At 39.4% G+C, this 132,135-nt stretch overlaps 2 protein-coding genes and 1 long non-coding RNA gene across 4 annotated transcripts; 1 reads left to right on the forward strand and 2 right to left on the reverse strand.

Annotated features, from left to right (window-relative positions):
* Positions 1–26,846: 26,846 nt before the first annotated feature.
* On the reverse strand, positions 26,847–49,322 carry LOC124163797. Its single transcript, XM_046540890.1, has 4 exons — positions 49,259–49,322; positions 32,195–32,374; positions 27,959–28,078; positions 26,847–27,001 (listed from the first exon to the last, which is right to left on the reverse strand). The coding sequence occupies exons 1-4, from the start codon at positions 49,320–49,322 to the stop codon at positions 26,847–26,849; spliced, it is 519 nt and encodes a 172-aa protein (XP_046396846.1).
* Positions 49,323–63,160: 13,838 nt separating this feature from the next.
* LOC124164233 (stabilin-2-like) lies at positions 63,161–85,297 on the reverse strand. The gene is made up of 7 exons (XM_046541468.1): positions 85,160–85,297; positions 82,026–82,172; positions 77,526–77,642; positions 76,121–76,267; positions 75,357–75,491; positions 69,238–69,384; positions 63,161–63,377 (listed from the first exon to the last, which is right to left on the reverse strand). The coding sequence occupies exons 1-7, from the start codon at positions 85,194–85,196 to the stop codon at positions 63,226–63,228; spliced, it is 882 nt and encodes a 293-aa protein (XP_046397424.1). The 5' UTR covers positions 85,197–85,297; the 3' UTR covers positions 63,161–63,225.
* A 31,501-nt stretch (positions 85,298–116,798) lies between these two features.
* LOC124163516 lies at positions 116,799–129,327 on the forward strand. 2 transcript variants are annotated; one of them, XR_006865782.1, is made up of 4 exons: positions 116,799–116,868; positions 117,051–117,105; positions 117,218–117,350; positions 129,044–129,327. It is a non-coding gene; the product is annotated as an uncharacterized LOC124163516 (long non-coding RNA). The 2 variants fall into 2 exon arrangements; XR_006865781.1 differs by lacking the exon at positions 117,051–117,105 and having other exon boundaries at positions 116,807–116,868.
* Positions 129,328–132,135: the final 2,808 nt, after the last annotated feature.

The following is a 132,135-nucleotide window of genomic DNA, read 5'->3' on the forward strand; positions in this document are numbered from 1 at the left end:
ACGGAATTTATTCTACTCATTTTGTCGAGGCTCATTATCTTTTATACGAAATCACACCTTAATTGGTTGTATAATCGTAATATGCATGCACCTTGTACAATGCCGAATTCACTCACTTTATCAGGTGTCCAGATATTATGTTTGTTTTCATTATCGTTGTATTTATGGCTTCAGTTTTTGCTGCTATTAGCAAGCAGTTGCCGATAATCAACTAATGAAGTTTAAACTTTCTAACTTTTTCGAAATCGAAAGGCAAATGTTGATATCCTTTAAAAGAATCAATAAAGTTTTCGGTAGGCTACGGCTAATTACGAATTTGAGGATTTTTCTATTACAAAAGTAATAATTGGTTTCCAATTTTTTTCAACTTTGTGTTAAGCACTCGTCAACCATTTTTGAAGGCGTTCTTGATTTGAGGTGAAATTTAAGCGGTACATAATAACTTATAATCCTTCTTTGTACGGAACATTTATAAAAGACGTCTCTCACAACGATAACCCTTAGTTTCTCCGCTTGCATCACTAACTAATTTGCCTTTCCTGTTATTATTTCAGTATTCTACCAATTATGATAGGTTCAACAGATTCAGGCTTCAATTGGTGGAAGTTAGACATAAATATATAAATATTGCGTCCGTAGCACTTTTCCACAATTTATTCTACTGCGTACAACGCGTTTCGGCTCACTGAGCCAGAGGTCTTGTATTAGATGATGGCTCAGTGAGCCAAAACGCGTTGTACGCAGTAAAATAAATATTGGAAAAGTGCTAAGATCTTTGATTTATTTAAAGATTAAGGTAGGTCTGCATGGCTCACAAAGCCTCATCGGGCCTCACGAAGCTTTTACAGGCGCTCAAAGTAAAAGCGGATATCTGATTTTCTAGTCGGCTAATAATATGAATTTATGAGTTTGGAGGTCTATAAAAAGAACAAACATACTGATTTCGCTTCTTTGTTTAATTTCTACACCATACGCTTTCTATTTCGTTGTCAATTATTTCGTGGGTGGCGCTGAGTAAATGTAATTTAACTGCTATAAAAACTCCGCCACCTGTTCTATTGCATCAGATGCATCTGTAAATTTAATATCTTGGAGGAAAAACTTCGCTCTCGCTTAAATCTTCCGTAAGCAACCTCTATCCCCATGAATTAGTTCTCAGCTAAACAATGCACGGCAGCAGCAAACCATATGGAACTTTGTAGAAGGGAATGTCGATGGGTATGAAAATAGCTATGCTTGTTACATGGTGCTAAGGGGAAGCTTCGAAACTATGTCTCCCCATATTTAATCCTTCATAGATAAATAATGTTGATTTGATAAGAATATACTACTCTATAGACGATATTTAGAACGTATACTTATGCATAAGGTACATGAGAAGAGTGAAACTTTATAATGGGCCAGGGTAAACTAGAGGCATATCGTAAAAAGTTGGCCAAAACGAATGTAGTTGTTGGACGATGAAAGGAATGGCCGGTAAAAAAAGGCGGAATGTACATTTTTTAAATTGCAAATATCTAGGATTCCAATTAAAACACGTCCGATTGATTAATTAGTAGCCATTAAAATAATCAAGGTGGTCGTTAATACAACTATTCTTACACTTATTCATCTCTTAATGGCCTGATTTTGAAAGCAAAGGTAGAATTCATTCGAAACGTAAATGTAATAAGAATTCAACACTTAAAAATTAATTGCAGTAAATATGCAAGATATAAAATAATGCAAAGAGGGTCATTACCAGTTTATCGAACTCATGGAGCATTATTTAATGGCGGCTATTTCAATTCGATTAAATTATCATAACTCATTATTATTATAAATAGGAAGACTACTTACCGTTCTCTTCAAAATATGTAAGGTTTTTTTCTGTGCTGCAGTCCCAAGGAATTAGCTCATTGCTGTGATTACCCAAGTCAATGGTTGCTGAAACTAATTTGCAACGTTTAGTGCGTGAAACATTTCACCATTGTTTTCATAGCAACATTCCTCTATTTCGAGCAATGTATATTTTACTCAAATTGTTTTGAGCCAAGAAATATAAAATATGTTATGCATCATTAGAGTTGATTTTTAATGCTTCAATTATCTATCCAACTTTCTCAAAATTAAATAGCAATTAATCCTTCAGATTCGTCTAGAGTATATGCATGTGTTTGCCGTCAACTGCGAGAAAAGCGTATTCGAACGCTCGGTCTTCCCTTCTTATCCGCTCCGCTTCTTATCGTTATGTCCCAAACCCTTTCCTTCGTGAGAGAGACATGCGGCAGTTCTCTTTAGCTACCCAAACTTAATGTTTGCGTGTGAGCTTTCGTGAGATCATGTCAAATGTCATGTCAAAAAATATCATGTCAACAGCCAATCTTTTAGTCAATCCCTCTAGACGCTAAAAGATTGTCTGTTGACAGCCAATCTTTTAGCGGGGTATATTGAGTTTTCTAAATCACAATAGTCTATGGAAGGTCGTTGAGTCCGGCTGTGGAAGGTGCTGGTATGGGTTAATAATTTCCCCGAAGGACATGGGTCAATGGGGGAATTTTGGTAAAAGCACTGCTTAGTATTCGTTCTTGGAAATTTTAACGGCACACAGGTGGATAGGCACTTGAAAACTTAAAGGTTGTCACTGTAGGAGATCATCATGGGCATCGAGTCTCCTCCTGTTTCCTTCTGAGTGTAGGATGTCCGGCTTGAAATCACTTTTGTTTTTGTCATGTAATAGATGATTGGCGAAGTTGATTGATCTTTCTTCTTTTTGAAGCAGTTGCGATGCTCAATCACTCTGATCTTAACACTTCTCTCCGTTCTGCCGATGTATTTCATACCACAATCGTCGCACTTTAGGCCGTAAATTCCACTTCTTCTTTCTGGTGGGAAGCAATCTTTGCAGTTGGGCAACAATGTTTTTGGGCAACAATGGACTTACATAAAACCTTACATATTGTGAAGAGAACGGTAAGTAGTCTCCCTATTTATAATAATAATAATGAGTTATGATAATTTAATCGCATTGAAATAGCCGCCATGAAATAATGCTCCATGAGTTCGATAAACTGGTAATGACCCTCTTTGTATTATGTTATATCTTGCATATTTACTGCACATAATTTTAAGTGTTGAATTCTTATTACATTTACGTTTCGAATGAATATACCTTTGCTTTTCGATTGCTTAAGCCATTCGAAGTTGATTAAACAAATCGATATTATTGACGGTAATAGTGATCACGGAGTAACTTTTCAACCGTAAAATTCATGTAGCGCCAGCCGTAAAACCTAAACGTAATATTTTCTCATTTGATGAATAAAACTTCATTAAATTTGGCGAGATGCTTAATGACTCCTAGACAAAATTCGTAGCTATAAAAGAGGATAAAAACACTCTTTAGAAATTCTGCGCCTAGGAATAAACGAATATATTCCGCAAAAACTGAAATGTGATAATAAAGCACCACGCAGTACATCAACGATGTCAGAAAGGACCCTAGGAAACAGAGAAAACTATACGTGTACGGAAAGTGCATTATGTTGTGTGATAAATCGAAGGAACTTAAAGCTAAAGAAAGTTACGCTGCACAACGCTCAATAGCCAAGAAATCAATGCTAATTGTAACGCGAAAGTTCAAGAAAAAAGTACTCGATGAATTACTCGAAGAAAATCCAAAATCCTTTTGGTCATATGTGAGAGAGATTCAGGGAAAATCTTCAACCTTAGACTCGTGATTTGATGAAGTTGGTAAACTTGTCACCGAAAATATTGACAAGGCTAACACGTTAAACTCCCACTTCAAAAAAGTATACACTACAGATGATACTGAATATTATTTAGACGTCTGGGATGACTGCTTACCTTCAATAAATTCAAGAAGAATACCTAAATCCGCTAGGTGACTTAAGGTGCGTTTACTTTGTGTAACATGTTATATGAAACAAGTTACATATATCATCTTTTATGAAAAAGTTACAAATCCGTTTAACATATTTCATGTAACATAGTGTTATAAATCAACTCTTCGTGTATTATAACAAGTTTTGGTTTCCCGCTTCGTGTGGGAAACCAAAACATTGCGGTAATACATGGTATTTTGTCTTATAACACAATGTTAGATGTAACATGTTACCCGGATTTTTAAATTTTTCGTAAAACATGTTATATGTAACTTTATCTTTTGGAATGAAACGTCCAACTAATCCTATCAGCGAGGTATGTGTCACTTTGTAGATCTGACCGTGGAGATGCTGTTAGAAATAAGCGATTGTTTCCTTCTCGAGTGCTCATTTCTACAACGTTGCAAGTTACTCTTCGTTCCATTCGAGCGACTTATGTCGCACGCGGCCGACTTTGTCTCAAACATACCATTCTCCGCTCGACTCGGGTTACCACTCGACATAGATATGGAAATTCGTTTTTCCCCCGAACCGTATAGGACTTCAGTAAATGCTAGTCGTAATTTCGTTTGAGTATTTTCCATTAAATGTAAATGGCTGGTGTCTTACGCCCCTTTGCCTCAAGCCATTTAAGTTTTTTGGGGGATAGTATTTAGATGAGATGTATCGAATAAAAATACGCACTTCCTGCGCGGCGGCATACATTTTGACAAGCTCCAAAAGCAACTAGCACTATGACGACCCTCACTCTGTCACGACTGTACTAGGGCGGATCGGAAAAATCACTTTTTTTCAAATCCATCTGGCGCAACGAAAAAAAGTTGTGGGACCGATCAAAAATAAGGCCTGAAAAATTTGAGACCTCTAGGTGATCCCCTGACCCTCGCTCAAATGCAATTTAGGGGGGGGAGGGTCAGAATTCTAAAAATATAATATTTTATGGTCATAATCAATACATTATGCCGAGTTTCTGTACTTCTAGGACCAAAATTTCGTGCATTTTGACGTATCTGCCACCGTTTAGCCTCAAAATGCCTAATTTGAGTCCGCGTCCGCGAAGAAAATATTCCAACGCCCACGCAGTGTCGCGGATACTAGAACGGCAGGCCGATCCCGTCCCCTCCCCGCTCGCTTCTCCCCATCCTACGCCTCGAATACAGCAAACTTCATCCCGCGTGTGCTGCTAGGAGGGCGTTCATCTTTGATAATATAAATCGGGACATGGTAAAAAGTAAAAAAGGATGCGCAGTGAGACGACTTGTCTCTTATTTGGCGCCAATCGATGTTACCGACTTTTGGAGAAGCGATGAAATATTTTTAGATCCGAGAACGCAGGAAAGGAGCCTACGGTCTATGAAAAGGCCTCTCAAGTGGCTATAAAGGTGTGCGAACTCTGGATACGCGCTTCTATTCCGGTATTGTCCGACAGCTGTGACTAAATGGATTTTGGGCGAAGGCCGCTCGCGTCCCATCCCCATTCGCCTCTCCCACGCCCCAAATGCACCAAAATTCCTACCCAGTGCGTCTTCCTTTGTAATTTTTACTAATATTTGATGATTCAGCATCGTATGTGGAGAAACAATCACAAAATAATTACTCAGTTATCTCCTTTTCATTCTGTATTTCTTATGTCAGTGTTATTCCTCGTCTTTCGCTGCTGTCATCAAAGCTTTGGTGAATTCTTTCACGAATCTCTCGTCCGCATGTATAGTAAAGGAATATTTAACTTCAAATTTGTACGTTCATTGATAGATTTTTGAAATCCACAGTGCTAAGGCCGGATATAACCGGAGGTACTGTGGTTTCTCTCCAATATATCATCGACGGGTAGTCCTTTACTTCGATCTTTTTTTCATTGGGCCAGATGGATTTGAAAAAATTCGATTTTTCGATCCGCCCTACTGTGCAGTGTACGCCGACTGATCTGCCGTGCGTGCCGACGCAACAATAGCGGCACTACCCCCTCCACTTCTCACGTAGTGAACAAACGGAAGTTGCTTTCCAAACAGCCCTCGCAGTTCACTCCCGACGAAACACGGGAATATTTTACACGGTTATGCACAAAATGGCGGATCCTGATCTGATAAATAGAAAGTTATGGCGGAGGTATATCTTGGGTCCTGGTCAGCCTGTCGACTCTGGACTAGCCCGAACCTGGTGCCACGTGTCAGCACGTCAACTCATCGGAACTCATCTTTTGAAGCCTACGCGACCTTCATTTGATATCTACCGCTGCAGCTGCTGCGGCAATCACCGCGGGACTTCCCGCGAGAGACTTCGCGTCATTTCCCCGTCGCCTACGGGGCACCCGTGGGGCCGCGGCTGGCTGGGTCTGTCCCTAAATTCAGACCTGGTCACCGCGGTTATCACCTTCGGGTGGTGCCTAGCACCCGGCGACTCCCCTAAAGGTTTTCCTGGATGTTAGTACTCGGGCCTCTGGGTCATAGTATCGCCCATTGCACCCCCGAGGAACACGGAAGGGTTCCCTCGTTAGGACATTAGGCCCTTACAAGCCCTCCCTTGTACTCCCCAACGAGCCACGTGGCCGCCATGGAACACATGGCGGACTCCGGAACCAGCGAATCAGAAGCTTCCGATGAACAAATGGATTCCGAATCCCAGGAATCCATATCCCCGGACTCTCCTGAGGCCAGTCAAGACGCCACTACAGTTACTGTGCATCAAGAGCATGGTAGCGTCAACGCCAATGCAAGTTCATCAAGCGAACAACATCTGGCCAATCTAGGGCCCGCTGATCATGGCATTATTCCCGCGTCACGACCTCTGGTCGACTCCCCGATTATTATTCCCACCGAAATTGAAGAGCCAGTCATTACCTTTTCCTTCCCAAAGGCAAAACTGTTAGATCCCGCGTTTTGTTCTGCTGTCGGATTACCTCCCCCGCTAAACCCTATTGACGATAAATTCACCGAATGGAGAAAACGGCGCCGCATCGGCACTTCGCCACCACTCTCACCACCGGCTCTCCAAATCAGCAATAGATTTGATGTTCTAAGCGAAAATCCCGATATTGGCCCTCTTCAGGGCCCTACCAAAGACCTCGCTACTGGAATCTCTGAAGCCAGCGCCACCCCGTCGCAAACACAGGCTCCACAGACCTCTGCTACCTCCCAACGACCTTCTTCCGGAACCCCTACCACCTCCACTAGAAAAATTCCGCACATATTCTTAAAGGATCAGTCAAACTGGTCGATAAAATACCGAAGAATGGTAGGAGCCACCTCCAGCCCTCCTGTCTGCAACACCACTGGGACCCAAGTCCGGGTGCAATGCCATTCTCCTGATGACTACAGGAAATTAGTCAAATTATTTTCTGAAAAAAAATGGGAATATTACACGTACCAGCTCCCGGAGGACAGAAAATGCTACCTTATTGTGCGTGGCCTGATGAGAGACACCGCGATCGATGAAATTCGTGACAACCTAGACGTGATAGGAGTTTCAGTCGATGATATAGTGCAGCTTCGCACCACCAGGCCCACTAATGCAATTCGCCAGCAACGCGAACGAGAACTTGCAGCCAATCCGGAGCAAACTCTACCACCTCTGCAACCCCGTCCTTTGCCGCTATTCCAGCTGAAACTATCTAATGCTGATGACAAGGACAGATTTATGAAAATCTCGCACCTATGTGGCTTAAAAGTCACAATTGACAACTACAAACCGTCTCCTGGCCCCCCGCAGTGCACCCGCTGTCAGAACTTTGGCCACACGTATAAATCATGCGGGCTTCAAACGCGCTGCGTCAGATGTGGCGGTAACCACTCGCACTCAACCTGTGATGTTTTCAGACCTGCGCCAGCCAAGTGCGCAAATTGTGAAGGCCCTCACCCTGCCAGCTACAAAGGTTGCCCAGCTTATAAATCCTATGCAGAGAAGCTAAAAAGTAGCCGTAATCTCAGAGCAACTCCCATCCCCACTGCTGCTGATTTTCCCTCGTTTCCGAACCAATCCTCCTCCGCTGCTACTCCCTCCGCCTCTCCTTCACCTCCTCCTGACTTCGACATCCGTTCTATCCTCTCCTCGCTACTCACCCCATCCATTAAACAGAAACTTTCTTCCTTTCTAACTAACCTCGTCAAAAAACTCCTTACCCCTTCCTCTACCCCTAAATCAGAAATTATCTTTAACGAGATTATACATATGGCACTTTCCCTGCTTAGCGATGTCTAGACAACCAGCCTCACAATTGAAGATCCTACAGTGGAATATTTACGGCCTGCACCCAAAACAGGAAGAAGTTCGCCACCTTTTGATCCAACATTCTGTTGACGCTGCTCTGATACAAGAGACTCTTCTCAAGCCTGACAAAACCATTTACTTTCCTGGCTATCAAAAATTCAGAATGGACCGCCTTGACAATGCTGGTGGCGGAGTTCTATTGTTAATTAAAAACTCCTTATCGGCCACTCAACTCCCCTATAATCAAATATCCTCCGTAGAAGCCGTCGGCGCCTCCATCCGTACCAGACTCGGCAACGTCAACCTTTGGTCAACCTATCGGCCCCCGAGGAAACCAACTAGGGAGGAATTCAAGCAAATCGGAGAACTCCTTCAAGGCCGTTCCATAGTAGGAGGAGACTTAAATTCCAAGCACGTCTCTTGGGGCTGCAACCGTAACAACCTGGCCGGCTCCATGTTACTGACTTGCCAGAGAAATTTAAATTTTGCCCTGCTTGCTCCTTCCTCTCCTACTCACCTCTCCTCTCATGGCACCTACGACATCCTTGATATAGCCCTATCCAATAACTTGCCATCCTCCGCTCCCCCAACCACTCTCGATTCCACAGCCTCCGACCATTTCCCAATTATCTATTCCATTCCTTGTTCCCCCGAGCAGCGGGTTCAAAACCTAAAAACGAAAACGAATTACTCAAAATTTCGTCGAATTACAGGTGACAACTCGCATGAATTGTCCAACCTCCCGCTCACCACCAGAGCTGATGCTGATCTCTTTATTGAGAAACTTACGTCTCTGATTCAAGATGCCGCCAAAGAGGCATCCTTTTTACCGCCACCTTATTCGTTCTCCGAACCCATTCCTCCGCACATTCTTACGACAATCAGACATCGTAACGCTGCCAGAAAGGTTTGGCAACATACCCGGCTCCGAGAAGATAGAATGAAGTTCAACGCACTCCGCAACAGGGTGCAAAGACTAATTAAGGAACTTCGCCAGAAATCCTGGGACTCAAAAGTGTCATCGTTGCAAGGCTCTGACGGCTCCATTTGGCCGATCACTAAGGCCCTTAAGAATCCAAGGCGCGACCCCCCGTCATTAATCTCTCCGGATGGAAGAGCTACCACGAACGTGGAAAAAGCCGAAGTCTTCGCTTCCATGCTCGAAAAGAGATTTATTAATTACCTGCATTCTCCTCATGAGCAATCCTGTGAAGACACTTGGCTGAGTCTGCAGCGCTGCCCAACTAGTGAACCAGACTTCATTACTCTCCATGAAATCGAGGCCACTATCCGCATCCTTAAACCCAAATCTGCTCCCGGACCGGACAACATCCCCAACAGGCTCCTCAAAAACCTTCCTCAACCTACCATTCTTCTCCTGCAACAACTTTACAACTTCCTTCTATCCACCTGCTATTTCCCATCTTCATGGAAAATAGCCAAAATTATTATGATTCCCAAATCCGGTAAACCTCCCACCCTTCCTTCATCTTACCGGCCGATCAGTCTGCTCTGTACGTTATCCAAACTTTTTGAAAAACTCATCCACCGCAGGCTCAGCCAAGTTCTTCTGAATGAAGACATAATTAGACCGGAACAAACAGGATTCCGCAGGAAAACCTCCACAGTTCACCAGATTGTTCGCCTCGATGAAGCCATAACTTCTGGCTTCAACCAACGGTTAATCACACATGCTGTGTTCTTGGACCTCGAAGCAGCCTTCGACCGGGTTTGGACCCTGGGCCTCATCCATAAGCTTTCCTCCTTAAACATTCCCTCCCACCTCCTCAAACTAATTCAATCATTTATATCAGACCGCTCCTTCTTTGTAACCCTTAATTCCGACATCTCTTCCCGCTATCCCATATCCTCTGGCGTCCCGCAAGGCGCCATCCTATCCCCCATACTCTTTAACCTTTATGTAAATGACACCCCTTCCCTTCCAAACACCCAACTATTCCTCTACGCAGACGATACCACCATCCTTGCCCAGGGTTCGGACCCGGAACGAACGGCTGACTTGGCGCAAAGTCACCTTGACGAGTACGAGGACTGGGCTAGCGAGTGGAAGCTCAGCGTTAACGCGACCAAGTGTACGCATGTTGTGTTCTCCCGGCGAACCAGGACAGGCGACGGCCAGCGGCTTCACTACGGAAACCAGCGGATTCCTAAACAGCTATCCACTAAATTTCTTGGAGTTCTTTTGGACAAGAAACTCACCTGGAAGTCACACATCTCTTCCTCTATTAACAAAGCAAAAGGAGTCCAAGCGGCGTTATATCCCTTATTGAAATCAACCTCGCCTTTGCGCTTAAAAACTAAACTACTTCTGTACAATATCTGCATCAAACCATTATTATCCTATGCATCTCCAGCCTGGCTTCATGCAGCACCAACGCATCTCAAGAGGATTCAATCCGCCGAAAATGCCATACTGAGGAAATTATCGGGGCTCCCTGGTTTATCGCCAACAGAAATATAAGAAAAGACCTGAAGATTTCTCCCCTTCTCACAACCTTGAAGGCTTCTTTGGCGAAATTTGAAAGATCTTTTGCCGCCACTCAAAACGACATACTGAAAAACCTTTGGGACTATACCCCTTCAGTTCTGGCTAAACATTATGTCCCAAAAACCGCCCTTATCCCTTCCCATATCCCCACCCCTACCTAAATAAAAAAGTAAATTAACGAAATGCCATGATCAGCCAGCGATTTAATTATTTCGGAACCTACTAACTGAAATGAATCCCTCAGTAGACAGCTTCACAGCTGGGAGCTTGAGTCTACATACCAACAATGAAAAATCGGCGTTGCGTTGCGTTGCGTATATCTTGGGTAAGAACCATGATCTTGAGCCCTAAATACTGAATAAACGATTCTCCACTCCCACAATTCCATTGATTCCGCCGGCCGCCTCAAATAATGGCGCTCCAGTTGCCATGATGTTTGTAAATATACGTTTTAACCCGCAAGAGATACGCTACGTGTCAGATTAAATCGTTTATTTATCGTAATATGTTCGTATATAGTTAACATGAGCTTAATTTGCTTTGGTAATGGTATTTTTAAATATTTTACAATGTATTTGTATGCAAAAATTTATATTCGATGAAGAAATAAATAGAATAAAGAATTAAGTCGACTTCTTATAACTTCCTTTTATTTTGATAATTGCTTTTACCTCACTTCTTTTCAGCTTCCATTCTTTCGGAATATTTTGAAGTGAACCTCTTCATATGGGATAAATATAAGAAGGAAATTTATCATTATAAAACGAATGCAAGGGAGGTGCCTGCAGACAATACATCATCGATGAACACTGAGCTGACTGTAAGGCTCGCGCAACCAGTCAACATCGAGGATGTTCGAGTCCTGGTTAAGTGGAGCTTGTGTGAGTGGCCTTACCTTTAAGTTTATCATTGATATCTATCCTTAGATGAGAAGGTGCGTTTGTGGTATTTCAGTGCATATAGATCAAAAATGAAGTCCAAAACATTCTTGTTGTGCATTGTTATTTTATCTTATCTATTATTTTTTCTTCTATGTATTGAGTCTTTATCCTGACGCCCAGGAAGGTGATAGTACTGCCGACAATATAGTTGAGTGAGTCTTCTGTGTCTTCTTTACTTGGAAAACCTACTGCGTAGGCACACCTCTTGACGCTCTCAAAGAGAAAGCATAAAAATCCTATAAGATCATGAATTCTAATGTCCAAGTTTCCCACCTCTCTGGGGATGGGTCTAGGTCCCCGCTAGGGGAACTCCCCCCCCCCCCCCTAGAAGCAAAAGTAAATTTAGTTCAAAACGAAATTTTGAACAAATTCTCTTTAAATCCAGCAAAGGTGATGTAAGAAAATAATTTTTAATACTAATAAAAGTTGTTATGATTTTCTTGAAATTGTTGTTTCATAACCTTTTCTGTGTTACTACTTGAACGATCGCGGTTTTCCCCCATCTAGTTTTGATCTTTGGTACGCCCTCGTCTCTGGGGACTATCCTTACCGAGCAACGCCTGATGGCCTGCTAGTTATGAATGAGGATGTCAATTTATCTGTCCGCTACGCATTTCCATACAGCTCTATGGATTACAACCAAAGTTAGTTAGGAAGTGTATCTCATGCTCCCTAATGTCGTAGTGATACTTGTGGTTGTGTCCAATGCATCCTTTGCCTCATTTTCTCATTACCGCTAGTTACGTCAAGCCAGACAACCTCTGTGATTGGATATCCTTACAGTGAGGCACTATCCACGATACGTTCAAAAGGTAAACGTAATTAAAACAATTATACACTCAATCCTCTCGGGGTGCAATCCAAAGAAGGCTACATTCGCTACAAGACGCTACAGACGGAAGTGTTCCGGAACACCGGTCCATAGGCGCTACGAGAAAATCTTCTCGGGCCGGTCAGGAGCGAAGTCAAAATGGCGGAACTGAACGCGGGCGGGCTAAGTGGGATTATAAGATTGAAGAGATGGTTTTAATTGCGAATTGAGGCAATTATGGTCATTGAATATTAATGATTATGTTCCCGCATCATTAAAATGAATTTTATTTTCCAATATCGGGGTTCCACAAAGTAAAGCAAGAAACTTGGGGGTGTATTTCTCACGCCAAACCCCGATAACCCCTTCTAAATTAAAGTCATCACCATCTTAAAATAAAACTTAGGTACTCTACCGAAACATATTCACTTATTATGCCTAACGACTATTATAAACTATTAATCCATTCCAATTGCTTTTTTTCCAACTTTTATTAAGATTTTAATTTATGGGATAAATGAATATACATCTACATCTACATAATACCCTGCGAGCCTCCTCTAGGGTGTTTGGCAGGGGGTGATCAATCACCAGCATGCAGCAAGCAATTGGACTCCCACATGCACACCACACGGTCCAAAAAACGTTACGCATACTGACAAATTATACTCCTATATGCTTTTAGAAATCATAATAAAATTAAGAAACATGCATTAAGTTTTACATAGGTAAGTAGGCTACACTACAATTCATGCAGTCTATTTATGAGTTCTATCGCTGCCGTTATAATCTCTTATTGATCGTGGAAAAAAAGACGTTCTGAACCTGTCTGTTCTACAATCTATCTCCCTTATTTTATTTATATGATGTGATCTTCCGTAGTATGTAATTTATGTAATTCGTAATTGATGTTTTCCGTAATTTATGGCATGAATGGATGTGTCAATATATGTTCTTACAATCGTTTCTTATACTACTTGCCCCTTTTAATAATTTTTTGTTGCCTTTTGAATGTAAAGGCTGCTTACAGAGACATTTGAGTTTATTTTGAAGTAGATAAGAGAATGTCTACAGAAAGATAGTGCTTGCAATATATTTATTTAAATAAGAGTTAAATTAAAATCTATTTATACGGCTACTCCTTTACTTCGGAGTCACTTTTACTGATATAAAGCGCCCAGATTCATCTTCCAACAACTGCAACATGAGCAATCGAATTCTCTTCTAATCCGTTCGAATTTACGCCAAAAAAGGACTTGCTCCTCCGCAGACCCTAGTTTTCACGAAGGCGTCTGGAGCGAGGCGGGAGACGGGTCTATGACGTTAGCCGTGACGTCACAGCTTAACCTGTAGCGCTCCGTAGCGAATAACGGCCGTTTTACACGGGCAACGGAATTGGGCGGGTTAGAACTGCATTAATTTCTAAAATGGCGTGGAACTGCGCGGATGCATGGACGAAATATGATCTGGGGCCATTTTGCCATCTCACGTCCACGCATTTTCGCATGTGTTCTAGCAATCCACCGCTTTACACGACGCAATTTTGACTGCGCCTTCGTACACACGTCAGATTGTACAAGTACCTACGTGCCCAGTGTAAAACGGCCTCAACGGACTGCTTGGGAGGTCGTTGGTGGCGCTCCGAAGCATTGGCAGCGTTCTTTGGACCGCACACTCGGTGGCTGCAAACCTTTCAGCTGGGGCATGTGTTCACAATACGTTTTTTGGTCTTCACCCGTACAGACACAAATAACGATTACTGTTGTGGAGAGAGGTATATGCTATCCCGTGCGTGGTACACGGAAATCGTTTTTCCATTTTTTGCTGTTAAATATGAGTACCATCACTAGACATGCTTTGGTCCTTTGCCTAAAATCCTGCCATGTGACCATGAATTACAAGTTCTATGTGACCAACTTCTCTGAGTACCGTCATCCCCGAATATCGCTGGATGGCATGCTTGTAATGAATAAATCCATTGAAGAAATAGCTAAATGCAGAGGTGTGGTAACCTAGTAAGTAGAGCACTTGGATGCAGATCATTGAGTCCCGGTCTCAATTCCAGGGGAAAGGCTTAAAGCAACATAAAAAACATTCCGAAGTCCGAGGCTGTGTGGTGCCCAAGTAAGAGCGTACCCAGGATAATAACTTGGGGGGGAGGGGGACAAGCCAAGTTGTGACATTTTAGCATGGAAAAGGTGAATGAAACTAACATTTTAAGAAAATTATTACAGCGCTTTATTAGTTTATGAGATAATTTCCTTGAAAAATAGTTTTATTATAGTTGCATATCGTAGACAAATACATATCATTTTTCGTGGGTTTAAAGAAAATTTGTTTAATAATTTCGTCTCAATTCAGTACTGATTTTGCTTAAAGACTTTTGCGATTTTTGCTTCGCTGGGTACGCCCATGTGCCCAAGCAAATGAACTGGCCCAGCAGCCAAAAAATAGATAAATAAACTAGATTATAAAATATCGAAACACGGAAAGAGGGCACAGGCAAAACTTTTTGCCATGCGATTCATTAGGATGAATCACTATTGTCAATGAGAGAAACTCAAGTCGTCTGACTCTACTCAACTGAGGAGAGTTCTATGTGCGCTGAAAAAATATTTAGTTAGAAGTAAAACTTTCTGATGGAATTAATCGAAGTTTTCGTCTCATGAGGAACAATGAAAAATTATGAAACATTTACTTGGATGAGCACAACTAGTCTGATGAATTCAGTTTGGTAAATACTATCAAATTGGCCATAGTAGTTCGGTGGAAACTACTAAGTTGAAAAGGATAATTCAGTGCTTTTGATACACCAGCTAACAAAAAACATTGCACATTAAAACAGAAATAAACAGAAAAATTAGGGATGGTCGAATCGGATACCTCGGATCCAAATATCTGCGGATATTGCCCTTCATCGGATACATCGGATCCAAAGTCGCGGAAGACATCGGATCTGGATCCGAAATTTTGAAATATAGCTTCAGTGAATGCAACGCGCAATAAGGGTGGAGAGAGTTCCGATTCTATCTTCGAATGCGCCGTCGCATGCGATTCTTGTCCTACTCATGAACCCTTTTGTTTGAAAGCTCTCGCAAAGGTTACGCAGGAGAATTTCAGCCGTGGAAAATAAAAATAGCAAAATACGACCGGCACATAGTGTGACTCTTCCCAAGAGATTGAACAATCATCGGGGGAATCTCAGGGACAGGAATTTGAACATGCATTTCGATCCGTAAACATCCGATCCGAAAGATCCGGCTCCGAAAATTAAGGATCCGATCCGAATCCGGATCCGAAAAAAATCCTGGATCAGTCCATTCCTAAGGAAAATGAAAGTAAACTAAATTAAAACGTTCTCGCCAGTGCAAATAATGAAAATAAATCCATTTCTACCAACTCATCTTTGAAGGAGGTATTTAGGAATCTTTCACTTTTGTAAAATAATCATCAATTCGATGAAAGTTACCAAACTCTGAATCGTATCGAATAAATTCTGTTATTTTCACCAAACCTTCCCGTGCAGTTGACCAAATTATGAAATATCAATGTGCTTGATCAGATTCATCAAGACCGCTTGATGAATCAAGAGTTAAACTATTTCCATTTAAGTTTAAGTATGCATAAGAAAGATACTATTAATCATACCAGTTTTATAGCTTTTAACGTATCTTTTTTTCCATGTTGATAAACAAAGTGCTGTCTCTCCCTAATGTACGCCTGATATTTTGAGGATGCCCATTAGCAATATCATGTCAACGGCATCAAATTATTTTTCAAAATCCTCGAAGCAATGATGCATATCCTTATTAAATTCCATCATCCACTCCATCAGAGTCCACATTACCACCATCGCATTACGGGTTGATTTATTCTGAAACCAAACTATTATAGCCTGGGGATTTGTTTGGACATGGATTCGTTCACTTATTTATTACCTTCACTGCCTCTTGCGCCGCATGTTATGTTAAGCTGATAGCCGTATAGTATCCGCATTCTACTCTTTCTTTCGTTTCACTATGGGATTTAAAACTGTACTCACGAAATCCTCTGGCCGTAACTCATAGATCTTATAGGGTAGATCGTAAAACCTTTTCCTACCATACTTCCCTATTTTCCTTGGATTCTCATACAGGATATTACCACCGCTTTCCTTTACTTCACATCCTGAATGACTCACTCCATTTCCGAGTCCAAAATTTTTAGACCGAGATTTTCCTCGTCAACCGCACAGTTTTCATCCATGCCAAATATTAAAGTGTACACAATTATTTTTGTGCTTGAAATATTACAATTAATTAAACTCAATAATATAGCATGCTCCATCTGCAAACTTCTTAATTAATTTCAAGTCGATCACATGGAGTGGCGTAAGTATATAATAAAATAATGCTAATGTGCAGAGGTCAATTAATAGAAATTTTCACGATGACGATTTTTTTCCAAATTTCTGCTCATATTCGTATGAGTCGGGAAAAAAAACTTGTGTGTACGAGGGTAAACCTAAAAGTAAGGTCTCCTAAGTCGTTGCGTCGCCGCATGTAGGGCTGGGTGCAATCCGCCAACACCGCCGTGTACCTTGGTCCCCCCTGTTCCACTCTCGACCGCCGCGAAGCATTGTCGATCGCCCATTGTTGGTATAGCAGCCGTCTCCATGGAGTTTCCCCTCACGTCTCCGTCACAGGTTTGAAATCCGATCTGTCCTACGATATTTGTCTGGGAAAAAGGTTTCGCCTATCGACATTGATTGAGGTTTACGGTGAAAAATGTATGGATGTTAAAAACGTTACTAAGTGGTGCTACAAGTTCTTTTTCGGCCGCGCAAACGTCCACTGCCATATGGGTACCCAAACAGCTCACCGAAGACGACCAAAAGCAGCGCGTGGAATGTGTGGAAGAAGTTGTACGCCATTTTGAAGATGGGGATGGTTTTTTTTTTTGATGGGGATGGATCACACAGAGGATTTGAAACCCTAGGGCGGGCTCGCGGGGTTACTCTCCTGGGCCGAAGTCTGAAGCTATAAGCTTATCACCTCTGCACCACAGAAGGGGGAGGACAAGAAAGAATAAGGAAGGAGGTGCCGCCGCGATAGGAGCCCGATGACGCCTCCTGGGACGAGATAGGGAAGGAAGGGATGGGACGAGGGAATCCCGCTCCGTCACAAAGGCGGGCGGGTCCTACCACCAGCGAAACCAGGAAAACCATTGCTGAGTGAGCGATTTTAGAGGTTTATTCTATGAGGAAGAAAAATCCAACGATCAAATCTCTAGATACTCTATCACACAGTGATTTCCAAATGTTGCTAGCCCCAAAGAAACCTAGGAGAAATGAAGTTTGCGACGGACGAGGAGGTGTAAGTGTAGATTAACGTCCACCATAGCCACGCGGACGGAACCTTATATGACGACGGGATTCAAAGGCTCATCGCGCTGATGAGGAAAGTGATGGAGGGCCGTAGTAACTACATCGAAAAATAGCTGAATCCATGACCTTCCCAGCAATGTACGTTAATACGAAAATAAATGTCATATTCAAGGATAAAACAATTGCAGACTTTACTTTTTACTTTACCCTCGTACATATATGCATACCATTTAACGCCCAATGTTGCTACCCAGCAACCTTATATCTTAATAATGAAATATATTTAACCATATAATATAATGTGAATATTTTGATAGACGTAAGATTCAAGTTTGAAAAAAAGACTCATTCCATAACAGATAAAAGTGAACACTGTTGCCTGAAATTCATTAATTTTTTCCAATCTCAACAAAGTCAACTAATTTTAATAAATTATTTTTCTATCCACAGATTTCACTAAAATCGCTATTGGCCGGTCACACAAGGTCTTCATATTCAAACCGAATAGCTATAACTGGCAGTGGAATTATCGCTTATGGGCTCCAACAATTCATATCGATTGTAAGAAAGCTATTTCAATCAATGGTAGCAATCTGCATCTAAATTTTACGCTACGGACGCCAATCTGGGATTTTCCACTGGATAACATTGAACTGAAACTGGAAAATGGTAAGCCGTACTTGTGGGTATAGGAAATTCGTTTCAAAGACAACTTCAGATATTCGCGATATCTCTCTTCTATTTCGTGTCATTTTTCGCACGCATGGAGTAAAATGAGACTGTGTATTGCGGGTTGCCTACCCACAAAATCTGCTTTCGGAGACACGTTAAAAGGTAATTTTCTCGAAAATTAAAAGAAATAGAGCTTAAATATTTGGTCTAAAGTATCAAGGAAAGACAATCTTACACACCGTTGGAAAAAAAGAGTGCATGCTACAGCCAAATTTAAATTATTTACATTTTTAACGTTTTTCGTTCAAAAAAATCGAAATTTCAAGACAAAATGGCGAACAGAAGATATTAACCGGTTTTGAAAAAAATTCAAAAAATTCATTCAAAATAAATGATTCCATTTATTTAGAAATACAGAAAAGAGACACTTTATTCAAAAAAATGAAATCCAATCCAACTAACAAATTTCACCAAAGAAACTATAGAATTTAAAGAAATTAGGTGACATCCTTGATAAGGCGGTCCAAAATCTTTTACACTAACACAAATCTTACAAGAAACAAAGATGACATCAGGAAAACCTGGCCATTAATTAATAACCTTAGGTGTGATCTCCAGGATGACAGACATTTATATGCAAATAGAAACTATTTTTAAGGTTAGTAATTTAAACTATGTATGCGAGGTTTTTGCATCTCAATTCACCAATGGCATAAAAAAGAAATTGCCTCATTGCACACAATCTGTCCTTAATCCTAGTACAAGAAGAAGTATCCCATTCACTTTCTTACTAATGCCTGCAACTCCAGTCGATATTCAAAACATTTTATATCACTCAATATATAAATCTCCAGGAACTGATAAGATAAAAATGATGTATCTTACTTGTTAACAGGAAATTTTTGCGGCAATATCCCACTAGATTAATCTGCTCTGAAAAAGGGCATCTACCGATAATTCAAAATCAACTTTTCGGCAACTAAATAAAATGCAGATCCATAAATAAATTCAGGTAATTAACAATAATGTCCATATAAGTTATTAGCCCCGCGATGACTTTTAGATGTCTTCCTTGTAAGAGTCGGATATTGCCAATGGAGACCGTTAACCTAGGTCAGCAAGAGAACTCGAAATAAAGTTAAATTAATTTTTAGTGCATTTGAAAACGCACTTGGTCACGCGGGCACGTTCTGGTTACATGTGGGTAATGTTTTACGGTCTCAGACAGACGTGGCCGTATTTCTCATCTAACATTGCTTTGCACAAGGGCAATTAACACAGTGTAACAATGCTCATGTCTATTCCTTTCCTTTTTTAATTTCCCTCCTTTTCCATCAATTTCAGGTAAATCTAAATGGGTTGAAAAAGAAAAAATATTCATGGAAGGAGAGATTTCAACAACTGTTTCGTTCAATGATTTTGTAAAGAAAGGAAGGAAATTCCCAACAGCCAAAAATGCGATACATGTCCGTGTAAATCTTCAGGGATTAAAATGTAAAAGGCATTAAAATGACGTTCCTGAATACACTAGGTAAGGTTCAATGCAATTATAGCAAAATTTTGTATAATTCTTATTTCTGATGACTAAGCATGACTAATAAGTTTTTCAATAATATCCTACCTCTTAGATAACTCAAAATATAGTGATAATTCCATATCTAGCAATATTCTGTTTTAGAAATAATTTAGTACAGAGAGCGCGGATGTATTTGTATGAAATTGTAAAGTATTGCCAACAATTCTATAGTGGTTTTGCGGAAAAAATTCATTTTCCAAGTCTTCAAGTATAAATAAACATTCATAAAATGATCGTTATGAACAAAAACTGTTGATACATTTGAATTTATGAATTTTTAGTGTGACAAAAATTGAAGAAAAATTCGAATTACTGAACACTGATAAGTCGGTGGCCTAGGATTTTTTTATTTTCATCAGAAACTCGCGGTAATTACTTTGCTTGAAAGTTGCGAGGCATACAAAAATGACGCTTATCTATTAAAATTCGCTCGTCTGCTTCTTGTGCTTTTGGCTCGCACAAAACTTGTTTGAAAATTTGATTGGCCGTTATCTTACTTATCTGCTTTCTTATGATGTTTTATGAATATTAATCTGCTTTCATTCAACCATTTATTTTAGGAATAGCTATGAATTTCAACCATAGCTTTAAATATTACATATTTTAAGGTATAAGGACTGCCTGACCTTTTTTTGTCATCTATAAAATGAAACTAATGCATCTAGATTTTCATAGGAATTGGCAGAATAAATATCGTGGTCGCCATTTGGTATTTATAAACACTGAGAACGGATTACAGAATTCAAAAGATAAAAATGACAATTTTCTGCCTAGGAAAGATTTAAAAGAGCTCGACCATTAACAAACAATACGTTTTCAGCGTTTCATTTGAAAATTTTGAGCGTTATTTTTATTACATGCGCTAACATCCCTATGCAAAAGTCATACGCCTTTCACATCTATTTGGCCCCCTTGAATAAATCTCTGTTTGTTTATGGAAAACGGTTAGGGTATGTTTGGATGAGTTCCTCTGCATTAATATAATGATAATAAACTAATATACCCACTGAAATGATCAAAAACATAGAAATTGACGTATATCTCATGTACCTATCTTTAATAGTATATAAATATTTTCATATCAGTTTTAACAATTATTGAGTTGCCAAAAATGAATCAAACTAAATTTTAAAAATTTAATGCGACAAAGTTCATTCCTAAAATATATATTTGCATGCTTTTACTAACTTATTAATGACCATCATCAATGGAACCCATCTTATGGGTTAAATATAGCTGAAATATTTGATCTCTATTTCCTTTCCATGTTCGCTGTCGGTGCGGCCATTTCACTTGCTTCAGCTTGACTATGTCTACACTATTAACTTATGAATTGCGCTTAACGCTCTCATTTGTTAAGGGCCGATAGCGTACCCAAGCATCATTAAGTTCTATATTCAACTTATCAATTAGAATACCATATTTAGATTCCATTGTTTCTATTTTGGGTTTCTGAAACTTTGGCGTTATTCAATAGCACGACAAATTGACCTAGAATAAAAAAAATATACGCTGAGGTATTTTCAGCGTAGGCGACTATGGTTATTTAAGGCACGTGACTTGTATTTTGCAATCTCTTTCGCAGACATGAAGCTGGGCGAGGAGAGGCTATCCATTAATGAAGAAAAGAAAGGGGTTACGCATCGTGTACGCCGTCGCCCCTCCCGTCCCGTCGCCTCTTACGCGGCGGTCGGAGATCAACATGAGCATCAGTCAATCGCATTGGCTCATTGAAAACATATCCGTGATCCAAGATCCATCAGGAGGTAAGGAAGCACTCATAGAGGCCATTTGCTATAGGAGGCCCCGCTTTTCTCCTCTACCGAGACTTCATTGATTCCCGCCGTTATCCGTAAATTCTGGCCTTCCAGTCGATAGTATGCAAGTCAATTTACTTACAGGCTCTCAAAAGGCACTCCAGTGGGCGAAATTAATAATTTACTTCTAAAACTTAAGCTAATGCCAGCTATCTACGCACATATTACCTTCAACAGACGATTAAATTCGACGTCTAGTGCATCTCTTTCGGGCTATTACGTATATTGACAAAGCACTTTAGCGACTAGAGCGCCACTATTTACGGCGACCGTTGGGAATCAATGGAATCACCGAAGTGAATAATACTGCGTGCAATATGTCATATAAACTCTTGGGGTATTTCGTTGCGTGTTTTCTAAAGTCATGAACGGGAACGAACCAGCCTGTTAGTGCCCCTAAATCAAACTTAAAATAACATTTAATGGCATTATTTGAAATTATAATGCGGCCGATTTTATTCATATTTTTCGTTCGTTATCTGTTACCAAAGGATATCGCGTAAATTTATGTTAGCGTATCCCCTTTTTGGGCCTTTACGTAATTATTGATTATACATTTGATGTAACCACGTTAACTATTCTTGAAATTTGTTTGTACACTAGTTCTTTCTGTTAATAAACCTTATTTTCTTTCAACCGACGAAACAAGAATCGGCACAAAAGGCAGTCACGTTCCAGTACTTCCGAGGAAGTGATATTTTCAAAATAAAATACATAGAGGATACATTTGGTGCAATAAGAGCCCGTCCACATACTCCAACTAACGCGAATATAATGAAGGCCGTTGACCCCACAAAGCAGTTATATGACTACTTCTGACATTAAAAATTCCTCTGATAGATTATATTTTGTACATGAATGCGAGAAACAAAAAAAAAACACCGTTTGCTGCTCCATCACAGATTGTTGCTTATGCGTTTACAAAAATATTACATGAACATTTTGAAGATTTAATATTATTATTATCTCTGTAAACTCCATCGTAATCATTGTTCCTTACTTTCCACCCGCTTCACAAACATATCCATAATTCATGAAATAAAGGTTAACTCTTACGAGAATTATCTAATCTAGTTACTTTGCTGGAATGTGCTCTCGTTTCCTGAAATTTTGCTTGTTAACAAATTCTGCGTTCATCTTGAAAGTTTTTCGTCTACATATTAGGAGACCCATATACACAAAAATATGCATTTTAAACAAAAATTGAACTCTAAAATATTTTAAAAAATGATGTAAAGCAAGCAGTATAGATTGTCTTCTCCAGGTACTGAATCTCGAAATCACTATTCAAGTACTTTTTTCCCGTAGCTGAAAAGGACATCTGGATCGCCTTTGGAGTGATAATTCTCCTCATAGCAGTGATAGCCGTGGTGATCTGGAAATGCAGACGTACCGATCGTGACCTAGGACCCTCAGGCACTCAGATGGCATACCTACAATCGAACAGTGGGCACCGGTGACGCAAGCACGAAGGAAGCATTCGCTACGAAAGCACCTCAACGAGAAGGGAGTCATGAAATGGTTGAGCTGGAAGCAAAGGGAATCGACAAATCAACCGACAACGAAGGCACTTTTGAAAACTTGGCGAGTGCGAACGCTAAGGCTCAGTCAGAATATACCTTGGATGCATCTGTCAGCCGTAAAACCATTCCGTTATATTACGAAAGCAGTTACGAAGAAGATAACATAATTTACGGTGAATTCTAGATTTAATTTAATTTTGCACAAGTTTTCAATACCAATTCTACTGGATTCTCATTGGATAGTCGTGCAAAACTAGAATGAATCTTCCTATATTAAAGCCTAATAAGGCCGCTATTAGTCTATTGAAAAGCAAAGCAAGATTTATCTTATCAAATGAAATACACAAATCTTTGTTTTTACCGAAGACGGCTACATAAGTGTGTTATTATTCGACACCTAAAAACTAAGAAAAAAAATCCGAATTTCCACCACACAATTCAGCAAGAAAACATTTTTACTAGAAGATTTTGTTCTGATTTCTCTCTCCCAGTGACGATAGTTATTGTTAACCGAATTCGGAAAAAGATAGTGACTTGTGTCTTTCGTTTAGCACGCAAATCTCGCTTTGCTTTTCGATTAACTAACAGCGGTTTCATTAGAATTTAATAACAGCATATTGGTTTTAGTTTTGCATTGTCTGTTTGAACTTTCTAACAGGATATCTCGTAAAAAAAAGGTAGCTTTCCTAGAAAAAGTGTTACTTTTTCAATGATTTCAATATTTTTCTCATATGCTTTTCAGGAGACATGCTAGGAAAGTATGTATACTCTGCCTTAGTGATTATTATAATTTATTTTGAAATAAAAGACGTTATTGTGCTCAATATTATCCATGAATTTAATTTATTCTTTCTCTTAGCCTCTATTTTTAATGTTCATAAGTGCCTTGGAGTGCAGGTTTTGAAGAATTTAAGTGTAAATTTTTGCCAAAGTTTTAGCATATTTATATACCATCATCAGGGATTTGGTACAAGAAACTTATATCTACAGCTACAAAGCGGCGGATATTTGTATAGAAAAATAAATTGAAAATTAGAGAAATCTAATTAATTTCAAAAAAAGCCTGATGATGGTACATTGGAAAGCATTTGAGTTTAAAAGCATCAAGACCCACATTCCGACCAACGTTGTTCATTATGTTTGTTAACATTTTTTGTCATTTTAAATCCATCGCAATGTCTACGATCAACCATCGCAAAATATTCCTTGAGGCCATTTCAAGGAAATTCAGCTGACTCGTTCAAACTCGCTCTTATGCCGTCTCATCCTCGGAAAAACTATTTACCCGCCTGAGTGAAATTAGGTAATAGCTATTGAAAGTACTACCGGCCCAATTGATAGTCGGTTTCATTTCTGATGATTTGGTTTCTTAGGCCAAATCTTCTAAAAAAATATTTTCGCCATGCAATGGTAACATTTTAATATTCATCTAGGCGTACCTCCACAAGAATAACAATTGTGGAAGTAGATGAAATGTTTCATCGATATTTATTACCAATAATCGTCACTATATTTTACGAAAAATAAATTGAAAAATAAAGAAAAGCCGAATTGCCGTTAAACTTTTTGATAGAAAGCAGGAAATCTGGTAATGCGTCCCGATTTTTTATTTCAGAGGTGTATTTATACTTATTCAAAAGATATAATAGAAGAAATAGGTGAAAAGCAGAACAGATACTTATCCTGTATGAAACGGTTCCATGCTTGATAGGAATCGGGCCATAAAATATTTAACCCTATGTGATGTGATGAATAACATAAAATAATGTTCAAGTTAAGTATTATTTACAGAATCAACCATTTCATGCATTGTTTTTCCCCGTGATGTGCAGATGTTGCACGAGAACAGCTAATGAATCGAAAACAACTTGATATTTGCACAGTAAAGGAGTATCGAGACCCGTAATTTAGGAAATGAAAAATGGAACAAATTTGCATTTACTAAGTCATATCAATGCATATCTTAATCTATAAATTAATAGCATTAATATCTTTGGATATCTAGAGGTAAGTTAATATTTTATTTGGAAATCAATGGCTCAATAAATACGGAACAGATGTTGAGAGGAATGCAATATTTGTCGGATATGAAGAAATGAATGTTCCTGCACGAAGAATGAACGCTGTCCAAGTTCGTTCCAAACCTCCCTCCAGTTTTTTCTTGGTGGTTGGCATTCCTATTTCTGTCATTCTTTCATAGATTGAAGGCTGTTGTCGTTACGGTGACTGCTGACCGAGTACGGATTCTTTTGGGCGGAATAAACATGAAGGAGATATAGTTAAGCGAAGTTTACTGGTTTTAGAGCCATAAGAAGAAATTGAGGAGTGTATTTGCAGCATCCCATCACATGAAAGACTCTGATCGTTTCAGATGGTCCGACAGATGTTGATCGATTCTAGGTCAGTGCAAGTGATGGAATCACAGGATCAACCTCAAAGATATTGACAAGACGGCTGCCCAAATTGTCAAAGAAGAGATGGAACCTGGAAAGGCATGTGGATTTGAATGCAAATTATGTCCGTGTTTGTGATAAAATAACTTTCAATTTATGCATTAAAAATGATATTATTATATTCATGGCATAGGTACATATTAAGTTAAATATAATACATTGCATTAAAATATGTTTTAAACGTATGTTAGCTAATAGCTTTCGGCACTTGATTTCGGTTGCTAGAATCAACGGATCAATTTGGGTCTATAATTAAAATAATGGGTCGAAAGAGCACCAATTTTAAAGAACAGAAACTTTGTTCCCATCAATCCGAGTGGCCGCGAGCCTACCCTGCCGCTGGATTCTCTGTACAAACTCATGACTCAAAATGCTTTACCTTCCCGAGATACGTTGAGATAACTCGTGGCTATAATCATAAATTCTCCTACTAGTATCATCTATCGAGGGTTAAAACGTCGTGACGCAATTTTTCTCCACCGAGAATAAAAGATGAATTGGATATATTTCATTTCAAGAGAAAATCCGATGGATATTAATTTTTTTAACGGGAAAAAATTAATTTTGTTGCCGTTAATGCATGCATAATACTTTAACCCAACTAAAACCTGACACAATTAAATATATTGATACTTATGATCAGCGTGTTGGACGAATGGAAACAATATTCAATATTGGATTTTGTCATTAAATAAATCACCGACTGAGATTCAAGCAATGGATATTTGGTATTTCCTTAACTTGCCGTTATAGTTGTTATGCCGTTTTAGAAAACCTTAAAAAATGCGCTTAATGTCTAAGCATGAGATATCCGGAATCTTTGAAACATATTTCTTTTATAGTCTTACATGTAAATCGGATTACATTGTGGCCTGGTAGAACATGGATCCCATGGAATGATTTATCCCCACAAAGTTCTTTCTCCGTGCATTCCACTCTTGCGCATATTCCCATGGAAAAAATGCGAAATTTCGCCATGCTTGGATGCCCCTAACTAAAGCTAATAATAATAGTAAAATTAGGACTAGCACCAGCTACCACACGTCTTTTCGGATGGCTTGCATGGTTGTATGTAGATGTATATTTAATCCATTACCCACCAGAGCATTCGTCATCCGCCTCAATGTAGTCCTCGCCTTGTTTACACTGGCACGTCCATCTAGTTATTCCGTCTGATTCAGTCCCATTCATGCACATAGCATTGGCCGTAATGCATCCATCATCAGGAGAGCATGGCATTGCGTGTGCTGGGAATGAAAGAAAAGAAAAAATATATATTGGATGACAAACATTGTAATGTTTTCTCTTTTAAAGTACTTAGTGTTAAGGGGAAACGATTGCTGGTTTCTCCCATCCTCTGCCACCCGCCTTTATAGAGACCGACATGTAGGTCATTGCCCAATTACAGTAATGCATGAATGTCATAATGGGCTTGGAAAAATATGTCCTTAAGCCCATTATAGCAGGAAGTATAGTCTCGGAAGCCAGTTTTTCGTTTGGCGAAGCTACCATCATCGTGTAGGACATTTTTCCTTAACCTTTCCGAAGACGATGAAGAAAGTGAGAAGGATTTCCATCAGGGCATGAATTGCTAATTTTTTTCAGCCAATTAGAAGCTCCACCCACTTTTGCTGGGTTTAATCATTAGTACGGTTGGCACATCCTGAATTATGATGAAGTTTAAACTCGTAACAAGAGAGGGTGCCACGGGGATATGATAAGCCCTCTTAAACTCCCAAAATTATGTTCAGTTTCCCGGAATATATCGTGTCCGTCAGGCTAAACGCTATTTTTAGTTGACTAGCGGAATGATAAATACCTTTCAGTTTCAGAATGCATACGATGTAAAATGGAATAGACTAGGGATAAAGGATATGCCCACCTTCAGTGCCATTCTTTTCAACGTCTCATCCACTTGTTTCCGAGTTGTAGGATTTTTTATCACACTCTTCATATCTTTCCTTCAATCCCAACCCTCCATCCCTACCTCACTTTTCATGCTTACGCCAGTTAAAAAAACAAAACCCGGGACAATAAAGATAACCCGTAAATTACGTATGAATAAATCGATATTAAGTGTACGAGTAAGGTTTTGCGGCACCCGTAATGTTGAAACATCAAATTTCTTACGCAAATAATCTGAAAGACATCAGGTGCAGAGGAACCAATTGAAGGAACGATGAAAACATAAAACATGTACTTACGTGCCAGGCACTTCCCTATTTTTTCCTTGTAGTACTTCGGGCATAGGCAAGTACCGTTGTTACACACAGCTAATACATCATTGCATGGGTTGGTAGTATTTTTGCAGGTTGCATGTAGTTCTGTGAATGGAACATAAATATTTCTTTCATTTCGTTGTAGGGAAAGTATTATGTGAGTGATTATATCTCTGAATTTCAGATTGAAGCTATTTGCATCTCATTTATCACATGTGCGAGCCTCACCTTTCTCCGCGTAACACTAATAGGCTCGACGGCTATTACCTCTGCTTCTCTACCATTACATTTATTCTTAATTTATCTCCTGCGGGTAATTTTCAGCTGGTACTTCTAAACAAATTGGGTGGTACCCATGTTGAACGTACTTTCGTGTTATTGGTTGTGTTGTCACAGACGACTTTTATTAAGATACGCTATCGAATACGTGCTTTGCAGAGGTTATTCTTTAACCCTTTGGAATATTTTAACATTTGTATTAATGGATATGCATCAGAACGGTGTGATTATCAAAACGGAACTCTATTAACGCCTGGTCACACGATGTATGATGCACACAGGTGCGAGTTAATTTCTGAATGTATGAACGCGTGAATGAGCACGAAAATGCTCCGTGTAACCACTCAGCTTGTTCGAATGCATGATCAGAAACTAAAACATGTTTTAATTTCGTTTATGCATTGGCGCACGCTCCGTTTCGGTCGATAAACATCTTTCATTGATTCACACATCTATTCGCACGTGTTAATTAACCGTGTAACCAGGCTTTTAAATGATGGTATCTCCAATGTTGATCGAACTTTAATTACCACTTAAGTTATCCAATCAGACAGTTTTGACTACCATTCAATCCTGTCAAAAATTTCTATTGCGCAAAATGACACTACTTAATTTAGTCCATGTGTTACTTACTGAATCTAATAAGCTGGTTTTGTTAGTTCTCACGAGTGAAAGATTTTACCTAACATGATGAAAACATTGGATACCCTTAATTTTTCCCAGTATGTTGGTCGTAATGCTTCAAATTAAAGACGACATAAACTTTGAATAACTGCGTCACCACTTTGAAATTTTTTCTGTAACGCGTTTCATTGAAGATTGGGATTCTAAGGAATATGGGCAAAAAGGGGAACCATCGTATAGTGCTTCCATAAATATTGTATGCAGGATTCTCCACTCCCTTGATTCCAATGATTCCCGTAAATAATGGCGCTCTAGTCGATAGGATGCATGTCAATATACGTATTGGCACGAAATAGACACTCTAGACGTCGTATTTAACCGTTTGTTATTGATAAATGTACCGATAACATGGGCTACTTGAGCCCAAATTTTGGAACTTTTAATATTATTTTTAAAATGGGACAAAACATATTGTTTTCCTTGGCATACTCATTTTATGTGCTTAAAGTATAGTTTATTATGAAAAATTAAGCATACAAAACGCATTGTTTATGACAGGGTAAATACATTTTTTAATTTATTTATTAGTTTATTTATTCATTTTTAAATTTTTATTTGGGCTCAAGTTTGCCTTAAGATTGGGTTAGTTGACCCCAGACCATAATTCACATAGGAACCGCCATTTGAACGCAGTTTCGGTTCAAATAGAGTAACAGTTATTAACATAAATAATTTATGTTCATCCCGCAAGTTTAAAAAAGTACATTGAAAGATAGATGATCATAAAAAACATGATTTAAAAATATTAAATAAAAAATGCACTTGAAGCATTAGTTTTAGCAACACTGTAAAGACACTGTACAAATAAAAGTGGATTACCGTTTAGCAATGTTCAGAATATAGAAAATGAAAATAAACTTCTTTTTATTGATTCTCGGCGTTTAATTTTCATGACCACATCTTCAATTTTTCACGACTAGACACCTTATTTTTTGGCAACTTCCAAGCTTAGATCGTGGGCTAGATGCAGTTGACTCTCACGCAATCTGCCTCTATAGCAAGGATGATTCTTGAACATTCTTTCTCGTTCCATATTTTACCGGAACTAAATTGCCTCTTTCTATTAATCTTTCGTTTCAGATTCCGGTGTTGATGATGATTTATCTTTGAGAGAACACATAGGCACGTGTAAGTTATATAACCGGTTCTGCTCTCGGTGGTGACTTCCCTAACCTTCTATACTCGATTTATTGTCTAATTGCTGCCTATGCCTACCAGCTAAGAACTGAATTACGTCGCTATGCTGATGTTGAGAGCACGCAGAGAATTAAACTTCATTTTTCAGTTTTGGGCTCAAGATAGCCCACAGGGCTTAAGTAGCCCGTAGAGGTGGATTGAACTGTTCATTTTGATGAACCGTTCACTTTTAACCTCTTCAGTAAAAAGAACAGTCCAAAATATCTGTTTGTGGCAAACAGTCAGGGTATTTCTGGTAGAAAATACTCTTTATCAGACGTTTTGAGTAAATGAAGGCCTAGTGTGGTATCATATGGTTTGTGCAGCTTGTCACAGTAATTTCAAGCCAATTCTGTCCTGGGCCTTTACTTGGTCTTCTGTCCCCAGGACAGTATCTGCTGTCTACTTGTAGAATAACCCAGAATTAATATTTACCAACCCAGCATCTGATGTTGCTCGCATATATAGCACCAGATGAGTTTTAAAATGCTGATCTTATGAGCAATTTAGACTTTCATACACTGCTAACTGTTCTTTATAAATATTTTTAGTATAAACATCATTTGTGAATCTCTCTCTTAGAAATCTTAGGTATCTATCCACTCTAACGATGCAATTAACTGTCAATAATAGCATGCGTAAGACGGTGAGAAATAATAAGTTTCATAGCTAAATTTGTACTTTTGGTAGAATGTAAAAAAAAATGGTGGAATCTGTTACACCCATGGGTTGCTGTAACATATTTAAATGTTAAGCATTGAAAGCAAAGAAAGAGTTAGCCCTTTTCAGGTGGCCACTTAGCTTAATATGCAATTAAGCTAAGTGGTCAAAATAAAATACATGCATAAAATATGGCGACGTGAAAAACCTATGATCATCAAATAAAATCGCCGTCGGTAACATATTGTTTTCATTCCTTCGAAAATGATGAATATATGCCTCCGTAGACTTTCTCCAAAAGAGTACCAAGCACTTCCCCGTCAATGTGTAATTACACTTCAAACAAGTAATTTGAGGAAAGTTGAAGCCAAATTTTTGTCTCTCAGAATCATAAGTTCAGACCTACTTATGCAATGCACGGTAAAATATAGATTGGCCCAGTTAAAAGTTAATCCCCCTAAAAATAATTTAATAGCAAAATATATACTGGATATAACATAGTTAAACAAATTTATGCTTAACTTTTCCATTTGCTGAAATACATTTTTGTAATATTAATATAATTAATCAAAATAAAGTTTTAACCTAATGTTTAAATTAACTTTGAACCATGGCAAAAATTACGAACACATAACCGAGCCGTAAATTGACCACGAACCTGAACCATCACATCCTGTTCATCGAACGTGAGTGTTCAAATGAACACGAAATCAAAATCAACGCGTGGGCTCAAATGAACAGCCAGAGGAAACAAACGGCCTCCAAAAAAAGAACCTCATCCGAGAAAAGAATGCCCTCCTCGAAATGAACGCCGAGAGGAAAAGAGAAATGAATACACTGAGAAAAAGAACAGCCACAAAGAACCTAATATTTTGAACGCCCGTTCAAACCGCTCGGCAGCTAAATTGTTCAATGAACAGTGTTCATCTTCGTGGATGGAGGGGAATGGAAGAGAAGGAAGGGGAGGGGCTAGGTCTTCTATGACGTGCTTCGACGGCCTTGGATGATCTGCGTCGTAACTGCCATCTGTTGTGACCACTACACACTAGCTGGAGTAAGCTGCAGTTCAAAATACCTCTTGGTGAGCATACCTGTTGGACCGAATACGCCGCAATTTCCCAGCGTATGCATGAAAAGTGAACAGGGAGCTTTAGAGAACTGTTCATTTTCGAACCGGTTCATTTCAATGAACAGTTCTTTTTGGCAGTTTGGTTCTTTTTGACCCATCTCTAGTAGTCCGTGTTAACGGTACGTGTGTAGCTGGCATTAGATTAATTTTTAGAATTGAACCATTAATTTCGCCGTGTTGCGTACATCTTGATGGCTAACAAGTATATTGGCATGGATACTATCAATGAAGTCGCGGAAGAAGAGAGTAGTGGGGCCTCCTATAGCAAATGGCCACTATCAGTTCTTCCTTACCTCCTGATGCTTTGATCACGGATATCTTTTCGATAAGCCAGTGCGATCGACTGAAGCTCATGTTGATCTCCGACCGTTTTGTTAGAGGCGACGGGAGACCGTAGATGACGCGAAGTTCCTCACCTTCCTTCGGCTCAAGTACCTTATGTATGGAGAGCCTCTCCTCGCCCAGCTTCAGGTCTGTGAAAGAGATGGCAAAATACAAGTCACGTGCCTTAAATAACCATAGTCGCCTACGCTGCAAATACCTCAGCGTATAATTTTTTATTCTAGGTCGATTTGTCATGCCATTGAATAACGACACAGTTTCAGTAACCCAAAATGGAAACAATGGAATCTAAATATGGTATTCTAATTGATGAGTTGAAGATAGAACTTAATTATGCTTGGGTACGCTATCGGCCCTGTAACAAATGAGAGCGTTCAGCGCAATTCATGAGTGAATAGTGTAGACATAGTCAAGCTGAAGCGAGTGAAATGGCCGCGCCGACAGCGATCAACGAAGGGAAATAGAGATGGAATGTTTCAGCTGCATTTAACCCATAAAATTCATAGATGATGGTGATTAAAAGGTTAGTACCAGCATGGAAATATATATTTTTAAAAATAAATTGACTATTTTTAATTTTTCAAAATGTAGTTTCAAATAGTTTTGGCGACTCAATAATTGCAAAAATCATATGATTACAGTTGACAAAACACTATGAAGGTAGAGATCAAGAACACTTACTTGGTGTATTCCACACCATATAGAACATTGATTTACAATAGGTCAATGCGAAATAAAGTTCCATTTCGTCTTTACGGCGATCTTAATTCGGTTTTGTATATTATGTAGCTATGAAATACCAATTGCCATGAATTAATACTAAGCACCTAATAAAAAGGGTAGAATAAGCAATAATCAATTGATACCAGTGAACCTTACCAAGTGTATCGTTGAATATAAGTTTTATGTCTTTTACTCGTGAGCTGATCTTTACATTCAATCGCACGGAAATATCTTTTTCTGCTTCTGAGAATCGCCTTCCTGCGCTCTCTTTTCGCCGGAAAATAGTAGAACCTGGAACGTAAGAATAGAAATTAGGGAATTAAGAAAAGAAAGGTACAGACATGAACATACCTTGTGGCAATCGTCCTCGTGCAAAGCAATGTTAGATGAGAAAATACGACCACGTCTGTCTGAGACAGTAAAAAATTACCCATTCCTAACCAGAGCATGTCTGCGTTACTATGGGAGTTTTCGAATGCCATGAAAATCAATTTAACTTTATTTCGAGTTCTCTCGATGACCTATGATAACGGTCTCAATTTGCAATATCCGTACTACCTCTCACGGAGAAGTCATCTAAAGGTCTTCACGGTGCTAACAACTTATATGGATAATATTGTTAACTACATGAATTCATTTTTGGATCTATATATTATTTAGTTGCCGGAATGTTGATTTTGACTTGTCGGCAGGCGCCCTTTTCCTGCGCTCAGAGCATAGGCGTATTTTTTCAAATGATGTGTCACCATATGAAGTAATTATTTTATTAAATTATCAGAAATTTAAAAAAAAAACAATACATATAATTATTTTTTCCTGTCCATTATTCGAGATTGTAAAGTTATATTTTAAATTAATGTTAAAATAATAATATAATTAAAAACCCAAGTGTATTGGATGACAGATGCAGAAAATGTGGTAAAGCCTCTGAGACGATACAGCGCATCACAAGTGGATGCACTAACTTATCTCAAAAAGACCATCTGCACCGACACAATCAAATATGTAACATCATCTACCATAAACTAGCTCTGAAGTATAAACTCATAGAAAATGTAGTTCCTTATTATAAATACAAACCTAAAGCCATCCGTGAAAACGATCACTTAAGATTTATTATGACCTATCAATTATCACCGATAAAACAGTCCATAGCAATAGACCTGATCTAGTAGTGCAAGATAAAATTCACAATAAAATGTACTTGATAGACATTGCCGTACCTAATTCGCATAACATCACGGCAGCATACACCGACAAAATGGAAAAGTATGAAGGACTTAAAGATGAAATTAAGAGATTATGGAAATCGGATAAAGTAGGCGTAATAAGATTAATTATCTCTGCCACAGGAGTAGTGCCTCATTCAATCCATCAAGGTCTTAAAACTAATGGACTGCCGAAAAACTTGTATATTACAATACCAAATGCAGCAATTTTAAATACATGGATTGTCAGAAAATATTTCAACACTGTGTAAAAAGGCGAGAGTGCTTGGTGATACCCGTACCTCGCCTATAACCAGTAAAAATGCTGTGAAAATAATAATAATAATAATATTTCTGTCAAAAACTCTACGAGGAGGAAATAATAAATAAGACTTCTAAGGTAATATTTCTATTATTAGAGACTTCAAGTCTATCTAAAACTTCAGGACTATCATCTTATTCATATACCCAGGTATTTGGTGTAATTCCCGTTATAATTTTTTTCTGCCCACTTCATCCACTTTCTTCCTCAAGAAGGAGGGGATGAGGGTTCTTTGGGACCAATGGCATAGTTTTGCACAGCAACAAACCGTACCGAATATTATGCTGGCTTCATTAAAATTCAACGTTTTCCACTGTTTCTCTATAATTAGATGAGCATTGGTCAGTTAACGGGTCAGCTTTGGCATCAAGTAGATGCGTGAATGTCGCCGTAAAATTCATTTATATTCTGCAGTTGCATGATTTATGATGAACTTATCTAAAAATCATTTAGTAATTATACATTTCCGTTAATAATTTTGTACTCATGTCTGTTAGCTTCAAAAATACTCAGGGGTGTTCTAAATATGCATCTGGGAAACGAAAGGTTCAAAATAACTACGCTGTGGAAAATGTCATTCAAATAACTGCAATTACAAAGCATAAAATGAAGAAGTGTGTGTTATTCGTTTCACCGGTGAATATAGAAAATAACTTGGAAAAATGTATTTTCTCGATAAATTCACAATGCGTGCATTGGTTTCCATGGGCGACTGTTGATGTTGCCATCATGTGAACGATCGCTGTGGAGGCTAAAATAAGGAGAACAAATGTTCCCAAAAGTGTCCACTCCATCATGTCCGTGCCCAGACCAAGCCAAATACCTTTGAAACCAATTTGCTCCACCAACTAGTTCGGCTTACCATCGTCCAGTTTCAGTTCAACTCTATCCAATGGAAAATTCCAGGTTGGCGTCCGCAGCGTAAAATTTAGATGCAGATCTTTAACTGCAATAGCTCTCTTACATTCGATTTTAATTGTTGGAGCCCATAAGTCATAATTCCACTTCCATTTATAGCTATTCGGTTTGAATCTGCAGGAATTGGGTGATCGGCCAATAATGATTTCAGTGAAATCTGAGGATAGAAAAATAATTTATTAAAATTAGTTGACTTTGTTGAGATCGGAAAAAATAAATGAACTTCAGGCAACAATTTCAAGTTTCTTTTATGTGTAACGGAATGTGTCTTTTTTGAAACTCGAATCTTACGTCTATCAAAATATTCAAGTTATATTTTATTGTTAAATTTATTTCATTAGTCAGATAAAAGGCTGTAGGGCAGAAAAATAGAGAATTAAATGGTATATATGAATAAACCGATCCTTACGTGCGTACGATCAAATTTTTTCCGACTCATTTACAGTGCAAATTTCTATTAATTGACATGTCTGCTTTAGCAATATTTTATGGTAAAATATCGGTACTCTTTGTGGACAATTTGAAAAGTTTACAGATAGATGAAAACTGTGCAGTTGGCAAGGATAATATCGGCCTAAACGTCATGGGCACAGAAAATGAGTGAGTCGTTCAGGATGTGAAGTTAAGGAAAGCGGTGGACAATATCCTGTGTGAGCATCAAAATAATATAAGGGAAGTGTGGTAGGAGAATGTTTTACGATCTACCCAAAAAAAGCTATGAGGTGTGATCTTGGCCAGAGGAGGGAGGGAAAAGTAGAATGTGGATCCTATAAGACTATCAGCTTAGCATTACATGCGGCGCTAGAGATGGTGAAAGTAATAATATAGTAAAGAGGCAACACTTTCTTTATCCGCACGGAAAAATAGATTTGTTTATAACTATGAAACACATATGTTTAGGAGAATTTTTGTCAACAAATTTAAACATTAATGCAAATATTAATGCACGCCATTCATCTAGCGTTCTTGAGGAATCTAGAAATCGAAAATTTCCTAATTCGTCAATTGTATTGAAGAGTTGGGTAAAAGTAACTGCAAAAATTCGATGCGCCTCAGGGCATTGTAACTTTCATCGAAGTGATTATTAATTTTACAAACGTAATTGCACATTTGGTAATAACTATCAACTCTCCAATTTTTTTCTTATTAGAACTTAGCACACTTTTGCGAAACCTATCGAACGGGATGTCGTTCTTGTTTATTTATACCAATATAAAAATGTATTTGAAGGATTCCTTAACACCCTTTACTTAAAAGATAAATACGTAAAAAAGGTTTTATTTTCATTATTTGTACTGGCAAGTACTTTTTAATTTTACGTTCATTTTTCTGTTTAAGTATTTCTATTTAAATCTACAATGTATTCCGTAAGCTGGTGCATTAAAGACACTGAATGCTAGAATACGTAGCACAAGTGCAATTGGAAGTGCACACTCCTAATTTTATGACTTTTAATCGGAACACATTTTTCTGGGTTGATAATCTTTCATATGCGCACGTTTAGTCAGTTTTAATATCCTATCCATCTTGGTAGTTTTCATCAACAGCTGTAGCCATTTTGATAGTATTTATTGAACTAAATTCATCAAACTGGTTTGGTGAATGCTGAAGAATTCGAAAAAATCAGGTATGATGATGGTATAGATATGTAACGGCAAACAATGGAAAAAACAATTTCCATTTAACACCCACGGGATCAGCTTATACCTCGCTCCACAACCGTGATCGTTATGTTTGTCTGAACTCCGTAGGCCAAAAACGCCATTGGAACTCATGCCCAAGCAAAAACGTTTGCAGCCACCGAAAGGATTCAGTGTAGAAATATTTATGTTATGATTTCCTTTTGAACGTATCATGAATGGTGCCTCCCTGTAAGGATATCCAACCACAGAAGTTGAATGACTTCACGTAACGAACGATAATAAAACGAGGCAAAGGACGCTTCGATCACAGCCAGAAGTATCACTGCGAGCTTAGGGAGCATGAGATACACTTGCTTACTAACTTTGGTTGTAACCCGTGCTGTCGTATGGAAATGCATAGCGGACAGAATAATAGACATCCTCTTTCATATCAAGCAAGCCTTCCGCCGTTGCTCTGGAAGGATAATACCCAGTGACGCGGAGATACCCAAGACCAAAACTAGAGGGGGGCAAGCCGTGGTCTTTCAAGTTGTAACTCAGAGAAGGTTATGAAAAAAATTCTAGAAAATCATAACGCATCATAATAATCAAAAGAAAATTTGTTCATAAATTTCGTTTTCAACTAAATTTACTTTTGCTTCTGGGTGGAGGGGGACAGATGCCTCCTGCTATTAACGCCCATACCCAGAGAAGTTGGAAACTTAGAAATTGGATTTCATGATATATAGGATTTTTACGTTTTCACTTTGATCATGTCAGGAGGTGTGCCTACCCAGCAGGATACCAAACCGTAGAGGTTCTATGACGTGACGAAACAAACCGTAATGAGAAAACGATTCGAAGGAATCGTCCGATGCAACCGAAAGTAGCTATAAGAGATGAGAAGAATCTTAAAAATAACTTAGGTCCAATCTGTGCGGCTGTATCGAAACGTATAGTAGGCAGACAAATAGATATCCTTTTATATGTATACATGGTGTATGATATTGTATGTATAATTAATATATATATACTTGAATATTCCTCGATGGGGTATTTAACACAAATATAACCCAGATTGGGTACACATAGTAAAGAGCACAAGGAAAGACAAAAAAAACTCACTCAACGAAATTGTTGGTGGTACTACCACCTTCCTCGGGGTTATTACAAAGACTCAATGAACAAATGGAAAAATAAAGGAGAATATAAAATAACAATGCAGAACATGAATATTTTGGAATTCATTTTTGATCTATATGCTTTCCATTGTAAGGGCACTGAAATAATCAATACGCACCATCTCATCTAAGGAAAGATATGGCCGATGAACTGATAGGTAAGGCCACTCACACAAACTCCACTTGACCAGGACCCGAACATCCTCAATTGCAAATGGTTGCACGAGTTTTAAATTCAGCGTCGTGTTCATCGATCGATCATTGTTTGCAGGTGCCTCTTTCGCGTTCGATAAATGAGTACCCATCTTGTAGTATGTATGCCAAATGAAGAGGTCCACTTCAAAATTTTCCGTAAGAACGGCAGCTGAAAAGGATTGTCGTAAAATCAATTACCAAAATAAAAAGAAGATATCAGAAGTGATTTGTTTCTTCATTGAGTATAAATTTTTCATACAAATACATTGTACTATAAATGCATATATTTAAAAATAATATTTATACAATATTAATTTTAATAAGTATATTTAGAAACACAACTGCTAAAAGGAATTGAGCTCATTTTAACAATACACGAATATAATACCATAAATAAACGCTTTAATTCGACGCGTGAACTATCTCTTGAGGTATAATATGTACATTTAAAGCATCATAGCGACGGTAGCGCCATTATTTGAGGCGGCCGGCGGGAATCAATGGATTATCAGGAATGGAGAATCCTTTATACAATATTTATGGGTCAAGATATTCTACCGCCATAAATTTCTCAAGTCTCAGTTCAGTATCCGCCATTTTGTGCATAACCGTGTAATATTTGTCGTCTGAAGTTAACTGCGCGAGCTGTGTAGAAAGTAACCTCCGTTTGTTCTCTACGTGAAAAGTGGAAGGGGTAGTGCCGCCATTGTTGCGTCGGCACGCACGGCAGGTCAGTCGGCGTGCCGTAGTGGCAGAGTGAAGTTCATCTGAGCGCTAGTTGTCCTTTTGCAACTTGTCTGAATGTTTGCTGCAAGAGAAAATCCCGGGACGTGGGAAGTGCATACTGTTATTCGATACATACACAGAAAAACCCTAAATCCGCCTAAAAGGCGTGTGGCATGGGGTGTTAGGATACCAGCCGATTAGTGGTAGTTTTGTGGGGCCAAGGAATAGCCAGGTATACAGGACCGAAGGAACGCAAGAGAGCTACCCTTTTCTCTGGCTCCCAGAGATAAGCGGGGTCTTCGGCAGACGGTCGTCACAGCATGAGGTTACTCTTGCCGATATGACCTGTCGTAGTACATGCACTGCAGTAAGGTCGTTTAGTACATGCACTACAGGACTGCAGTAAGGTCGTTTCTTAAATCATCCCAATCTTTACTGCAACGGATTTCTTGTAAACTCTAGCATCGACTGCAATTAATTGAAGTTTACTGTCTACTATTTCACCAATATCGTTGATATAGAGAAGGAAGAAGATTGGATCTATGACACTACTTTTACGGACACCAGAAGTTACTCTCACCTCGTCGAAGACTGCGCCGTCTACTATTACTCTCTGCACGCGAACACTGAAAATTTCTGTGTAAACTCTTTTCGGGATATTGCGCGGTGTAAGCGCGGTTTCATTAAGATTATTATAAGCTGCGAGACGACGATGGTCTCCGACGAGGGTCGCCTCGAACGGACTTCCTTGAGACCCAGTCATTAACCACGTTCCTGCTGTCATCGGAAGAGTCGCTTCACAAATGATCTCTTTCGGTGACTCCAGGGTCGTAGGCTGGTGGCGGCTAGGAGAGGCAGTTGGGGTTGTGCAGCGAAACAGAGTGTAAGGCTTGGACTGAATAAAGGGAGTTGCTTTGAGTTGAGAATTTGGACTTGTTCCCTGCTTTGTTTCCCCCGAACCCCTTTACCGTCGGCGAAGACGACTCACAGCGGGTAAGATTATGTAAGAGCGCCAACGTTTCGGGTACCGAATCGCTACCCATTCTCACGGTGACAGAAAATTCATATTCAAATTTTCTGTCAGTAGCCGTGATAATGGGTGGCGAGTCGATACCCGAAACGCCGGCGCTCTTAATAATCTTACCCGCGCGGTATCCCGAGAAGAGTTTATACATGTTGTTCGCCGGGAAAGTGTAAAATCTTACATACTCAAAAGTTCTGTATCCAGGAAAATACATAATTATACAGGCCGTAAGATTTCAGCTTTATTAATAATTCTTCGTTTTTTGAAATCAAGAAAAATTGGGTGCGGGAAAATTCGGGATAACCCAATAGTATTTTGGTCTTATATCAGGGATGTTGAAGGTACATGATCTACTGAATGTTCGCTAATAAACGATGATGGAGATGTGTTAAACAGATGCAAATAAGCCAATTAATTAAAAACTTACTTCAAGGGAGAGTTCACCCAGCCTTCTTAAGACTCATCCGAGACTGTTGACAACCTCTGCATACGAAAGAAGCCGCTTCTTCACATACGTCCTCACGGAATGCAACATTTTTTAAATCGCTCAGTTCCAATAGATCACCTGGTCCAGACGAAATCGTCCTCGCGTCTATAAAGAACTAGCCTCAAAACTTGTCCCCTAATTGCAGCTAATATTCAGAAAACCCATTGAGCAACACGTACATAAAGACTTTAAATTTTCCAATGCAACGCCCATATTCAAAAGTGGAGGCAAGACATCCATCTAATTACAGACTGATATATTTAACGTCCATTTCATTCTGAGTATTTGGACACATTGTTTTCAGCCCAGTAATGAAACACCTAGACACGCAAAACTTGTTAATGAGAACTAAAGATGGATTCAGGAAGATTAGATCATGAGAAACCCAGCTAACATTTTGCCCACGATATTTTAGTTTTCGGAGAGTACCAGTAGACGCGATTTTTATTGTTTTAAAAAAGGATTTGATAAGGTGCCCCACGAAAAGTTAATAATAAAACTGAAATCTTACGGTCTAGACAATGATGTCCTTACCTAGTTAAAATAACTTTTGAGCGATCGCGTGCAAAGAGTAGTATTAGACGGTGCAGTTTCCTACGGGGTAAGAGTCACTTCTGGCGTCCGTCAGGGTAGTGTCATAGGCCCACTCCGATTTCTTCTTTATATAAACAACATCGGTGAAACATCACAGTAAATAGCCTCAACTTTTTGCAGACGACGGTGTAGTTTGCAGTGAAATACGTTGCAGTAAAGATAGGGATGAAATAACGAATGGCATAACTGCAAGTCGTATGTTCATGTAAGACGTTTAATAACAAAGTTTGAACTGGTACAGCAAAGAGCTGCCAGGGTTTTCCTGTTCATGAATGAGCACCTGTTAAGTAGTTGTAGATTCCGTGCTTTGATTTTTCCGTTGTTCCATTGGGGAGCGTAATTTTGGGGATCCTTTAAAAGAGAGCGTTAAGTTTTCATTTTTAAAAGAGCTGATTTTTATGGGTTTAAGATTCATCTGAAGAATGCTTTCTCCGCGTTTCAAGAATCAATATTAAAGTTAAATGTAGAGGGAACTTGGAAAGCTTTTCTTTCACTCGTAACTTCGGAAAGAAGTAGCTACATCCCTAGTAAAACAATAAATGAAGGCAGCGAACCGAGATGGTATGACGCGGAAGTGAGAAAATCATTGAGGCGACAAAGAGCGAATAGGCCGGCAAAATCTCGTTGAGGATCGCCGAGGATTCGCCCATAATATCTCACCTGGAATATTAAAAGTACTAAAAATTCCCGTAATGATTCCAATTAGATAAATAACAGATAAAATAGACACGTAAATCTCATACCTATATTGTCATTTAGTAACCTAAGTGGCACCAGGGAGCTCATAAATAAATACTCATCTGATGAGTCAAATAGTTCCCACAATTGCTTATATAGGGCATGGCCCGAACTGCCATCAAATCCATATTTGCACACTAGTGTGCAATCTACTTCATCATATGAGGTTTCAGCAGTTGAAATGTATGACAGAATTCGCGAAGCTGTGTGATTTAAGAGAGTTTGAAGACTCACTTCGCACATGCTTTCAGTTCCTTCGGGGTATGCCATACTTTTCGCGTTTAGGACTCTATCGTAGCTTGGATAAAGCTTGTGTCCATAATTTTGAGCCGAGCGTCTCAGTGTATTGTACTGACTCTTCGTTAGCTCAGTTGTGATAACGAGAGACACAGCTTCTTCAGGGGTCATTCCCCTCTGGGGTTTATCCCTTTTTCTCCATTTAGACAAAACTCTTCTTGCCCTACTAGGAGTGGTTGTCGTTACCTCGGAAATTAGTTCGGCGGCCGCAATATCTCCTTCCTCCCCTAAACTCACAGAGATTGCCAATGCGAGCTCCGCAGCAGAGGAAGACATTTTAATATTTTGGACCTTACGTCTTTTTGATCTCTCCGAGGAAACACTAAAATCTATTTCCGGCCTTCCCAGTGAACCTAGGAAGTAATTATTTAAAAGTAAATAACCCAAGAATAAAAATATTATGTCGTTCAATGAAAAAGAAAGGTTTTCACCGGATGGTACCTACTAGTCTCAGCAGAAGTGCTAGTCAAATACTGACGCACGGTGTCAGGAAAGTTCATCGACTCCATGAGCCATGCGTTATTTCGCTTTAAAAATGTTTTTTTATTCCGAGAACTTCTATTCCACCTTTGCAAGTAGGGCAACAAAAAGCTTATTCTGACAAATTCACGAAGACTTCTAATAGAGTCATCAAATTGACCTAAATGAAATCTTCGCACAAGAAAATCCACCAAATATTCCATTTTTTCAGTTGGTGATTTGAACTTTATGCCCATCAATGTATTATGGAGATAAAGCCGTGTGATAAAATTGGAAGACATATCCAATCAGGACTGAAAACTTGTCTAAGGTCTGAAAATTAATGTAATAGAATGAATCTACGCATTCCACATATTGTTCAACAACGATAGGCTACATAACACCAGAAAGTAGGGGCGAAAAATCGGTATTGAAGAAAGTTTGTAAAAAAAATAGTTCAAGGGACGTAAGAAACTGGGACGAAAAAGCACGAATGACTAACACCAGGCAAATACACATGGAAATATATCTTACCTCGAATAAGGTGTGAATTGCTGAGGAAAAAAACACCGATGTAAATCTTAAAAAAAAACTCGGTAAGGATTCCTATCACTCACACTCAATATTGCGAGTAAAAAAATATTTTTTCAGAACAGATTTCTCCCAATTCACTTCACCACATCACTTCACCACAAATGTCAAGATAGAACTACTGCGCAACATGCATTTTCTTTAAAGGAAAGGGATAGGGAATCCAGGGAAAACCCATCATAACTGTTAAAGGGTGCGCGGTGTCATAAAAACTCCCTCAGGGACCGAGTCGCATGGTGCTGTGAAGGCGGAGGGATTTGGCGGCTTGCAGTTTGAAAATGCAAAGAGAGTAGAAAGGGAAAACAGCCAACCCAACACCCTTCCACGAAAGAGTGTATGAGGAACAAAACACTCTCATGTGCACTCAGGAATTGAAGGAGTTCATAATTACTCGGAAAATTCCGTGGAGTAACCAAAGAAAAGCATATTCATCACAGTTAGGCATCACAGTCCACAAACACATGCGCTGGATATAGTATCCCTCCATGATAATAAATATATGACATTTGGTTATCATTGACAGCATGGATGTCTTGAGTAAGGCGAATACAGGAAATTAAGGTCCTTAGAAATTCGTCAGTGCGGGGAGTCTGAGTTTCTGAAACGAGCCGGGCCGCGAAACGCGATCGAAAATTGGAATTTTTTCTCAGGGTCGCAAACTTTTTCCGCAGATTTTTGCAGAATGCTTTAAAATTATGTTTACTTAATACCCTGAAAAAAAATCATGATATACATTTTTCTAAAACCAGAGATAATGACTACTTTATGTTAACTTTTGCCTAACAAAATGTCCGCCCTTTTATGACCTAATGACCAATACTGCTTTCAAAATATCTTCGATATAGAACCTTAGGAAATCCACAAAAGTGTTTTTTGCTTGAAAAAGGCAAATTTGAGGAATTTCGGTGCAAACAACTTCAGCCATCACACGCAATCGATATTACCGGGGTCCGCCGCGTGGAGCCGGACCGCGACGCGCGGTCGAAAATTCGAATTTTCTCTCATGGCCGCAAACTTTTTCCCAAACCTTTTGCAGACAAACGTTAAAATATGTATTCTTAGTATTATTACGAAATATCTCGGCATACATATTTCTTATAAAAAAGATAATGACTGCTTTAAGTGAAATTTTGCTTGAAAAAAGCTTCCGCCATTTTGATACATTACAGCACACAAATATCAACAAAAATGTCTGAAACTTATGCAAAGTACAGGCAAGAAACTATAATGACAGATGAATATGTTAAAAATTTCATGAAAATCCATCCACTGCTCTACCATCTGCGTAACGTTTTACATTTTCGAAGAAAAATGAAAAATGGCGTGTTTTTCGAAATTTCGTTGTGTTTAAGCCTCCGTAACTCCGTAACGGCTGAGACTTAATAAAAATGACTTGCAATTTCAAAATCAGCAACTATTATACCCGTATTTGTGCCAAATTTCAATTGCCTACCTCTCAAAAAGCCATTTCGGGCTTTTGTCCGGCGTTTTTCGATTTCCGACCACTGTGCGACGCTGTAGTTTTCAGAGAAATCCGACTATAAATGAAACGCAAACGAGTAGCCAATATTGAATTTACGTTACGCATCAATATCCTGCGTAACTCAATTTCGATTTATACCTCGCCACACCCAGGACCATCGCATCACTTCCGCCATCCATTTCCGCCCTCAACTAATACGTTCGTACCACACCCATACATAAAATCACTGTTCATGCCCAGACCATTACTGTGCGATTAGACCCAAAATGGCGGATGCCCGGGAATCGCTCATCAGTATGTCGTTTTGTCGCGACTGTAGGTACCAAGTTTTGTGGTAAGAATATGAGCTATCAATTTTTCCAGCGAACAAGGAAAGTCACCTCAATATCTCGCTCAAAGTTTGCTATAAAATGGATACCAATGTTTCTGTTTTAGCCACCTTCGACCAATACTTTCCGAAATACATGCGACGGAAAGAATCAGGACAACGCCTAAATTCATGCAACCCACAGTAAAAACTGTTTATCCTTGCACCTCCCGACGCAAATATCTGGAAAATTTTCACCGTTGGCGGCTGAAACAAAAACTACACTTATTGGGAATCTATTTCCTATTACTCAAAAACATTTGAACGAGATCTGGTGGTGATACTTGAGAAAGTTTCCTGGCAAGAGTTTGATTATCTGTGTGAGTTCTAAAATTTTAATTTCATGCTTTAATGACAATGGCTGAGTGAATGGCCAAAGGTATGAAACTAGCAATTCTGGTTGTATGGTAGTATATTGCAGCTTCGGGACAATTTTTTCCATATCTAAGCTCTTAAAGAAGACTAACGTTGATTTGATAAGATTATATTCCTCTGTAGACGATATTTAGAACGTATGCGTAGGTGTATTCAAATCGAGAAATGAGAAATGAGAAAAATTCGTTTGGGCTGAGAAATATTGGAGGCATGACGAAATAAAATGACCTAAATGAATGTAGTGGTTGGGCTATGTAAGGTACGGCCGTTAAAAAAAGGCGGAATGTAAATTTCTTATTTTGGAAATATGTTGGATTCCAATTAAAACAGATCCGCTTGTTGAATGATTAACCATTTAAAATTTTAAGGTGGTCGTTGAGAAAGCTTTTTCTTGCACTTATTCCTCTCTTAACTTAGTTACCTAATTTTGAAAGCAAAGGTAGATTTAATGCAAAATATGAAAGTAAAAATAATTCAACATATTAAAATATTTTACCTTAAATATATAAGATATATCATAATACAAAGCGTACAATTTCCAGTTAGTCCAAACTTTCTAATGGAACATTATTTCAAGGCGGCTATTTCGATTCAATTATATTATACTAATTAGGGAAACTACTTACCATTATCTATAATGTATGTTAGATCTTTTTCTCTGTCGCAGTCCCACGGAATAAGATCGCTGCGTCCTAGATAATCCAAATGAAAGGAGCCTGAAACTTAAGAGCAACGTTTGACATTTAAGACAGCTCACAATTTTTTAAATATAAATATTCCTATATTTTTAACAATATGTATTTTACACAAACACCTTTGAGCCAAAATATATAATATATGTTATGCATAATTAAAATTGATTTTTAATGCTTCAGTTATCTAGCAAACTTTCTAAAAATTAAACTACAATCAACCCTTCAGATTCGTGTAGCGGAGTGTTTGCCGACAACTGAGAGAAAACCGTATTCGAACGCTCAGTCATCTCTTCTCATCCGCTCCGCTTCTTATCGTTATGTCCCAAACCCTTTCTTTTATGAGAGAGACATTCGGCAGCTCTCTCTTACTACCCTACCTTTATGCTTGTGAGAGCTTTCTTGAAAGACCGGACACTGCCGGAGGGCTTCGCTGATGGGGAGGTGTAGCACCGAGAGAGAAGCCAGAGGCGAACTCAACGTTTCCACGTGCACATGGTCGCCCTAGTTTGTCACTGAAAACGTGTGAGTCATGGATGAACATTGATATTTTTGCGCCGGCGCCGAGACAATATACCTACTCAATTGGAAGGTATTGAGGATAATACAATCACAGAAGCCCATTACATCAGTGGCGCAGCGAGGGGGAGGTTTTGGGGGATAAACCCCCTCCCCCCCAGAGCTCAGAGAAATTTTTAATTTTAATCCATTTTGCTTATTTTGATCAGTATTACTTATAAAATGGTGTTAGTATTTATCAAATATCCATCAGAAAGCCGTAAAACTCGCCATTTTGAACCAGTATTCTTAATTATTTTCTGGAGGAGGGCCCCCGCCACTCCTGCTTACCCTGGTGGGTATGCAATACCCCACACCCGTAAGTATTCGTTGCGCCTAAAACCCTCCTAGCCTTAATTCCTTGCTGCGCCCTTGCATGACATTGTAACCTACCATGGCGAATAAGGCACCGTTGGTGAAAGGCTGCCTGAAAGACATATAAGGGGAAATGGTTAGCTCTGGCAACACCGCTCCACGAGTCAATTCACGAATTTAACTCGACGTATGTCTGAGATCAACTGCGCGAGGCCACGCCTGCTGTTTTGCTTAATGGCAAGGAAAAGTCACGTGTGAAGTGACTTTCCCGTCCCTCATCCCCGCTTGTTTTAGCCACACCAGCTCACCCGTAAAGATAAAATGAACAGAGAATAGTCTCTCCCTTGCAGTATCGGCAACATTCCATCGCCATTAGCTACTAACCATTCTTAATATTACCCTTTTGGCTTCTGCATGTCTATCACCCCTTCCCTGTCGGTCTCATATACATCCAGGAATGTCATCTACCTTATTCGATGCAAACACTGCCTCTACTTCTAAATAGGTAAATCTTCAACTCCCCTAAATGTAGGGGTGATCTAGGGAACCCCGATTTGCTATGAGGTTAACACCGACCAATTTATAATTGTGTCTTCAACAATAAGTAAAAAAATTAGCGGTATATTCGTATTGAAGTTACTTTGCATATACTTACCACTGAATCCTATACTTCTGAGCTGATTTATGGGAGTTAAACCGTCTCCACCCACTTCAATAAGAAAGGAGATGCTTTTTCGTCCAGATATGAAGAATGGTAGAAAAGATAAGTTCTTTCCACTCAAAATATAAGGTTCATCATATATGCTTCCACGCACGGCGACTGATTTCACTTCGACCTCATTTATCTCTTCGGTACCTGCAAAAAATAATAAAATAAAAGCCAACAACTCTGCCAAGTATTATAATATTCTCGTAAATACAACTTTATCAATAACAAATGATTGCCCCATGCGTATCCGTCGACTGTTGTAAAGTAAATTTTAAAAAAATATTTCATAATTATAGTTTCCAATGAAGGAGTGAAGCAATTCCTATTTAGAGATAATAATTGAACAAAACTGATAGTAATGCTTGAACAACCTCTTGCTGGCTGCGATCTATTTACTTTGCTATGTGTCTCAATATATTACACATGTATTTATTAGCTTGAACGGTATATTGCTTAGTGACAACGACGAATGACTAAATGGTAGAGGAAATATTATATGATGGTACTCAGAGGCGTATTTTAGTGATACTAGTGGTGAAACTAAGCGATATAGTTATGAGATGTGTTTTAGTAAATTTACGGTTATACTGTCGTTTGAAGAGCTGTTGATATCATAGAACTCACATCATAAAGCATGAAAGCCGTCGATGGGTGTTGACCACAGCTGAACCCAAATTAATACAATGATGGTAATGAAATGAGAAGAGTCGGATAATTAAGTCTATATATGCGTCTCAGAGAATACGATACTATTGAAATGCCTTGTGTGCTGCTACATTAATATAAAGTCTCTTTTTCTGCTCCCAGGAGTGTATCTTCTCCGTCTCGCTTCATTTGCCGGATTGACTCTGCTTTCAAAACCCCATCGAACTTAAGCTCGCATTTTATAGGGCTACTATAGACGGAAATAGCATGCGCAACCAATAGCACGGCTTACCATATTTTGCTCTGTATTTAGGCTCTGGCTAATAAAGGATGTTGTCTTCATTTCATTTGTTTACATGATGTTATATTTATTTGGATAGTGTACAGAGAGTGTGCTTCTTCACCAAATATGTTTGAATTGAAGTTTAGAAAACATACAAAGATGAAAATTGATATAACTCCTTGATAATTCATCCACAGTGGACATCGCGTATCTCATGAAAGAACAAGGTAACTGCGGTTAACAAATTTTCATGTGTATATTACATACCTGCCAGTGTTCCCCAGATATTTGCCCAGTAACCTAAAGCTTAGATCAACATTAAATCACACAGCTTAATCAATTTGCAATTATATGGGATATTTACATGAGGAAGAATTATACTACGCTCTACGCATACTCTTCTACGTTCCATATTTATGTCCATGTTTTTTAAATTTGACTTCAGTACTATACAGTGGGATCAAAATTAACGCAGCTAATAGGTTAAACAGTATACTACTTACCATGTGCGCTGACAATCAGTAGGATGGCCACCGCATACACGCAGTTTAGGACACACTTGGCCATGATAAACATTTCGCCTTGGTATCCAGAAAATTGAATGGATACGTATGGAGCTCTTCCCTCACCAAGAAACTCTTTCGCCTCTTAACCAGTTTCTTGAACTAAAATAAATACTGCAGTCTCCGTTGGTGAATTCATGTCCGCATACGAGCGATTAATTCATCAACTTCCTCTGACATATTTTGTTGATAAACTGCATCCTTCATTATTTTCCTCCTTCAGTTACAGATAACGAGTAAGTTTTGATCACATGACGCAATTCTCTTACCTCACTCCCATTTTAGAATAGCAACAGCATATTTTAGAGTTCCACTGTCATTGAAAGAAATGAGAAATATTGAAAAATCGCATTGTAAAATATATTTTTTTACTCCAAGGACATGTATCAACAACCCAATTAAATACGAGGGTCGTTCATTAAGTCCTTAGAATAGCACTCTTAATACTAAAATTTTATCCCTCCCAGTTGGCAGCACTCTTGACAAGTCAGCTGTTTGAGTTTAAATTGTTTCCATACCATAATTTCATTGTTGCTACCGATTTTAGTGGACAAACTTTCATTAATGTTTACAAATGGGTAAAAAGGAGTTCCGAGCGGTAATCAAATACTTGTTTTCAAAAGGGTTAACGCCGAAAAAAAATCAGGGATAAGTTCTATGAAGTTCATATCACCTGTTCTCTTGTGTTAGCAACTATTTACAATTGTCCGAGTTAATTAATTAAAATTTGGCCGCACATCCATAAAAATGAAAATGGTTCCGGACGCCCTATGAAAGTGCCCGCCCCTGAAATGATTGACAAAAGCCACGATATGGTACGTAGTGATGCAAAAATCATCAGTTCGCGATAGAGTTGAGGCCACAGGCATATCGCAATGCACATTCGCTTCAAGTTTTCACGAAAAAATGGGTGTGAATAAAATCTCGGTAATATTGCTGCCACGTTTACTCGCCGTGGAGAATATATCAAATCGTGTGGTACTGCAAGGTTGTTTTGGCGCTTTTCCACCGCAATCCTGAGGATTTTTAACGTCGATACATGGCTTTTTTTTTAAATAAATATTTGGATTCATTACTACACTACGGAGACAACGAAAAAACGGAATCGTGAAGGTGAACTGGCTCCAAAGCAGGCGAAGATGGTGGAATGGGTCGGTCGTGTCATGGCAACGGCATTTTGGCATGCATGCGGAATAATGTGCATAAGTTGCTTAGAAATGAGAAAAGCGATAACAAAATTTATTTGAATTGTTATTGGACTGATCGTTGGGAGAAATCAAGAAAAAAGTCCTTATTTGAAAGAGAAAAAGTTCCTCCTTCAGCTAGACAATGCACGGTTGCACGGCAATGGCATCATATGTGTTGTACATTACATGTTGTATTTTATTTTACGGTCAATTCAGTTATGATGTTATTACGCATAAAATGTTGTTTTCCCTACGTATTGAGTTAGTCTAAACACAGGCTTATTCAACAATTAAAACGAACAAACTTTGTATTAATCCACCAATTTATTTCGTGGTACGACTAGTTTCGACGCAGCGGCGTCATCCTCAGGTAAAAATGTTACAAGCTATAAAATATCCTAATGTATCATGTGGTTTTCGTGGGGGAGGAAGAGGGTAGGTGGAAGTTGTGGCGTTGTGGGAGGTTGGTGAGAGTTGGCGAGGGGCGGGGTGTGGGAGACCGTTGGTCGGGAGTCTCGGAGGGTTGTTGGTGACTAAGGTAATGACGGGGGTGTCCGTAGGAGTCTCCCTTTTTTTCCACGATCAATAAGAGATTATAACGGCAGCGATAAAACTCATAAATAGATTAGATGACTTGTAGTGTAGTCTACTAACCTATGTAAAACTTAATGCATGTTTCTTAATTTTAAAATTATTTCTAACACCATATGGTAGTATTATTTGTTAGAATGTGTGACGTTTTTGGTACAGTGTGGTGTGCATAGGGGAGTCTAATTGCATGATGCGTGCTGGTGATTGATCACTCCCTGCCAAGCACCCTAGAGGTGGCTCGCAGGGTATTACGTAGATGTAGAATACCGTGGCTAGATTTAGTTCTAACTAAGCTTCCATTCATTCCATTATCTACGACATAATTTGGACCCACGTGGATAGGCATCACAAACTTAGGACATTGTACCACTTTGTACCAGTGCTGCGTATGTTATAATCTGATAATGAGTGAAAAATGAGTTACGAAACTGTCTGCCGGAAGGCCATTTTTCAATTTGTTGTCGATTCAATTGTGGTATTTAATATTTATGTGGAAGAACGATTTTTTAACGTACTTTTTTTATGCATAAACTTTTTATGACCTTGCAGTGTGTATGCGGGGATCATCTTGCATGCTTCTTTCTCACTCACTCTTGAATTTTGCTTGGTGGTGATTTGTCACCCTCTGCCAAACACCCTAGAGGGGGCTCGCAGGGTATTACGTAGACGGAGACCAAGTGCCAATCTTGGACCAGGGAGAGACAACCAAGGTCAGAAGAACTTGAATAAATAAAAGCTGATGCAAAGTAATATAGTATAAACATATAATATTCGCTGGAGTAGAAAACTGCTACAAGGGTAGTTTCCTTCACCAAAGGAAACGAAAGCCATTGATTGCGATTCGTTACCCACCATTAGTGTATTCACAATATACAAATTATTTGGTTTTAGAAATACCGGTTTAGACGAATGTCAATGGTCAATTTTATCCTCATTTGAAAAAGGCCAGAGTGGCGCCCATGCGATGCCACTTCACGTGACGTCACAGGGACCTAGTTTCTATACGAGTAGATAGGAGTGTTACGTCGTCTGATATTACCAATGCATGAGGCACAGAGCTCAGGGAAACAGGTCTCAATAATCACCTATTAAAACTGGCTAAGGTCGGAAAGTTTTCTTCATTTGATAAGGTATCAATAATCCTTATTTAAGCCAAGCGCTACCTGCTAGCAGGGTACTCTGCGATACCGCTAAGCTCGGCAGCAAGCAGTCTGCATCTAACGTTGCTCATAGCATCGCACTAAGGTGGCCTTACACAGCGGCAGCTGGAACCGGAATGATGTCACATGGGCTTATCCCAGCATTCATATTTAGCCGTCGCGTTTTCATGCGCTTGAAAATTTTCACTTTTCATTAAATCGCGAAAAATAGTAATGGTCATTTAAAAATCTAAACGCGTGAAATAAGTACTCCAGGAGTCATAATCTTTCGATTTAGGCAATAAAAAATGATAGGAAACAACCCTATTGTGAAGCGATGGTTCCAAGAACAATGCTGATGCAGTTTTGCGTCAAAATATCCTGCTAACCACCTCTAGGGTGTTTGGCATGGGGTGACTAATTGCCACCAAGCAACAGTTAACCAGCACGGTAGAGTGTATCCACATGGACACGGTGGGCGCAAATAGGTTAATGGGTGAAATATATCCCAAAATTTTATTTTTGAAAAATCCATAGTTATTAATTTTATAATAGACAAGAGCAATTTCTACATCCTGAAAATATCTTGGTTGCACCTTTTTTTTATTTTGGTCTACGCATTGATGTGTAAATTGGTCAGTCGGTCAGGGCAGCTCGCTTTACAACAGAGATAATTGATTGAAGAAATACTTCAGCTTTTCCCGATGGATAATATGCAGAAATTCTTCTAGGGTTTACAATCCGAGAAGAATTTCGGCAGATTATTGCTTGTTTCATGACGATAACTATTGTTTTTAGATACAAAAAATTTTAAATTAGCGTCCTTTCGTTAAAAGCCATGATCTAGAGCTAAATTGAAACTTTGAACACCTGATACGTGATTGTGAAAAGACAGGTCGCTCATCAGTGATTCTCAAGGTTTCAAAATAGCTCTGTGCATCGTATGCGTCTAATAATCAATTTTTCGAGTATCAAGTACTAGTAGTACTTAAAAGTTGCATCTTTCCTGCTTATCAAGGGCAACATAATTTTTTATTCTTGTGATCGATTACCAGTTCGTGCTGGGAGCCTAATGATTGGAAAAAATAACAAAATAAACGCTAAGTTTTACATTTGCACTCATAATGTACGAATCCGTTGATACACAATAGAATGGCCACCGCTTACACGCATGTTAGGACACATTTGGCCATGATAAAAATTTCGCCTTGGTATCCAGAAAATTGAATGGATACGTATGGAGCTCTTCCCTCGCCAAGAAGCTCTTTCGCCTCTTAACCGGTTTCTTAAACTAAAATTAATACTGCCGCTTCCGTTGATGAATTCATGTCCGCATACGAGCTATTAATTCATCAACTTCCTCTGACATATTTTGTTGATAAACTGCATCCTTCATTATTTTCCTCCTTCATTTACAGATAACGAGTAAGTTTCGATCGCATGACGTATTTCTCTTACTTCACTCCAGACTTAGAATAGCCGCATATTTTAGAGTTCCACTGTCATTGAAAGAAATAACAAAAAGTGCGGTAGCGGTTCATTGCATTTTATAACGTCTAAAAATATTCTAGATGTCTAATGAAATCAAAATGTTAATCTAACAGCGTAAGTAAGATTATAGCATTGGAAGAGATTTGTAATACTTTAAATGAAAAACCGCTATTTTACCATTTCATGAACGTGGGCTGCCAGAAAGTTTTAAAAAATAATTCATCCTCATCGGTTAGTCAAAAATCTTTTAAAAATGCCGGGTATAATTATTACATTAAATGTTTTCTCTCCTCATAATATATTTCGAAGACCTTAAAAAAATTTCAACCCTAGGGGACGTTCAAGCATTCTTGGTATTCTTATATTTTACGTACCATTCGAGGTATCTAGCTGGTGAAAGGAAACGAAAATCTTTCGTTTCGATCTGCATCGAAACGAAAGTACGAGACCTGGGTTTAGTTTCGTTCCCGCACGAAATTAAAATCATCATGCAGTTTACTTTCCACCCGGGACGTAACTTTACTCCCAGGAACGAAACTAAATTAAACGAAACTCCGCTGCTCTTAGTTAAGTTTAAACCCCAGAGGTTGAGTGGAGGGGGATAAGAGGGAATAGTCTCGACCCATTACGTTTGACATACGTGTAGAGAGGTTAAAACATCGAGCTTAAAAATCGAATGGCCAGTTTGTGCTCACCGTTCTCCTGTTTGTGGTAAAAATACGAGTGCGCCATGCATCTAATGGTGGCAGGCCGAACCACTGCTTAATTCAACCGTACTTCGTAGCCCGTGTCTGGGTCGAAACTAAATTGTTCGTACGTGAAGCACGTGGTCCCTCCGGTGCGAAACATTATCTGCGTTTCGTTTCGTCCCAGAGTTTTAGTTTAGTTTCGACCCGAAGTAGTTTTGACTCCGATTTCGTTTCGTCCCAGAGTTTTAATTTAGTTTCGACCCGAAGTAGTTTTGACTCCGATTTCGTTTCGTCCCAGAGTTTAGCTCGCAGGATTTTAATCCATTTCGTTTGGTTTTGACTTTCGTTTCGTTTCACCTGCCATCCCTCGTATCTAGTTCTCTAACTTCTGAGTGTAACCGGGTACGTCATGCAGGAAATAATGGAATGCTGTGAATAAACTTCTCTCGGGTTTTCCTGCGGGTTAGGAAAATTACGACAGCTCTAAGTAGTCAAGTGTTTGGATGCCTTAATATTTCTTACCCGCGCGCAAAATCGAGAGAACTTTGTTCAGTGTATTCGCCAGGAAAATGTTATATCATACGTAATGGCATATTACTCACTATGAACATCTGAAGCCAGGCCTTGTAGTACTCAATACAGCAGAATCCGTTTGATGGGTCCACCGGTTACTTGGGGCAGATATTGAAGAACAGAACCCAATAGAGGAATATCCCAGAGTGTTCTCCGCTTAATTGGGACAGCATGCCGCTTTATTGGGCCATGAGTCGGCGACAAAGACTCTATACGAACGACAAAATTAAATTTTTTTGTTTTCAGAATACTATTTCTTTATATTTTCCTCCTTTGATTTACTCTTATTTTTCACAAATGTTCTATTCTTGCCCTGCTCTTGTTGTTATACTATCAAGAGGATAGGACTTTTCTTTCATTGGACTTAGTAAAAGACATTCATTCAGCTTCGCCCGAGGCTGTGAAAAATATTTTTAACTAATTTGCTATAGTTCTCAAAAATCATAATAAATTAACCAAACTCAATGATTTATTAATCAAATTAATAGTTTAATAAACTTATGTTGCATTATAAACATACTTTAGTCTTATTTCTATCATGTCAACGTTTGTTTATTCCCATCTACAGGATAGTTTGCCTAATAGGGGCAGCCGCTTAGTTGGGGAAAGTGCACAAGTCCCGATATGTCCCATTAACCGGAATCCACAGTAGTTACATCTTTCCCGATAATCGAAGGAAAACTATTTTTTTAATGTCAAGATCGATTTTACGCTCGTCCAGGGAACATAATTGTTAGAAAAATCACGAGGAAACTATATTTATTAGGGATGAGTCGATTCCACTTTTTTTCGATTCCGATTCCAATTCCAATTCCTACAAATCGATTCTCGATTCCGATTCCATTGATTCTTATTTCTTCTAACAGGTGGGATTTTGATTTTCTGTAGCATTGCTGTCATTAAAATTTAAAAATTGAATGGAATTAAATAACTAGGGATGGACGGATCCAGGATTTTTGGAGACTTTGGATCTTTCGAATCGGATATTTTCGATTCCAAATGCATTTTCAAATTCCTGCCATCAAACAAAGTCATTATTCAAGTTTATTCTGGGTACATACAATTGATGGAATGCTTCTTAGATTTTCACACACATTTTAATATTTTTATAAATTTAAAATCATTTTTATAGGCTTTCAAGTTGTTTTTTAAAAGCATCTTTACATGCTCAGAACCTAAACTGTTACGCTTGGGTTTGGAAATGAAAATAGGAAAAATCTTTGGATGAACCACTGACCAGTGGCATAAGGAGAGGACCTCCCAAAATATAGAAACACGATTACTTTCCTTCATAAAAGGAAACAAAATATTTAAATATCATGAATTTACAAAAATGAAAAATAGAAATTAACGAATCTTTGAAAAATGAAGTTTGTTCTATTATAAAGGATGTTAAAATTAGTTTGAAACCCTCTCCTTTGTACCCTGTTGTTTGAAAATATTCCCCCCTGGTTTTGGACACCCCCTTAACAAAATTCCTGGCTACCTCCCTGCCATCGATTGTATTCAAATTTTCCTCACGCATGTTTCCCCCGAAATTTACTTTCTCATTGCATACCGACTTGTGTTTCACCCGAAAATGCTTCAGTATGGTGAGGTGGATTTAGCATATCCTCGCGATAATTTCCGCCACACAGCACGCACACGGCATTCATTTGTTCTCCTTATCTCCATGGAAATGTTTATACACAATGAAAGACATTTTTATCGGTGTATCATTAAATTAAATTGCAACTGCGCAATCAGCAACACAATTAACAGTATTTAAAACGGCATTAACGTCACGTGCGACGAGGTGCTCAACCGCTCGGCATGAGGAAGGGGTGGGCAGAAGAAGCGCGTTAAGGAGAGGTGGAGGGGAAGGAGCAGTGGCGTAGCCAGGAATTTCGTTCAGGGGGGGGTCCAAAACCAGGAGGGAACATTTTAGAAAAAACCGGGCACTTAATAATGGGTTTTAAACTAACTCAACACTTTTTATAGCCGAAAAAAACTTGTTTTGCTAAAGAAAAATTTTGTAAATTCCTGAAATTTCAATATTTTGTTTTCTTTCGTGAAGGACAATAATTGTGTTTTTGTATTTCGGGGAGGGGGGGGTCCGGACCCTCCCCCTGGATACGCCACTGGGAAGGAGCGCGTAAAGGAGAGGTGGAGAGGAAGGAGCGCGCGCCCTCCGTATTTCAAACAACGAGGCTACAAATGAGGGAGTCAAGGACGAAGAAGTCAGATCTTGCTTCAGTGACGTCGTTGCCTTCAAAGCGAAGCCGGGCGCGCTATGTGATATATGCAGTTGGCGTTTCCAATCCGTCTGTAATTGTTTGAGGGGTTAATGCGGCGCTTGTTTCTTTGAAAATTGTGCGGTTTGGACAATGTTGCATACCAGTAAAGTCTAATTGTAGATAGAAAACTGAGTGGCAATCAATTGGAGCTGAAAAATAAACATAAATATCGTCAGGAATGCGTCTCGTTTGGTATAACTCTTTTTTAAATCTCGTGCATTTCATCTAATTGTCGAAGCTATCAAGATATCTTCGAGCCCAGAAAGTCACTCTCTTAGCATGTGTCGTCTAGAAATGGAGAATTGAAGCAGGTAGGCCAGAAAAGGTCAGTTGGTGAGACGAGGTAGAGATGAAACACGCTTCAGTTGTTTTCATGTGATTTGATATTTTCCTTAGAAAACAATGATTTATGGTCCGTGTGATTTCGGAAAACAAAAAAAAATAACTGAGGCACGAGCTGATGGACGGCCGAGGGTGGTTTTCTGAAATCTTCGACGCAGTTACTTTTGACATGGTTATTATCCTACGGCGCTGAGATTCCCCCGATGATTGTTCAATCTCTTGGGAGGAGCCATACTATGTGCCAGTCGTATTTTGCCTTTTTTATTTTCTGGCTGAAAATCCTGGCCACGGCTGAAATTCTACTCGTAACCTCTGCGAAAGCTTTCAAACAAAACAGTTCATGAGTAGGACAAGAATCGCATGCGATGGCGCATTCGAAGAGTGAATCGGAACTCTTTCCACCCTTATTGGGCGTTGCATTCACTGAAGCTATTATTTAAAATTTCGGATCCAGATCCGATGTCTTCCGCAACTTTGGATCCGATATATCCGATGAAGGGCAATATCCGCGGATATTTGGATCCGATGTATCCGATCCGACCATCCCTAAAAATAAAAATAGCCGCGGTGGCTGCATTCTCGTTTAGCCGCGGTGGCTAAACAATAATGTAGCGTTCATTGCGTCCATACATACCAGAGCAGCCTGGCCGGCGCGCGGTGGCGGCCGAACATATCCTGTCGAGTCCGCCCGGAGGCCGCGGCGGCTTATGCTAAGCAAGTATCAACTTTCTCAAGAGTTGAATTGATAAAACTGGGCTATACAAACGCGAATGTGTCTAAATTTTTTATTATTGACGCAGACGCGTGTTAGTCTAAAAATGTTTCATGTATAAATAAACCGCTCTCAGCGCGTAATTATAAGAAACTTTTTTCAAAGGAAAACTCGCTCTCTGCACGTTTTTATTATCAACAGACTTCAGATAACATTCGAAAATAAAAAAAATATATTTCGATCTATTATACTATAAAATTGGTGGTCTAGATGAATTCTCCGAATGTGATTCATAATCGCAGTAATTTGATTTGCCGTGACCAGCGGTTAATAAAAGAACGGAGAACTCATGCATTACTTCCCGATCCTGTGGTTTCCAATTTTTTTCTCTGATAGTTGCTCATGAACACGAGGTATTTCAGGGTTCGTCGGTTTGCCGCTCTTGCCGACATTTTCATGTTTCCGAGGCCTCTTAGGCATGTTCGTCGCAGCACCCGTGTGCCAGGCGTATTCTCCGCGCGGGCAAGGCTGACACCGCGGCCGCTTCGGTGTGTGGCAGCCTTTATGCCCCAAAATAATCGTCTATGCTCATAACATATATCTTCCTGGAATCGATGGAATCGGAACAGACTTGAGGCGATCGATTCTCGATTCCGATTCCGTGCCCGAGAATCGGCGGAATCGAGAATCGACATTTGGAATCGACTCATCCCTAGTTTATCATCCTAAACCCCCCTCTCGCTGTGCCACTGCGTACAAGTGATCTTAATTATCTCTCCATATCTGTTGCCATTTTAGTGCCTGCCAATTAACTATGCTGGTGATTATTTTTGTTATATAAGTGTTTTGTTTTATAAGTGCTTGACGACTTTTGACTTGTATTCAGGTGACCTCTTTTTGGCTGAGTATTTTTTATCTATTGAGTGACAACAATGTAAACACGATGATTCTTTTATTTTTCCCAAATCATTCAACTATTCATTAAATCCTCAGTGGCCATGTGGGCCAAAATGGTGGTCTATCATGTTTCTTCATAGTGACCATTTTTAGTATGATCACTTTTCATTCTTGTCATCTCAGGAGCTTTACATTCTTATGTCCCTTAAGGTCATTATAGTATTCACTCTTTGAATATTGCAGCAGATTCCCTGTTATTCGAAGCTGGTCTCAGAGGGCCACATATGAGGTCCAAACGCCTAACAGCATGACCATTTTCTGGCTGTGTCACTTGTAAGAATCCTTGATTTTATGCAATTTGTGTGCCTTGTCACACCAATGCGTGGGTGCACTCAGTGGGGAGCAGAAGTGGGCAGCTTCCCTCCATCCTCCCTAGAAGCAAAATTCTTTAGCGAAAAAATCGGGAGTTGATTGAAAAGGATGTTTTGAACAATTTTCTATAAACCTACGAAAAATGATAACTAGTGTAAGACATGCAAATAAAATTAAAATAATTTTAAAGACTAATAAAGCTCTGTTATAATTTTCTTAAAATGCTGGTTCCGCTCACCTTATCGGTGCTAAAATTTTACAACTTGAATGACCATTGTCTGCCCCCCCCCCCTAGTTTTGATCCTGGGCACACCCTTGTACCAATACATGTATATTCAGGACCTTCCGTTCTAATGTTGGAACTTTCAGCCTAGAGGCCCTCTTCCTTGCCCTGACCTCAGGGGTAGGTGTTGCTTAGCCAAACCTCTGTGAACATTATTATGTACTGGGAATACCTGTCTCCTAGGCAGAGTTGCATCATTCTTACTGACCGAGGAATAAATGATTTGGGTGTGTTATTTGACACCCACACCTCAACCTGCCCCTGCAGCCCCGGTAAGGAAGAGGTTGGGATGGCAAGTACCTCTCTGCCTCAGCCTTTATTCTGTGGTCAGTGGCAATGTTGCTCCCCCACCTACTCCCAAAGAGCCAGGTATTCTTCAACTCAGTGGCGCAGTGGGGGGGGGGGGGGTTTGGGTGATAAAACCCTCCCCAAAGCTCAGAGAAACTTTTTAGTTTAATCCATTCTACTTCATTTGATTAATTAACTTATAGAAGAGTGTAAGGATTAATAAAATATCCCTCAGAAAGCCATAAAACTCACCATTTAGAACCATTTATCTTAAAAATTTCCGGGGACGTCTCCTGCGCCTATCGTTTATCCTGGCGGGTATACCACACACTCTAGGTCTTTTTGCGCCTAAAAACGCCCCCTAGGCCTTATTCCTAGCTGCACCCCTGCTCCAGCTATTCCCTTTCTCATGAGATTCTTATCAGGGGCGCAGTTACGAATTAAGGCTGGGAGGGGGGGTTGGGTAGGAGGGTTTAGGTGCAACTAATACCGGGGGTATGGAATACCCACCAGGATAAGTGAGAGGTGCGAGATCAATAAATTGCAGAATTTTGAGACAAATGGTTCAACCGCTTGTTACTGCAAAAGAAGTGAATGGCATTTATAAATTGAATCTTGAAGTAGAACAGCATAAGGCGCTGGCAGCTGTTAATGTGTCACAGGCTGATTTGTGGCACAAGAGATTAGAGCATTCATGCGTATGATATTTTTGTCATGTCTAATTGTGATGATGATAAGTGTTTGTTGAAGAAGAGCTTGAAAGACAATTTTGATTGTAGAGACCGTGGCTCTTTGAAATATTTTCTGAGTGTGAGTGTTTTTCGTGATAGAGAGAATAAAAATAATTTTCTCTCCCAAAAGGCCTATCTGACAAAGGTTCTCTCGAAGTTCGGAATGCTGGAGTGCAACGCGGTGAAAACTCCTTTTGAGATTGGGCTGTATTTGCAGAGAAATGCGGGTGAGATGCCTAATGTGCCACACCTGAACTTGATTGGGTCCTTGATGTACCTTAGCCTGTGGTCCAGACCCGACATAACACAGGCAGTAAACTATCTCCGCCAGTTCAATAGTTGCTATAGTGATGAACATTGGGCGTGTGCTAAGAGAGTGCTGAGATACCTCAAAGGGAGTCTAGACCACCGTCTTGTGTATTGTAAAAATGATGAGGGACTGTGTGGATACTCAGATGCTCTAAGGCTGCTTCCTTTGTACAAATCCTCCAGATATTCCTTCCATCTCAACCCTTAGTCTTCGTTTTCAATTATTAGTTCACAGTTTTCGTCCTTTATGGTATTACTTTTTACACCCCTTTCCTTAAAGTACTTTCTCTCTATCCTATAAGCACCCTCAACTTTTCCATATACAAGATTATTTTGTTCGCCATCACAAATATTTTTCATCCACGCTTCTCTAGCCTTCCTCGCTTTACGACATATTTCGTTCCTTATTCTCTTGTAACAATTCTGCTCTCCCTCTGTTTCCGCAGCCTTTTATTTTCTCCTTTCTTCAATGAAATCTAATACTTCGCTACTTAATAACGACTTCTCTTTTACCAAGGGCTTCCTCAGCTTCTGCCTGCATGCCACTTCTAATGGTTTTCCAACTTTCTTCCACTGATTTATTGGTGGTATTCTCCCTTATTCTCTTTTCTACAGCTTCTTTAAAAGCCAGTTATTGCTAAACCACCTTTAATTTTTCAACTTGCCGGATGTTTTTCTCGACTTTCTTCATTATTTTAAATTTTAGTTGGCATTTCATCACAACTTAGTTATGGCTACTGTCGATATCTGCCCCTGGGTAACTTTTGCAGTCTCTCACCTGGTTCCTGAATCTTTGTTTCACTAGAATGTAGTCAATTTGGAGTCTGATAAGGTCTCCTGTCATAATCCACGTGAATCTTCTTCGCAGGGGATTTTTGAATAAAGTGTTGGTAACTACTAGCCTATGCTGAGTGCAGAATTCAAGTAGCCTTTCTCCCCTTTCATTTGATTTCCTAATCCATATTTACCACCTATCATTCCGTCTTGACCTTCGCCGATGGCTGCGTTCCAGTCACCTAAAATGATTATCTTCCCCTCTTACCTGCTTTATTAACTTCCGTTATATCTTGGTAGACATCTTCTACTTCTTCATCGTCATAATCTGATGTTATAATGTTAGGTCCGATCTCCGAGAAACGGAGAAGCCGTTCCGAATTGTTTTCCGCTAGGCAGCTGAGTGTCCCTTTCCCTCTCACCTGGCCGGCGAAGGCGTTAAGGGGTAAAAATTGTTCCAACTGCCACAAAATTAGACGGCAAAGCTGGGTCTGGGATTTCTAAGGGGCCGTGGCCCTTGGAAAACGCGCGCGGAGCGTCACATGTATCATGATATAGAGTGAGTGGAGCAGTTGTTAAAGTAAATGTTTCCTTGCTCGTAGTGAAATGTACGTCGATGTACCGGCCAGTATGGTCTCCAACTTCGCACATGAGAAGAGAAGCTGCTTCCCTCTCCCCCGGGTTCAGAGAGGCATAATTATTGGCGGCCCCCAGTCGCCAAGTCACGGTATCTTCGCAGGTTTCGGTACCATTAAATGGTCTACCTAACCCAAGGATAGACCAACACCTCCTTAGAACACTGTCGGTTTTTTTCCGCGACTGCTTATTCGACGAGATATCTCGCTTATCTCGCAGCTAACCTCAATAGTCGATCGACCATCCGCAACCCGGTTGACGCACTTGGTGGCTTTGACCTCACAATCAGTAGCGACACATCATTAATGCTAACGAAATGTGGTGGTGGTTGTTTCATAAAATCTTCATGATTTGCATGCATACAATTGTATGAAGCCAGGTTGTACTCAAATATATAGTTATATTGTTTCTATTGAGTGACATCTATCCTTCAGACTTTCCTCCATATTCAATTCATATCTCAAGCTAACGCTTGAAGTGTGGGGAAGTGCTATTAAATTTGCAGTGAATGAAAAACAACATTTCCAAATTAATAATTTTATTTAATCATCCTCAGGTATTCTATTTCTACGCCATTACTGACTGTTTATGACCACTTTATGAGTGAAAAGGTTTCATTAAGTTTGTTTCGATTTTCGAATGCACTTCCTTTTACACACATTTCCTGATACCAAGTATCCAGTTTCACAAACACACTTTCCATTCTTGCAGATTGATTTTTCCATCAGACACTCCTTGGTGCTATCGCAGCTCTCGCCCAGGCCAGCACCTGTAAGAAAATATAATGATAAAATATTGTATTGAAGTTAGAGATGTGCGAGTACTCGAATATTCGAGTTGACTGGAGTAGTAGGTACTCGACTCGAGTGTTTCGAGTTGCGTTACGAACGTCGAGTAGTTTCGGTAACAGAGCTGTCGAGGCCATTAAGTTCCGACAATTTGCCGACAGGAAGCGCTATCATGAAATGATATCGTTTTTCAAGGCGATGCGTCGTTCTAAGCCTTAGCCTGGGAATTTCAGCTGCATATATACGTAGCAGTCATCCACTTTAATTGTCAACGTGGGCGCCGAATACCTTTTCGTCAGCCGCGGCGGCCCACCTTCTTCCTATTTTATTGTGCGATACTTTCATACTCTACCCAAATTTCTTAATTAAAATACCGAGAGAATAGACAAAATTTGTTGAGACTTCTGAAATAAATGAAAATAAGTTATATAAAAATATAATTATTATTATTTTTTTTCCTTTTCTTGACCTTATTTAATATATAATATGGTATTTCCCAGAGTATAGGTCATTTATACAAAAGTTAGCAGCCAACGTATCGATTTATTTTCTTTTTCAAAGTTTAGAGGTATGTCAAAATTTTTTGTATATTCCATTCTGTTCTTATATATATGTTTATATATACATATTTCTTTAAATTATATTGTATTTAAAAAAAACCAATTGTTCCTTTTTTATGTATAAATAATGTGTATCGTCTTATTCTCTGTATTTTATATTGTTTCACACTTTTTCTAACATAGCCCTGAAAATGATTTAAGAAAATAAATCGAAACGTTGGCTGCTTACTTTTGTATAAATGACCTATACTCCAGGAAATACCATATTATAAAAATATAATTTAAGGTTTTGGTAGGCACTTCCGGTTTTTGCCGATTTTGACACAATTACCATTAGCGTTCCTCATTATCATTTGCTTTTTACATAAGGCTTAGGATTCAGAATAGAAAATTCAACAGGGGATCAGAAAAATGATTAGAAAGTGCGATTTTCTGAACGTTTTTAATCGGAGTAAATACTTGATTACTCTGAGCGAAAAACTAAAACTTTTTCTCACAATTTTCACAGAATTTTATAATAATAATTATTAGTAATATTATTTTCTTTTATATTTTTAATTTCAGGAACATTCAGAGGAAAAATAAAGTTATTCATTCATAAATATTTTTAAGATTTCAAAATTTGAGATATTGTTGTCCAGCATGTGACAATGTCACATTGTGACATATAAAGGTTTCGCTGCATAAGTAGAATAGAAGGGATTACACTACCAAATATTTTGTCTGATTTATAAAGCAATGGATGTAAGAAAGGCTTTCACCAAATTTTACCATTGAGCGCAGAATAATTTCGCCCCAAGAGCAGTTTGAAGTTTCAAGTTGAATTCTGCGCCAAAAACGTATTTCTCGGGCGACGCCAGGTTGATGACGTGTGAACCTTATGATGTCCGCATCGCTTGTATAAGGAGTGCATTGTCGTATACGTTATTTCAAGTATAAGTAAATACTAGATAAAACGGAGAATTTTAAATGAGTGGTGGAAAACCTTATGTATATTGTTGTGTGCCGAGATGTGAAAATACCTCTCGTTAAACGCCAGAAAAGTATTTTTTGTGGTGCCAAACGACCCAGACCGGGTAAGGCGGTGATGCGACGCTGCACGGAGACTGCATATTCCTTCAGAAATAGGCTATTATAGAATGTGTGAGGGCCATTTTAATGTAAATCTCTTCTGCTTCTCAAAGAGATTTAGTTCCCATTACTCCTTTTGTTGTCTTTGACCACACATCGCAAAAATTTCGTGGGTGCATAAATATATACGTACTCAACGGGAAATTTTACTTTTTAATTGCAAATATATCATTCTGCTTCAATTTATGCTGGATATAATGATTGTTTCGTGTGCATTTCGAGTTGAGCATATTTGCCCTGGTGTTCACTCTTTGTTTCTATCTTGCGCATTAAAAGCCAACCACTGCAACGGAAAGGGTCTTCGACGCTAACCTGGGTATGTGTCAAATAGTACAAACTAATACATGATAATCTCAAATTTGTACTCCAGGAACACTATGATATCGAATTACTCACGGTAAACAGAAATAAGCACATTTGACTCTCAGTGCCGCCAGGTCTATAAATAGAAGAACAAATAGTAAATGTAACAAACCTGTTTATAAGTAGGAAAAGGAGCTGAAGAAATTATTGGAGACAGTCCCGACCCCTCAATCTTCACTACCCGAGCTCAAAGCGTTGCTCACTAGGCCACCGCCGCGGCGACCCGTCACGTGACTAAAATCATATAATCACAAGCGGAATGTCAGTGGAGTGCAGCAGATAACTACAAAAGGAGTATAGGATACTAAATTTCCTTGAGAAGCAGAAGTGGTACAACAAACTTTGTCCTAAAACTTTTGAAAGTGACTTTACGTGTAACTCTGATGTAAATAAAAGTGAACTTACGGATATTTTCATGTAAAAATCCCCATCTCTGAGTTACCCTTTCATTTTGATGACAATTGTTAACCATTTTTCATAGTACAAAACTGACTTGAACATTTTTCAGGAACATACAGGGTTTGTCCGGACTGAGTCGGTTTAAAAAAATTTATTGAGCCAATCGCTAAAATAGGGGGGTTTACTATTATTTTTTTATTGCCTATATCGGAAGATTATTACTCCTGGAGTACTTATTTCACGCTTTTAGATTTTTAAATGACGATATCTATTTTTCACGATTAAATGAAAAGTGAAAATTTTCAAGCGCGCGAAAACGCGACGGGTAAGGAAATCTCTCCGTGTGACGTATTTCTGGTTCCCCCTCCCGCCTTGTGAGGTGACCTTGATCGAGACTCTGAGCGCTGATAGGACGCAGGATGCTAGAGGGTAGCTGAGTACCTTGCTGTCTGGTAGCGCTTGGCTTAAAAAAGGTTTATTAATACCTTATCAAACGAAGAAAACTTTCCGACCTTAGCCAGTTTTAATAGGTGATTATTAAGACATGTTTCCCTGAGCTCTGTGCCTCATGCATGCATTGGTAACCTCAGACGATGTATAACTCCTATCCTCTCGTGTAGAAACTAGGTCTCTGTGACGTCACGTGGAGTGGCATCGCATGGGCGCCAATCTGGCCCTTTTCAAATGAGGATAAAAATGGACCATTGCCATTCGTCTAAACCGGTATTTCTAAAACGAAATAATTTGTATATAATGAATACAGAAATGGTGGGTAACAAATCGCAATCAATGCCTTTCGGTTTCTTTGATGAAGGAAACTACCCTATTCTTTAAAAACTTAAAAAAATTGGCTCCTTCTGCATCGATGCAGCGCTGCCAGCGCGTTTTCCAAGCATTGAAGGCGTCACGGAAGGCAATCTCCGGAATAGCCTTAAGAGCCGACGTGCAAGCTGCTTGGATCCCCACTGTCGTCTCAAAATACTTGACTTTCATCAGACTTTTCAGGCAAGGAGACAAAAAAATGTCCGGGGGGCCACATCTGGGCTGTAGGGCGGCTGCAGAAGCTTTGGGATGCCGGCCTTGGTTAGGTAGCTGTTCACAAGAAAGGCGATGTGAGTCGCAATTTCTGGTCGTCAGAGAGCACTTTGGGACCATCTTCGCGCACACCTTGCGCATGTTTAAATGCTCTGTCACAATGTCATCAACCTCAGATCTGATAAATTTAACATCTGGGCAATTAAACGAATACTTAGTCGATACTTTGCGCACACGATTCACATTGACAGTGTTTGTCGAAGTCGCAGGTCTTCCAGCACGGTCTTCATCAGCGACCTCTTCCCGGCCCTCCAAAAAGGTCTGGTGCCACCGAAACACGCCACTTCTTGCTAAATCAACATCTGGGTAAGCCTGCTTGATCATATCAAACGTCTCTGTCGCAGATTTACCGAGTTTCACTCAGAATTTAATCGCGTACCTCTGCTCTAACGAACGCTGCATTTTTTGCTTGCACCAATCACAGAAACACGTCGGGCAAAAATGTCTGTCCTGACTCTCCAGGTGCTCGGAGACAAACGACCAGCCGCTCGTTCGTTAGCTAGAAACACCTATCGAAATCAGTCGGTGCGCGCACGCTCCGAAGTACAATCGCGGCGGAAAAAAATCAGTCCTATTACTTTCCGGACAAACCCTGTAGGTGAATCAAAGCGAGACCTCTGCTTTAAAAAAGTGCTGTTCCAACGAAATTTGAATGCTAATCCTAAAAGAAACGGAGAGAACCCCGAATTTCCTCCCTTCAGAGGGCAAGAAAACAGCTATAACTATAGCACATTTGTTCATTTATTTCACAATTTACATCCAGAAACTAAGAACCAGTAATAAGTAAAGGATTTTATAATGGTAAGTCCAAAAATTAAAACATCCACGATAATTGCCGTGACTACTGCCTCTTTCAAAAGTGTAAACATTTCATCTGAAGAAGTTTCATTTCAATGAAATGATTCTTTTTGAGACTAAAAATTGTCCAGAGTCCTTGTTAATAATGTCAGTACACTTCCGGTATCTGCCAGAACAAAATTAACATTGTGTTTCGCCATGACGGTAAACTTTTGGCCACTATTTCCACGAACGCAGTGTGTTTACGGCTTCTTCAAGCATTACTCTCGCGACATTCATGAGGTTCACACGTCACGCGGCGTCAGCCAATGGAAATACGTTTCGCGCTGTGGGCGTGGCCGAAGCTCCTAGCGAACTTTCAAAGCTACTTATCTCGGTTATTTTTTTTTAATTTGAGCTCTAAAATTTGGCGTGTGTGTTTTTCATTCATATCTTTTTGGTTTTAAATAACGAAAACCAATTTTTAATTTTGAGTGTTCCCTCCTATGAAATGTATTTCATAAAATACCTATAGTGGACCATAAGCACCGTATTGGCACTGCAAAACTGTCCATTAAACTATGGCGCAAAAGTTGTGGTTTGTAACTGTGATACGTACTGTTGTGTGCACTATTGCGTGTATATCCCTGATAGTAACGTGCTGAGTCGGTTATCAATGCTGAATATTGAAGTCCTGCATGTTGATTTTCAATGTGGATAGAAATTCCTGCCTGAGATAAACACGATTAACATATTATCAATATCTAAAATTTTAATTCAATTTGTACAATAGAAATAGCATTGAAAATGTATGCATTTTAAGGGTGAGGTTTTGTTTTGCAGTGATTTTTTTGTGATAAATTAAATTTTCGTTGCACGCAGACCTATCAGTAAGAAAATTAAATGTATTACATAAAATAGCTTTAGTGCACTATAAACACCGTATTATTATGGACAATGATGCAAAACTTTCCAATAAACCATGGCGCAAAACTGTGGTACATCACTGTGGTGCATAACCGTTGTGTGTACGAGGATGTATCCCAAATGATGATATGCTACGTCGAAACCTAGTGCGGATTTAATAAATATATGAATTCCTGGCTTTTCATTTAAAGAGAGAATAGCATATTCCTGTAAGTCATGCCTGAGATAAGGGCGACCCACATTTTATCAAAATTTACAAATTTCTTTCAATATTTCTACATTCGAGAATTAGCATTGAAAATTTATGCATTTCGTCTATCATTTCATCTAGAATATAAATTTTGATTAACTGTTCTTTTTTTTAGCTTGTTTGCCTTGAAATTCGGATCGCTCTATCAACAGCGACGCGAGTGGGGACTTTTGTAAACCCATTAAAATTCCCGACGAGCGACGTCACATTTATTGCCAAAAGGGGAATCTCCCATTGTAGTATTCGTGGTTATAATATTGGAAAATAGAAATGGATATTTTACAATATTGAACTCAGCAGGGAGAATCGCTGCAGTTGAGTCGTGAATTCATTTCTTACCCGGGGTGCAGGCAGCATCTCCGCCTTTGCCGTAGAATGGCGTCACACATTCACACACACCGTCGCCGTACTCTGAGCTGCAAGATGAATTGCCGACGAATTCGCAGCCAAGTGATTTGCTGCAGAAGCTGCCAACAGCCGTACTTCCTGCGTTAGATGAAAATTCATCATTAGCCACGATCTTTAAATTGGAGTTTTTACAGTTCCACTCTTGGAATACGTCATACATAAAATGTTATCTATGAAGCTTTTCCTACGCACTCGATTGCCGGACTTAAGGAGTGTGATAACATGATCGATCATGTGTTTCTGAACATAAAGGGACATTTCCTTTTGACGAAGTCACTTAGAAGTATCTTTTTATGTAAACGAATCGCTGGATTATTTATATTCTCTACTAGCCAATAGTTCTAGATTTCGAGAATGGAAGTCATTTTGCGATTGTCTTTTGAACACTAGAGCTATGATACTTTATTTTTTGCTCTTACTCCGGGCTATCTGATTATGCTTCTGCTACCGCACAGAGTTTTATATTGCATATTATTCAAATTCATTATTTTAATTCATTATTAAAAGTAATTCATGGGAAGTTATCAGAAACTAGTGCTGTCAGTAATAGATCGTACACGGAAAAAAAAGATTTGTTTAAAACTATCGAACTGGTGTGATAGGGAGTATTTTTGTTAAATATACTTAAACTTTAATGATGCAAATTATTAAGCACTTGATTTATTTTACCAAACGCTAGCGTGATCTCTTGATATATTTCATCAAACATTTTGGTATTGCATAATTTGGTCAGTTGCACGAAAGAGTTTGGTGAAAATAACTGAAATAATTTAATACGATTCTGAGTTTGGTAACTTTCTTCGAAGTTATGGTTAATTTTACGAGGGTGATTGCTTGTTTGGTAAAAATTATCAAACTCTACATTGCTATGCAAATTTGGTTTGATAGAATTTAATAAGCGTTTCGTAATCTATCGAACGGTCTATCGTACCTCTTTTGTTTATACCAATGCACATTTGCAGTTGAAAGAGTCTTAAACAGGCCGTACATAAAAGATAGGTTGGTAGAAATGATTTTGTTTTCATTATTTGTGATGGCGATAACGTTTTAATTTTGTTTACGTTCATTTTTCTGTTAGCTCCTACTTCAAATTTCAATGTTATCCGAAAGCTGGTGCACCAAAGACAATGATTGAATAGCGTATTATCTTGGATATTAAAGCTGTAAGGAAATGTTTGTATATTTCGACACATTGAAACTTTAATTAGAGATATTCCTGAGGTATAATCATTCGCGATCATGTTTAATAACATGTGGTAAAAGTCGACATACTAGACCCAATCCATGTTAAGGATATCACCCAGCACGTTAAAGCTATCTTTATATCGATGTAATAAGCCTGCAAATAAAGTTTTCTTGCGCATTTCCACTAGATATTCAGAAGGAGTAACTACTCAATGCAATTGTGTGCATCAAGTATTCCTCTTAAGCTTACAAAGGGAACATGTAGTCACACCTTATTCACATATCAAAACAAAGGTTGATTATTTACAATAATAATATATTACAGCGTTTGAGTTTTCAATTATTATGGCAACCGATTAAGACTAGTTGTTAGAGTCCATTGTAACCACGCGGGGGACCCACGTTCAATGCTTCATGCAGGAATACTATTTTTCCACTTTTTTTTGCATTTCTTTTGCAGAAACTTAAGTTAAACTCCTAATTTTATAACTTTCAATCAGAATAGTGTTTTCTGGAAAGACAATCTTTCACATGTGCACACTAGATCGGTTTTATTATCCTCTCGATTTTGATAATTTTTATCGAACTGCTGGGGCCATTTCGGTAACAAATACCAAATCAGTTTGATAGAATTTATCAAACTGGTTTGGTAATTATTACTGAATTTTTCAATGTGCCATATGAACCCAAAAGTTTGATAAATTTCATCAGAAATCGATAGTTCTAACCAAACTTTTTTTTCCGTGTAACATGTCTTCAGGGGCGGTCTGGCCAGGTCGGCTGGTCGGTTGTAGGAGCGCTATGGGGATCCCCTAAGCTCTGGGTCCTCTATGATTACCGACCAGCAGGGAAATGGAATATCTTAGCGTAGCCATCTCGGCGCGGCTGTTTTGGCGCGGCCGCTCGGCGCGAGCCACCTTGGCACGAGGTCATCTCGGCGCGGGTCACCAAGGCGCAACACGCTTTGGCGCGAGTCACCTTGGCGCGAAAGTGGGTTTTTACCCTCTCTTTTCGGTGAAATACTGAGGTAGTTTGCAGGTTTGGCTGATTATGCTCGATAAAATTATTTAATCAAATATTTTTATCGTTTATAGAACAATAATTAATTAGCATACATTTTAAGCTTAGCTTGTAAAAGAAATCGGCGGAGGAATTTTTAAAATTTGCGATCATATGCAGAATAATGAATTCAAATTCGGGTGTCTTCCTTGTTTTTACAGTTAAATCACTATTTAATGAGCGTTTTGTGTGGGGTGAAAGCTTTTTCTCATCAGTTGTATTCTGTCATTGAACTATTGAGGCATTTCGTGTATCTATAATCAAAATTGATTAATTGAGCAATTGAGATGCTACCTGAACCTTTGTTTTTTTTCTCACTTTCGTCATGTCTTTAGCCTCACTTGCACATGAAATAGTAATGGATGGAGGAATATTAAAAACATGCGATCATGTTCAGAAGAATTCATTCAATTTCTGTTGTATTCATCATACTTTTCTGTCATTTTTGGGTTGGGTTGTTATATTTTACACGCAAAAACAGGCATTTTTTTTTACTAATAACTGAAATAGCAATGGGCGGATGACATATTAAAAGGATGCGATCATACGTTGAAGCATGCATTCAAAATTGTGATTCTCGGTTTTTTCACTTGGCAGATAAGAGAAATCAATATCCCTCTCGCCTTCTTTGCTTCAAGTACAATGATGCTCATTAAAGTCAAAAGTGGTAAAATATACACACCACTGAATTACGATTAACTTTGTCCATACCATTTCTGCTTCGCGCCGAAAAAAGCGAATGACACTCAAAGTCTTTTGGACTTCCGTGTCCGAAAAACCCGTTCTTGGACGCATCATGCACTTACAATAGCAACCGTGCCTGCAAGTAAATTTTTGAAGCAACCAATTCATAAACTGCCAGGGTTCTGTACGCCACGATACACGATGAAGAGCTCGCGGCTCCGAGAGACTTTCTCTTTTCTGTTGCCTTGTTTTGGCCTGCCTCGCTAGGGAGAGAAAATGCGATATCCAGACTTCAAACAAAATTAACATAAAACGATACTGCAGGCATTTAACGTGTATGATCTCCGTACCTGCAATACTTACATTATACAGTACATAACAGTTCCAATCAATTTACATTGTCCCATTGGTTTCAAAGTAAGCAAAGATTTGCATTGTTTACAACAAATCCATCAATTCTAGTGGTGTAAACAATTTGTTTCCCGCAAACTACGAGGGTCGATAGAAAAAGGTATGAAAACAAATTGTACTGGGTCATTTTTTTTATATTTTCCATTATAGTATCTCTTCAGCTCTAAACACTTTGTAAGCATTTTTCCTATCATTTCTAGCCATCCAAAAAATAGAATTGCGGTATATCCTTTACATAGGCATTAATTTGGGTGACGGCCTCCTCCTTAGATGTAAATCCTTGTAAATCAAGCGATTTCTTCAAGTTTTGAAACGAGATAAAGTCACTGGACGCCAATTCTGGTGAATACGGTGAATTTTGTAATAACTGAAACTTTTTTTCCGTAAATTTGGCCATTGCAACTGAATACACGAGCAACCGTGCATTGCCTTGTTGAAGGAAAAACTTTTTCTGTTTCAAATAAGGACGCTTTTCTCGATTTCTTTTATCAACCGCCCTAATAACGGTGCGTAATACTCTCCTGTTATTTAAAAATTGAAAATTCCGTTCTTTTACCAGTTATTTTGTCGTTATAGTAAATTGATGAATCCATATTTCATCAAAAGTTATGTATCAACGCGGGAAATCCCCAGGATTGCGAAGGGAAAGCGCCAAATCAGCCTTTGAGTTGATCACGCGATTATGTTTATTCTCCATTGTGAGCAAACCCATATTTTTCGCACCCAAATTTTCGTGCAAAATTAAAGAAATTGTGCATTGCGATATGCCTATGGCTTTAACTACATCGCGCACTTTGATTCGAAAATCACTTGAAGCCATATCGTGAATTTTGTCAATCATTTCGGGGTTAGATTCTTCTACACGGCATCAGGAACAATGTTAATTGTTTTTGACGTACGGCCAAGGTTAAATTAATTAACCCAATTGTAAATATCTGCAGACAAAAGAAGTTTATACTACTCAGCTTTATATTCTTTAGCGTTAACTCTTAAAAAAACAAACGTTTGATCTCTGCATAATACTCCCTTTTATCCATTTTTATAAACAAATGAAAGTTGTTCACTACAGTTGGTAACAATAATGAAAATAAGAGATGGATACAGCTGAAAATTTAACAGCTGATTAGTCACGAATGCCGCTTTCTGATTAAAATTAATTTTGATACTAAAAGAGCGATTACTGGAGATTCTAAGGACGTATTGAACGGCCCTCTATTAACACTAGATCTGCCTTTATGTATGAAAATTGCAAGTTACTGGAACGAAAACTACTGTTATACCAAGTGCTCATATTTGGGCAACTTGATTTTACGCGCAAAAACCGGGTACTTTTTTTATAGAAAAAATTGAGCACAGGGAATACTTAAGAGACTGAGGTTGTTTAAAAATTAAACGCTCCAGCGTAGGAATAAATTTTCTTTCATATGCTTTCTGTTAGAACTCTTCAAACTCGGGTGTTTTGTTTTTTTTACCGAAGCAGTATTGCGGAAAACCCACGAGGAAACCCATCCAAAGACAAATAGATATGACCTCCACAGACTTTGTTTGGAACGTTGGAATGGAATGATGGGATGTAAACGTTCGTAACGTGGATGGAAAGATGGAATGGATTCACAATGCAATTCAGCAATATCAGCCAAATGAAGATGAAATACCTAATAGACGCCATGTCCTATTTTGGTGCAAATGCATCCATCCAATGCATCTCTATAATCGTGTAAACGCGGTATCCTAATGTGATTCGTAAATTATTTCGACTATTTTCCTTGTTATTGCGTAGCATATTTTGGTATGTTTGTCCGTTTTATGTAATCAATGAAATCTACTAACTACCATCCTAATAAGTTCAACAGACTCAGGCTTCAATCGATGGAAGTTAGACATATTTAAGTAAATAAGAGATCGTAACAGTTTTCCACAACTTTTTTTGCGGAAAACCCACGAGGAATGGTCTTGTGCCAGATGATGGCTGAGTGAGCCGAAACGCAGTAAATAAATTTGTAGAAAAGTGCTACGATCTTTTATTTATTTAAAATACCATTCTATTTCACCAAAAAGAAAAAGCTTTCACGGCTGAAAGAAACAGTCACTTTCGCGGCAGGACGTCCTGCGCTGACGTGACTCGCGCCAAGACGTCCCGCGCCTAAGTGACCCGCGTCGAGATGGCCTCGTGCCAAGGTGGCTCGCGCCAAGACGGCCGCGCCAAAACAGCCGCGCCGAGATGGCTACGCTAAGATATCCAATTCCCCGGCTGGTCGGTAATCATCGAGGGCCCAGAGCTTAGGGGACCCCCACAGCGCTCGCGTTTACCGTGTAAGGTAAAGTAAAAAACTCTCACAATCAGAAAACTTGAAATAAAGTTTTCTTTGCTGTAATATAATTCTACGTTTTTGTTTGTTGCTTTACACTGTACGCATAATGAGTGTAAAAATATTACATGTAAAGCAATAAAAAAAAATTGTCAGAAGATAAAAGGGAACCCCACGCTTTTTTAAAAGGGTTATTCGATAAGGTTATTTTAGAAGTGTTTTCAAATTCCAGCGCAATTTTAATGAAATATATCACCAAATAATAGATGGTAGAACAATTATACTTACATAATGTTATTTCATAATCTATGACATTCTCACTTTTCATACTATTATTTTATTTTACGAAATTATTATACGTTTAAATTCACTGTACGTCCGTTTTTATTAAATCACACTCACCTGCGTAACAAATTAGAGTCTGGTTGGTGTGGAATCCACTCTTACATGTGCACATTCCTGATCCGTGAGCGGAAATACACATCACGTTTCCGAAGCAATTGCTGTCGTTCACGCAAGGATCGCCGATGTGCGAATCTAGAAAATGAATCGCATTTTAGCTGCTTATACAACGAGTAAGAGAAATGGACAATAGACGAAGATAAGCTAGAAATTACAGAATATGGTATGGAGAAATAAGAAAAAATCATGATTGTTAAGGATGCGATTGAGAAACTGGAAGAAAGAATATTGCGATGGTTTGGACTCGTCGAAAATTCGTGGACGACAAAATTCCGAATGATATTCTCTTAAGAATGGTGGAAGGCCGGTGAAAAAGAGGAAGACCCAAGAAGTCATAGTGGGAGGCAGTAAGGAAGGAAACGTATAGGGGATAGTGATAGGAAAGTAGGAACTGATGGGGAATATTAAACACATATAAATATATTTTTTCAGGGAAATCTGCGTCATGTGAAACATGAAGACTATTGACAGCATGAATTCCTCTGGCATGTTTATATTTAACAAATTGGATTGATATCCCGCCATATCGAAAATTATACCTAGTAAAAGGCATTGCTATAATGAAATACGGGTCGGATTATGATTAAAGTGTGTAAGTTTATAAAGAAATTGTTGGATTTATTTATTATTGCAATCGATTCCACAAATGAAGTCCTGAATAGATGATTCACTTAGATGCATATTGCGCACGTATCACCGTTTACCTTCTGCGCAAGATTTTCTATCAGCGGCAGCATGGAATCCATCTTTGCAAGTACACTTTCCTTTTGCTGTCCTTTCGCTGCACTGCGAATTTGGGACTTGTTCACATCCGACGTTGTTCTTACATGTACTTCCGATCGTCTCGTCTCCTGAAATCGAAAATGAAAAATTGATACAGCAAAACTAAGACTATATTTTTCCAATTAACTTGCCATCGGAAATGGTCCGAAACATTTGATATTTCATGAATGTCAGGCAGAGAGTTTCGAAGACTAACTCATCGAGGAGAATACACAGGTCGAGTGTTGGTCTAATCGTATGAGAATGCTATCCATATTAGAATGATACAAACACGGTAGATCACCATTCCCTTCATAATATTTTGAATTAGTCGGTCTTCAGGGTATCATTAAATTACAAGTAGTTCTGACAGAAATAACGCTCAAGCTTAGGTAACCAAAATATCTTTGGCTAATGCCGCATTCATAAACGCATATATTTAGGAAAAAATCCTCATTTATTCATTTTCGATGTTTCATATAACATCGCTATGTTAAACAAAATTTTTTAAGTTTAATTATTAATAATAAATCAGGGTGTAGTGAATTTTTTATATCGCTAATTATTTTGAAATATATTACACTCAGTATCAACGGTTATGATAAAATTAAAATTTGTAATTCTTCATATACTTTCTTAATTCAAAAGAGGTCAATTTTCGTTGTGAATTGCTATGGCTCTTTAAAATTGAAAAATTGTTGCTATTTTTCGATTGAATGGGCTCGAAATATATATTACAAACATTCAACCAGTATTTTTTGGCGAATAGACTAGTTTCATGTGATTCAAACTTCGTTCGTAACCAAATGAATGGTTTCGGAAAGTTATATATTGCGCAGTATACGAAAACATTTTAATTTATAAATAATGGCATACTAGAATCGTAAACCTCGAAATTTGGAAGGTAGGACAGATAAGAAATCAAGAGTAATGGGCTGTAGTTACTTGGCACCATTTTAAGTTATCCTCATAGCTTCTTCGTGATATCTCTCTACCACGGCACTTTTGATGCTCTGATTATTTCCATTTTTTTTCAAATAGCAATTAAAGTTTTATAATGTTTTTAATAAATGTAATACAATTTTAATATTTTAAGCAAGTCCACTTTAACATCGCTCTAAACTTGCTTGAATACTCGATTAAAGGATACAAATGAAATCTCATTACCCGAAATATTCTTACAGATACAATCAAATTTTAAACATAGAACGCATTCGCTTCACAATGATACCTGGATCTTGCAGTGGATAGTAGCAGAAAAGATCGGAAATATTTCTTTACGCGTAAGTAAACACATCGTTTCCGGAGCACTGAATTTTTTAAAGTGCTTCGAATGCCCTTCCTTACCTGCTTTACACACAAGATCATCGCCTGCACTGTTCCCCATCTTGCAGGTGCAAAATTCTCCTATACACTCTGTGTTTCCGGTGCATTCATTAGAGCAAGCGGCTCCAAGTTCAGTATCTGGAAAATTGAAGGGATTGTTGTTAATTACATAATTTGTCCTGGGTTGATATGAATTTATCCCCTCTAGATTTGCGCCTCGAATTTTTAGCGATTCAGTAACATGGATTTTATTTTGATGACGGAATTATTTCAAAATAAACTTTGTTAGGGGGCTGGTTCATTGATTTCTTCGATTCCTGATATCAGTCATGAGCGATAGAACTGAATGTACTCCTCTAAACCGGTTTTCTGGGTCTCACCAAGTGCTTTGATTACCACTCTCGTATTTAAACTGTCTTACTTGGTTAATCAAGAAGACAAGTTGAAGCATTATTTCTTGATTTTTATAAAACCTTTGACTCGGTATATTACATCGAATTTTTATGCAAATTGCATTCGTGTTGGGTAAACGAAAAAGCAGTGAATAGGTTATGTGACTGAGAAAAAATTCCCCTGGACCGGGAATCGAACCACGGACCTTTGGGAATTAAAGAACCTGGATAGCGTAGTGGTCGGCGCAGTGGCCCGGAAAGCCAAAGGTCCGTGGTTCGATTCCCGGTCCAGGGGAATTTTTTTTCTCATGGTAATTCTTGTATATTTCACCGCCGTTCACGCGGCAGGGTTTGAAATATTACGCATACCGCTTTGCGCGGCTTTAGTGCAGGTTTGAGGCTCTCAACCGGTTGTGGCTTCTTGGAAGTCCTTTCTCCCTCGCGTTGCCATCCTTGATGGACCGCGAGGGCCTAACACCTAGTACCATTAGCCTCGATTTAATTGCCATGGGAATTAAATAACCTGGATAGCGTAGTGGTCTGCGCAGTGGCCCGGTAAGCCAAAGGTCCGTGGTTCGATTCCCGGTGCAGGGGAATTTTTTCTCATGGCAATTCTTGTATACCTCGTTAAGCTAGTTACCTCGTTATCTAAGCTAGTGCTGGTGGAGAGTCTCGTCTCGGCGGTCATTTCTCGGCATTGTCGGGACGAGACTCTCGGGAAAGGCGAGAGTCTCGCCTGGGTCGAGAGACTTGACGAGAGTCGAGAAGTCTCGCCCCTTCGAGATTTCTCGACACCCGTCGAGACTCCCGGGCAAGGCGAGAATTTCCGATTAATACCGCAATCAGTCGATGATAGAGATTACTAAGGTATCCCTTACGACTTTTATGGATTTGTTCACATTAAAAAATATTTTATTTAATGATTTACCCTCTGCATCCAATTTTTCAAAGAGTGTGCATCATGTCTGGACGAGACTCTCGGCGCGGCGAGAGTCTCGTTCCGACAATGCCGAGGAATGAAATTCTCGTCTCGACCGTCGAGACTCTAGGGTGGTCGAGGATTTTGGGTCGTTTGGTCAATTTATACATCACATATAGTAAAATAAAATTTTCTGAGCATTTCAAGCATCATACTCCCATATTTTGTCTTCATATTGTTTTGCGAAAAACGGGTAAACATATGTGCTATTGTTCATATTGTCGTTTGCGTCACGGTTACCATCCAATTTCGCGTTCACCAGTGTCGGTGGTAAAAGATTTTCAGTAATTTTTCAATGATTACAACTGAAATAACAGTTACTCCCCAAGTATAAATTTACTCGATAACAAGTGGTGTCTTCATTTTGTGTACCTCAACTTATTCCCATCCTGTAAATAGAAAATAAGAAGAAGTATTTTAATTTTTTCCCTTGCAAAAACTACCGATAAGGCAATTTTTTATGAGGGAATGTAATTCTTGGATTATATTTTTCAGATGAGCAATCGGATTGCCTTATATTGCTTTTAAGATAATTATAATTTTTCACTGAAATAGTGATATATTTATGGGCATTGTGTATAATGGCAGGCTTTTAGACCACAATGCGTCGTTGGAAGTTTTGTCTTTTTCTTTCAGGGGAATACTCGTACATTAGTATTGATCAGTTTTTTCACAGATATAAGAATGTGGAGGACATTGACATGCATGATATCGCCAGGCGCCAATTACGACTGATTCTAGCAGAAAAAAAGAATCAAAAAAGGGGAAAGACTTAGTTTAAACTCTCAATGAAAGGGGCAAAGATATTGTTTGGTAAATGTGTCTTAAAATGGTAATAAATAGGCAAAGAAGTCATTTAATTAATGATTCCGATGGTTTTCTAATTATTTAAAAAACATTTATGATAACTATTAAGACATTCGACCTTTCGATGATCATGAAGATGTGGGTTAAGTACTTACTGATAATGTATTAAAAATTAATTAAATATTTGCTCAGAGAAATGTAACGACAGGAATGAATATCATTCCGAAGTATCTATGTATCTAAAATACTTAAAAATCGAGCAATGTGCATCGGTAATGTTTGGTAATAATGTGTTGAAGGTATCTGGAAGGTTAATTTGTAGGAACTTTTTTTAATACTCTTTTCCGACTAAATTCCAATTTTCCTTTCGTTCTTATATGTGCGTTGCAACGCTGATACGTCTCGGTATTTTAGTGCCAGCCAGACTTCTCAGAATACTGTCAGGGTATGAATCGCGTGACTGAGAACTTGCCTTGTGTTTTGGCACCTGGAGTCGGGGAAGTCACGAAGAATTTAGGAATAGAGAAGAATGCCTCGGTAAGACTTTCGCGGACGGTGAGAGTAAGTCAAACTGTCCCTTTCAAGGCGCAGAAGCCATAGGCAATACCCGAAGTTCGAGCTCAGCGGAAAACGTAGTTGCAGGTTTCTGGATGTCAGAATGTCACGTGATATTTGTGGCCATCACTTGCGTCGGAAATGTATTTCGAGTGTTCACTTATTATCATGAATTATTGTGTATTATTCTCTCTTATCCAGCCTAAATTCGAGCTTGAACATGAAAACTCGAGTCACATTATGCACCTGTCATTCCGTATCATTTGTTGCTGCATAAAAACATCACAACTCGGCTCTTCGTCTCGCTTCAAGTGCACTACACTTATCTCTCCAGAAATGCTTCTGAGAACATGTGGGGAACAACTCGGTTCAGTCGGGAGAGTCGCTAACTGACGCATAATGATCTTTAATTAAGATTCATTTAATTGTTATATCTATAAATTCTTGATATTGTCAGGATGAGAATGACGTCATTCCAATTCTTCACTTTTCATTTCTGAACGAAAGTGGATTTCGCCGCAGAAGCGCCATCATCGGAGCATGCTGAGTTTCTTGGTGGAACAAACTTAAAAACAACTCAAGTGGAAAAGGTAGGATGGAAAACGTTTGGGGTTGAAGGTTTATGTAGGAGGAGGTTAAAATGCGTGAAAGGGATCGGTCACTATAGGCGAAACAATTGGCAATTACAAAATCACTAGAATAATATCTGTTTTTCACCAATGTTTTTCTCAAATTACTTACTCAAATTACTCATATGAAATTGAAAATTATGCTCACTTTCCGGCATTAAATTGTCGTGAGTTCACCTGAAACGCGTAGTGGCCCCTTGTGCTGGGTATATATTTCCCGTGTACGCTTAGGTACAACATACTAGCAGGAATATTTCTCGGGTTTCCCACCGGGTGTCGTATCGGGTTGTAGTTCCCAACGTTTCCATGACTAAGTCCGTCATCGTCATCAGGGGTTAATGATTAACTCAGATTCTACAACATACTAGCATCTTTAAAAATATGTGGTTCTCAGAAAAAAGGAACACTCCAAAGAAATAAATCAATTGTTACTCTGTCCAACGGGGATGTAGAAAAGAAAACATTACTACAGAAATGAAAACAAAACAACTTCGACTTGTAACACACGAAAAAACGTCAATCTTCCGGAATTTTTTCTTGGAGCATGCGCGAAATAAGTCGATTCAGTTTTTATTGCTCTTTGTGCATGCTTCTCTCTCATTCTAGTGTTGTCTAACTGATTTTTCAGCCCTTTAGAAAATTATTACGAACATAATGAGGTCTTTCTAATATTTCAGTTACAATTTGAACCAAATTGGGTTTCAAATTTGTTGTAACACCAATGAGCAACAATAACTCAATGGGACATAATTGAAATATTTTACAGTTCAATTGGGAGAGGAGCTCGAGTTGAAGGTAAAAAGGGGGTTGAAATTAGTGAGTAAAATTGTGACTAAGGTTTACTTTGGAGTAGGGTAGATTTAATTTACCCATGTATCGACGTGTTTGAACTATTGATCATTGCACCAAACATAAGGGCTATTAACAACTTCAGTTTCTCTAAAATGATAATTTTGTACCAATTGAACAGATTAGCCACGTGCAAAACTTATATCCAGATGAAGGTGTAACTGATTTGAAAATCTCTTCGGTTTATTTTTCAAATGAGGGTGAGTATAAAAGAAATAGCTAATTCTATCAATGCATGAGATCGATTTCCATAACATTACGCCTAGAAATGACTCATTTTGATAAATATTTCACACTCATAATCGTTTACCTTTTACGCAAGTTTTTCCATCGCCTTGGTCATGGTATCCGTCGTTGCAAGTGCACTGTCCTTTTCCATCACTTGAGCTGCACTTGGCATTTGCGATTTTTTCACATCCTGTGTTCATAAAGCATCGATTGCCGATACTTTCGGCGCCTGAAATTGAAAATGAAAAATCAGTACAACGAGACTCAGCTAATTGTTTTGCAATTGACTTGACATCAATATATATTTCTATACGCCTAATAGTTTGTGTGGTACTTGAAAAACGAATGTGCTGACATTTGTGAAACGGGTGCATAAAATGCTGGCGTTTTGAAAATAAACTTTTCGAGGAAATTACGCAGATATAGGGCGGTATAATCGGTCGTAAATACTATCCATATTGCAGAGATACATACACACAAGGGAAGAGCGTTTCTATTTATTGTATTTTGAGAACGTCCCGCCGGTCTTTATTGTATCATTTAAATACAAGTTGTCCTGTCCGAACGTTCAAGCACTTGGGTGACGCCGCAGTCGCCATTGAATATGCATTCATTAAAAAAATACTCATTTCAATTTTTTTAGACAAGAGTTCATTATGTTAGGTTAATTTTAGTATAAGGCTAATTTTTAAAACAAATGTCTTTCTTTGAGATATTCAGTTCTCGGAATCAACGGATGTCATCAAATAATTGCATTACTTATAGTATTACAATAAATCATTATTACGGTATAGTTTTTAGTAATGGAGTTTTAAACATATTTAAAATTAAATCTGTATGGGAAAAAGTATTAAATCGTCTTAGTAACACAATGGTGTAAAATTATGTGCCACTTGAAATGAAATTTCGTTCACACCTATATTTATGATATGCTGTGATACATTGTTGATGATATGATATCATTTTTATATTTCTAATAGTGGTTCTAGTTGTAAACATTGGAATAATAAAATATATTGGGAATATAACACTGTGCTAAATTTAATATACAATAAAAAAGTATACATGAAATCTCATCACCGGAAATATTTTAGTAGCTCTAATCGAATCGTAAACATTTTCCCCACAAATTTTTGCGTCAAGAAGTTATTATGAGTATGAATTTTTTACCGCCTACATTTTGCCTGCTACACTCGACAAGTTAAATAATAAAATATCGATAGGGATTCAGACGCTAAAATTAATATAAAATACTTGCTAGGGTATTTCACAGCTAATCACAAGAAACATATGGAATCTCTCCACTGGAAATATTCCAGTTGAACGTATGAAATATCAAATAGTGAACATTTATCCATAAATATTTCAATAATAAACTTGCATTGAGTATGAATATATTTCCTCTAACATTTTCCATGTAAAGGTACTTAATTTAAAAATCATAATACTAAATGCAGTCGCTCATATTAATATCTCATATTACAACATTGAAATGGTGATTAACACATCGGATTGCTAATTGTTCTAACTTCGTAGGTACCTATTACGCCGTGTATAACTAGTATTTAAATCGACTAAGTTGGTCTTCATCACCTTCAACACATTTAAAGCCGACACACACAAAGATTCTGGTCTATAGTGTGCTTCATCTTATTGAGCGGCACACCGTTTTAAGTGTCCACGCTTTATTTTTGTCGCAGTCATCTCCGTGCTTAGAATCTCGAAAATGAAGGAAATAGTTAATATTGAAAACTTAGGTCAAAAAATAATTTCAAAATCTCCTCATTGCATTAAATCCTTATCGTAGTATTTGAGCGAGATCTGTTTTCACTTGGTGGTGGAAAAATTTGAAATAATTACTTTTATGGGGCCTTTATAAATTATCTATTTTATTCCTCATTACAGGCAAGCAATCGTAAGGGGAACAAAGAATGGTTCTATAAAATGGCATCTCAGATTTTATGAAATCCGTTATATAACACTGGAATTTGGCATTACTTTGTAAAACCAAATTCTGACGAACTTTTTGCTCAAGTAAATTAGAAAATTGTATACATGTCTTTTCCTTACACTTTTCAGTTACTCATCACAGTGTACATACATTCCAGTGATTATTATTGAGATAAAATAGCTATTGCCCCAATAAACACCCATAAACGTGTCATATAGGAAAGAAATTAGGTAATAAGAGGTATTTGAGCACAATTATGTTTCTCTAAGAAAATTTATGAATGCAGCTCACTCTCTCGAGTGTAGTGCGAAACTTCCTAAGTCTCCACAGACAGGATCTGAATGCCGATCGACATTCAGTGGTGGAAGTGGCCGTTTTCATGTGTCGGTAGGTCACGTGACATGCATAAAACCTCTTACATGGGACATTTATTTCGGGCATACGCTTATTCACGTACGATCATTCTTTAACCGGCTGTGACTACAGCTTAAACATCGGTTTAAATCACTACAACTTTTATTCCGTCACAAGAGGCATTGAGAAAAAATATCGCGACTAAAATCATCACAATGAGTGTAATTAAATAAACCTTCCAGTGCTGTTTCGCGGAATTTTAGCGTAACAAGCCGTTTCCATTTTCTTTCATTGAAGTATGATGTTCTCTCATTAAACCGTATCGAAACGTTTGATAACAAAATTCTAAATTTCTTACACCGCCTTTCCACTTTATTTCCACTTACAATGCGAACCAAATTGGGTGTCTACGCAGAAATGGCATCATATCAGCAGTAAAAACACAATTGCCCAAGCTTAAAGCATTTATAAGTGGGTAGCGTAGAATGTGACAGGGAATGCAAAATTTAATTTTTTCCCGACGCATAGTTTGAACCAAAATTTCTCGGATTTCTCATCGTGTGTGGTATTTGTTAATAAATTATTTTAAAGCTTTTAATGATTTCGGATTAGGGTTGGCTTAATTTCCTGGGGTATCGATGCATTTAAGTCATTGGTCATTACACCAAAGATACAAGAAATTGAGGGCTTCAATTTTTCTAAAATGTTAGTTTTCTAACAATCATAAATCTCACAGTCATATCTAAAAATCATGAATGGCATAAATGCAATGAAACGCGGCTCAGTTTGTAATTCAAAAGAGTTAGTCTACACAAAGATTGATTATATATATTATGGAAAGTTTCCACATATACCTAAAGATGTGAAAAGAGGACTAATTTATGATACATTTTGTACACATCATGGCTTACCTGCTACGCAAGATTTCCCATCGTCGTTAGGAATCATTCCATCGTTGCAAATACACTTTCCCTTTCCTGTAGCTACATTGCACTTCGAAGCTGTGACTTGTTCACATCCTAAATTGTTAAAGCATGTGCTTCCGATTGTTGCGTAGCCTGAAATGAAAAATAAAAAAAATAGTTCACCCAACTAATCCAAGTATTTTCACTATATAGTCGATAAAAATACAATTTGTTACACTTGAGAATTTATGAATGCAAATATTTGCTTCACGGTGACTCCGGTTTTCAATGTTATATGGAATAGCTGCAATGTGTCAGAGGAATGCATGGAATAATAATAATAATACCTTTGGAATTATCAAATGGACCTCGACCGATCTTAATGAAATAAACAGAATTGTGAGAACCCTTCTTACAAAACACCGTTTACACCACCCAAAGAGCTCCACAGAAAGAGTAATACTTCCCACATATGAAGGAGGACTTGGTATTCTTGATGCTGTACAGCTTCACTATAAGCAAATTGCTGATCTAAGACAATACTTCTATGGCTAAGGAGTCAAATGCAAACTTTTAAAATAGTATGTAAAACAGACACTCAGTACACACCACTACATCTAAGCAACCGTGAACTAAACATCCCGAATCAAACTAAAGAACAACTAATCGATCAATGGAAAAGTAAAGAGCCAACTAATCCAAGTATTTTCACTATATAGTTGATAAAAATACAATTGGATACACTTGAGAATTTATGAATGCAAAGATTTGCTGCACGGTGACTGGTTTTCAATGATATGAAATCGCTGCAATGTGTCAGAGGAATGCATGGAACGGGAGAGTGCTACAATAAAGGTACCAATGAAATTAGCAGATCTAGTGGCGGTGTAATTTTACGAAAATGCAATACATAATGCCTGCCTGTGCCGAGGAGAAAAATACCTTCATTTTTAATTTAAATTTAGAGCATAACGTGACTTCCTGCTTCCACTGTTGATATCCTGACCCTATTTCTGTCTATTATATTGACGAAAGTTTAAAATAATTTAATACTAACATTATATGTCTTGAATATATTTCTGTGCCTGCTTGTATGTATAACTACAAGGAACACCGTGAAATCTCATCACAAGAATTTTTCTGGTTGATGTAATCAAAGCCGTGAGAATGGGTAGCGTGTCGGTATCCGAAAAGTCGGCGCTCTTAAATAATCTAACCCGCGCGGTATCCCGAGAAGATTTTTCAAAAGTTGTTCGCCGGGAAAGTGTAAAATCATATATAAATCGTAAACATATTTCGATAAATATTTTATCATAAACCTAAGTTGATTATAAATATATCTGTCTCAAAAAATTTTCCTGTCTCGAACACTTAATTAAACAATGAAAAGTTAAGGCGATACATTGGCTAAAATTAATATCTAACGTATCACGCTATGGTGGCTAAAATTACTAATTTTCAGTTATTCATGCTTAATGTATTGCTTTATTGTCGTGCATAACTGATGTTCAAACAGGCTGCGATGGTCTTAGTCACCTTAAAACATTTAAGATCATCGCCCGAATTAATTCCAGTCTATCAGGTACATGATCATATTGAGCCAACCACCGTTCTATATGTTTACCGTTGTTCCATTTATGTCGCAGTCATCCCTGTGGGAAAATAATGGAATAGTTAATGTTGATAAATTACGTCAAGGAATGACTCAAAAATATCCTATATACCTTAAAACAATCGTAATCGTAGTATTTGAGTAATTTTTGTTTGATTTTCTCATGTTTATACTAGAAGTATCTAATTTAGTTGGCACCCTGGAAAATTATCTCTTTCTTTCCTGATTAGATCCATGCAGTTCTTAAGGGAGCGAGGAAAGCATCCATAAAGCGGCTTCTTGGCTCTAATGAAGTCAATGTACAGGTGTTTAGCGTGGAATTGAATGGGATGAGTATGATGTTTGTGTCAATAGGTGGATTCCAAGTATTTTGATATTTCAGTTTGATGAAATTAACAAGGCTGTTAATGGTTTTTGAGAAGGGTGAGATTAATTTCCTGAGGAATCGACGCATTTTAGTCACGGTCATTACACCAATGATACGAAAAAATGACAATTCCAATTATTCTAAAATGATAGTTTTCCAACGATCATATCCATCATGGCCCTATCCAAAGATTGTGTCCACGAAAAACTGCAATGAAATTCGGTTCCATTTCGTATTTCAAAGTGTGAGTTTACACCAAAATTGATTATATTTATTCATAAATCGATCGATTTCTAAGAATATACGTCTGGAACTGAGAGACACATTGATACTCACTTCGTACGCATAATAGCTGACCTGCTACGCAAGATTGCCTATCATCGTTGACTTGCATGTCACCCTTGCAAATACACATTCCCTTATCAGTGGTTTTACAGCACTCGGAACTTGTTACTTTCTCACACACTACATTGTTAAAGCATGCGCTTTCGATACTCACTATTTATTCATAAATAAATCGCTTCCAACAAATATAAATCTGGCTCTGAGACACATATTGATACATATTTCGCAACGCTCAATAGCTTAATAGAACCAACGATTATGATATTAATAGTGAAATGTATTAAAATATTAATTTTTTTCTATACGTCGTATTCGTTCAAGGTGTTCCACTCCTTTTTAATCATGTTCCACCTACGCACTCTTTAACAATAATATTGTTATTTTACTTCCAAAAAATTCACCAGGAATAGTTTATATTCCAAAACAACGCTTCCCGTGTCTGCCTGCTTCTCAGAAAAATTTCTTTTATCTTCATTTTCAGACATGATACACGCCAAATTAGATAAAACCGTTTTCATTATTTCAACTAGCAATTAAAAATCAAATACCCATATTTAAATAATTTACAGGTGGATGGCGTTAAAGTGAATTTACACAATAAGTGGAAATATTAATAATGAAACCAATCGATTTGCACAAATATAGATATGAAAATAAGACACTTTTTGATACATATTTCGTCTGCCTTAAGACTGCCCATCATCGTTGACATGCATGTCATCCTTGCAAATACACATTCCTTCCAGTAGCTACATTGCACTTCGAACCTACTACGGTTTTACATCCTATATTGTTAAAGCATGTGCTTCCGAGAGTTTCATTGCCTGCAATTGAAAAATAAAATTAATTCATCGAAGTAAGGCAAATATTTTTGCTATTAAGTTGATAAAAATGGAATTGGATACACTTAAGGATTTATGGATGCAAAGATTTGCTGCACGGTTCTCAATTTTTTATGGATTCGCTGCAATGTGTCAGAGCAATGCATGGAATGGCAGAGTTCTAAAATAAAGTTACTGACGAAATGACGCAGATAGATTGGCGGTGTAATTTTACGATAATGCAATCCATATTACAGAGGTACAGACACACAGTATCGGCAATATCTGCGACATACTTGGCTATACTCGGTCTTGAGAAAATCAGTGTGGTAAAAGTCGTCCTGGCTTAACGTGTGTTCAACCACTTGATTTCTCCCGTTAGAAAATTACCCTATGTTCTGCAAGGGCTTCATTGTCCTTTTCAATTTTTGAATAAATTTTGAATCGGCATATTTCTTTAGCAGTAAAGATTTGGTAGCAATATGTCTAGTAACTTAGCTCCGAAAAATAAGCTGTAAATTTGGCACTTCCTTAAATTCCATCCCTCGAGTGAATTCCGTAGCTTCTTTTGCCTCCACAGGCAGGATCTGAATTTCGACTAGATCTGAAACCACAGCTGTCCCCTTATATGGTACCAGTGGCCAATGGTAGGTCACGTAATATGAGTAACAGCCTCTTACGTGGAACATATGTTACGGGTGTACTATCGTTTTCCAAAGTATGTAGACACCTAGTAGTCCTACTTAACTGATGGGGCCGGGTCGTGAAAACTTTTGAGGTTGGCACATAAAGCGACCTGTATCCCTCACTTGCGTGCCACCAAGAGCCGACGAGGACGGAGGTGGACGCGACCTAGCTACCGAAGCCGGAGTCAAACTGCAATTGCATGAGCCCAATCAGAATTAAGAATAGAGGTTGGAATGTACATAGGTATCTATGGTGAAAGGAAGCACAGGCATCGTATTGGTTGGCTTAGTATTAATCGTTGAGGGTGAAATTCCGGCTGTGTGTCGCAAAGGGATCTCTGAATGCCAATTGAACGGCAGGATTTTCTTTTTGACAGAAATGGGTTTGTTTGGTTGAAGTGCATGTGGATAGCATCACAATATGTCATCAACAAAAGTCCTCTTTAAGGGACCTATTTTGTAGATTTAAAATTCATAGGTTGAAAAATATTAACTTATTTATACAAGAATTGCCATGAGAAAAAATTCCCCTGGACCGGGAAACGAACCACGGACCTTTGGCGTTTCGGGCCACTGCGCAGACCACTACGCTATCTAGGTTCTTTAATTCCCATGGCAATTATACCGAGGCTGATGGTACTAGGTGTTAGGTCCTCGCGGTCCATCAAGGATGGCAACGCGAGGGAGAAAGGACTTCCAAGAAGCCGCAACCGGTTGAGAGCCTCAAACCTGCGATAAAGCCGCGCAAAGCGGTATGTGTAATATACATTTACATTAACTTATTTGCTCAAACGCAGTACAAGAAAGGCTCATACGGTATCGCTATTGATATTCTGAACAGAAGTTTAATTTTTGCTGGAAATAAATTCACGAAAGAATAAATTGTCGGCGATAATGAATCGTGATGTGAGTGAACGTGCACTTGAATCTCAATTTGCGGAACATAGTGCAAAGTGAGCGAGGGGAGATGGTTACCAAAGTTGTAAAATATGAATTTTCTCACCGTTGGCACAGCTGAGGTCGTTGTTGGGTTTAAATCCTGTATTGCATGTGCAGTGTCCCGACCCATCTGCGGAGGAACAGTGTGTGTTTCCGCTGCAAGCACTTGCGTCTGCACATGGATCTCCGACTTTGGAATCTGTTAGAACGTAGAAATGGCATTCTCGATAGAAATTGATTGCATGAATTATGTGATGACAGTCGGGAGAATAGTTTTATTTGTATCATACTCGTTCATAGGTAGGGTAGGTTCCAAGAGTGATGCTATTGATTTGTCGGTCATGAGTGAATGAGTCGGATAAAAAGAATGGAATTGGAGTTGAATCTGTTTCTTATTTTTCTTTGTCTTAAAACATACAATTTGGCTACAAAAACAATCAGTTGAGGTCAATTAATAAATTCATTGGTATATTAGTAATAAAATAAAAAACATGAGAAAATTGCTTATTTATTAAAATATAAACTGTATAAAAGATGTGAAACTGAAAGTCTTCTAATTTGTCGATGATTTATGATCTCCAGTTGACAAAAAACCCGTGATGGTATGATTTTCAGTGATCATGTCTGGAAATCGGAGAGTTTGGTGGAAAAACTTTGAATTGAAGACCGAAAAATGATAAGCCTCCCCCACAAATTACGGAATCCAAAAATATATGTGATCACGGTCACTACTCCAACCCGACTGTAATTTAAAAATGCACAAATATTTTGTACACGCTACCAGATCCCGAGGAGAGTAAAAATGGTGATCAATGCGGAGACTTGTGTCCCTGTTTAGGTAACACAGAATATACTTCAACAACTGGGCCAGGAACCTGCACCTGTAAGGATGGATATCACGCAGAGGATACGCTCACCTGTGTTGAAGGTGATCAAAAGCCATGTTTTCGAAATCCAACAACAATTTAAAATGAGAAACTGTTATTGATATCCCTTAATGTATAATCAGGCAAAGAAACGGCCTAATCTTTTCACAATATTTGTATTCAATCTTACGACTGCGCTTAAATGCGTATTTTTTTTAAATGGAAACACGTAAACTTGGCGCACAGTAAAAAGCAAAATGCATAAAAATTATCTACTTTCTACATCGCATTACGTTAATAAACGCGAAAAAAGAGACAATATTACAGTTGTGATTGAACTCTTCGACACTCACTTATGTATTCACCTATACCCAAGTAAACACAATGCACCCCAAAAATTATGGCAACCATTCGTAAAAGTTTTTACTTCTCTTCCACAAAAGGCAATCGATGTCATCAATTTTTGTTACAAATGGATGGGTGGCAACCGAGCGCGAAGAAGTACAGGGTAGATGAAATGAGTAGGGGTGGGATCTTTACGACGTAAGCAACCGGCAGCAGAGATAGCACTTGGGGAACATAAGTGCGGAGCTGGATGATAATCGTTAGCCGGGGATATTCAGACACGGATCTCGAGACAAACCCTCCATATGCGATATGAGGGTAAAACTCCTGTATTCTGTTCATTCTACAGCTTTCTTCAATTACGGTAACAGAATGAAAACCGTTTTCACGTAGTCCTCTTGCTAAGATCTCTCTTCATAGATCAAACGGCCTGTTCTCCATACCTTGTCCCACCATAACTCCCTAGATTCCTCACACGGGAAATACTCCATGTCCACTGCTTTCCTAGCCTTCATATGTGGAGGGTTTGTCTCGAGATCCGTGTCTGAATATCTCCGGCCAAAGATTATCATCCAGCTCCGCACTTATGTTCCCCAAGTGCCATCTCTGCTGCCGGTTGCTTACGTCGTACAGATCCCACCCCTACTCATTTCATCTACCCTGTACTTCTTCGCGCTCGGTTGTCAGTCATCCATTTGTAACAAAAATTGATGACATCGATTGCCTTTTGTGGAAGAGAAGTAAAAACTTTCACGAAGTTTTACGATAATTTTTGGGGTTCATTCTCTTTGCTTGGATAAAGGTGAATACATAAGTGAGTGTCCAACAGTCCCATCAAAACTGTAATATTGTCTCTTTTTTCGCGTTAATTAATGTGATGCGATGTAGAAAGTAGGTAATTTTTTATGCATTTAACATTTTACAGAGGCGCGCAGTGAGGTGTTTCCATTTAAAAAAAATACGCATTTATAAGCGCAGCCGTAAGAATGAATACAAATATTGTGAAAATATTAGGCCGTTTCTTCGGCTGACTATATATTAAGGGATATCAATGACAGTTTCTCATTTTAAATTGTTGTTGGATTTCGAAAACATGGCTTTTGATCACCTTCAACACAGGTGAGCGTATCCTCTGCGTGTTATCCATCCTTACAGGTGCAGGTTCCTGGCCCAGTTGTTGAAGTATATTCTGTGTTACCTAAACAGGGACACGAGTCTCCGCATTGATCACCATTTTTACTCTCCTCGGGATCTGGTAGCGTGTACAAAATATTTGTGCATTTTTAAATTACAGTCGGGTTGGAGAAGTGACCGTGATCACATATATTTTTGGATTCCGTAATTTGTGGGGGAGGCTTATCATTTTTCGGTCTTCAATTCAAAGAATGGGATGAGATACTTACTACAGGTACGGCGACTGGGAGTATTCCTTATTTTTTATCATTTGGTACTAAAAAATTGGTAGGAAGGGATAATTTCGATTGAATTGGGTGAATAATCTACAATTAGCATGGAAAAGATTGATTTTAATAAGGTTGAGTCTCGACTTCGTTTTCAATTATAATTTATCTATAAAATCGTAGTCTAATCAGTCTTTTGAATTGGTTCTATTGATGAATTTCGGATTACTTAGAACCCTATAAAAGGGTGATATTTCATATTTTAAACTGGTAACCAGATAGCGTTGAAGAAATGCGTGCCAACTTACCTTTGACACATTCTGCGCCTTCATTTTCTGCATGATATCCAGGCGAGCATTGGCATGTGCCCTTACTAGTGTCGGTGCTGCACGCTGAATTAAGTAGATACTCGCAGCCGACTCCATTATTGCATGTACTGCCCACATGTTCCTCTCCTGAAGAATATAAGGTTAATATGAAATAAATATATTTGTTATACAAATTCCGGTCGACTTCGGGTGGTCTATAATTAACTAAGTATTGAGTTAGTGACAACAATGATATTCTCCTCCTCAGTATAGGAAATCGCTAATATCTCTTGTTCGAGAGGCAAAGACGTTTGAGAGAAATTCGTAACATCAGCTATGGTCCTAGTGAATTAATGTGTAAAAAATTATCATGACGTTGGCTAAGTTCTAACAACACGTACCTCAAAAGTAGAAGCTTCACACGAAAACAAAAATGATTAATTTTTTTACTTGTACGATGAAATTAAAAACCAAAAGTTCATAGAACTGAAAAAGAAGCATTCATTTGAAAACAAAGAGCTGTGTTTTGCTTGTATTTTCTTTTTTTAATGTTATTACACCTTGTTTAAGATACCTGTCTCAAACCAGCCGAATTTTATATACGTCTTGTCAGAACTTAGCCATCTATATGCGTATTAAACCGGCTTTTATATTTCATTGTGTATTTAGGTAACATTTTGGTAACCCTCCCAAGCCGCATGCTCCCATCTTTAATTGTCAACATGGCCTTCTGCCTACCGTTCCATCAACAAATCCTGTTCTATCCCGTGTTCTAACTCGTTTACCTGACACTAGACTCTGACGCCAATTTCATCATTTGCTGCTATCCAATAATTAATCCCTCAATCACTTCCTTCCGTCTCTACCGTATCTAATCTCGAAGTCCACCATGACCAGCATGTCGTTGCTTTTCCCCCATTCCGTCTACTTCACCCCTTCCATTCTTCTCCTCTCCCAAGAGGTCGAATGCTTCTCGTTCTCTTTATTTCATTTTTTCTAGAGTTTTTCCAAAAAAACTCTGAACCGGGTCATTGGTATGCTGTCGCAGAAGAGATATCGAGTATTGATCCCGTGTTTGATTAAGTTTTGATTGAAAAATTTTGTGCTGTAAACAATTTATTAACGTTCAAATATTGTTGAAAAAAATTTCTTATACATAATTGCCTTCGAAAAATATCATTTCTAGTGTTCTTTGCTATTATCAGCAGTAAAATGAAGAGATTGATGTAAAAAGGAGCGGATATAGAGTTTCGTTCGTAATTCACTCTTTCGATTAATTTGAGCATTCTCCTTATAGGAGCGTATTTAGCTAATTGAATTTTATTGCACTAATCGCATTAAAAAGTGATCTAAATGTAAGAAAATACGCTATTTGTCACTCACGTTAGTGAGTGCTGATTTTCTTTCCAATGTCCTTCCGTAGTACTTGAATTGCTCAGCAGCTGTTTGCCCTCGCCTTCATTCGTCTATTAAGTACATTCTCAGCTCCACGTTCGCCGCGAGCAATATGAGGGTAAAACTCCAGTATTTTGTGCATTCTACAGCTTTCTTCAATTCCGGTAACGGAATGATAGCCGTTTTCACGTAGTACTCCTGCTAACATCCCTCCTGATAGATCAAGCGTACTAGTTCTCCAGATCTTGTCCCACCATCCATCCCTATATTCCTCACACGGTAAATAGTCCATGCCCACTGCTTTCCTAGCCTTCAAATGTGGAGGGTGTGTCTCGAGACCCGTGTCTGAATATCCCCGGCCAATGATTATCATTCAGAGCCGCATTTCTCTACCCTACGTCTCCCGCCTTGCAACAAAAATTGATGACATCGCTTGCCTTGTGTGGAAGAGAAGTAAAAACTTATCAATGGTTGCCATAATTTTTGGGGTACATTGTGATTACTTGGGCATAGGTAAATACATAAATTAGTGTCGAAATGTAAAATCACAACTGTAATATTGTTTCTTTTTTCGCATTAATTAATGTAATGCGATGTAGAAAGTAGGTAATTTTTTATGGATTTAACATTTTACAGACGCGCCCAGTTTAGGCGTTTTTTTAAATATACGCATTTAAGCGCAGTCGTAATAATGAATAGAAATATTGTGAAAATATTAGGTGGTTCTTTGCCTGATTATACATTAAGGGATATCAATAACAGTTTCTCAATTTAAATTGTTGTTGGATTTCGAAAACATGGCTTTTGCTCACCTTCAACACAGATGAGCGTATCATCTGCGTGATATGTATCCTTACAGGTGCAGGTTCCCGGCCCAGTTGTTGAAGTACATTCTGTGTGTCCGTAGCAGGGACTCGAGACTCCGCACGGGTCACCAAGTTTACTCAGTTCGGGATCTGGTAGTGTGGAGAAAAAAATTAAAAAATGAATGAAAATGGTCATATTGGGTTTGGTGGAAATGGAATTAATTGTGGTATGCCTGTGACTGAATCTCCTTTACTGGAGTTTTGCAAAGGAGAACATCTGCAGCAAGGAGGCAGGAATAAATTGTTGCTTGCCAATGTTTGTGTCCCGTTCTATGTGTAGGCTGATTTGGTCCTTTTTTGTGCGGTTTTTTGCCCGCACCTTTACGCAAAGTCGAGCTTCAGCGCTGAGACCAAGTCTAAATTGAATGTGAAGAAATTCTGCGTCGAACGCAAACTACGCGATGTATTTTCTAAAGCATGCATCGCGAAATGCGAGCACAAATTTATTCTTCTCGTGACGTGCACCAAATAAAAAGTGTATCTTCTAAAATCTCTTTATTCCTTTGTAAATACAATTTTCTTTTCTCGTCTCCTTCCCTGAACCTTTTTTTTCAATGGCTTCCCTTTCAACAATATCCCTCTCATCTCCCAACTATCTCCGTCTCATCTCCCAACAATCTCCCTTTCATCTCAAAACCTTCTCCGTCTCATTTCCCAGCAACTCTTTGGCAACCTTCAATCCGCCTTCATGACACATATCGATGGCTAAGTTTTAACAACACGTATCTCAAATTCGGACTGTTTGAGACAGGTACCTTAAACAAAGTGTAATAACGTAAAAAAATTAATACAAGCAAAATAAAACTCTTTTGCAAATGAAAGTTTCTTTTTCAGTTTTATTAGCTTTTGGTTTTTTATATCAGTGTACAAGTAAAAAAATTATAGTGTTTTTTGCTCTCCTGAAAAGTTGCTATTTATGAGATACGTGTTGTTAGAACTTAGACATCGATATACATCAAACCGATAACAGTATTAATTGAACATAAATATTAAACGTTACAATGCAATCTACGGGCGAAAATCTTTTGTTTGCATTCAATGCCACAACACAACATGACTTCAGTCACGAATTACTTTCCTGGCGCTGTGATTTGGTGAACGTTCGTTGCCTAAGCGTCGCTCAAACTACGCGATGTATTTTCTATAGCATGCATCGTGTAATGCGAGCACAAAGTTATTCTTCTCGTGACGTGCACCATATAAAAATTGTATCTTTTAAAATCTCTAGCTGCCAGCGTAGAGGAGGCCCAATGACATCCTATAGCAGGGAGATTTTTGTTGCCGCTCGGTCGCATTTTAATCTGTTTTTAAAAATGTCCCCAGCGCGGTGATGAGTGCAACGCGATCCGTTTTTTTCCAATATTTTGCAGTAAAATGATCGAAATTGCAAAGATTAGCATTTAAAAGTTATGACTTTGATAAAACACAACGTCATGTACATAAATGTCGGTTAATACCCCTAATTATATCTTATTTACCCGAAAAACTCAGATCACTTTCCCGTCAGCGATGTGAGCGGCGACTTTTGAAAACGTATTAAAAGGTACGGTGGGTATACAACATGTGTAGAGGCCGACTTGAGGAGCCTCTTTTGTAATATTCGTGTGTGGTGCGCTGCAGCTATTTGCAGAATCAGCAATCCACGAATTCAATTCATGCCGCTCTCAACACTCGCCATCGCCGGTGCGAGGCAAGGGGCCACGATTTTAACCTTCAACGCAGGCAGACTGACACGATACTGTATGGTTTTTGTTTGTAAACTGATGAGAGCAAATAAAACTAGGGAGCACGTCTCCTACCAGCGTGCCCTGGGACGATTTACGCTCATTGGGATGAAGTGTGTCCCAGGGACTTCTTAATGCGAGGAAATCGTACTCATCGTATCGTATCATAGAGTAAGTATAATTTTACTTACTTAATAATAGATTAAAATCGTGGTTAGCAGAGTCTGCTTGTGCGGTGATTATAGATGAGCTCTTTTTTGTGTAACTCTCTTTAAGGTATGATTTTTAGTAATGATATCGAAAAATCAAATAGTTCCGTTGTGATGCGTGATTATAAAATGTAACATACCTCGATCGATAGTTGCGGTACCATCATCTCCATGAAATCCTGTTGAGCACTCGCATTTCCCTACTTCAGCTGTGCTGCTGCTGCATTCAGAATTCTGGATCTGCTCGCACCCAACTCCGTTTCTGCATGAACCGCCCACGACTTCCGCTCCTGAACGAAGAGTAATGTTTTGGTTGAAATCAATTTTTTTGCCTTTTTCCACGGAATTCGTTTGTCAATATCTACTGGTATCGCGATGAATCGTCTTCCTTTTTCCGAATAAGCTCCAGCAATGATAGCATCATCCTGAGTCTACGAAATCGAAGAAACCTATGGATTCTAAGTTATATTTTTGAAGAAGTCAACATGATGAATTCGGCTGGACCTCGTGCACTTACTGAGAGTATTAGATCTGTTAACATTCCGCAGGATAACCATAAAAGTGAGGAAGCGAATTAAACAGAAGGATAACGTTAGCCTTTCCGCATTAAATATTAATTCTTTTGTGTGAAGGGAGATATCGGTTAACATAAATTTGTGTAATTGTCAGCCTTTACGGCTGGGAATATGTATAAAACTTGATGGTTTATCAGAAGTATAAGGATATACGAGCGTCAGGGTTGTTATGAAATGTAGAATTAAAGTACAGGTATTACCGATCAATGATATTATATTCCACGAGGTATTTATAGCGGGGGATAGTCGCGCAGGTTTGTCAGAAAGGTAATGATCATGAACGTTTTTTTATCATATATTCGAGGCCTACATTTCAAATATGTATGCATGGTCAGAAACAGCAAAGGTATCGTATTGGTCCGCGCCGTAACATTCTTTGTGTTTAAAAGTACGGCTTTGAGTCGGAAAGGGTATTCTGATTGCCATTCAAATGGAAAGATCTTCATTTTGATAGTTATGCATGTGTGTGTTTGACATCCCAGTAAATAGCGTCACGGCGTCACGACGCAAATGCGTCGAAACTAGTAGTATCGCTTAAATAAATTGGTGGATTTAAGCAAAGTTTTGTTCGTTTTTACTCATTGTCACGATGTTTATTCAATTGAAGTTCCCTTTTGAAGATCGTTTATTGGCAGATTGTAAACGTAGGGTAGTGCGGGGCAAGAGTCCGCATTGGGCAAGAATCCTTTTCCGAAATATTTCTCTGAAGGCCGGGATGATGCCACTTTTAGTAAATAGTTTCGCTAACGTGACCGAATGCAGCATAGGGGTGTTTTTAGGGAAAGACAACGAACGACAGAGCGTGAGTTTTTCTTATTTTTAATTTTAACGCGACGTCGATCTAATTTGTGGGACCGCTTAATTTTTATTTGTGCTTTGGGCTTTTATTTAACTGAAATGTTTGTTTATTATTCCTTCACATGAATTCTTTGTCTCAGGAATTCATGCAGTTATCAGGTTCGCAGATCACCATGTAGTTGTGTTATGGCGCATTAGGTGTAGGAAGTGCAGTTGGGGCAAGAGTGCTTGGGCAAGTGTCCGCAAGAGGACTCTTGCCCCACGGGCTTTGACTCCTGCCCCACTTCATGCTATTGCTTTATACATAACCTAATAGTGTCTACCATAAATTTCACATGTACTTTGCTGATAATTGTTTTAGGTGTTTTATTCGTAGATATGCATCATACTTCCTGTTGTCGTCCAAACTACCCATGTTCAGGCACGAGTGTACATTGTATGCTGTAAATTCCCCCTGGCGTAATTTTCCCGATAAAGAGTTTGATAAATGGGCTTGCGGTCGGAGCACCTCCCGAAACTCTTTTGCTAACGACTGATTCTGGATTCATTAATTCAAACATTTATATTGACTGGCTGAAACATTTAAGGAAAAATTCAAAACTCTCAGCTGATGATTCAATCTTACTCATTTTAGACAACCATACTTCCCATGCAGAAAAGTTTCTCTGGTTTTCCACCGGTTGATGTCGTCCATGTCTCCCGGCGTTTCGATCCGCGACTTGCTGATCATCCCCTGATCGGAAGATCCCCTGAGGATGATCAGCAAGTCGCGGATCGAAACGTCGTGTGACATGGACGACATCAACCGGTGGAAAACCCGAGAAACTTTTCTGCAACTGATACGCTGGGAAAACCTAAAATCATACATACCTCCCATGTTTACCTTCCTGCGATAGAATTTTTGCAAGACTAACTTCATCCAAGTAATCTCTTTACCTTCACATAGCTCACACAAAGCTCAGCCAGTAGATAAAACTTTTTGGCCCTCTGTTAAGTTTTAACATGCCTGTGTGTGATAAATGAATGACGTCAAACCCCGGATGAGGAATCACTCAGTTCCAAGTAGCAATGCAATTTGGGAGGGCCTATGAGAAAGCATCAATTATATTTAGAATGTAAAAAAGGGATTATAGACCTGCGGTTTTTACTCACTTGGTCCATACGTTGTTAGTGAATTTGATTTCCTACTTTCATTGGCCTCAGAAATGTTGGATCCGAAACAAGGATTAGATGAAATTTTAAAAAGTGGGAACTCCGGGAGAGAAAATGAACATAAAAGGCGAAGAAACTTTTTTATCTTAAAATATTCCTCCCATAACTCCTTTACCACATTCAAGTCAATTCAACCTTCTTCAACCGTCTAACTCTGAGAATACTTTGCCTCGCAGACATCGGGAGGCGCATGTCTCTCTTGAGAACATCAACCATTATCCAAAAGCATTGCAAGCGCAAAAGCGGGGAAAAAACTTGCGTGGGGCTAAAATTCTTACGAGTTCCCCCAAAACCCAGAAACTAAACGTGAAGATATCTACAAAGAAGATAAATGGTCCCAGCACTAAGTGGCGGTATTTTTACGGAAATCAGGAATTCATTTCACCGAAAAAAAACTGATTATATCTGTGGAGGTTTTGGCAATTTGTACTTAGATCTACTAATTGTTGATTAGATGTGCTGTGAATGTAAAACATGGAGAAAAGAACCTTGTATCGCATATTCTGCAATGCAAAAGTCTACATGGGAAAACTGTGATTAGGACTCTTGCCCGAAAATGGTAGGATTCTTGCCCCACGTGAGGGGCAAGTTTCCTATTTGTTTTTCCTTTCCATTTTGATGAATGACGGCAATTCTTAATATTTTTCTGCAGCAATGGAATACAAATATAGTAGTACATGTTAACGTATCACAGCGATTAAATTCAATATAAATATCACTCGACACTGTATTTTAACCCTAATCTCATTGTACATCCACTTCAAGATGGCTCTCTTCTTAACAATCACTTATTTATTTTTTATCACCATAGCATCAAATCAGCAAAAAAAAATCAAAACAAAAACAAACATGCTCACAGACAAATAAAACAAACAACAAACGAACTCAAAAACAGAAAACAAACTAAACATATACAAAAGTGATTCCGGTCATAAAGACACATGCATCAAATATCCCCTCGATGACCCAAATCACTTTTCAATTCTCCGAGTCCGAGGCCTCAGGCAATACTGTGAGTCTTTACGCTCCATCCCCCGGACCCCATCCATCGTTCCTTCCACAGTCCGCTCTTCATTGGCTCCACGCCATTGTGTACAGCATCCAGCTCACCATGTCCACGAAGAGGATGTTTCACCAACCTCAACTCTGCTGCATGTATTTTAACCGGAGGAGTGGTTTTCAACAAGTGCACCCCATGCGCCAGTCTCTTGTCTACTTCAAAAGGTCCAACCCACTTTGATGCTAGACCCGCATGGAATCCCTGAACATTACTGCTGACAGGATGATTACGTCGCAGCACTTAATGTCCTGGTTGAAACACCTGATCTTCACCAATGTCTTGTGCTTTAGCCTGGTCAGAAATTCTGAGGTAAATATCACTTGACACTGATATTTTTATCTCAATGTTATTGTACATCCACTTCAAGATGGCTTTCTTCTTAACAATCACTTAATTATTTTTTATCACCATAGCATCAAATCAGCAAAAAAATCAAAACAAAAACAAGCATGCTCACAGACAAATAAAACAAACAGCAAATGAACTCAAAAACAGAAAACAAACTAAGCATATACAAAAGTGATTCCGGTCATAACGACACATGCATCAAAGTAACAGTGAAAAAATTGTGTAAAAATAAAAATAATTGCTTCAACCTAAATGCATGATTTTTATGATTGTTTGTTAGATGCGTACTCTTGACCCTCATTCCCTCTGTAGATAGAAAGAAATTGACTTTTTTCCTCAATCTTAGTAGAAGAATGACTCACACGGTGTCAATATGGATTCCCTTATGAGAAGATTCCTTTTAATGGAAAATATATCATGAAAATGTACATTGTTGAGCTGCAGGAGTTGGCATTGTGTTGTAAGTGAATGCGCACTAAAATCTCAATTTGGGGACATAGTGCAATGTCAACGAGGGGAGATGGTTTACAAAATTGTAAACTCTGAATTTTCTCACCGCTGACACAGCTGAGGTTGTCGTCGGGTTTAAATCCTGTCTTGCATGTGCAGTGTCCCGACCCATCTGTGGAGGAACAGTGTGTGTTTCCGCTGCAGGCACTTTCATCTGCGCACGCATCTCCGACTTTGGACTCAGGATGTGTTAGAACGTAGAAAATGGCATTTCCGATTAAAATCGATTGCATGAATGATTTGATGACGGTCGGGAAAATAGTTTTGTTAGGATCATGTTTGTTCACAGGGTAATTAGGTTACAAGAGTGATGCTATAAAGTTTTCTGTCATGAAATCTTGGCGGATAAGAAGAATAGAATGGGGTTTAAATCCGTTTCATATTTTTCCTTGTCTCAAAACATGTAATTTGCCTACAAAATCAATCGATTGAGTTCATTTAATAAATCCATTGGTATGTAAGAGATAAAATGCTAAACATGAGAAAATCCCTAATTTATAGAAGTATAAGTTATATTATATTCCAGGAAGTCAGAGTCTGCGAATGTGGTGAAAAGGATGAGCTCCTTTCGATTAAAAACTCTTTATGGTAAGATTTTCAATATGATATACGCATACCAGATCGTTCCGATGAGATGCGTGATTATGAAAAGTAACATACCTGGATTGATCGTTGTGTTACCATCTTCATCACCAAATCCTGCTGAGGAGATGCATTTCCCTACTCCAGTTGAGTTGGTGCATTCAGAATTCTGGATCTCTTGGCACCCAACCCCGTTTTTGCATGTACTGCCCACGACTTCCGCTCCTAAATGAAAAGTAATGTTTTGGTTAAAATTAAATTTATTTTCCTTTCTCCACAGAATTCATTTGTCAATGTACACTGGTAATGTAATGAATCTGATTCGTAAAATTTTTAACAGTTTGTACCTTTAAAATTATTACAAAATATTTCACGTTAATTTATTTAAGTATACCGGGACTAGCCACGGTGATAACTTTTTACGGAGTCACCCGCAATGCACAAATAGTGCGAAAAATCCACAGAGGAAAAATCATTCACCTTGACTGCACTTGACCTTGACCACTTTTCGCACTATTTGTGCATTGCGGGTGACTCCGTAAAAAGTTATCACCGTGGCTAGTCCCGGTATACTTAAATAAGTCCAGAGCGAACACCTCTAGTGTTCAAAGTTCGGGCTTTGCTCTCCGGCTGTGGCGCCATGCGCACGACCTGGACTGCTAGTCGCATCATATGCTCAGCAGTCCATACCACCTTGTCCGGTATAGTCCACAAATTTCCACAGGGGAGAATGACGCCTCGGTAGCTGAGCTGAACGGACGTGTGTCTTATCTCCGGGTTTCTGCCGAAGGACGAAAAATCCCCGGGCTGGGACGGCCCGAGTCCGTGGCTTCGCCTTTCGCCTCGCCGGCTTCGGCCGCCGTCCGCCCGTCGCGGGCCAGTTTTCCAACGGACTTGTGAAATTTTAACATGGACATGTGAACCATCGTGAGCTGTTGAAACAAAGCAGTGACATTTAAGGTGACGACGGATTCTTCTCTCTTGGTGATATCTAGTTTCGTTTCTTTTTGTTCGAGTGAACTTTTTGTTCTTCCGTGCGCGAGCGGAGCCGCGCTACGTGCCTGCCTGGGCACCGTTTGTGCCAGGCAGGAGAGTTTTTTTTTCTTTGTTTCTACGTTTTATCAAGTACTATTATTATTTTTTTGCCCCCAAGCTCTGTACGATGGCCGTACAGAGGCTTAATACAATGCTAATTGCGACGGACGAATCTTTCAGAATTCCGACGCCGCTAGAGGTCCACCTGTTTGTCAGGGAAACTTTGGGCCTCGCGCGTGAGGAAGTGTACGGGATTCAAATAGGGTACAACAGAAGAAACATATATTTGAAACTGACGAGTGCTGAGACATTAAAGAAGACTTTAGACGAAAAAACAAGAAAGCTGCCCTTCCCTTCGAAGGAAAACCAACTGACAACAGCACTTATTGACATGGCTGACGAGACGCCGACAACGGTAAAGGTCATGTGCCTCCCCTTCGAGGTCACGAAGGAGATGGTGGAGGTCGAACTGAAACGGTTTGGCAAAGTGATCGACATTTGGTAGGTGCATTGGCAGGGGTCAACGGACTTCTATCTTGGCTCGTATGCAGGCTCTTTCTACGCGAAAATCGCGATTGAAAGAAACATCCCGTCATACCTGTTCATCGGGGGGCACCGTGCTTTGGTGACCTATGATGGACAACGGAAAACATGTGCCAGGTGCCATCAGGAGGGGCACATGAGAAGAAATTGCCCGCGTAACGACGTCGGAAGGAGATTAGCCGACGTCACAGCCATTCCAGCTAGACAAACGCCCGAAGACGACGAAGATACGATGGCTGACATCGCGAGGGACCTCGCCGCGATGGAGGGTGACCCGTCATCCATGGCAGCCGAATCATCGAAGCGGCCTCCTTCCCCATCAAACGGCGCCCCCGCCGAGGAATTGGTGAAAAAAAAGAGAGTCGAATCGTCCAGCAGTGAGGCGTTTTTGCCATCCCCACCCTTGCCAGCTGAAGCAGCTCCCCAGCACTCATCCGCAGGTGCCGGGGGTGAGTCCTCCACCCCGCCCACTGCCCCCCCTCTGCTTGAGCACTTAACCGCCCACGACGAGAAGGAGTCTCTTTCCCCTCTCTTCCTTGCTGATGAGCAGCAGAGCGTGACGACCGCCTTTGAGTTGCTAAAGGAGGAGGGGGCTGTGGGGAGAGTTCACTCGCCTCCCCTCTCGCCCCGCACAGCTGATTTCTTGGAGGGCGGAATCGCCGTGAGCGGCGACCCCTCCCCTCCCCCCTCTCCCCGCCTTTCTTCCCCGCCTTCCTCACCCTCTCCGTCACACATCAGTGACACGCCAGTTTTTGACACCCTGTCGCAGACTCCCCGCTCCCCTTCCCGATCACTCTCTCCCAGGACCGAGAGAGACGACACCTTAGACGATACCAACCCTAAGGAGCAGAGGTCGGTGCAGCGTCGCAGCCGCTCCCGGAATGGCAGCGCCAAGAGACAATCAAAGGAGAAGAAGGAAAGGAAAAAAAACAACAATGAAAAAAACAAGGTACTTAGCGGGTTTTTCCCCATTGGTTTCAAAATGTTAGTTTTTTGCTTAAATATTGCGGGGGTGTCTAACCCCCTGAAACTTAACGTAATTTATAATTTATTCCAAAATTTAAATGCAGATGTCGTTTGTCTGCAAGAGGTCATGGAGGGAGTCAGTTGGCCGGACTCTTTCTACAAATCTTTTTTAAATTGTGAAGGTCCTGAGCGTGGCACTGCCTTTTTGGTAAAAAAAAATTTAAAAGCTTATAATTTCAGATGTCATCCGTCAGGTAGGATATGTTCCATAGGTGTCGAGGGCGTACACGTGGTCAACGTGTATGCTCCTTCTTATGTTGCTCGGAGGGCGGAACGTGACGAATTTCTTACTGACACGCTGCTCCCGTATTTGCATGTTTTTACTGGTAAAGCCATCTTAGTCGGGGATTTTAACTGTACATACCGTCAGGAGGACCGAGAGTCTTCAACTGCTCGTGTCCCGGAACCACCGAGTCGTACTTTTAAATTTCTAATTGAATCAGCATGTCTCACAGACGTGTTTCTTACTTCCTGCGCCACCGCTTCGGTGCCTTTTACGCGCATCGGGAGAACCTCTCGCTCGCGGATTGATTTTATTTATATATCCCAAGCCCTAAAATCCTTCCCCCGGTCCCAGAGTGTGGTGCCGGTGTCCGTCTCGGATCACTGTGCACTCCTCTTAGACCTTACCCTCCCCTCCCCCCTCCCGTCACCCCCAACTCCCTCACACTCAACCATGTGGCGAATGGATACGAGGATAATGAAAGATAAGGAATATGTTCAACTTATCCGGGCGAGGGTTTGTCAGCTGGCTGCTTCCCTCCGCCCGGGTGGGGATATTGTAAGATGGTGGGAGAAAGCCTTTAAACCAAAGCTAAGGTCCTTTTTAAAAAAGCTCACAAAAAATTGGCGTAAAGAGAAAGACGCCACTATTATGTTTTTCCGGCAAGCGCTGGGGGAGTTGGTCTCCTCCAGTGAGCGGCCAGAAAATTTTTATGATATCGCAAGAGATCTGAAAGAAACAATTTTATCTCATGAGCTACGCCGACACTCCCCAAGCAGGTGGGAGAGGGAAGTCGACCCTGAAGGTTGGGGTCCGCTGACCCTAGCCGAGCTACGGCGGATCATAAATTTTAATAACAGAAAACCTATGGGAAATAATACGTCCGACCTCTTAATAGAGGCCGAACGCCATTTTAGGGGGGTATATGACAGATACCCTCCCTGGGATGCCACCACCTGCCCCCAACTCCCTTCCATGCCCTCCCTCCCTGATGAGAAAATCCGCGAGCTGGAGTCCGCGATCCGAAGGGAAGAGGTGGAATTGGCTCTCTGCTCCCTCCCTGAGGGTAAGGCGCCCGGCACGGATGGGATCCCTTATGAGTTGTATGCCGCATGCTGTGATATTTTAAGTCCGGTTTTTACGCGCATTTTCAATGAATTTTACTTGTTCGGCGGCGAGCTGGCTCCAAGTCAGCGGACCGCAGTGATATCACTACTACCAAAGAGAAATCGGCCCAGGTCGTGTGACGATCTTCGGCCGATCGCGCTTTTAAATTCAGACTATAAAATTTTTACTCGTGTTTTAAAGTTTAGATTCTCGGCCGTAGCCGATTTGATTTTAGACGAATCACAGTATGCGGTGTCGAAAGATCGTAGCATTCTGGATGCTACAGTCTTACTCAGAGATTTGTTTTTAGCTCCGTCACCGGGAGATGAATTTTACGCGATTTTAGCCGTAGATTTTACTAAGGCGTTTGACTTCGTCCGCCTTGAATTCATTTTACATGTTTTAAAAAAGATGGCCTTTCCTACTAATTTTACTAACTGTATTTTTAATCTTTACAACGGTGCCACTGCCTGTCTTCGGGTCGAGGGTAAAACCTCTCCCCCTTTTTTTATTAAGAATTCCGTCCGTCAGGGGTGCCCCATGTCCATGGCGCTTTTTGCCGTCGCCATGGACATGGGGCCCGGTGATCCGGACCCTTCGGTTGGCGGGGATAGGTGTCGAGAGATTTGGTGTGCGGTACACAGGGATAGTGTACGCTGATGACGTTACCCTCTTCGTAAACAACAATGAACAGCTTGAGACGGCGCGAGAGGTAATTGAGGTGTACCGGGTGGCGGGGTTTGAGACAAACAATAAGAAAGGCAAGGTTCTTATTTTACAAGGCACCCCGTCACCTGATCCCTTGTGGAATGTCTCTGAGAAAGGCATAAAGATTTTAGGCCTGTGGTGGGAGACACCAATCCCCGCGATGATTGCCAGAAATTGGCAAATCGTCATAAAATTTATTAAATGGGGCATTGCTAGTTACCGTTTAACATCAATACCCCTGATGGCTCGGGTACGTGTAATTAACACGTTTTTATGCCCGAAGATATGGTATGTGGCGCATACCCTGCCTATGACTAATAAAGTGCATGCGGAAATTATTAAAAGTACTAATGGCATGATTTGGCATGGCCAAACTAAAAAAGTTAAGCGGGAGCAGTTATATCGTGATAGGGACAGGGATGGGTTGGGATTGGTTAACGCCAGATTAAAGGCGGACGTGTGCTTCACAAAATTGTCGGTAAGAATTCTAGGACATGGTACTCCGGGGAGGCGCGCGTTGCTGAAAGAGGCGTGGGCGTTCAGCAGCGCCGCCGCTCCGGAACTAAAAACATCGATCTCGGCCGTGAGATCGCTCGTCGCGCTCCTAAAGCCCGGCGAGGTTTTTGGCGTGAAAACATTATACACGCGCGCGTTAATGGGAGGGGGTGGGGTTGTTGCGCCCTCCGCTAGTAATATGTGGAGGAATTGGGCGTCATGCGTCGTGGATGAGCGGGAGGCGAGCCTAATGTACATTTTGATTGCTGGCCTTCTTCCCACTGGGGAGTCGAAGCATCGGATGGGCCTCGCTCTCTCGCCCCTCTGCGGCGTGTGTGGCCGCGTGGACGGACTTGCTCATCATGTGCTCGGCTGTGGGGATAGTCCGAGTGCATGGAGGGCAATCCTCGACATCTATCTCCACCTTGACGTCTATGGCGGCAGTGCCACGGTCAGCGACGAGAAATTGCTGACATTAAACTTTAAACTATTCCCAGATTTCAAAAATAAAACCCTTTCGGCTCTAATATCAAAATTTGTCTATGCCCAATATTTCAAAAAACCAATGGGGAGGTCGCTGCTGAGTACCGCTCACATAAGCGCAATTAAGGGCGTACCTGAGGCCCTAAAAACATTCATGTATGCAGTAATAAAAGACTACTTGTCGACGTAAACTAAAAAGAAAAAGAATGAAAGAAGTGAACTGATTTGTGAAGTGATTTTTTTATTTTTATTTTTTTTTAATTTTTTTTATCACTTGAAGTAAAAAGTGATTTGTTTTTGATTTTTTTTTTTTTGGACTTTGGACAAGGAAAAAAAAAGTTGTTTTTTTTTTGTTTTTTTTTCTTCTTCTATGTATTTTGACAAAAAGGAAAATAAACATGTGAAAGGCTTAACTGGCTAAAGCACTCGGCCGGAAATCGAGGAATCCGGGTTCGAATCCCGGTCAAGGTGAATGATTTTTCCTCTGTGGATTTTTCGCACCATTTCACGTTAAATAAACTGCGAAGTGAACTGTACTGCTTGTTTGCTTGGGCGGAAGTATGTTCATTAATTTTAGCTCAACCCCGAAACGTTAACATGACGTATCGTTCTCGGATATTGCTTTTATATAACTATAGAAATGTAAAAATCCTCTGCCTATACAATTATTCAGGGGATTTAGAGATAACTGCAAAATAAAAAACTATAAGTATCACTGTCACAGAGTTTGTAAGAATTATGCTTCCTACTATCTTTTCGACCTACCGGAAGTTCGAACTTTCACAGCAGCAATTGGCGTCCCTTGGCTGAGGTATGGAGACAACGCCAGGATGCCAAAGAATATCCCCCTCATAAGCACCTCCATTTCTTCTCTTCTGCGAATTTCTGGTGGGAAAAAATGGCTTAAAACGTTACATTCCAATGAAATCAATTGAATTAGTAAGCTTAAGTTTTGATATGGAGAAACACTGTCGTGATAGATGGTTAACTTTTTGATGCTGGAATATTATGGGAAAGCAGCTATGATATTTTAATAGAGGAAGTACGTAAAAAAACATGAAATGACTAGCAGATGATAGAGCGAAGTGGAGATAATATTGTCTGTCCCTTCCTTTCCTATCCTTCCCCTGGAGGTGTCGTCGGGCTCCCATTGCGGCGATGCCTCCATTCCTTTTTCCTTCCTCTGTCCTCCCCCTCTCGAGAGGCGCGGGCGTTTAAGTCTAAGACTTGGTTCCCGGTCCTCGAGAGCGTATCCGGTTAATGTCGCTCTCGTGGGGACGACCGACGGTCGGTCGCGCTAATGAGGGTTCAACCTCGACTTCGAGCCTAATCCGACCCTTTTCGGGGACCCGAGCTCAAGAGGGATGGACCCAAAACACCGGGAGGGCCCCCACCCATATGGGCCACGTGTAGTACATTATCATTTTACAATTCTTTTAGTGCTATCTACAATTTATTGGCTTTATCGTCTTCTTGATCACACCAGGAATACGGGCGTTTTTTGATGGTCTTCCTACGATGATTTTTAAAAATTTTATCCAATCTGCGATAAAAGTCCCCTTCTGACTTGGCAACGCTGCATCCATCAACTTTGGGGTGGGGTAGGAAAGGCCTCTCGCTCCACGCTGAACAATGGCATTCTTAATTCATGCAAAGGAAAAACTTGCCCACTGCTCATGCAGGCATGATGAGAGTGCATAAGAGAAGAGGTGACTTCTCGTGATCACGTCATAGTGCGTTGGTAAACGTAACATCTACATAATACCCTGCGAGCCATTTCTAGGGTGTTTGGCAGGGGGTGATCAATAACCAGCATGCATTTGGACTCCAACATACAACAAATAATACTACTATATGCTGTTAGAAATAAAAATAAAATTAAAAAACATGCATTAAGTTTTACATAGGTTAGTTGGCTACACCACAAGTCATGCAATCTATTTATGAGTTCTATCGCTGCTGTTATAATCTCTTATCGATCCTGGAAAAAAATGACATTCTGAATCTGTCTGTTCTACAATCTATCTTTCTTATTTTATTTATATGATCTGATCTTCCGTAGTATGTTGGCGACCGTATGATATGGTTAACTTCGTCAGAAAAGACACTGCTTTTGAATTTGTCTAAAAGGTTTAGCCTATTTTCCAATCATGAGGGTCCCGAACACTGGCAGCGTATTCCAAATGTGGTCTAACGAGGGAAAAGTAGCTAATTTCTCTCACTTTGTCGTCGCACTTTCCTAATATTCTTTTAACAAAACCCATTTTACGATAAGCTTGACCGGTTATTTCTCAAATATGTTTATTCCACGATAGATCATTAATGAGTCTTACTCCTAGATATTTCGGGGATTCAACAGTCTCTACTTGGCTACCCCGAATTACATAGCTACGTTGTAGGAAGTTATTCTTCTTCCAGAAATTCATTACGACGCATTTTTTTCAAATTTAATTCTAACTGCCAAGCATCGCACCACGCTTGGATAGCAGCAAGGTCATTCGTTAGTTCATCTATATCTCTGCTTGAACGGATGATTTGTTTCACGTCGTCTGAGGATACATTTCCTCCAATTTACTAATAAAATTATGCATATACTTCGATCTACGCTCCCGTAAAGAATGAGTAACCCTGTTAAGCCTTGAGATTTTGTAGCTATTGGCAGCGATGAAGCACGGAGGAATTGCACTTCCTTGAATGAAAAACAAAAGCATTCCATAGAACCTTCACCCTCATACGACGAAAAATGAACAGAATAACACTTTCTAAGGAGTGCTAATATTACTCTAATGAGAGAAAAACCAGGAGTAGTAAAAAACACAAATTAATGGGAAAAGGAATTAAAAAACATTGATTCATCATCAGCGCTGGATTGGCCATAGCTTTGTGGAATTCAGTATTTTTTCCAATCTACATCTACATTTGCATAATACCCTGCGAGCCTCCTCTAGGGTGTTTGGCAGGGGGTGATCAATCACCAGCATGCAGCATGCATTTGGACTCCCACATGCACACCACACCGTCCAAAAAACGTCCCGTATAATAACAAACTAAACTACTATATGCTGTTAGAAATAGAATATAGAATAGAATTTCAGAAACATGCATTAAGTTTTACATAGGTTAGTAGGCTACACTCCAAGTCATGCAATCTATTTACGAGTTCTATTGCTGCCGTTATAATCTCTTATTGATCGTGGAAAAAATGACATTCGGAATCTGTCTGTTCTACAATCTATCTCTCTTATTTTATTTATATAATCTGATCTTCCGTAGTATGTTGGCGTCCGTAAAGGCCGTTTTACACGGTACACGGAATTGCGCAGGTTAGAGCTGCATTAATTTCTAAAATGGCGTGGAATTGCGCGAATGCATGAACGAAATTAGAACATGGGCTATTTTGCCGTCTCGCGTCCACGCATTCTCGCATGTGTTCTAGCAATTCACCGCTTTTCACGACGCAATTTTGATTGCGCCTTCGCACGTACGTCAGATTGCGCAATTCCGTGTACCGTGTAACCTCATTGGAGACTGCACCGTCTAATACTACTCTTTGGACGCGGTCGCTCAAAAATTCTTTAATCCAGGAAATGACATCTTCGTCTAGACCATAAGATTTCAGTTTTATTATGAACTTTCCTTGGGGTACTTTATCAAACTACCTTTTTGAAATCAAGAAAAATCGCGTCTACTGGAATGTTGTCTTCCCCGGAGACTAAAATATCGTGGGCGAAAAGCGCTAACTGAGTTTCGCACGATCTGCTTTTCCTGAATCCATGTTGAGTTCCCATTAATAAGTTTTGCGCGTCTAGGTGTTTCATTACCGAGCTGACTACGATGTGTTCAAGGACTTTGCAAGAGATGGACGTTAAAGATATCGGCCTGTAATTAGATGGCTGTTCCTTGTCTCCACTTTTAAATATTGGCGTTACATTAGCGATTTTCCAGTCATTAGGTACTTCGTGTTGCTTGATGGATTTACTGAATATTAACTGCAAGTAGGGGGCAAGTTCTGAGGCTAGTTCTTTATATACGCGAGAAGGGATATCGTCTGGACCAGGTGATTTATTTGGACTAAGCGATTTCAATATATTTTCTATTCCGAGCGTACTAATGTCAATAGCTGGCATCTTATGTATACAGGGATTGTCATCGGTCTCGGGTGAGTTTTCGGAAGGCTCCGTGAACACGCTCTCAAAGTAGGAATTTAATAAATTGGCTTTATCGTAACTGCTTGTCAACACATCTCCATTGTCGTTTCTCAGCGAACATACGGTAGATCGTTTACCTTGAACTTCCCTAACATATGACCAAAATGCTTTTGGGTTATCCTGTAACTGCTCTACTAGTGTTTTTCTTTTAAAATTCGTGAACGCATTCCTGAACGCTTCCTTCGTGGCGGCTTTAGTCATCCTATATTTTTTAATTATTAGCTCGCGTTCATTAGCGGATAAATCCGTGCTGACTTTTTTCATTTTAGCATGACACGCTCTCTGTCGCCTCAATGATTTTCTCACTTCCGCGTCGTACCATCTCGGTTCGCTGCCTTCTTTTACTATTTTACTAGGGATGTAGCTATTTATTCCTGAAGTTACGAGCGAAAGAAAAGCTTTCCAAGTATTCTCTACATTTAACTTTAATACTGATACTTGAAACTCGGGGAAAGCATTTTTCAGATGACTCTTAAACCCATCAAAATCAGCTCTTTTAAAAATGAAAACTTTACGCTCTTTTTTAAAGCTTACAGCGGTATTTAAAGAAAACTTTGCAGTTACTACCCTATGGTCACTTATTCCTTCGACAGTGCCAACGTTTATTACCTGATGTGGTATATTTGTCGCTAATAAATCAAGAATATTTTCTCCTCTGTTTGGTGCGGATGCTATTTGAAACAATGAATTAGATGTAAAAGTGTGTAATAAAGCCTCGCAGACCACTTTATCCCTCCCACCAGGAATGAAGCTATGAGTCTCCCAGTGGGTGGTCTGTAATACGAACATAATAAAATAGTTTTGAATTTTGGACATTTAATTAAACACCACACAGATTCAACGCTGGTCTCAGTTACGGTTATTGCTTGGCTGACGATTGAATTCTTTACAGCTATAAAAACTCCGCCCCCAACTCGATTAATTTTATCTTTCCGATCAACAGTGAACGATTTTGGGAAGATCTCATTGTCTGAATCATCATCTGTTAGCCAATGAAAATATTGAAAATTTGTGGTCCATCATTGATAGGGATATGAGGAGGAGAATAGGGAGAATTGCCGTTGGATCCCTGAAGACATATCTACTGGAATATGTTTGGAGAAGCAGGGCTCGGTGTGAGGAAGAGTTGCTCTACGACTTCGTTGCAGGGCATAACTGCTTTTACACCGAGAGGTAAAGAGGTGAGGATGGAGGGTAGAGTGGGCAACGGGACGAGGCTTCTTGGTTAGAAGTGAGACGATGACAAAGCTCTTTTTAGAGCTGCTACCGGTATTGATTTGAATCCGTGAAATATCTAGGAGTTAGACTCAATAATGATCTATCGTGGAATAAACATATTCGAGAAATAACCGGTCAAGCATATCGTAAAATGGGTTTTGTTAAAAGAATATTAGGAAAGTGCGACGACAAAGTGAGAGAAATTAGCTACTTTTCCCTCGTTAGACCACATTTGGAATACGCTGCCAGTGTTCGGGACCCTCATGATTGGAAAATAGGCTAAACCTTTTAGACAAATTCAAAAGCAGTGTCTTTTCTGACGAAGTTAACTCATAGAACTCATAAATAGATTGCATGACTTGTGGTGTAGCCAACTAACCTATGTAAAACTTAATGCATGTTTTTTAATTTTATTTTTATTTCTAACAGCATATAGTAGTATTATTTGTTGTATGTTGGAGTCCAAATGCATGCTGGTTATTGATCACCCCCTGCCAAACACCCTAGAAATGGCTCGCAGGGTATTATGTAGATGTTACGTTTACCAACGCACTATGACGTGATCACGAGAAGTCACCTCTTCTCTTATGCACTCTCATCATGCCTGCATGAGCAGTGGGCAAGTTTTTCCTTTGCATGAATTGAAAATGCCATTGTTCAGCGTGGAGCGAGAGGCCTTTCCTACCCCACCCCAAAGTTGATGGATGCAGCGTTGCCAAGTCAGAAGGGGACTTTTATCGCAGATTGGATAAAATTTTTAAAAATCATCGTAGAAAGACCATCAAAAAACGCCCGTATTCCTGGTGTGATCAAGAAGACGATAAAGCCAATAAATTGTAGATAGCACTAAAAGAATTGTAAAATGATAATTTACTACACGTGGCCCATATGGGTGGGGGCCCTCCCGGTGTTTTGGGTCCATCCCTCTTGAGCTCGGGTCCCCGAAAAGGGTCGGATTAGGCTCGAAGTCGAGGTTGAACCCTCATTAGCGCGACCGACCGTCGGTCGTCCCCACGAGAGCGACATTAACCGCGTATCCTAGGGGGCCCGCCCTGGGACCCCCGAATCCACTGTCTGTCAGCCGCCTTGATATCAAATTATTTGGAATGCTGGCAACTTGCATGTCACAAAACGAGGCTAAGACCAGAATGGGTGGAAGCGAAATAAAGTTCAGAATGGGTACTCAACAGAAACCCAAGATAGTCCAATGGTGATTGAGAAAGAGGTATTATGTTTTTAAATAAATCGATTTTTATCCTAGTCAGTATCCTGTACTACCCTTACTGATTATAATGTGTATTGTATTAAGTATTTATCCTACCTGTTCCCTTCGTGTTAGATTCTAAGGCTTTCTTCGGGAGAGGATTCCAGCGAGGCTCGCATTTGCGAAGTGAGGTCTCTTTCCAGCGCCAGTATGATAGAGGTAACACCGCATTTAAATCCTTCTACCTTGGTGACCATTGCCGCCATATCTCACCCTTATCACCTTGAAAGGTTTGAATTGATCTTTTTAGCCCAATATTACACCTACGGAATAGCAAGATTGGTTTTCGGCAATATAATCCTCAGCTCTACCTGAATCCCTGCTGAGTCCTATATTTTCATAGCATTTATTCCAAAAAATCCCTTACTGCGCAATTTTATTGCTGCTTGAAATGATTTTATATTCCTAAAATAGAAGAGATTGCAGTTGACTTAGTGAATTATATTACAACGCAGTAATGGTAGAGTGTACGCTTTTTATGCCATAGAAGAATAGTGATAGTTATAATACTTGTATAATCCTCTTGATTTTGACCCCCTGATAAGCTTTTTATGGCCGATTTATAGTACTCGGGGTAAAAATAAACTGTCAAGATTGGTTCAGTACGGCTTTTTAGTAACTTTTAAATCCTTGCGCGTCATGATATATTTTGCCAACTCAGTATGTTCAGAAGTCAGTAAGGGCACCTCTACGTGCTTCTCTCATTTTTTTTTACTTTTCGCCGTAAATATGGAGTTTATCGAATTTTGCGGTAAAACTTGACTAACATTTAACTTTAATGTAATATCATTCTTATTTGAGAAAATGATTCACTAGAACAAAAATACTGTATTGTTTATCTTTTGTTGTGCTTTTGGTCTACGAATGTACGGATTTACATAATGATCAATGTTGCGGAGTGGGGTATAAGCTTAATCCGTGCGCGGTATGCGGAAATAGTTTTCTCTTTTGTTTCCTGTTACCTAAGTTTACCCTCATTATATTTGCTTTGCTGCTTTACCTAAAACTCTCGCCAAGTGACCACGAATTCCAACTTTCCCACTTCTCTGGGTACTAGAGAAACACCGTGTGGCCAGCTTGAATCGTGTCATGTTTAAATTCTCAACATGCGCTTAATCAGTGTTATTTGCCAGTTTTCTCCATCTTTATAGATACCACATTCCGATATCCGACGATTCATAATTGATGAAATTTCATAAGTGCATTTTCTTTTTATATTTCTAACGCCTGGTGTGCTAACATTCTCTGGCGCCTTCCGATTGAGGTGGCAAGCGGAGTAGTATGTATGTATAAGTAGATTGCTAAACCCTTGTTGATTCGATCGTCCGTTTTAATCTTTTATGGTCACCGATGTTATGGGTGAATCACAAGATTATTTTCTTTCGCCGTAAAAAGTGATCACTAGAGCGATCGCATTTCGCGACGGGAAAAGTGATCGCTCTAGTGATCATTTTTCTGAATCACACGATCCCTCCCGCCGTCGCCTTTCGCATCACTTTCGATATAACAGCTCGTTGTCATAGGATCCGCATAACGACAAAATATAGACAAAAGAATGACTAATGTAGGTGTATATGTAATAGTCTACGAGAGTGTGTCCTTCCCGCGAGTCTCAAGTCTTGCCTCTACCGTGAAAGAGGTGTCTCGATTATAAGTAAAGTACTGACCACGCAGACAACAATATTAATATTAGGTGGGCTACGTAAAGATAAAAACTTCAAACAACAAGAAATAAAGGTAGAATAGAAATATTTCACTTGCCTACTTCCCTTCAACGGCTCAAAATTCATCCTTGTAATCGTAAGTAATTAGCTCCTCCGGTGGGAATTTATATGAAGTCACTCAGGGGCGCAGCCAGGAATTAAGGCTGAGGGTGGTTTAGGTGCAACTAATACCGGGGTGTGTGGGGGTTTGGTATACCCACCAGGATATGGAGTAGGTGCGAGATTAGTAAATTGTGGAATTATATTATACATGGTTCAAAATGGTGAGTTTTACGGCTTTCTGAAGGGTATTTTATTAATCCTTACGCTATTCTATAAGTAATCAATCTAATTAAGTAAAATGGATTAAACTTAAAAATTTCTCTGAGCTCTGGGGGGGTTTTATCCCCCAAAATCCCCCCTCGCTGCGCCACTGAAGTCACTTACTGTCAAATTATGCAATTTACATGACACTCTATAACAAAGTAATTGCCAGGCACAAATAATGAATATCCATTCTCAAGATTTATCACTTGTACTCGCGTCACTCCATAAAAAGAAAGTATTGTGAAAACCTTCTCTCTCGGTGGCTATAGCCTATGGAGTCTACCATCGAGTTTCATCTCCTTGGATACTGTTGATTTACGCACGCTTTCTGCTGTTGTTATTTACAGCATGGTACTAACACGCTTAGAATGTCATTAATGGAGGTTTTACAGAGTTTGTGAATTATGGTAAGTGAATTGAAATGGTAACTTAGATAGTTGTAACCGCTAATTAAAATCAATTAGTAAAGGCATCCATTAAAACTGGCTGTATCAAGGTTAAAGTTACCCGATCCTCTTTGCAATTCTATGTCACGATTTTATTTTGGCAATTCAGTGTATTTATCTTATGTTTTATTTGTGATTTTCAGGTTAGTAGAGGAATCTATGAAGCAAAAAAGTTACACATTCAAATTGGAGGAGGGTGTACCGAAAATTAATTCTTTTTTTAGAATCTTAGAGAAATCATTATATTGCACAATTATTTATCATAAAAGTTTCATTCATGCTTCAATAAATATGTCTTGAATTCATATAGGATCAGTTAAACATATTTATGGACAGAATATCGGATGGATTAACAGGGATATGAATTCTTCAGTCCGGAAAAGGACTCATGATGGATCTGAAAGTGGTAGTGATGATCCATTTTCTGTTTGCTGCGAGCAAGTGTAAGTATTTACCTTTTCATTAAGGATTGGGTTATCTTCAATTGGCCCCTGTACTTTTGATTGTGTTTCTCATGATACTTATCGGCGGATAACCTTGCTCTGGGACTAAAATTTCGTCATCTCGTCCAACCTCAGAATCTTTTCAATATTAAATCTATTGATGAATTCTAACAAGATATGCTTTTGACCACAATTATCCATAATTATATCATGTCAACAGTATACATCTGGTCCTTGAGGTAGGTATTAATGTCACGGAAGAAGCTTTCTGGACTTATGTGTCCTTATTTGAGTTACTTTCTACTCGTGCCGCGACCATGACATTTTGTGTGATGGTCGTTCAATTATGTTTCTTCGTAACTTTTCATTATTGATTAAATAGCCATGGTGCTCTTGACCCAACTAATGGAAGCGTTTGATTTGTCTAAGATTGAAAGAATGGCATCACAAAGCACTTCCAGTAGAGTGAGTCCTACTCATTCAATTCAAAATTCTGAAATTCTCTTCAAGTGAGAGGGATTAATTCGTTCACTTGCGGAAATCCTGATATAAGCAACAAGATGTTCGAAAGTGCTTTGCATTTCACCAGCAGGGTAGCGCTCTGAGTTAACCCCTATGAAAAAATGGTATAAACCTGTATAAAATTTGTATATATTCTTATACATTTGTACATAAGAATGTATACAAATTTTATACAGGTTTATACAATTTTTTCATTGGGGAAGTTGCATCATTATAAAGCGTTTTGCTGGACTGCGTTCCAGAAGTCTTAGGGACGTTTTTCACCTGATGTGTTCCTCTATTCCCATTAGCAAAGTCCATAAATAGATTTTTTCCCTTCTCTTGATCTCTATGTTTATCGTTGATTCAGTGTCTTGTAGTATACGATTTGAAGAATTTTTCACGCAAATTGTTGTCAAAATTTCGGTATATCACCTTCATCATGGCTTTTTTCAGTTATTTGGATATGTTTATTTATAGACAATAGTAGTGATCTTAAACTCCGACACACTTTTCAGCATTACCACATCCATGAAGACGTCTAAGACGTGAAGAAATTTTCTTTGGCAAAGCAGCGTAACGATTTGGTTATTGCGTTCCACGGAACTGCATTTGAGGAAGTTCCTCTGTCTGTAGCTATTAGGTTTGTGGGTGCTTTACCTTGTTTCTTGTAGAATTTCTCCATTCCGAGAAATGGATTATAAAATTAGTGGCTTTGCGCAAACACCTTCAGATAAAGATACGTTCTTCCGTACCTCTGCGATAAAAGCTATTGAAATGCGTTTATGAAATGTATTTGTTGTCCAAAATGGCCTATAATTGAGTTCTGTAAATGATTTCCATGATTGATTATTCCGTTCTTTTTTCTATCCATAAGATATTCCAAACCAAATTCGTGTATACTCAGATTTTCCTGCGACAGTCGTCACATGCTGGGCTCCATCTGATAATTAAGGACTCCAGTCACCTGTAAACCTCCTGTCATGGCTAAGACAAGGTATGTGTCAGGCATTAAGAGTATAGCAAAGCGCGCATCGGCCTTAACTCATGAGGCCAAGATTGAAATCCGAGATAGCGTATTTTGTGTGATAGGTATGATTGGCTTCCATGAAGATAGCGTAGACGCCCTTATCTGCTATTTACTTACACGCCCTTATCTGCCAACTGCCCAAACCCTTTATTATAGTAGGTGATTTTAATGCCCATGATACACTATGGGGTAGCTCCAGAGCACAGTGCAATCGGAGAGGACGCATTTTATCGCAGTTTTTAACAGTCTCTAACCTGGTTTTATTAAATGACGGAAAGAAAACTAGGTTTAATAGTTTTAACGGCAATTATTCGACTATTGACCTTTGTTTTACTTCGTGCAAATTAATGGACAAATTCCAAATGAATGTTCACGACGATCTATGTGGGAGTGATCACTTCCCCATTACTATTAATAGAGAGGAATATTTTAACCCCAATATTTTACGTCCTAGCAATTGGAGTATCCGGAGAGCCGACTGGTTTCTTTTTAAAGAATCATTCCATTTTACATTTAACGAAAGCTGCTGTGGTACCCAGAATATTGATTTTTTGACAAACAGTATCGTCGAATGTGCAAATAGTAGTGTGCCAAGGTCAGGACACGCCCGTATGAAGCCTTCCGTTCCATGGTGGAACGACGATTGCGCCAAGGCTATTCAGGCACGTAAGAGAGCGCTAAGAATTTTTAATAAATACCCAAAAGCCATAAATTTGGCTTCCTTTCGCCGTCTTCGAGCCAAAGCCCGAAAGGTGGTCAAAGAGGCGAAGAAAGACTCCTGGATGTCATTTGTATCAGGGATAAACTGCCGGACACCAGTGTCGCTGGTGTGGAAAAAGGTGAGGAGTATCTGTGGTGACCACCGTCAGCATGGAGTCACATGCATTAAAAACAGTGACAACATCGTAACCTCATCGGCCGCCATCAGCGAGATATTCGGACGGCTGTTAGCTAACATAAGCGGCAACTCCAATTATGAGGACTCCTTCCTATCCTTGAAGAGACGCTGTGAATCGCATACACTTTCTTTCGCTGATAGGGGGACACTGGCGGACTACAATGTCCCATTTTCCCTTTGGGAACTAAAATCAGCAATCGCAGCTTCCCGCGACACGTCTCCAGGGATGGATGAGATCCATAATGCCTTTCTCCGGAATCTTCCAGAGAGAGCTTTATTGGAAGTTCTTTTATGTTTCAATCAACTTTGGGCAGAGAGAAGCTTTCCACCGTCCTGGCGCGAATCTATAGTTATTCCAATTTTAAAACAGGGCAAGGATAAATCCGATCCGAACAACTATCGTCCAATATCCCTCACCAGCTGTCTGTGTAAGGTAATGGAAAGAATGGTGAACCGACGACTTGTTTGGTGGCTGGAGCGTCGAAACCTTCTTTCCACTGTCCAATGTGGCTTCCGACGCGGCCGATCGACAGTTGACCACCTTGTCAGGACAGAGAACTACATCCAGGAGGCCTTTGTCCTTCGTCAGCACGTTGTTGGTATTTTCTTTGATCTAGAGAAGGCTTACGACCGGGTCTGGCGCCGAAAAATACTCTTGACGCTCCACAAATGGGGATTTAGAGGCCATCTGCCAATATTCATTGCAATTTTTTTAAAGAACCGCACTTTTAAGGTCAGAATAGGCCGAGACATATCGCAATCTAATTCCCTAGAAAATGGGGTACCACAGGGCTCCGTATTGAGCGTGACACTTTTTGCGATAGCCGTAAATGACGTGGCGGATTGTGTCAAAGCCCCAACGATGAGCTCGCTGTTCGTGGATGACCTGGCAATCTTTTGCCGGTCGTCCAAACTTGTATCGGTAGCCAGACAACTACAGTTAGCATTAAATAACCTAGGCAACTGGTCACGGAAAAATGGTTTTAAAATTTCAGCGGAAAAGACCAAATGCGTGCATTTTCACCGGAAGAGAGGTTACTTTGCCCCTCCAGTTTTAAAACTGGATGGCAGACCCCTTCCGTACGTGGAGTCGGCTCGGTTCCTAGGTATGACCCTAGACCACCGATTAAATTGGCGGGAACATATTCAGTTTTTAAGAAATAATTGTCTTAGGACCCTAAATATTTTAAAGTTTTTAACCCACTCCTCATGGGGCGCCGACCGCAGCATGATGCTTTTACTATATCGCGCACTTGTTCGGTCCAGGCTGGACTATGGGAGTTTTATTTACTCGTCTGGCCGCGAGTCAATTTTAAGAACCTTGACGACGCTGCACAACACAGGATTGCGGCTCTCAACTGGTGCCTACGCACCAGCCCGGTGCTTAGCATTTATGCAGGTGCTGGAGAGCCGCCTTTGCAGAGCCGAAGAAACATCCTGATGTTGAACTACGCGGCAAAAATCTTAGCCTCAAGAGGTCACCCGTGTTTTAACATTGTTTTTAATCCAAAGTTTTTAAGAATTTTTATTATAAGAACGAGAGCCACTAAGCCACTATGTATACGATTGAAAGAGTTCATCGAAGCATCCGGAATACAACTCCCGGATGTAGCTCCAATCCATTTCTTAGGATAGGACTTTTCTTTCATAGGACTTAGTAAAAGACATTCATTCAGCTTCGCCTGAGGCTGTGAAAAATATTTTTAACTAATTTGCTATAGTTCTCAAAAATCATAATAAATTAACCAAACTCAATGATTTATTAATCAAATTAATAGTTTAATAAACTTATGTTGCATTATAAACATACTTTAGTCTTATTTCTATCATTTCAACGTTTGTTTATTCCCATCTACAGGATAGTTCGCCAAATTGGTGCAGCTGCTAAATTGGGAGAAGTGAAGAAGTCCCGATATGTCCCAATTAACCGGAATCCACTGTAGTTGCATCTCTCCCGATGATCGAAGGAAAAATATTTTTTTAATGTCAAGATCGATTTTACTCTCGTCCGGGGAACATAATTGTTAGAAAAATCACGAGGAAACTATATTTATTAGGGATGAGTCGATTCCACTTTTTTTCGATTCCGATTCCAATTCCGATTCCTACAAATCGATTCTCGATTCCGATTCCATTGGTTCTTATTCCTTCTAACAGGTGGGATTTTGATTTTCTGTAGCATTGCTGTCATTAAAATTTAAAAATTGAATAGAATTAAATAACTAGGGATGGACGAATCCAGGATTTTTGGAGCCTGATCTTTCGAATAGGATATTTTCGATTCCAAATGCATTTTCAAATTCCTGCCATCAAACAAAGTCATTATTCAAGTTTATTCTGGGTACATACAATTAATGGAATGCTTCTTAGATTTTCACACACATTTTAATATTTTTATAAATTTAAAATCATTTTTATAGGCTTTCAAGTTGTTTTTTAAAAGCATCTTAACATGCTCAGAACCTAAACTGTTACGCTTGGGTTTGGAAATGAAAATAGGATAAATCTTAGGATGAACCACTGACCAGTGGCATAGCGAGAGGACCCTCCAAAATATAGAAATACGATTACTTTCCTTCACAAAAGGAAACAAAATATTTTAAAATCATGAATTTACAAAAATGAAAAAAAGAAATTAACGAATCTTTGAAAAATGAAGTTTGTTCTATTATAAAGGATGTTAAAATTAGTTTGAAACCCTCTCCTTTGTACCCTGTTGTTTGAAAATTTTCCCCCCTGGTTTTGGACACCCCTTTAACAAAATTCCTGGCTACCTCCCTGCCATCGATTGTATTCTAATTTTCCTCACGCATGTTTCCCCCGAAATTTACTTTCTCATTGCATACCGACTTGTGTTTCACCCGAAAATGCTTCAGTATGGTGAGGTGGATTTAGCATATCCTCGCGATAATTTCCGCCACACTGCACGCACACGGCATTCATTTGTTCTCCTTATCTCCATGGAAATGTTTATACAAAATGAAAGACATTTTTATCGGTGTATCATTGAATTAAAATGCAACTGCGCAATCAGCAACACAATTAACAGTATTTAAAACGGCATTAACGTCACGTGCGACGAGGTGTTCAACCGCTCGGCATGAGGAAGGGGTGGGCAGAAGAAGCGCGTTAAGGAGAGGTGGAGGGGAAGGAGCAGTGGCGTAGCCAGGAATTTCGTTCAGGGGGGGTCCAAAACCAGGAGGGAAAATTTTAGAAAAAACCGGGCACTTAATAATGGGTTTTAAACTAATTTAACACTTTTTATAGCCGAAAAAAACTTGTTTTGCTAAAGAAAAATTTTGTAAATTCCTGATTTTTCAATATTTTGTTTTCTTTCGTGAAGGACAATAATTGTGTTTTTGTCTTTCGGGGAGGGGGGGGTCCGGACCCTCCCCCTGGATACGCCCCTGGGAAGGAGCGCGTAAAGGAGAGGTGGAGAGGAAGGAGCGCGCGCCCTCCGTATTTCAAACAACGAGGCTACAAATGAGGGAGTCAAGGACGAAGAAGTCAGATCTTGCTTCACTGACGTCGTTGCCTTCAAAGCAAAGCCGGGCGCGCTATGTGATATATGCAGTTGGCGTTTCCAATCCGTCTGTAATTGTTTGAGGGGTTAATGCGGCGCTTGTTTCTTTGAAAATTGTGCGGTTTGGACAATGTTGCATATCAGTAAAGTCTAATTGTAGATAGAAAACTGAGTGGCAATCAATTAGAGCTGAAAAATAAACATAAATATCGTCAGGAATGCATCTCGTTTGGTATAATTCTTTTTTAAATCTCGTGCATTTCATCTAATTGTCGAAGCTATCAAGATATCTTCGAGCCCAGAAAGTCACTCTCTTAGCATGTGTCGTCTAGAAATGGAGAATTGAAGCAGGTAGGCCAGAAAAGGTCAGTTGGTGAGACGAGGTAGAGATGAAACACGCTTCAGTTGTTTTCATGTGATTTGATATTTTCCTTAGAAAACAATGATTTATGGTCCGTGTGATTTCGGAAAACAAAAAAAAAACAACTGAGGCACGAGCTGATGGACGGCCGAGGGTGGTTTTCTGAAATCTGCGACGTAGTTACTTTTGACATGGTTATTATCCTACGGCGCTGAGATTCCCCCGATGATTGTTCAATATCTTGGGAGGAGCCATACTATGTGCCAGTCGTATTTTGCCTTTTTTATTTTCTGGCTGAAAATCCTGGCCACGGCTGAAATTCTACTCGTAACCTCTGCGAAAGCTTTCAAACAAAACAGTTCATGAGTAGGACAAGAATCGCATGCGATGGCGCATTCGAAGAGAGAATCGGAACTCTTTCCACCCTTATTGGGCGTTGCATTCACTGAAGCTATTATTTAAAATTTCGGATCCAGATCCGATGTCTTCCGCAACTTTGGATCCGATATATCCGATGAAGGGCAATATCCGCGGATATTTGGATCCGATGTATCCGATCCGACCATCCCTAAAAATAAAAATAGCCGCGGTGGCTGCATTCTCGTTTAGCCGCGGTGGCTAAACAATAATGTAGCGTTCATCGCGTCCATACATACCAGAGCAGCCTGGCTGGCGCGCGGTGGCGGCCGAACATATCCTGTCGAGTCCGCCCGGAGGCCGCGGCGGCTTATGCTAAGCAAGTATCAACTTTCTCAAGAGTTGAATTGATAAAACTGGGCTATACAAACGCGAATGTGTCTAAATTTTTTATTATTGACGCAGACGCGTGTTAGTCTAAAAATGTTACATGTATAAATAAACCGCTCTCAGCGCGTAGTTATAAGGTACGTTTTCCAAGGAGCGACTGTAGCGATGATCGCCGGGCGATGATCGCTGACCGATGATCGCTGGACGATGATCGCTGGTTAGCGGCCGCCTTGGTGTTTTCTTAAAAGCGACTGCGATTTTCTTCTGAAGCGAGAACCCAGTAGTCTCCAAACTCTTTACCTGTGCAAGTGCGTGAGAGCATGAGTAATAAAAAGAGGCGTATTCTAGCGTTTTTACTGAGTGAGGAAGAAGACGACGACGACATTGCAGAGAAAATCATTATTTCCAAGAGAAAGTCTGAGCATCAGATATATAAAACAAGGAGTGAAGAGGGATACTCACATATGCTGATCGAAAACCATTTGCGAGGAGACAGTGAGAAGTTTTGCGAATTTTTCCGTCTGAACCCCTCCCAGTTTAATTTTATTTTAAGCTTAATAGAGGATGGCATAAGGAAGATAAATTTCAACAGACATCCCTATCCAATCAGACCTGATGAAAAGCTTGCACTTACTTTGAGGTAAGTCGGAAATTAATTCATGTTACATTTTGGAGTTGTTGACAAGAAATCTCTTTATTCTAAAATGATTTGGATACATAAAGTGGTTATTAAAATCAGTGCAACTACCTTAAAAACTGTAAGAATTCACACCCGCTCCTTCATAAATGTCATGCCTACCATAATCACTTGGTGAAGCTGGTAGAGAATTCCCACTAAGTGGAGTTAATCCACTAGTTGCTGGTGAGGGAGTGGAAAAGGTAGTGGACAAGGAAGGACTGGGAAGCTGACGCTCCACTTGCCTTCTCATTTCGGTCTCAAAATTAGAAACAAGCGTTAAAGTTTGTAATTTTATTTGGGTAATGAAATCTGGACTAAGTTTCTTAACTGTTTTAGCAATACTTTTAAAAAATAAGTCCACTTCATCCTCTTCTTCCGCTAATAAACTTTCTATGATAGTTTTGCGTTCATGGTCCCTTTCTTTTAGGTGCATTAAAAAGTTATCCTTAGCACTTTTTTTCACTTTATTGGCTCCACCAACATTCACTCTGTCTGCCGAGTTCACCGAGGAACCAGATTCCCCACTTACGCATATTCCTTCGATCTGCTCACATTCAGGTTGGGGTTCACTTACTTCCCTCTCGGATGTGATTTCTACATCAGCCGTATCCTTTTCATTGGATATGGTCTTTCTGGGGGCCTCCGTTGATTGTTAGAAAGATAACTTTTCTTTTAGCTGCCACTTTTTTCTTTCCATATCGGGAGCAGCCGCTGAGCCTGTCGGTGACCTTGCTCTTTTTCTCCTGTCATAAGTTTCTTTAATGTTTTTCCATCGTTTTTTACAATCTGTCACTGAAAGAAGGAAAACATTTTATCAAGTATTGAATAAAGATTGTTGAAAAACAAAAGTATAATTATACTCTACTTTTCGCAGGTTTTTGGCGACTGGAGAGTCTTATCATTCTCTACGGTTTCAATTCCGAATATCTGCCGGTAAAATAAGCAAGATTGTTGCTTCTACATTGAGCGTCCTGAGAGAAAAGCTAATGCCATTGTATTTGCCACCGTTATCGCCTGAAGAAGTATTAAGTAAAACAGATCAGTTCTACCAAAGATGGAATTTTCCAAATTGTGCGGGTGCTATAGATGGAAAGCACATTCGGATTGTCTGTCCTAGTAAGACTGGTTCCCTTTTCTTCAATTATAAGGGCTATTTTTCCATCGTTCTGCTGGCTTTGGTTGACGCCAACTATAAGTTCATGTACATTGATGTTGGCTCCTACGGAAAGGAAGGTGATAGCGGAATTTTTGATAGGTCAGACATTGGGAAAAAAATTGCTACTGGGTCCCTGCTTCCTTTGCCGCGTAAACTACCTAATTCTGATAAGGTACTTCCATGTGTGTTAGTTGGTGATGAAGCCTTCAGATTACATACAAATATGATGAGACCCTACCCAAGAACTGATGCAGCAGCTAACGAGCGAAAAGCTATTTTCAATTACAGGCTTAGCCGTGCTCGTCGAGTTTCCGAAAACGCTTTTGGATTGTTGTCCCAAACCTTCAGGATTTTTTACACTCCCATTCATTTACCTTCACGAGTTGATGACGCCATCATCGTTTCTTGCTGCTTACACAACCTGCTAAGAGATGACTTCATTTCATCACATGGAAAAACCAACTGTGATTTTGAACCGGCAAAAGATTTGCCTTGTCAAAATCTAATTAGTTTGGCTGGCACTGGAGGTTTTGCAAATCAAGAAGGTTTTTCTGTGAGAGATTCTTTTGCAGACTACTTTATTGGAGAGGGCAGTGTAGGATGGCAAAACCATCATGTGAACAGAACGGACAAAAATTAATGCCCTCCAATTTTTTAATGTTATTTTTAAATGATTTAAGTAGTATTATTGATAAATTTAAAGCATACATAAAGCACTCGGAGAAATTACTTCGATCCATTTAAAATATGTCAGCCAAGGCATTAGATACAGGTAAAATGAAATCACTTGAGGTCGCAAGAGAAATTTTGTAATTTGTGGATGTATTGCTCGTAAAAATTCAAAATGCTTATTGTCTATTATTCATATGGAGAGAAAAAATATTATGAATGTATTATTATGAATAAAGAATTACCAAATCATCAAATTTCTCATTTATAATATGCCATCGAAATGCAAGTAAAGTGTTGCCCACGGAGCTATCGGATTCCTACTGAAAGCGGTGCTGAAATTATGCAAAATTACCCTTTGGAAACTTTGCCTTGATATGAAACAAAGCCCTTACCACTGAAGTTATTATCCACCATTCCCAAGTTAGCAATTAATTAAATATTGTATTATATTAGTGAAGCCAATTGCCGATTAGGAATTACGTAGTAGGTATTTAATGACAGCTTATATCCACACTAGTGCTAGAAGAAACCCGGCGCAGTTACACATCTACAGTCGAAGAAAATTTTCTCTTTCCAAATGTTGTCTTTCACACGTATGTCCCGGTATAAGGGATGGTGCAAATCATACAGTGCTGGATGGTCTCTCACCTTTTCAGTCAACTTTTCGTCTTCTTCCGATGAAAAATTCAATTTTGTGGTGCTGCACGCCATGATATCACTTCATTCACCGGCAAATAATCGCTGGCGACTGCGATTCCTACCCCTCTCTGGGCAGGATACCATAATCGCCCAGCGATCAAAGTAAGCGACTCCCGCAATAGTCGCGTGTTGGAAAATGGTTACATTGTAGAGCAACGTATGCAGGCTGTCGCGATCATCGCTCAGCGATCATCGCCCAGCGATCATCGCTATAGTCGCTCCTTGGAAAACGTACCTATAAGAAACTTTTTTCAAAGGAAAACTCGCTCTCTGCACGTTTTTACTATCATCAGACTTCAGATAACATTCGAAAAAAAAAAAAATATATTTCGATCTATTATACTATAAAATTGGTGGTCTAGATGAATTCTCCGAATGTGATTCATAATCGCAGTAATTTGATTTGCCGTGACCGGCGGTTAATAAAAGAACGGAGAACGCATGCATTACTTCCCGATCCTGTGGTTTCCAATTTTTTCTCTGAGAGTTGCTCATGAACACGAGGTATTTCAGGGTTCGTCGGTTTGCCGCTCTTGCCGACATTTTCATGTTTCCGAGGCCTCTTAGGCATGTTCGTCGCAGCACCCGTGTGCCAGGCGTATTCTCCGCGCGGGCAAGGCTGACACCGCGGCCGCTTCGGTGTGTGGCAGACTTTATGCCCCAAAATAATAATAATAATAATAATAATTTGTCTTTATTATACAAGCGAATTTAGGACAGAGTTGTCCTCTCTTACAATTAACTTGTTAGACGTTCACAAACATCCATGCCCTGGATGGTAGTCAAGCCACCCAGGCGGGATTCGAACCCGCGACCTCTAGGTTGGCAGACGGGGACTTTACCCCGGCGCCACCGAGGCCGGCAATAATCATCTATGCTCAAAACATGTCTCCTGGAATCGATGGAATCGGAACAGACTTGAGGCGATCGATTCTCGATTCCGATTCCGTGCCTGAGAATCGGCGGAATCGAGAATCGACATTTGGAATCGACTCATCCCTAGTTTATCATCCTAAACCCCCCTCTCGCTGTGCCACTGCGTACAAGTGATCTTAATTATCTCTCCATATCTGTTGCCATTTTAGTGCCTGCCAATTAACTATGCTGGTGATTATTTTTGTTATATAAGTGTTTTGTTTTATAAGTGCTTGACGACTTTTGACTTGTATTCAGGTGACCTCTTTTTGGCTGAGTATTTTTTATCTATTGAGTGACAACAATGTAAACGTGATGATTCTTTTATTTTTCCCAAATCATTCAACTATTCATTAAATCCTCAGTGGCCATGTGGGCCAAAATGGTGGTCTATCATGTTTCTTCATAGTGACCATTTTTAGTATGATCACTTTTCATTCTTGTCATCTCAGTAGCTTTACATTCTTATGTCCCTTAAGGTCATTATAGTAATCACTCTTTGAATATTGCAGCAGATTCCCTGTTATTCGAAGCTGGTCTCAGAGGGCCACATATGAGGCCCAAACGCCTAACAGCATGACCATTTTCTGGCTGTGTCACTTGTAAGAATCCTTGACTTTATGCAATTTGTGTGCCTTGTCACACCAATGCGTGGGTGCACTCAGTGGGGAGCAGAAGTGGGCAGCTTCCCTCCATCCTCCCTAGAAGCAAAATTCTATAGCGAAAAAATCGGGAGTTGATTGTAAAGGATGTTTTGAACAATTTTCTATAAACCTACGAAAAATGATAACTAGTGTAAGACATGCAAATAAAATTAAAATAATTTTAAAGACTAATAAAGCTCTGTTATAATTTTCTTAAAATGCTGGTTCCGCTCACCTTATCGGTGCTAAAATTTTACAACTTGAATGACAATTGTCTAGTTTTGATCCTGGGCACACCCTTGTACCAATACATGTATATTCAGGACCTTCCGTTCTAATGTTGGAACTTTCAGCCTAGAGGCCCTCTTCCTTGCCCTGACCTCAGGGGTAGGTGTTGCTTAGCCAAACCTCTGTGAACATTATTATGTACTGGGAATACCTGTCTCCTAGGCAGAGTTGCATCATTCTTACTGACCGAGGAATAAATGATTTGGGTGTATTATTTGACACCCACACCTCAACCTGCCCCTGCAGCCCAGGTAAGGAAGAGGTTGGGATGGCAAGTACCTCTCTGCCTCAGCCTTTATTCTGTGGTCAGTGGCAATGTTGCTCCCCCACCTACCCCCAAAGTACCAGGTATTCTCCAGCTCAGTGGCGCAGCTAGGGGGAGGGAGGGGGTTTGGGTGATAAAACCCTCCCCAAAGCTCAGAGAAACTTTTTAGTTTAATCCATTCTACTTCATTTGATTAATTAACTTATAGAAGAGTGTAAGGATTAATAAAATATCCCTCAGAAAGCCATAAAACTCACCATTTAGAACCATTTTTCTTAAAAATTTCCGGGGACGGCTCCTGCGCCTATCGTTTATCCTGGCGGGTATACCACACACCCTAGGCCTTTTTGCCTCTAAAAACGCCCCCTAGGCCTTATTCCTAGCTGCACCCCTGCTCCAGCTATTCCCTTTCGTATGAGATTCTTATCAGGGGCGCAGTTACGAATTAAGGCTGGGAGGGGGGGGGGTTTAGGTGCAACTAATACCGGGGGTATGGAATACCCACCAGGATAAGTGAGAGGTGCGAGATCAATAAATTGCAGAATTTTAAGATAAATGGTTCAACCGCTTGTTACTGCAAAAGAAGTGTATGGCATTTATAAATTGAATCTTGAAGTAGAACAGCATAAGGCGCTGGCAGCTGTTAATGTGTCACATGCTGATTTGTGGCACAAGAGATTAGAGCATTCATGCGTATGATATTTTTGTCATGTCTAATTGTGATGATGATAAGTGTTTGTTGAAGAAGAGCTTGAAAGACAATTTTGATTGTAGAGACCGTGGCTCTTTGAAATATTTTCTGAGTGTGAGTGTTTTTCGTGATAGAGAGAATAAAAATAATTTTCTCTCCCAAAAGGCCTATCTGACAAAGGTTCTCTCGAAGTTCGGAATGCTGGAGTGCAACGCGGTGAAAACTCCTTTTGAGAGTGGGCTGTATTTGCAGAGAAATGCGAGTGAGATGCCTAATGTGCCACACCTGAACTTGATTGGGTCCTTGATGTATCTAAGCCTGTGGTCCAGACCCGACATAGCACAGGCAGTAAACTATCTCCGCCAGTTCAATAGTTGCTATAGTGATGAACATTGGGCGTGTGCTAAGAGAGTGCTGAGATACCTCAAAGGGAGTCTAGACCACCGTCTTGTGTATTGTAAAAATGATGAGGGACTGTGTGGATACTCAGATGCTCTAAGGCTGCTTCCTTTGTACAAATCCTCCAGATATTCCTTCCATCTCAACCCTTAGTCTTCGTTTTCAATTATTAGTTCACAGTTTTCGTCCTTTATGGTATTACTTTTTACACCCCTTTCCTTAAAGTACTTTCTCTCTATCCTATAAGCACCCTCAACTTTTCCATATACAAGATTATTTTGTTCGCCATCACAAATATTTTTCATCCACGCTTCTCTAGCCTTCCTCGCTTTACGACATATTTCGTTCCTTATTCTCTTGTAACAATTCTGCTCTCCCTCTGTTTCCGCAGCCTTTTATTTTCTTCTTTCTTCAATGAAATCTAATACTTCGCTACTTAATAACGACTTCTCTTTTACCAAGGGCTTCCTCAGCTGCTGCCTGCAGACCACTTCTAATGGTTTTCCAACTTTCTTCCACTGATTTATTGGTGGTATTCCCCCTTATTCTCTTTTCTACAGCTTCTTTAAAAGCCAGTTATTGCTAAACCACCTTCAATTTTTCAACTTGCCGGATGTTTTCTCGACTTTCTTCATTATTTTAAATTTTAGTTGGCATTTCATCACAACTTAGTTATGGCTACTGTCGATATCTTCCCCTGGGTAACTTTTGCAGTCTCTCACCTGGTTCCTGAATCTTTGTTTCACTAGAATGTAGTCAATTTGGAGTCTGATAAGGTCTCCTGTCATAATCCACGTGAATCTTCTTCGCAGGGGATTTTTGAATAAAGTGTTGGTAATTACTAGCCTATGCTGAGTGCAGAATTCAAGTAGCCTTTCTCCCCTTTCATTTGATTTCCTATTCCATATTTACCACCTATCATTCCGTCTTGACCTTCGCCGATGGCGGCGTTCCAGTCACCTAAAATGATTATCTTCCCCTCTTACCTGCTTAATTAACTTCCGTTATATCTTGGTAGACATCTTCTACTTCTTCATCGTCATAATCTGATGTTATAATGTTAGGTCCGATCTCCGAGAAACGGAGAAGCCGTTCCGAATTGTTTTCCGCTAGGCAGCTGAGTGTCCCTTTCCCTCTCACCTGGCCGGCGAAGGCGTTAAGGGGTAAAAATTGTTCCAACTGCCACAAAATTAGACGGCAAAGCTGGGTCTGGGATTTCTAAGGGGCCGTGGCTCTTGGAAAACGCGCGCGGAGCGTCGCATGTATCATGATATAAAGTGAGTGGAGCAGTTGTTAAAGTAAATGTTTCCTTGCTCG

Source organism: Ischnura elegans, chromosome 8, assembly GCF_921293095.1.
Source record: "Ischnura elegans chromosome 8, ioIscEleg1.1, whole genome shotgun sequence".
Taxonomy (NCBI): Eukaryota; Metazoa; Arthropoda; class Insecta; order Odonata; family Coenagrionidae; genus Ischnura; species Ischnura elegans.

What these genes read in the sequence shown, in the direction of transcription:
- LOC124164233 (XM_046541468.1), bottom strand. Translation starts at nt 85,196, where the DNA reads ATGATTCCTAACGACGATGGGAAATCTTGCGTAGCAG. An exon ending in TGGAAAAACTTGCGTAAAAG is followed by an intron (nt 77,643 to 82,025) that starts GTAAACGATTAT and finishes TCAATTTTCCAG; the next exon opens with ATACTGAACTTGGAGCCGCT. An exon ending in TGATCTTGTGTGTAAAGCAG is followed by an intron (nt 76,268 to 77,525) that starts GTAAGGAAGGGC and finishes TTTCGATTTCAG; the next exon opens with GAGACGAGACGATCGGAAGT.
- LOC124163797 (XM_046540890.1), bottom strand. Translation starts at nt 49,322, where the DNA reads ATGGCCAAGTGTGTCCTAAACTGCGTGTATGCGGTGGCCATCCTACTG. An exon ending in ACTGATTGTCAGCGCACATG is followed by an intron (nt 32,375 to 49,258) that starts GTAAGTAGTATA and finishes TCTCTTTCACAG; the next exon opens with ACCTGAAGCTGGGCGAGGAG. An exon ending in CGTGATCAAAGCATCAGGAG is followed by an intron (nt 28,079 to 32,194) that starts GTAAGGAAGAAC and finishes TTCCATTCACAG; the next exon opens with AACTACATGCAACCTGCAAA.